Here is a 122233-nt window from a genome sequence, read left to right on the forward strand (position 1 = left end):
GAGCCAGACGCTCAGGTCTGCACTTCACTCCTTGTCCCCAGGCAGCTCCAGACTAACAACCCCCTCCAGCCCCTCCTCTCTGCTCAGCCCCTTTCCCGGGCCAGGAGGTCACCTGATCTCTTTGTCTCCAACACCTTCAGTTGGCACCTTTGCAGGGGAGGGGCCCACGCCATCAGTTGCTAGGAGACAGAGTGCCAGGCATTTACGTGCACTGGCCCTTTGCTCTGCAGCAACCACACACCGTTATTCCACCGCCTAGATATTAAGAACTGCATAGGGGACACTGAAGCACCAACACAGTATTCAGAGCAAACATTAAGAACAGTCCCAGTTCGTCACAGAGGTATTTCCATGCTCCACAGAAGGGCAAGCCAAATTGTTGCTGAAGATCTACAAATGGTTTGTTTAGCATTGTCAGTAAGCTGCAACATGGTCATAATTCCGTTCTCTGTCCAATCCTTCCAAATCAAGGTTTTGTCACCGATTTTTAAGGATAGGATTGCTCATTGGGACCACCTTTCCATGAAAGAACGGATGGAAGCAGAACTTTCTGCCCAAGGTTGACCAAGCTTGCCTCCCAGTCATTATTGTGGAAGTTCTATAGCTATCAAATCTCTGATAATTCGATCCTACAGTACCTGAAAGGAGAAGAGGGTATGCCAATTCTTATTCAGTCTGAACTTATTTGGGGGTCTTTGCAGTCATAGCTAACAGCCACAAAGACGCCTTTCTTAACAAAAAGGAGATATGATAATTTTTCAAGTTGGGAAAATGAAATCCACTCAAAGATAGGGAGAGTTGTAATTTTTTTCAGATCAAGTCTAGGCTTCTTACTTGCTCCCCAAAAGACCGTTATGATCTTACCCTGAGGAGACTTAGTTTTCTTTAAGCTAGAGTCTTTCTGAGAAGAAAGTGTCCTATTTCCATGAGCCTTCCAAGAAGTGGAAGCTTGGACAAATGACTAGGGAGGAGTATAAAAATATTGCTCAGGCATGCAGGAGTGAAATCAGGAAGGCCAAATCACACTTGGAGTTGCAGCTAGCAAAGGATGTTAAGAGTAACAAGAAGGTTTTCTTCCGGTATCTTAGCAGCAAGAAGAAAGTCAAGGAAAGTGTGGGCCCCTTACTGAATGAGGGAGGCAACCTAGTGACAGAGGATGTGGAAAAAGCTAACGTACCAATGCTTTTTTCACCTCTGTCTTCATGAAGAAGATCAGCTCCCAGACTACTGCACTGAGCAGCACAGCATGGGGAGGGGTGACCTGCCCTCTGTGGAGAAAGAAATAGTTCAGGACTATTTAGAAAAGCTGGACAAGCACAAGTCCATGTGGGCAGATGCGCTGCATCCCAGGGTGCTAAAGAAGTTGGCGGATGTGATTGCAGAGCCACTGGCCATTATCTTTGAAAACTCATGGCAATCCAAGGAGGTCCCGGAAAAAGGCTAATGTAGTGCCCGTCTTTAAGAAAGGGAAGGAGGAGGATCCAGGGAACTAGAGGCCAGTCAGCCTCACCTCAGTCCCTGAAAAAATCATGGCGCAGGTCCACAAGGAATCAATTCTGAAGCACGTAGAGGAGAGGAAAGTGATCAGGAACAGTCAGCATGGATTCACCAAGGGCAAGTCATGCCTGACTAACCTAATTGCCTTCAATGACTAGATATCTTGCTCTGTGGATGAGGGGAAAGTAGTAGACGTGTTATTCCTTGACTTTCGCAAAGCTTCTCATATGGTCTCCCACAGTATTCTTACCGGCAAGTTAAAGAAGAATGGACTGGATGAATGGACTATAAGGTGGATAGAACGCTGGCTAGAACTTCGGGCTCAATGGTAGCGATCAATGGCTCCATGTCTAGTTGGCAGCTGATATCAAGCCGAGTGCCCCAAGGGTCGGTCCTGGGGCCAGTTTTGTTCAGTATCTTCATTATTGATCTGGAGGATGGCATGGACTGCGTCCTCATCAAGTTTGCAGATGACACTAAACTGGGAGGAGTGGTAGATATGCTGGACTGTAGGGATAGCATACAGAGGGACCTAGACAAATTAGAAGATTGGGTGAAAATAAATCTGATGAGGTTCAACAAGGACAAGTGCAGTGTCCTGCACTTAGGATAGAAGAATCCCATGCACTGCTAGAGACTAGGGACCGAATGGCTAGGCAGCAGTTCTGCAAAAGAGGACTTAGGGGTTACAGTGGATGAGAAGCTGGATATAAGTCAACAGTGTGCCCTTGTTACCAAGAAAGCTAACAGCATTTTGGGCTGTATAAGTAGGTTCATTGCCAGCAGATCAAGGGACATGATCAGGCCCATCCTAGACCTGGGAGAACTCAACAGGTTTGTGAAGAAACTCAAGTTCCGCATGATCTCTCTGACCTCCATTATCCCGTCATAGGATCCAGGAGACTGGTATGCCCCCCACCCTCAACTTGAAGGACACATACTTTTACATGGCAATAACTCCGTCCCACAGAAAATACCCCAGGTTTGTGGTGAATGGCACCCGCTGCTAGTTCACAGTCCTCCCGTTCGGCCTGTTGGCGGCACCTCAAGTGTTCACCAAGTGCATGGAAGTTGTGGCTGTGTTCCTGCACAGGCGACAGGTGCAGGTGTTCCTGTACCTCGATGGTTGGCCGATCAAGAGCCGATCCAGGGCTCAAGTGGAGGCAGAAGTCGACTTTATAAGATCGACGTTCGATGAACTGGGTTTTCTTCTCAATATGGATGTAGTACCCCCTCTCCACCCGGTTATCTTCTTTAATGCCAATGAATGGTCAGCTGTTTCCTTAAAGATCTCAACAGGCTGTACCCACAGGTTCAATAGCCGGTCCCGGCTTGGGACTTCAATCTGGTCCTTTCCAGACTCATGGGACCACTCTCTGAACCTTTGGCAATGTGTTCTCTCTCTTACAAAGTAGCGTTTCTGGCAGTGATCACCTTGGCCAGAAAGATATCTGAGCTCAAGGCCCTACCGTCAGAGCCCCCTTACACTGTGTTCTATAAGAACAAGTATCAGAGGGGTAGCTGTGTTAGTCTGTATCCACAAAAACAACAAGAAGTGGTTTTTTTACCCATGAAGGTAAAACAAATCTGTTAGACTTTAAGGTGCCACAAGACTCCTCATTGTTTTTATAAGGACAAGATTCAGCTCAGACCCCACCCAGTTTTCCTCCTGAAGGTTGTCTCCCAGTTTTACATGAACAAGGACCTCTTTCTCCCAGTGTTCCATCCTAAGCCTCATTCAAGTGGCAAGGAGCAAAGGTTTCACTCATTGGATGCCTGCAGAGTGCTAGCCTTCTACATTAAGAGAACGAAGCCATTCTGAAAGTCAGTCCAGTTATTCGTGGTAGTAGTGGACAGGATGAAAGGTCTTCCTGTCTCTTCTGCGCGAATTTCGTCATGGATCACGTCTTGCATCAGTGAGTGCTACAACCTGGCAAAGATGCCTACTCCTCCAAGATGCACACTTCACCAGGGCTCAGGCCTCTTCAACGGTGTTCCTGGCGAAGGTTCCCACCCAGGAAATCTGCAGAGCATTGACATGCAGTCAATTGACATGCATTGACATGCATTGACATGCTCTGCAGAGCATTGACATGGTCCTCCATACATATTTTCACCATGCACTATACAATCACCAAGCAGGCCAGAGACGGTGTGACCTTTGGAAGAGCAGTGATCCAATCAGTGGACAACTCTGACCCCATCTCCTGAACTTGGGCTTGTGAGTCACCTGATTGAAATGGATATGAACAAACATTCAAAGAAGAAAAATGATTACCTTTTCGTAACCATTGTTCTTCAAGATGTGTTGTTCATGTCCATTCTAATATCCCCCCTCCTACTCCTCTGTCGGAGTAGCTGGCAAGAAGGAACTTATGGGGTGGCAGGTTGGCAGGACTCTATATTTGAGCACCATGAAGGTGTGACTCCAGGGGGCACCCAGGCTGACCCAACGGATGCTACTATGGGAAAAATCTTCTGGCTACCATGCACGTGCGCATGCACACCTGATTGGAATGGACATGAACAACACATCTTGAAGAACAACAGTTACAAGAAGGTGAGTAACTGTTTTTGGTTGGTTAGTTTGGTTTTTGTCGACATAAGTGGTAGACATAGTCTGTGTGGTCAAAGGCCTTTTTGACATCTAATGGACTAACAGTTAAAGGTTCTTTAGAATGTCTCAAAGTGGCAATAATGTATATCAGTTAACACAAATGACCTGAGCCATTTCCATTATGCAGGAAGCCTATTTGATTTTTGCATATAATGTGAGAGAGAACTTTTTCATTGCAAGAGCTTGACCTGTAATTACTACGTAGTCCAAGGTCTTTCCCAGTTAGGAATAACTGAAAATAAAGCTTCTTTTTGAGTATTTGGGAGAGTTTTCTCATCCTTGGCCTCACTGAACATAATCAATAATCTAGGGATTAAAATTTCACAGAACTTTTTGTAAAATTCAGTAAGGAACCCATCTGCACCCGGAGACCTTCATTTCTTTTATATACTATGCCAGTTCTTCAATTTCTAGAGGTGCATCTCAACAGTCAGAGATCTCTGGGAGAGACAATCCGATAGAACAGTTATTTAGGGCATCTTTGTTGATTTCCTCTTCAGTTAAATATAGTTTTGAATAAAGCTATTGAAATATTAACAAACTTTTCCCTCTGTTGATATTTACCCCTTCTTGTCAAGAGTTGGGAATAGGTCACATCCACCCTGATTGAATTGGCCTTGTTAGCACTGACCTCCCACTTGGTAAGGCAACTCCTATCTTTTCTCTGGGGAGGGTGAGCATAGTCTATATACAAGGTCTTAATTTCCTTTGCAAAGGTATGCATTCTTTGATCTCTGCATTTCTTTTTAAAGGTGGCAAAAGAGAGGATACGTCCTATGATGAAGGCTTTACAGGCTTCCCAACCTCTTGCATCCATTTGGGAGCAAGTGGAATGTTATTGATTGGAGAGAGGGGACAGCAAGAGGGAACTGCCAAGCAATAGAACTTCAAGGAAGGAACCTGTTATCAAGAAGGCAGATTTGCTATGTCTTGGTAGGATTAATGGAGAAAAAGAAATAAGAAAAGAATGTGGACTCAACAAATATCCAGGTTAGGAATATGAGCTGAATTCACCCTTGGCATAAGAAGGCGTCAGTTCCCATTGACTTCAGTGAGAGTTGGAGCTGCTTACACCAGCAATGAACCTTGTATATTTGTTTTTTTTAAAAAAACATTGTCGCTCTTGCTGGATAAAGTTAATAAATAATGTATCAAACAGCAGATAGGTATTCAGTCTACACCTCTTAAGAACATAAGAATGGCCATATTGGGTCAAATCAATGGTCCATCTAGCCAAGTATCCTATCTTCTGACAATGGCCAATGCCAGGTGCTTCGGAGGGAATGAACAGAACAGGCAATCATCGAATGATCCATCTCCTGTCATCCATTCCCAGATTCTGGCAAACAGAGGTTAGGGACACTCAGAGCATGGGGTTGCATCCTTGCCCACCCTGTCTAATAGTCATTGATGGACCTATCTTCCATGAACTTATATCGTTCTTTTTTGAACCCTGTTATTATTTTGGTCTTTACAACATCCTTTGGCAATGAGTTCCACAGGTTGATTGTGCATTTTGTGAAAAAGTACTTCATTACATTTGTTTTAAACTTGCTGCCTATTGATTTCATTGAGTGACCCCTAGTTCTTTTGTTATGTGAAGGAGTAAATAACATTTCCTTATTCACTTTCTCCATGCCAGTCAAGATTTTATAGACTTCTATCATACCTCCTCTTAGCTGTCTCTTTTCTGAGTTGAAAATTCCCCAAATTTTTTATTTCTCCTCTTATGGAAGCTGCTCCATACCCCTGATCATTTTTGTTGCTCTTCTCTGTACCATTTCCAATTATACTATATCTTTCTTGAGATGCAGTGACCAGATCGGCATGCAGTATTCAAGATGTGGACATACCATGGATTTATATAGATGCATTATGATATTTTCTGTCTTATTATCTGTCCCTTTCCTAATGGTTCCTAATATTCTGTTAGCTTTTTTGACTGCTGCTTCACATTCAATGAATGTTTTCAGAGAACTGTCTACAATGGCATTATGATCTCTTTCTTGAGTGGTAACAGCTAATTTAGACCATAATTTTGTATGAATAGTTGGATTATGTTTTCCAGTGTGCGTTACTCTGCATTTATCAACATTGAATTTCATCTGCCATTTTGTTGCCGGGTCACCCAGTTTTGGGACATCCCTTTGTAACTCTTTGCAGTTTGTTTGGGTTTATCTATCTTAAGTAATTTTGTATAATCTGAAAATTTTGCCACCTCACTGTTTACCCCCTTTTCCAGATCATTTATTCTTATATTGCACAGCATCTGTCCCTGTACAGACCCCCAGGGGACATATTTATTCTAATCCTTTGTTTCCTATCTCTTAATCAGTTACTGGTCCATGAGAGGACCTTCCATGGTTTCCCTTTACAAAAGCCATGTTGAATCTTCCCCAGAAAATCATGTTCATCTATATCTGCTGCATAGTTGGGTGTTCATACCCTGGGAGCCTAAAAAGCATACATGTGAGAGCCTGGTGAGATATAGCAATGTACCAGTGCCACAATCAGTGACAGACTTTGTCAGGTCTTGTGCTATTAAGAAATAGTCCAATCCTGAATATGTTGAATGAACTTCAGGGAGAAAAAAATCTAGTCTCTGGCCATAGGATTTCCCAATCTTCAAACATTTCATTAGCCTAAATCAGCCTGTAGCGAGGGGGCACTACCTTCCTCAGAGACTGACAAGGAGGGACCGCAACACGGCCCCTGGTGGGCTGAATTGGGAGAGTTACATCCGCCCCACTGGAAGCAGGAGGACAGGATAGGAAGGGGAAGTACAAAAGGCGGGTCCTCCAGCTCAGTTGGGATGGAGTCACCACAGGAGACAGATGCATCCTGCCTGCTGCAGGAGCCCACAGAGTAGCTGCCAAGGCTTCCTCCAGCAGAATGGCCTGAATTCCCAGGACCACTGGCCAGCTAAGGTGCTGAAGAGCTTCTGGGGCTGCTGTTTGAGGACTGGCCAGATCTCCCTGAGCTGCTGGGGCTGCTGCCTGCGGACTGGCCAGAACTGCCCGAGACGACGGACACAGGTACACCTGAGGGGGAATGAGAAACAGCCCACGGAAATCAGGCAACTGTCCGGTTGGGAAATGGCCTGAGACAAGGTCGGCGCGTCGGGGGCGGATCCCCACTCATCCACTTTTGAAAATGTTACCCTCTGTGGATAGAAGATTGCATTACTTTTATCTTGCTTGTTAACTCTTTGCTCGAATAACCTAATTAATCAAAAAGCCATAACAATATTGGTTCATGCCTCTGAGGCACAGTGAGTTAAAGAGCTTTCAATTTTAGCTTTTATAAGAAAAAATACCTCAAAATGTCTTTAGTTTTACATGACCAGTATTGATAAAGGCGGGGTAGGTAAAATATTTTGTATTACATACGTTTTAACTAGTTTTACTATGTTTTCTGATCTGTCTTTTCTCTCATAGTGTTTTTCTTTTTCTTTTTGTTTTTTCTAAGTGCCTGGAAAACCAGAATTGAAGTTGCAAGGGCAGCTGGACATAGGGAGAAAAGTTGAATATACCCTTTTCCCACTTGAGCCTACCCCTTTTTCCTCAGCACTCCCTACTCTTTGCTGACAGCTTAGGTTGCCTTTACATTTTTGCTTTGTATGCCCCCTTTACAGGAGATGGAGCTAGAACACTGGTATCAACTGGTTCCATGGCAGTTGGAGTTTGGCAGTTGTGCTCTGACTGTTAGTTCTTAGAATGCCAGACCTTTGCTGTCCATCCCTTTGGGGGAAGTGGAATCAGATTGGAGGGAGGGGACAGCAAGAGGGAACTGCCAGGCAATAGAGATTCAAGAAAGGAACCTGTTATCTCCTTTTCAGGAAAGCAGATTTGCTACTCTTTGGTAGAAGTAATGGAGAGAAAGAAACAAGAGAAGAACGTAGAATCGACAAATATGCAGGATAGTAATATGGGCTGAATTCACCATTGGCATAAATGGACCTAAGTTCCCATTAACTTCAGTAGAAGTTGGATCTGCTCATACCAGGACTGAACTTTGTTCAATAAATATAGGAAAACAGGAGACACAGAGTGGGTCTTTTGCATTTTTGTCTCTCAGACACAGGTACCATCAAGAGGCTACATGGGAAAAGGAAACGACTTTAAAGAAACAAACAAATAATAGAATAATTTACAAAGTGATTTGTTGTAAATAAAAGAAAACCATGTAATTTAAATATGTGGTTTTTGGAGACTTCTGTACAGAGTAGACCAAGGCTAAAACGGGCTTATCTGGCAGTAGCAGTTCTTCACACCATTGTCCGGCAGCTTTATGATCCTGCATCAGAACATTAATATCACCCTACCGGTTGTAATCAACTCCAGCATAAGTACTTGTGAGAAATTTCCATATAGCATTTGCAGGGGTGGCTCCAAGCCCCAGCACGCCAAGCGCATGCTTGGGGCGGCATGCCGTGGGGGGCGCTCTGCCAGTCACCGGGAGGGCGGCAGGCAGCTCCGGTGGACCTCCCACAGGCGTTCCTGTGGAGGGTCTGTTGGTCCCATGGCTCTGGTGGAGCATCCGCAGGCACGCCTGTGGGAGGTCCACCAGAGCCGCGGGACCAGCGGACCCTGCACAGGCACGTCTGCGGGAGGTCCACCGGATCCGTGGGACCGGCGACCGGCAGAGCGCCCCCCACGGCATGCTGCTGTGCTTGGGGCTGCGAAATGGCTAGAGCCGCTCCTGAGCATTTGTCACAAAGTTCAGTGTGAGGTAGTGGGACCTAGCAAGCTGTGACTCAGTTCTCCATACCATAAATGTGGGACTGCTTGGCTATCCCTTCATTGGAGAGTCTGACTTTTGGTGGTGGTGGGTAATAACTAGAAAATGTCATGAAACAAATCAATCATTGTTTAACAACACTGAAAATGTTATTGTCTGTTGACTACATATTGTAATAGAGTGTGCTCTTTAGTTCGTAACATCATATTCCTATCTGGTCGTTGCTGCTGGAAAATAAACCTACTAGCTTTCCAGTATTTGCAATGATTAAAATTGATTTTCTTACATAGGAACTTTGACTTTTGTAAAAAAGAAAAGTTATTTGATCTGAGAGGGGGCATTTTTGGGGGTTTTGTTTATTTTTGGATAATTAGTCTTGCTCATGTTACCACACAGTGGTATTGGAGATGCTGCATTGTTTCAAATGCGGTCCTAATTGTTAGCAGATGTTGTTGTTGTTATTGGTAACCTTCCTAGTTATAGCACTTGGAAGAAAATTATTGGTTTCCTGTATACTGTTATGCTGCATCTCTTCAGGGCATCTTTCAAAGCCTAAATATTCATCCAGGGTTTCTTTGTGTGTCTGAGCAGAGTGGAGAGGGTGTCTATTTCTGTGGAATTGTGGGTGTTTAATGTTCTTAAACAATGTATTTTCCTCAATTCTTTTGTAATATGTGTTTTAGCTTATGTGCTTAACATGTGCTTAGCATGTTAAGTACACTGCACAAAATGTCTAGGTATATTAATGAGTAAGCGTGAACAGTAAATAATGCTGTTCAATTTAGTTACTGTGGTTCCATTTTAAGATCACTGGATAATTCTAGGTGTAATGTATTTTACATGTTAGAAGTATCCATTACTTTTAAGTTAGATGTGTAAGACTTTCTTTCTTTTCCTCTTCTGTTACTTCTCAAGGTTGTAAGAGTTACATGTACCATGGAGGCTATGCCTTTAATCCTAGCAGGGAGCTCTTTACACTTCTTATCAGTAAAGATTCTGGAGACTGTAATTGACAGATTTCAAGAAAAATAATGTTTATTCCTCCTTGGCTGGTAGGACTGTGGCTGAGATGCAAGGCCTCTAGGGTATGTTGAGAGTTTGAAGGAAGAAAAATATATTAGGAGGCGCTCATAGATGTGGTTGACCATCCCTAGATCTCTGGAAAATTATTCTGTCAAAAAGTGCTGGTCACCCACAACTCCATTTCATCTATAATATATACTTAAATCCTACCAGTTACATGTAATCTAAAAATACCTTGTAATTTACCAATCAGGAATATTGTGCAATTTCTTCCCCCTCCCCATTTTTCTCTAAGTGGGAACACTTACAGGACAATTGGAAAGCTAAATGAGGTTGTTTGTCGTTGACAGCTTAACTTTTTGGTAGTCACTTATCTTGAGTCTTCTTTTTAGTTATTTCCACTACTAGGAGTAAAATCTACTGCAGGAGGAAAAGGATGAAAAGATGGCTGACTTTTCACTACCGTGTTCTAACCATTTCCGCCAGTTCACGCGTGAATCTTTGGCTGCTATTGAGAAGCGAATTGCTGCCAACAAGAAATACAAAGACCACCAACCTAAAGAGAAACCTCGTCCCCAACTTGACTTGCAGGTTTTCCAAAAGCTGCCTACTCTCTATGGGAATCCTCCTCAGGAGCTTGTTGGGAAACCACTGGAGGATCTTGACCCTTATTACAATGATCACAAGGTTAGAGACAGCATATGCCAAGGGATCTGATTTCATCCCTCCTTGATCATTTGTCAACGGGGAGCCTTTTCTGCTTTAGGAGTCAGAGAGTTAAATTTGGCAGTGCTTCCCTTGAATGATTATATTAAGACAGTTGTATTCAATCAAGTTATAATAAAAAAGACATTATACTTTGATCACTATGTGATCATGTAATAAAACCTTAGTTTTAAACTCTACTAATCATAGAGAATGAAATTCATCAGCATGAGGTATGTGCACCATTTCCATTAGTGGTGGGCAAACTTTTTGACTTGAGGGCCACTTCGGGGTATGGAAATTGTATGGCAGGCCATGAATGCTCACAAAATTGGTGGTAGCGGGGCAGGAGGGGATGAGGGTTCTGGCTGGGAATGCGGGCTCTGGGATGAGGCCAGAAATGAGGAGTTCAGGGTATGGGAGGGGGCTCCGGGCTGGGGCAGAGAATTGGGGTGAGGGCTCCGGCTAGAGGTCCAGGCTCTGGGGTGGAGATGAGGGGTTTGGGGTACAGGAGGGTGTCCCAGAGTGGAACCGATGGGTTCAGAGGGCGAGAGGGGGATCAGAGCTGGGGCAGGGGATTGGGGCACGGGAGTAGGGGACACTCAGGTGTGCAGGCTCCAGGCAGCGCTTATCTCAAGCAGCTCCCGGAATCATGTCCCCCCTCTGGCTCCTATGCAGAGGTGCGCCCAGCTGGCTCTGGACACTGCTCTGCCCGCAAACGCCATTCCCAGCCAATAGGAACTGTGGGGGCGGTGCCTGCGGACAGGGCACAGAGCTGCCTGGCTGTGCCTCTGTGTACTATGTAGGAGCCAGAGGGGAGGTCATGCCGGCTGCTTCCCAGGAGCTATGCGGAGTGGGGCAAGCTCCTGACTCCACTCCCCAGCTGGAGCTGTGGGTTGGATTAAAAGGTCTGAGAGGCCGGCTGTGGCCCACGGGCCGTAGTTTGCCCACCCCTGATTTACATCCTGCTTGAGCCCTCCAAATAAGGCTTAAGTGGGACTTAGGAGGAATATGTTAGCCCTCTACACAAGGATGAATGTCACTCACACTGAATATAACATAGGACAGAGAATATAAAAATCTGTTGCTGCATGATGACTGAAAATGGAGTTACTGTTTTTTATCTACAGTATCTTCAAGCCTACTAGACCTATATGTAGGCTGAATCAAAGCCGCTACATTATTTGCAGCTTCTCTCTCTATAGGCTGCTAGTAACCAGAACCACTTAATACAGTCTGTTTCTCAATATTCCAAATTTTAATAAGGAAATACTACTTGTTTTCAAAACCACCAGTTCTTCCAAGTACAAAATGATTTCTAGAATATATTTTAGCATTTAAAACATGAACCCAGATCTCTCACATCCCAGGCTGTTGGCTTTACTAGGATGGCTTGCTCTAATTCTCTTTGTTTAAATAATTAAATAAAATTGGCACCAACACTTGCCTGAGAAAAGTTTCAGGTTTGACAAATCCACATTTTTCAATGAAAAAAATTGTTTTGTTGAAAAATTCCTGACCAGCTCTGGTCAGTATTAGTGAATGCTGAGTCACTGGTTCAGCAAATAAAGGCCCTGATCCTGCAAATCCTCTTACATTTTATACATATATAAACTTAACTCACCTGAATAATCCCATTTACTTGAATGAGAATGCTGACATGAGTAGAATGACTTTTGTGCACATTTTGTGGGATCAGGGCTAAAGGAAGAAGTTTCATAGTGAGAAAATCCAATTCAGTAATTAAGTGCCTAAATTTACCTTTAAAAATGGACATGAAAAGTGTTCTCCAGAGTACACAATATTCTTTACTGAAACTTTAAAAATGTGTGGTACAAATATATAACGAATCAAAAAAGGTAACAAACAAGAATTACGAGGATTCTTTCAATATAAACAAACAAACAAAAAGCAAGTCAACCATCAAACTTTTACACATAATTATTTGCAGTTCTGCCAACAATACAAACCCTTAATGTCCACAGTTCACTTTCTGGAGAAGTATCATTAATTAAGATTATCTCTGTGTTTTTTTTCTTAAAGACATTTATGGTATTGAACAAAAGGAAAACAATCTTCCGATTTACTGCCACACGTGCCTTGTGTATACTTAGCCCTTTCCATTCAATCAGAAGAGCAGCAATTAAAATTTCAGTACATTCATATCCTTTCAGTTGGTTTCACCTATTCTAGTTTTTTTCTAATGGGTATGAAATAATATGGGTGTAATACTGACTGTGTCATATTTGGAATATATCCTGGATCTAGCCTGTTTCCAAAAGCAATAGTGCACCTGTTTCAGATAATGGCACAGATAATTGTGAATTATTTTAGAAATGACTGTTACTAGTATATGAAACAGGAAGTGTACAGGGATCCACCTACAGAGAGGAAGGATGGAAACCAGGTAATAGAGGGCCTAATTCTGATCTCACTTATACCTGTGTTTAACACCATTAAAATCAATGGGCTTGGTTCACTGTGGTGATTCACCAGTTTTATGCTGCAAAGTTATGCTGAAGTAAAACTGGAGTATCACATTGGTGAATCAGATGAAAGGACTTGATCCAGCCACTGTGGAGATCTAAGTACCACCAGTCACACAGAGCCCTGCAAGGGTGTCCTGTGTATCTTGCAGAGCTGTGTGTGATCTTAAGCTCGCTCTTGCTGCAGTAAACAGGCCTCAGTGAAGAGGTGGTACACATGGCTCTGCAACAGTGCAGGGAGGATGATTCTGTTGAAGATCACCTCTCCAGCATGCTGAGTTGGGGGCCGCATGGGCTGACCAGCCTACTTCAGACATGCCCCTTCTCCAGCAGGGCTGTCTGTATTCAGGTCCATGGTGTAGCTGATGGGTCTTTTGAGGTCCCTGTCTGTGAGGATGGCTCCTACAATTTCAGCTAGTAGGCATAGCGGAGGCAGGGGAGGGAGGGAATCTTTTTTACACACACACACACACACACACACACACACACTTCTTCCTGAAGTGCAAGGTGCATGGCACCATGCCCCATCTGCCCCCTGCACACTCCTCCACAATTGGTTGCACATGGATCACATCTGCTATGTGGTAACTATATGTGCCTAACTCTCAAGTGGAGATCCATACCAGCAGGGTCACTGAGCTGTGCTCAGCGCTGTTGCAGATCTCATGTGTGTGGTAGTGTAAACCCCTTGCACCATCATCAGGCTCAAGCCCATAGTTACTCTAGTGTTAAAATCAGTGTCAGTGCTATCAAAATCAGTCCTCTGCATTTTGTTCCTGGCTTTTTCTTTGTTACCTTGGACAAGTTACTTAACCTCTTTGTTTCTTGATCTGTAAAAAGTGTGTAATACAATACCTGCTTTGGAGTTTCATGAGGAATTCGTTATTACCATTACTTGTACGGCAGTATTGCCCAAGGGCCCCAGCTAGATGTCGTACAAACACAAAGTCACAGTTCCTATCCTCAAGAGTTTATAATATAATTTAAGACAAGACTTCACAAATGAGTGTAACAAATTGTAAAAAGGAAGAACAAGGGTAGAAGGAGAGTAGTGCCAAGCAGTGACATCTCCCACATATCTTGTTGAACAAACTATTCCTGGGTGAGGAATTATCATTTTGTGGCTCATGCATTGAACTGGGACATTGACATCTGGGTTCAATTCCCACCTATCAACTATCTGTGTCAGCCTGGACAAGTCACTTAGGCCCAGAGACTCAAAGCTATTTAGGCTCCTAATTTCCATTTAAGCCTTAATACCATTGTGGATCTGGACCTTTGTCTTCCTATATGTAAGAGGAGGATAAAAATAGATCCTTCGTCCTACTCTTTGTTGTTCTTTTTTGTTTAGACTGAGTTCTTTGGGGTAGGGACTGTCTCTTATTAAGTTTCGCTTACCGCAATGGAGTCCCAATTTTAGCGGCTTGGGTTCATTGTGGTCTAACATCAGTATGAATAACATACAAATAGAATTGTTAATTATGTCCTAAAATTTGAAATCAAATGTTAAATCTACAATGATTTAAACATTTTTTGTATTAGTGGAATGTTTTGATTACACTGTAATGTTCTTTACCTTAACTCCTGTTACTTACATTGTTCACTATGTTTATTATGTGCACTATTTTAACCAATTGTGTCTTCATGGCTATATTTGAGACTCGTAGAAAGTCTAAGTCACCTAAATTTCGTGACTGGAGAAAGTATGTTGAGTAAGTATTTCTGTAGGAATTTATTTTTCCTAATTCTCTAGTTCTAATTAATTATTTAATTGGCCTAATCTTGTAGTCCTCACACGAGATAACGTCATGTTGGAGTCATTAGGAATTTTGCTTGTGTTAGAACTTCAGGATTACTGTTTTGTGGATATAGGGCCATCTTCTGCTTTCATTTGCTGTATTATAAATCTAGAGTAAGTCTTTGGGGTCACTCTGGATTTTCAGTGGGGTAAATGAAAGCAGAATCAGGCATTTAGTACCAAAAAAGTGCTAAGTTCTTTTCATTATCTTTTGTCCACATTTAATTGTTCTAAATCCTAAACTCCCCCCTTCATTTTTACTATTTTTTTTACTGCGGCAAGTCTCCAATCAAAATGCCATTATTGACTAAGAGAAAATATAAGATCTTGCAATCCTTTACAGAATTCGTTTGTGCACTGTTTGCTTTAATAAAATGGTCTGTCAGATGCTTCTTGCCCATGGAACTTTGTTAATAAGGGGCCTTTTCTTCAGCATTGGCCAGATCTTGCAATTTTATCATGAATATCAAAATATTTAGTGTTTTTTCTTTAAGCTTCAACTCCTGAGGTCATGTGAAAACCTGAGAATCTCAAACTTCATTTAAAAAAAAGTGTAAACTTCTATCCCTCTCAGTTTCAAAGTTTGAAAACGTGAACCCTGATAACTCCAGCATCCATGGCAAAGAACCCACAACCTGTTACTTTAAAAATTTGTTTTACACCAACCACATGACTTCTTCGGGCCTGACTCATGATTTTCAAACACGCCGTGTTGACAATACTGAGTACTCCAATGAGCTGTATGCAGGAACTCATGGTTTCAGGGGCCAAGGATAAAATCTGAAACGGAGCCCCTCCCCCCCATCCTTCCAAACAAATACCACTGAGGTGAGGCTGTGGGAAATGGGGGGTTGGGGGAGGGTTGGAGAGTGAGTCTGCCCTGCACTCACCCTGCAGCAGTGTCTCCTCTCCCTCTGGGCATTGCAACCTGGCATGCAGGATCACAATGCCACTCACTCAAGTTTGAAGCACCAGTCAGTTTGGGTACCCTCCCAAACAGGGGGCTTGTGTCAAACTAGCCCCTTTACCCCTCTTTGGGAAGCCCTGGCTCTATCGGGTTGGAGACCTGTGCCTGAATGCATCCCATTAACATCAGTGCATCTCCCTGTGGGTGCAGGGTTCTGCCCTTGTGGAGCAGGATACAGGATCAGCATCTAAATTAATAACTTCAGTCTACCAGGTCATCCACTTTGCTAACTGTAATATCTGAATAAAACTGTTTGATTTTAATATATATCCCACTTTGAAAACTAGTGTACATCAATATGTTCATCTGCAAGGGGCTCAGAATTTAGACAAAGTAATATATGCTATGGTAATTCAAATACCTTCCCGCCCCACCCTCAGAAAAAAGGGCTATCATTGCTGTCAAATAATTCCTAAACATATTTTCTGAGTACCAGATGCCTTTAAAATTCTCTAATGAGATCTCAATCTTGCTGAAATGATAAGTGCACTCAGAAAAACCAGCAGAGCTTTTACTGCTAGTTTCCATTTTAAAGAAAAAGCTGCCTTTAAAATTGAAGTCCTGTAAATTTGTATTTCTGTGAGCTTTTTTCCAACATTCTTTAAAGAAAGTGCTACCAAATGCACAAAGTGAACAATATAAAATGCACTGAGCAGCCACTTTGCATTTTTGAACTAGTGAAGATATGGATTATTGTCAAAAAAAATTAAAAGTGGACAGTGATTTGGGGTGGCTCAAATTCGGGATGCCCAACCTGAGTCACTTTAAAATTTTAGCAAACAAAAAATGGTCACATGTAAGCAAGTATACTACAGACACACATGTTGATAGCCACATGGAGACTGCTGGCAGCTAATATTTCAAGTTGCCTGTAGGAGTTAAGTCCTGATCCAGTACCCACTGAAATCAATGGGAGCCTTTCTGTTAACTTCATTTGAGGGCACTGGGTCAGGTTCTTGGGCAAAGAGACAGCTCAGAGTGAGTAAACTGCCTGTGCCACATACCCTCCTCCATTAATTGCTAATGTTCTCACATTTCTTGGACACTTTACTCCCCAGATACACGTTTACAGCCATTTACACTTTTGAAGTATTGATAAAAATATTGGCAAGAGGATTCTGGCTGAATGAATTCAGTTTCCTTCGAGATCCATGGAATTGGTTGGATTTCAGTGTCATTGCTATGGCGTAAGTAAGAACATGTATATTTTAAATGGCTATTATGAAGTTTAAATTATTTTTGCTTGTGTTTATTTTCTCTAGAACTTTTCACTAAGGTTTCGTACTGTGTCCTTAAGACACAACATTGTAAGGAGTGATAACTGTATCTAGTGCTCTTGTATTCCCTTTGTTGTATGGTATACGGGATATCAACAGCATGCCAATCCCACAAAAAGAGGGAAAGGGGATTGTACAGAGGGTAAAGATAGCAACATATATGATATAGTCAATGCCATCATATAGCTATCAGCAGCTCCTTTTTGTGAAATAGGAAAAGGGTCTGACTTGACAGGAAGTGAGATGTAATATCTGTACTGTCATGAAGTATCTTTGTGCCACATATGTGCAGACATCATGGTAGTCAGTGGATTAAATCTGGGATCGGCATCACCAAAACAGTGTGATCTTGAACTTTCTGTAATTAGAAAGCAATAAAATAAAATTAATTAAACCACAGTATTACAGGCGCCTCCTATCACACAAGCTTGCTGAGAAGGTCTGCAATCCACAGGAGTTCAGAACCCATATGGGATGTCAAATTTTTCTGTCACTTCCTTTTACAGCATAAGTAACAAGGGGGAGGCAGAACTTGTTACTCCATGGTTTGATTACTCCAAACTTGCCTGAGTGATGAGAGTTCCAAAGAAAGTAGGCTTTTCAGTCCCTTATCTTCATTTCCTTTTATCACAATAAGGCAATAAACAGACAATACTATCATCCATAGTGTTTCCAGTTATTTCACTGTAGATAGTATGAAGTGTACTCCATCCCAACAGTGACAAGAGCTTCTCCCTGCAGAGGTCCTCTGAGCTGCCTGCACAGACAGCTTCTCATTCACTGTACTCCCAGTGACAACACACTGACTGCAGCTCAGTCACCAGAGGTGAGATGAGGAACTTCCTACCACACATGGAGACAGCCACAGGACTTTATAGTTCCTTTAAATCCATAGGTCCCTTTTACTAATTCCCAGGACACTGTTGACAACCATTCTAAGGGAAGTGTCACCAACCAAGGCCATGGGTCATACCACGGTTTCCCCTGTTGGTTATGTAAGTCAGTCCCGAGTCAGACGTCACCTTCAATAACCCATTGTTCAAGGAAGCACTTTATTAATTAATCACTATTAAATTAAAATAAAGAATTCCAGGCTTTAGTTTTCTTCCTTATCAGAGGATGATCTTTCTCACCATCTCTAATCAGTAATTTGTCATCAGCCCCTCTTGCATTCCAAACTTTCCCGGTCCACTCCCATCCACTCTAGAGTACAGTCTCGTGTGCTGCTATTTCTTGATAGAGAGCTAATGTCTTAGATACTTGCTTCATCTTCAGAGTGTTTCTGTCAGCACACTCTTTATATTCCTGCTTCCTTCCCGGGCTCAAACTGTAAACTTCTCTGATCCAGAGGTATGTACCAACTCTCTTCCTGGACCTTGCTGATTGACTAGCTCCCCACTGTTTCCCTTCTCCCGTGATTCTGATAGTTCTCTTTGGGCTCTTACTGTCTAAGCTGCCATTCAGGGCTTGTCCCTACAGCAGCCTATTTCACCTCCTGTTGGTTCCTCCAACCTGTTACAGTCACAGAGCTTCGCTAGAGAGCTTCCTCTTTATACTATTCTAGCAGTCTCTGTCAGTGAAGATGTGACTCATTCTAAAGTCTCCAACTCTACCTCCCACTTGGTTGAAAGAACAGGTGTGTGGGTGGGTAGGTAAATGAGTGTATGTGTGTGTGTGTGTGTGTGTGAGAGAGAGAGAGAGAGAGAGAGGTGAGAAGCAGAGGTAAGGCTGAGAATCATAGAATCATAGAATATCAGTGTTGGAAGGGAGGTCATCTAGTCCAACCCCCTGCTCAAAGCAGGACCAATCCCCTACTAAATCATCCCAGCCAGGACTTTGTCAAGCCTGACCTTAAAAACCTGTAAGGAAGGTGATTCCACCACCTCCCTAGGGAACCCATTCCAGAGCTTCACCACCCTCCTAGTGGAAAAGTTTTTCTAATATCCAGCCTAAACCTCCTCCACTGCAACTTGAGACCTCTACTCCTTGTTCTGTCATCTGGTACCACTGAGAACAGTCTAGATCCATCCTCTTTGGAACCCCCTTTTCAAGTAGCTGAAAGCATCTATCAAATCCCCCCACATTCTTCTCTTCTGCAGGCTAAACAATCCCAGTTCCCTCGGCCTATCCTCATAAATCATGTGTTCCAGCCCCGTAATAATTTTTGCTGCCTTCCACTGGACTCTTTCCAATTTTTCCACATCCTTCTTGTAATGTGGGCCCAAAACTGGGCACAGTACTCCAGATGAGGCCTCACCAATGCCAAACAGAGGGGAATGATCATGTCCCTCAGTCTGCTGGGAATGCCCCTACTTATGCAGCCCAAAATGCTATTAGCCTTCTTGGCAACAAGGGCACACTGTTGACTCATATCCAGCTTCTCGTCCACTGTAACCCCTAGGTCCTTTTCTGCAGAATTGCTGTCTAGCCACCTGGTCCCTAGTCTGTAGCAGTGCATGGGATTCTTCCATCCTAAGTGCAGGACTTTGCACTTGTCCTTGTCGAACCTCATCAGATTTATTTTCGCCCAATCCTCTAATTTGTCAAGGTCCCTCTGTAACTTGTCCCTACACTCCAACATATCTACCACTCCTCCCAGTTTAGTGTCATCTGCAAACTTGCTGAGGGTGCAGTCCATGCCATCTTCCAGACCATTTATGAAGATATTGAACAAAACTGACCCTTGGGGCACCCCTTGGAGCACAAAACCCAGGGCCGACCCTTGGGGCACTCCGCCTGATACCAACTGCCAACTAGGCATGGAGCCACTGATCACTATCCAATGAGCCCGATGATCTAGCCAGCTTTCTATTCACCTTATAGTCCATTCATCCAGCCCATACTTCTTTAACCTGCTGGCCAGAATAGTGTGGGAGATCATATGAGAAGCTTTGCTAAAGTCAAGGAATAACATGTCCACTGCTTTCCCCTCATCCATGAAGCCAGTTATCTGATCACAGAAGGCAATTAGGTTAGTCAGGCATGACTTGCCCTTGGTGAATCCATGCTGACTGTTCCTGATCACTTTCTTCTCTCTAAGTGCATCAGAACTGATTCCTTGAGGACCTGCTCCATGATTTTTTCAGGGACTGAGGTGAGGCTGACTGGCCTCTAGTTCCCCGTATTGCCATGAGTTTTCAAAGATAATGGCCAATGGCTTGCAATCACATCCGCTAACTCTTTTAGCACTCTGGTATGCAGCGCATTGTCCCAATAGACTTATGCTCGTCCAGTTTTTCTAAATAGTCCTGAACTACTTCTTTCTCCACAGAGGGCTGGTCACCTCCTCCCCATGCTGTGCTGCTCAATGCAGTAGTCTGGGAGCTGACCTTGTTCATGAAGACAGAGGCAAAAAAAGCATTGAGTACATTAGCTATTTCCACATCCTCTGTCACTGGATTACCTCCCTCATTCAGTAAGGGGCTCACACTTTCCTTGACTTTCTTCTTGCTGCTAAGATACCTGAAGAAACCCTTCTTGTTACTCTTAACATCTCTTGCTAGCTGCAAATCCAAGTGTGATTTGTCCTTCCTGATTTCACTCCTGCATGCCTGAGCAATATTTTTATACTCCTCCCTAGTCATTTGTCCAGTCTTCCACTTCTTGTAAGCTTCTTTTTTGTGTTTAAGATCAGCAAGGATTTCACTGTTAAGTCAAGCTGGTCGCCTGCTTTTCTGAAGTCCAGGGTCTGTATTTTGCTGCTCTCCTTTCTTCCTTGTGTCAGGACCCTGAACTCGACTGTCTCATGGTCACTGCTTCCCAGTTCCCATCCACTTTTGCTTCCCCTACTAATTCTTCCTTGTTTGTGAGCAGCAGGTCTAGAAGAGCTCTGCCCCTAGTTGGTTCCTCCAGCACGTGCACCAGGAGATTGTCCCTTACGCTCTCCAAAAACGTCCTGGATTGTCTGTGCACTGCTGTATTGCTCTCCCAGCAGAAATTGAGGTGATTGAAGTCCCCCATGAGAACCAGGGCCTGTGATCTAGTAACTTCTGCTGGTTGCCGGAAGAAAGCCTCATCCACCTCATTCCCCTGGTCTGATGGTCTAGAGCAGACTTCCACCGCGACAGCACCTTAGTTGCTCACACTTCTAAACTTAATCCAGAGCCTCTCAGGTTTTTTCTGCAGTTTCATACTGGAGCTCTGAGCAGCCATACTGCTCTCTTACATACAATGCAACTCCCCCATCTTTTCTGCCCTGCCTGTCCTTCCTGAACAGTTTATATCCATCCATGACAGTACTCTAGTCATGTGATTTATCCCACCAGGTCTCTGTTATTCCAGTCACATCATAATTCCTTGACTGTGCCAGGACTTCCAGTTCTCCCTGCTTGTTTCCCAGGCTTCTTGCATTTGTGTATAGGCACTGAAGATAACTCGCTGATCATCCTGCTTTCTCAGTATGAGGTAGGAGTCCTCCCCTCTTGTGCTTTCCTGCTCATGCTTCCTCCCGGCATCCCACTTCCCCCTTACCTCAGGGCTTTGGTCTCCTTCTCCTGGTGAACCTAGTTTAAAGCCCTCCTCACTAGGTTAGCCAGCCTGCTTACGAAGATTGCTCTTCCCTCTCCTCGTTAAGTGGAGCTCGTCTCTGCCTAGCATTCCTTCTTCTTGGAACACCATCCCATGGTCAAAGAATTCAAAGCCTTCTTTCCGACACCACCTGCATAGCCATTCATTGACTTCCACAATTCGACATATTCTACCCGGGCCTTTTCCTTCCACAGGGAGGGTGGACGAGAACACCACTTGCGCCTTAGACTCCTTTATCCTTCTTCCCAGAGCCACGTAGTCTGCAGTGATGTGCTCAAGGTCATTCTTGGCAGTATTGGTTCCCACGTGGAGAAGCAGGAAGGGGTGGCAATCTGAGAGCTTGACGAGTCTCGGCAGTCTCTCTATCACATCGTGAATCTTAGCTCCTGGCAAGCAGCACATTTCTCAGTTTTCCTGGTCGGGACGGCAGATAGATGACTCAGTCCCCCGGAGGAGAGAGTCCCCGACCACCACCACCCACCTCCTTTTCTTGGGAGTGGTGGTCGTGGAACCCCAATCCCACGGTCAGTGATTCTCATGCTTTCCAATCAGTGGAGTTTGCTTCTGTTCCCTTCCGTCAGATGTGTCATCTAGTCCACTCTCCGCGTTAGTACTTGTGGAGAGAACATGAAAACGGTTGCTCACCTGTATCTGCATTGCTGGTACATGGACGCTCCTCTTTCTTCTTCTGGAGGTCACGTGCTGCCAAATTTCTTCACTGTTCCTCTCTCCGCTCTGCACAGCCTGCTCCGATTCTTCAGAACGTTGTGCCCATAGAAGCATATCGTGATGTCTGTCCAAGAAACCTTCATTTTCTCTTATGCAACGCAAGATTGATATTTGTTTCTCCAGACCTTGAAACTTCTTTTCCAATATGGAGACCAGCTTGCACTTTGTACAGACAAAGTCGCTTCTGTTCTGTGGAAGAAAAACAAACATGGCACATCCTGTGCAGGGCACAACAGCTGATCACTCACCATCCATATTACCTTCCTTCTAAGAAAGGGAATAGTCAACTATGGGAATAGAGGAGACTGTTACAGGGTGCAACTGATTCATTTTCCTGTAGTGAGGAGAACAACTGTGATGTAGGAGGAATTGATGGATTTATTGTGGCCTAGAGAGGAGGCAAACTTTGAAGTATTACTTGGGAATTTGATCAAAATTAATTATTTTCTCCTTCCTCTGGCCAAAATACTTCTAATAAATATTTTTAATAAGTCCTGTGTTGCTGTTTTTGGCTAAATTTAGAAGTTCATGATATTGTAGAATGTTGGTAGCATTCATAACCAAGCACTAATTTATCACTATGTGCTATTTGAAATAATCAGGATATGAATCCTTGATACATAATACTCAGCATGAGACCTTGACATTTGGTTTATTAATGCTCGAGATATTATATGCTCAGAAGGGTTAGCAATTAAGAAAAGTTTTTATAAAGTATTTCCACAGTTCATTCAATTCAATAGCATATTGTGTCATGTCTTTATTTTACAGATATGCAGGGGAGTTTACTGATCTAGGCAATGTTTTGGCCCTTCGTACATTCAGGGTTCTGAGAGCTTTAAAAACGATTTCAATACTCCCAGGTAAGAAGCCCAGATTTTTGAATATTTTCTGCCAACTATAAGTGATTCTCTCCTCCAACCATTTCATTGGTTTTTCAGGTCTTTTGTCTTTTTTTATGAGTGACTTTGTGTTACAGAAACAACTGAATTTGTGGATCAGGGTGGTGTCTCAGGATTGTTGGCCCAGTCAGAATAATTTAAGCCCTGGAAACAATCTGCCATTTTATTTATTTTGATCATGTCTTTAAGCAATTTTCTTCATTTTTATAATATCTGTTATGCAGAAAGCTGTTCTTGTTTGTTTGTTCTTGTTTATCATTGTTAATCAGTTAGGCATTTGCAGGTTAACAACTGTAATCAAATTGGATATGATTGATGGGTTTCTTTCTGATCCCCTTGTATTATTTTGCTGTATGTATCTAGTGTTGACAAGTCCTCCCAAAGTAGCATCTTTGCAAATTTAATTAGCAGGATATTTATTCCCTTTTCTAGATTATGAAAGTCAGATTTTCCCTGATCCTTGCATGGCTGAGAGTACAATTTATGCAGAAAGGACAGAAGGAGCCTTTGCCCCTCCACACACAGCATACTCCCTGCAAAAGTGTTAGGGACAATTGCTTAGACTAGAGGAAAAACTTCTTTTCTGACTTTGATTACTTTTGTTTCATCTTGACTATGTTTGTATTAAAAAGATACATGAAACACTGGCCAAGTAACTGTGAACTTGTGGCTGCTGTATGTTGTTTTGACTCTCAAAAAGAACGATACATGTGTTCCAGTTTTTTAGTCCTTATACCGCAGAATTTTATCTCTGTAGGACTGAAGGTCATCGTAGGTGCACTGATCCAGTCTGTTAAGAAACTTACTGATGTGATGATCCTGACCGTTTTCTGCTTGAGTGTCTTTGCCCTCATAGGCCTCCAGCTCTTTAAAGGCAATTTGAGACATAAGTGTGTCAGGAATTTTAACTCCACCAATGGAACTATTTATTTGGATGACAAAAAATGGGGCTCCTTTGATGAGTTTATTAATGATACAGGTACGTTGTCCTCTTGTTTCCTTTTACGATGGTAGATTTTATATATATTTTGACTTCTGCACTTCAAATTATATTGAAAATACAGATGAACTGCTACCACAGGACAGTGTTAGTCTTTAAAATGCCAGAGTGGTTTGCAAAGGTCCAGGAATGATTTCTGCTATTGATGCTACAATTCCTTTCTTTTTTCCCCCCATCAACCCATTATTGGAAACAGTGTTTACAAAATTTCCAATAACAGTCATCTGTGTTTCCCAGTATGATACCATAGTAACTGAAATGCATATTAGCTCATTCTTTGACGTAATTTACAGACGTTCGGTTTTGTACAGTGTACTAAGCAGTTATAGACATACAGTTTGCTGTACATTGAAGAAGTCTGCAGATTTGTGTGTGTTGGTGTGGACTGTGAACAGTTTTAGCTGAACTAAATATTCAGCTAAAATGTATGTTTTTCCTTATAAATAAGTTATATATCTCTTTATTCCATATGTGTTTCTTGACTACAATTAGTGCTGAAAATATGGATGAGTAGAACAGATATCTGAAAACACAACAAAGCATCTTCAGAGGAAATAAAATGTGTAGGTGCATCAAGGGAAGAAAGAGCTTTATGAGTAAAAAATATCTCAAAATACATGAGAGAAACAACATGAGAAAAAACATTTGCATATGCTGAATCTGGGGAAAGTTTCACCACTGAGTGAAATCTCTAAATACATCAGGAACTTTAGACATAGGAGGAACTACCAATAAGCACTGTGTGTGGAAAAAACTTTACTTGTAAAGGAGAGGTTAAAATACACAAAAGAATCCACCCAGGAGGGATGCCTTTTGCATGCACTGAATGTGAAAGATTTACTGAGATGAGATCTCTCAAAACTCACCAAAGAATCCAGTCAGGAGAGAAATTATTTATATGGGCTGATGGAGGGAAAACTTTAATGGTAAGGGAATTCTCAAAACCCACTGGAAAAATCCATACAGGAACTGAGTCATTTACAAGCAGGAATATAGGAAGAGCCTCTCTCAGAAGGCAATCTCTAAAAATACTAGTGAATTCACATAGGAGAGGGATCTTTTCCATGCAATGGATATGTAAAAGCTTTGTCTACAAAGAGGAATTTCAAAATACACAAGAGGAATAACATGAAACAGAAACCACTGACCTAGCCCTCATTTTTTTCTTTTAATTTTTAAATATGTTCCTTTAGAAACATTAACTTTGCGGTGTTGGACATAATTTATATTTCATTGTAGGATACACATTTGTGATACATAATGTTGCCCTTCCCCTGAGGTGTGGCTCAAGCCTCTCTGGGGACACTTACTACTTAGAGTGACTTCTCCCTTCTCGTTGCATGGGCTGGTCCTGGGCTCTTTATTGTGTTGTCTGGTGCCTCCACCCAAGGTGACTCATCACTATGCCCAGGGCACAAGGGGTGCTGTCTTTTCGAAAAATGACTAATGCTGCTAATGGGCAAGGAGTATAAAATCCACTACATAATGGCAGAATAAAGCACATATACACAAAGCAGAGCAGAGAAATGACACACCTAGAAATTATAATATAACAAAGGAGGTCTTTATTCAGAGCAGGAAAATGGCATCTGGGAAAGGAAAGCTCTTAGGGTTAACTTATAAGTACTAACACATCAACAAATTTCCCACCTCTCAGCACTCACTACTCTTCACAAACCACAGCTCCCTCCATGGCATCTTCCCAGCCAGGTGGCATGCTAAGGTTGAGTCCAGAGACAAGTACTGCAGTGCTGTGAATATTGTCCAGTATAAAGAAATGAAAAATGATCCTCTCAGAGTGTCTTCAACTCTGGATGGGGCAAGGTCATCTCCTGGCTCTTTAGTCTGGAGTTCTGGGGGTCTTGGCTGGCCTTTGGTAGACAGTGCTGAGTTGGATTGCTGACACTCTACACGTTGCTGTGGATAGGGGTGGAACTGCCTGAAACCATGCACTAGATCCCACGGCAGTTCAATTTCCTTTCTGGGGAGTAGGAATTAGAGACACCACACTTTAAGTAAGATATAAACAAATTGGAGAGGGTCCAGAGAGAGCAACAAAAATGATGATAAGTTTCGAAAACATGATCTATTAGGAAAGATCGAAAGAATTGAGTATCAATGGCTGTTAACCAGGATGGGCAGGAATGGTGTCCCTAGTCTCTGTTTTCCAGAAGCTGGGAATGAGCAACGGGATGGATCACTTGATGATTACCTGTTCTGTTCATTCCCTGTGGGGCACCTAGCACTGGCCACTGTCGGAAGACAGGCTACTGAGCTAGATGGACCTTTGGTCTAACGCATTAGGGCCATTCTTATGTTCTTATGTTTTGTCTAGAGAAGAGAAGGCTGAGGGGGTCTGTGTGCTAACAGTCTTCAGTTATGTAAAAGATTTTACAGTAAGGATGGTGATCAGTTGTTCTTCATGTCCACTGAGTGTAGGACAAGAATTAATCGGATTAGTTTTCAACAATAGAAATGCAGGTTAGATATTATGAAAAGCTTTCTAACTATAAGGATAGTTAAGCAGTGCAATAGGTTTCTTGAGAAGGTTGTGGAATCCCCATCCTTGGAAATTTATAAGAACAGGTTAGATGAGAGGTTCCCCAACTTTGGGGCATTCCCGCCTAGGAGGGTGTGGAGGAATGTTCGGGGGGCACAATGGGGCCTGGGCTAGCCCCCACACGGGGGATGGAGAAGGAGCACTAACTAGTCCTGCCTGACCCTAGCCATGCCCCAGCACTCAGCCCCACCCCCAGCCTTGGCCCCTGGCCATGGCTCTGTTCCTGCCTGTGGCCCCAGACCCGCTCCCAGATCCAGCCTTTGTTCATTTTCCTCCTCACCCCACCCCCGAGCCACAGCCCTGCTGCTACCCCAGCTCCCTCGTTATATTGGGGTAGAGGTGTATTATGGTTTTCTCAACTACAACAAATGTATGGATTATGTTGATAAGCTTCCAAAATAAAATAGGGAGAAGTTTAAATCCTTAGTTTTGGAAGGACAGCTGATTGCTAGAATGTCCTTATAGGCAGCTCTGGAAACTGTTAAGTCAGCTTCATGAACTAGGCAACATCAGTAGTTAAGAAGTGGATGTTTTGGCTCCAAAGTTCAGGCATTCCAACAGAGGTTCAGTTAACTGTGGAGTATCTTCCCTTTGTGGTTCAGACCTTTTCAACCCTAAAACCAATGACACTCTCCACATGTTGAAAGGTCCCCTAGCCACACTTTGCTCTCTTATAGTGTATACATCTGCAACCAAAAGAAAACAAAGGAGACTTCATAGCTATTCTAAACAGAGAACATCATATGCATTTTCTTTTACCAGAGAAAAACAGAACTCCATAAAAAGAGGACGTGTTTCCAAAGAGAAGAGTTTCTGCACCAGCCACCTCTCAATTCTACCTTGAACCTACAAACATCATTTTGACAGATTGGTCGAGATTCGCACCACAACCATTTTAATAGATCTAGTAGACCCTTCTTCCACTCCATTTGGGAACCATCTACTCTTTTCCCCAAAATTATGGGACTCTCTAACAGGCTGCAGGAGACTGAAGATTGTCTCAGTACTTTAGTCCATACAGTCCCATTCTGCACTTGCCCCTCACCCCCTTCTGATGCCTTTTCAGGGACCCCTTTCATAAGAGACTATTACAGCAGGACCTAGAAATACTTCTGTCTCTCAGCGTAATAGAAGAGGATCTACAGGAATGCAAGAAGAAAAGTTTCTGCTCCAGTTAGTACCTTATACTAAAGAAGGAGAGAATGGAATCCAATTTCGGATTTGAGAGGGCTCAACATTTTCATACACCATTTTAAATGCAAACTGTCACATTAGTCTTCATAATTCCATCTCTAGATCCACAAGACTGGTTTGCAGCTTGTGACCTTCAGGTTGCCTTCTTCCATATTTCCATTCATCTGGCACACAGAAAATGCTTAAATTTCCAGATGGGACAGTACAATACACTACTGTATCAGCAGAGACCCTTTGATCTCTCTTTATAACCAAGAATGTAGTGTTCAGCAAGGTCTCAACAGTAGTTTCTGCTCATATAAGAAATCAGTGTTAGATTCTATGACAGACAGAGCCTGTCTTCCCCAAGACAAATTTCAAACCATGTCTAGTCTTATTACTCAACTTCAGACAAATCTACAGATAACAGTAAGGACTTGTGTAAGTCTACTCAGACACCTGGTTTCCAGAAGATTCACTGTGCTGAATACCAGAGTACACCTAGGCTGCATGCAGGGTTAGCTAAAATCAGTGTATGCGCCAAGTTGAGTCCTCAAGCTGATCTTTCCTCACTGAATTGGTGGAAAGATCTTGTGACAGATGCATCACTTCTGGGATGGGGAATAGATCTGGATCACATGGCAAGTGGACTCTTTAGAAGACTCTCTTACATATAAACATATTGGAACTCAGCGGTTTACGAGGCCTGGAATTCTTATCTCTGATTAAGGATTGCCTACCCAAATTATAACCGGCAACATGACTCATCTTTTTTTTTTTAAAGAAAGAGGTTAGGGGGAAGAAAGCATGATCCTCCTGCCTTATGCCAAAAGGTGGTTTGATTATGGATTGATGCATTTGACACCAGATATCTCTGACAGCAGTTCACCTTCCAGGTCCGCTAACACTCTGGCAGATAATTTGAGCAGGCATTTCTCCTCAGATCATGACTGGACAAAGTTCCTTTGATTCCCAGGGTACTCGGAAAGATCAAGCAAGGCACTGCCAGTGTCATCTAGGTAGCTCCCACCTGCCTACTATTACTAATCCTTTCTCCAAGACCTTTACTTCAAACAGCAGATGTGATATCCCAAGACAATGGGAACATCCGTTGTCCATCTCATTGCATGGTTAATGGATGGGTGTCAGATACAGAAAGATTTTTTTTTCAGATGTCCTGAACATTCTGATAAATAGTAGGAAAAATTCCACCAGAGAAACCTACACTCCTAAGCAGAAAAGATTTACAACAGGGTACATATAGTACCAGTTATGCTCTGTTAACACGAAGATACCTATCTTGGGCTATTTACTATCTCTGAGGAACTCTGGACTTTTGATTAGTTTTGATAAAGTACATGTGGCAACCACCACTGCATATCACCCTCCTCTAGAAGACAGTAAAGTCTCTTCCCACTCCTCTGTCTAAATTCCTCAGAGATCTAAGGTTTTTCTACTAGTAAAGAAACCTCCCCTATCTCCCCAGAACCTTAGTGAATTGCTTGCAAGTTTGGTGAACCCTCCATTCCAAGCAACATGTAGCGATTACATCAGCTTGCAGAATTGGGAAGCTACAGGGACTCATGGCAGGATTTGCTCACTGATGTGTGTCTTAGGCCAGATCCCAAATTCCTTCCCCAGGTAGTTTTCAGAATTGCATTTAAATCAAATGATTCATCCATCTGTATTCTTTCCAAAACCACATTCTAACCAGGGAGAATCCAGATTACATACCCTGGATGTTAGCAGGTCCCTAGCCTTTTATTTGCAAAGGACAAAGTCCTTCAGAGCTTCCCCAAGACAGTTTATATCTTTTCCTGACACAATGAAGGCCAACCAGTTCCTGCCCAGAGATTATCTCAATGAGTTTTGGGGTGAATTTGACTTTATTATGTTTTAGGTAGTTTATGCTGCTTGGGCACGGGCAGCCTCTTCTGCGTCCTTGCAAAGTATCCCCATTTTGGATCTGTCCAGCAGCTACTTGGGGTTTAGTACATACTTTTATGAAGCATCCTTCTGTAGCGGAAGCATCCATGTTGTTCACTTCTTTTGGAAGAGTTGTGCTGAAGTCTCAGTTTAGGTAGACTCTGAATACCCGCCTATTCATATCATATCACTGCTTGGGAATTGCCAAAAAAGAATATATATAGGAGGAAGAAACACTCAACGAAGAAAAGAGTTCTACTTGTACAGTAACTGGAATTCTTCAAGATGTGTTGTCCATATAGATATTCTATGACCTGTCCTCCTTCCCCACTACTACAGAATCCTATTACATGTGGATTCTGTGGTTGCAATGGAACTGTCAGGTGGGCGTACGCTGCCCTGGATGCCCCTCATACAGGATCACAAGGACATTCAGGGCACATATGCAGACCTAATGGCCAAAAGACTCCAATCTCCAGTGCATGGAATGCATGTGAACCAAGAGTGGAAAAATACACAGACACACACGCCTACCTACCTACCAGTTATTGTACAGGTAAGTAAACACATGTCAAATTTACCTTTTGTGTCTATGTGCCCTTGCCAATATTTATCTCACTGGATATTTATCATGTTATATTAATCTAGGAGGTACATGTTAAAAAGTATTTTGAATGTATTATGCTTTCATTTTTCTTGTAGAAAATGTTTTGAAGAAGAATGGCACCAAGGATGCGTTATTGTGTGGCAACAGCTCAGATGCTGGGTAAGTGCAGTTAACTTTTCTTGGTTCTGAACTTTTTTCTTTGCTTCAGTACTTTTAACTTAGCTCAGCCCACTAGTGACTAATGTGAAGAGCAAATTTCAAGTTCCTAAAGACAACAGTAATAGGAACAAGGATAATACAAATATAACAAATAATAAGACAGTTTAATGAATGACAGGGGATAGAGTTCGAGTCCATGGTTTCTATACTCAGATCTAAATTCTTCCTAGGCCTTCTGGCAGATGTTCTTGCAATTACTTTAACTTTTTTCTCAGAAATGTGTTTAATACACTTCCATTTAGTGAATTAAATTTCAAAAGAATGAGAGGTGGAGATGGAAGTAGTGTTAACTTAGTGTTTTCTACTAGGGATGGGTGAATCATTTCAGAAAAAAATGAAATTTAACCCAAATCTGTTCCTACCCCAAGTATGTAGAAGGAGAGGACTGACAAATAGGTTGGGGAGGCTCAACTGCACTTTCTCTCCTCTACCTAGGACATCAGACAGGATTTAAAGGGTCAGAGACAAGATATAGAGACTTTTTGTCTCTTGATAATGCAAGAAACTCCAGCTCCCTCACAAATTTCAACCCCGCAGGAAGGAGGCAGAGTATCTTCCCTTTCATTCACCATAAGAGAAGGAGAAGTGAGGATGCCAGGGAGAAGGGAAGAACTTGTAGAGGATGTGGGCAGATGTAGGGGCAGAATTGATGGGATACAGTAGATGTGGGGTTGTGAGGGCACACTGATCTAGGGTCTGGTTGTGGGCTGTAGGGCTGATCTGATGTTGGAGCTGGAGGACAGGCAGAATTGATGTGTCAGTGAGATGTGGGAACTTTGAGGACAGGATTAATTTAATACAGGTGTAGAAATATAAATCTGGATGGGCCTCCATCCCTCCATGCTGAGGCAGTACCAAGTAAACCCTGATTATCCCTGACAGGTGTTTGTCCAGCCTAGTCGTAAAAGCCACTAATGACGGGGATTCCACAGCCTCCCTTGATGCAACCTATTCCAGTACTTTACTATCCTTATAGTTTGCATTTTTTTTTCTAATATCTAACCTAAATCTCCCTTGCTGTATTACCCCCAAAATCAGACTCCAGGCACCCTCACCATGGCCTGCCTATATCAGTAACCCATTTGTCAATTTGCCGGTTTGGTAGGTGGCAGGGGGTGGTCCACCCTAGAGGAATTGCTGGGGTTTTACTAAGGGTTTCTCTCTGGCCCTTAGAGAACTTCCTAGGGTAGACTAACTCTGTTGACCCTTGGGAGGACACGGATACAGCCTTCTGATTGAAGGATTGACACTCAGGCAGTAATTCTTCAAAAAACAAAATAATCTTAATTTAATATACCAATATTCCCTGATACAATAAACCTTAAAAGCTTATTTCAAGAAACAAAATACAAATCCCATTAGTACACATATGCATATCAAAGTACCCAATACTGCAATACAATACAGTTGGAAATAGCTTTTAAGTGGTTACTTTCTACATGTAGTGATCAATCACATGTAGAATGCTGACAGCAAGTTCTTACCTAAAACATTAAAATTGTATACATAGTAACAAACACACATGCACAACATCCAGCTTTATGATCTCTGGCATACACACTCCTATGTCTGGTTCCTTATACTATGGTCATCATGCTTACTTCTCTATAGTTTTCTTTCCCTCAAATCTGACTACAGTCCTTTTGCTCTGTCACGACTTCTTAGCTGTCACTGCTGCCACAGGTCTTCCTTTTACAGTGATTTCAGTTCTCTTCTGATCTTCTTTCTTCCTCTTCTGTTTCTCCAGAATCCCCAGTTAACAACACTTAGTCGTTTAGTAGGTTCTAGTCTCAAGATCAGGCCCAATGTTGTTATAATTACTGTTAAATTGGGAACCCCGACGTGCACAGCTACAACACTTACACTTAGAAAAACCTTGAATTTGCAATAGTTTCATTAGCACAGTTAGCAAAATCACAAACACTCCGCTGAGGAAGGTAAATAGAGAGAATACAGAATGAGATCTGAGCATCCATAAATGCACACCATCTCTTGCAAAAACACCTGAAATGTTAGTCATCCTCATCATGATTGTTATCCTCTCATCTCCCAAGGCACGTAGGCTCGGAAACAGCTTTTATAATATGTTACGCTGATGCAACTCTGCCTATTGCATATTCAGTCAGCCTCTGACTAGTTCAGAGTCTAAAGATAACCTTAGTTCACAGTGTAAAAGGCAGAAAGTAGGGAAAGGTCCTCTAAACAGTTACTCCAGCACCAATTCTCCTAATGATTTCAATCAGACTATGCACATGTGTAACTCTGCAGAACTGAGGCTGTGTTTAAGACAAGATCCACTAAAAGAAGCAGAGGAAATGTTAGCTTAAAATGGGAAATAATATTATCTATATACAAAACAATATTTAACATATTTTTGTGTACGTGTGTTTTTGTATTTCTCTCTCTGCCCTTCCACTCTATGGCCCTCTTTCCCAACAAAATATTGTAAGGGTATGGAGGATATTTGCTTAGCATGGGTTAGTATTTGCAGGTCCCACGGAAGAAGTTGTAGTATAACTGAGTATATAATCTGAGTTTTCACAGGAACTGAAACAATTTACCTTTAAATTCGGACATTTTAAGTTTTCATCACTTTTATTAATCATCTGTAGCTCCTGTCCACGTAACTATATATGTCTCCAAGTCGGGGAAAATCCTGATTATGGCTACACAAGTTTTGATACATTTGGCTGGGCCTTTCTTTCCTTGTTCCGCCTGATGACACATGATTACTGGGAGCGTCTCTATCAACAGGTATCAGATTTACTTAATTCAAATATTAAATAAAGCAGTAATGTGGCTGGATAAATATATAAAGTATTTAAAGTAAAAAGAGAGGAAAAGAAGTCTAAAATGAAATGACGGGCACAAGTCACAGAACAAGTGTCTATACTGTGCACATCCATATGATGAGAGTACTGCTGCCAGCTCACAATACAAAGCTTCGACTTCTTTCAATAAATAATTTTTACAAGGAAATTAAACTTCATGAAAAACACTAAATAGCTTGTTGTATGATGGGTCAGTAAGTACAAAGCAGAAGATTTTACTAGCCTGGAGGAAAGAGTCAAAACATGGTACATATATATCCCCAAAAAGGGGGACCACAAGGGACTGGGAGCGGTAACATAATACAAAGCTTTGCACCTCTGAATCTGACTAAAACTCTTCCTATTTGATGGCTGTTTGGCAAAAGCGTAGCCTCTTTGTACGGCTGTGTTTGCCAGACTTCCTGCAAGAGAACAACAAAATGCTTCCACAGCCCTTTAAACTAACCCTAATGCGCTGCAGTCCCAGAGAGTGTAGTGCAGCAGAAGGAGACTGAGATGTCACCGTGCACTGCTCCAGTAGCACAACAGAGCCTTCCCCTCAGATGTGCAGCTCTCTTTCTCTTCACCCGAACTGAGCTCTACTGGCCACCATCAGGAAGGTCATTAGGGCTCATTGAGGGTGGTATCGGAAGTGGGAAAGGAAGCCCAAATAGGCTGTGGGGGTTTAAAGGGTTTTTTTAAAGCATTTTATTCAGGAATATGGAAATGTAACCAATTTTTTTAAAAATACCTTAAAATAATATTTACTACTTTCATATAGTGCTTTACATCTTCAGTGTGCTTTTCAATATTAATTAATCTAATTAGACATGAAATGTCATTTCAGACTTCTTACTGTAGTGTGTACTTTGTGCTTACAGACTCTCAGAGCTTCTGGGAAGATCTACATGCTCTTTTTTATGCTGGTCATCTTTGTGGGCTCATTTTATCTGATCAACTTGATCCTGGCTGTAGTGACTATGGCATACGAAGAGCAGAACAAAGCTACTATTGCTGAAACTGAGGCAAAGGAAAGGAGGTTTCAGGAAGCCATGAAACTGTTGAAAAAAGAGCAAGAGGTCCATAAACTATTCCCTTGTTAATGTTTGGCACTCTCCATTTACAATATATAACATTCGTAGCGGAATTATTAGTCCCTCCTTATCTTTGTGTGTGTCTAAACAATGACACCACGATCACTGATGAGAACAGGTGCCGGCTGCTATCTTATTCAAAGTTATCAGAGTGCTTTCTAGAGCAAATAGAAACAATTCCTCACTCATAAATATTATGTGTGAGTAGTGAACATAAAAATGCAACATTAGTTCATGGTACTGTAAGCAAAATAGTATTGTAAAGGCTGACGGGTCTAAAATTCCACCAACCTATAATTCCATAAGGACGCATGAACGTTTGTTTGTTTTTTTTATTCCATTGCTCAGCTGGCCCATTCTTGTGGGTAGGCTGGGTATTGAAACATACAATAATTCTATCCTTTGACTGCTTTAGAGTTTGATCCTAAGCCAATTGGAGACAATGAAAAGACTCCATTTGACTTCAGTGGATCAGGCTCCTCGAGAGCAGGATTCTTGTATATTTGAAATACCACTGAAAACACAGATTGGAGCAATGACAGCAGACCACTGTGTGACTGTGGTCCTGAAGATACCCAACAGAGAGGTTGTGATTTTCAGTGTTTAAGTCCTCATTTTGGGAAGTGGACAGATGTGCTAATATTCAAATTTTAAACTGATTCTGTACAATCTGTAATATGTACACAGGAAAATAGGAGTTGAGTGGTATGAATGATCCAAAGTTTTATATTTTGCCTCTGACAGGGGGAGTATCTGTTTGCACACAAACACTGCATGTAACCAATTGCTCAATTCTCTATATGGAGTGGGAAATACTTCCTAATACCTTCAGTGATCAGCTTGCACCAGAAACATGAAGTTAGTATTTTAACTATCTATATGAAATGATAATTGTTAACAAGAATTAATAGAGCCCAACAGTACTTTTTCCCTTAGTGATATCCTCACTCTGTACTAGAGTATCAACTATGTTTTTTGTTTGTTTACTTTTAGGCATTGACTGCTAAAGGAAATGATACGAAGTCACTTTGCTCCTTTGAAATGTTACCTTTACCCTCCAAAGAAGTCAAAGATAGAAGCAACAGGAGAAAGAAAAATAAGTCCTTAGAGATAGAAGATTATGGGGAAGATCAAAAAGTTCCCAAATCACAGTCCAGTAGCCATCAACAAAACCTGGTAATTAATTATCTAAATCGAAAATCCTTATAGCTTTGTCAGTTTTAGAACAGAAATTGCTCAAAAGCACAAACACAGTCCCATTAAGAAATAGAATGCTGTATTTATAGATATAAGCCAGCATCTGCTTCTTTGGTCTTTAAAACTAAATCTCCTTTCCCCCAAGAAAGAGGCAGATAACATTTCAATCCAAAAGGAAAACTTTTGAGAAAGTTATGTGTGAATGAAAGCAGAGAAGATATAATGAAAGTGAGGCATCAACATGCACTGAAGCATTTTGCTATAACAGAAATATTTTCATGAACATTTAAAATGTATGTAGATGAAAATATGTTAACATTCTGTGTAATACTGGGAAATGAAAAAAAAAACCATTGGAACTGGAATTTAATTAACATTCCATAACAGACTTTTGCACTGATGCAGCTGCTCCACTGTAGTGTATCTGGTGAAGACGCTATATGCTGATGGGAGAGTGCTCTCCTGTCAGCATAATTACTCCACCTCCATGAGAGGCGGAAGCTATGTGGGCAGGAGAGCATCTCCCACTGACATAGTACCGGTGTGGGAAGAGCTTAAGTCGATGTAACTTGCATTGCTCACACCCCAAGCAACGTAAATTAGATTGACTTAAGCAGTAGTGTAGACCTGCCCTAAATTAAATCATTTTATGAGTGACTTTATTTAATGTTGGACTTACAGACCTTCCATGGTTGACTGAAGTACTAAAAATCTTTATCATTCCCAAGAAACATATTGCACAATGCTATGCCATTTTTCCCTTTTTCGTTTTTTGGGGCCTTTATTTTCTCCTTGCACTTACTTGTGGTCGCAGTGCAAATCAAATGAAATGCAGGCTCAGCCATGAAAGCATATTCAATTTCCAGTTACCTGGCAGAGTCATTGGCTCCAAAACTGATTTTGGTGATGATGAGATCTTCAGTGCTTTGGAAAATGAAATCCAATGTAGGTCACTGTTGATGACACCTAATGTTGGTGAAAATCAAGTGTGCAAAGTCAAACGAGCCATAATTATGACTCTGCTACTCCAAATTAGAACTGGCAAAATTTCTAGTTTGTGTGAAATTAGATATTTCAAATTTTGGTTTGATGTGGACCAAATCCAAATTTTTTTAAATTTCCCATTAACTGGAAATTCTGTAACATTTTTGTTTTGGAAATACCAACACTTGGTGTTTCCAAAATGAGATGTGCCCCAGGGCTCTATCAGCTGCTCACTGAAACTAACATGATTCACGTAAATTTCAGTGAGCAGCTGCCAGGGATCCCATGGTTCCTGGGAAGTGCCACCATGTGAACTGCTCTGGCCAGGGACCCTAAGGCTTCTAGACTTCCAGGCCAGCTGTCTCCCCAGACTGTCTGACTCTCAGGGAAGCAGGCTCAACAGGTTGTCGGATTTGTGCAACCTGTGAGCTAGTTGGTATGGGAGTCTAGAAGCCCTGGGGTCCCTGCCCCCAGGGCAGTCCACATGGTGAGGCTTCCCAAGAGCTGCGGAATGTGGAAGTCCCGCATCTCTGGCCCTGGGACAGTACATATAGTGGAGTTGCACAGAACTATGAACATCAGAAGCCTGGGGTCCCCAGAAGTCCACTAGACAATCTGGCAGGAACCAGCTAGTCTGTGGTTCATTGAGCCTGACATGTTTCAAACTTATCTCTTGAGGAGTAAAAACTTTCTAGGTCTGGTCTCTGCCCAGAGGTGATTTTTTTTTTAATATGAAAAATTTGAGAAAAAACAGCATCCATTTTTTGAGTATGAAAAAGAAACACTACAGATTAGTTCAGGATAGGAAAGGCAAACTATTATAATCAAAGAGAAGTTTTAGATGGGCAGAATCTCATTAACCAATCTGAAGTTTGTTCAGAATGCTGGAAGGCAAATACCCTGGGAACTGTCATTACCACAAGGGAGTCAGGCCTTTGTTTTTTAACTCATTCTAAATGTCTATTATTTTCTATAGAAGAGACCCATTTATTTCACTGCATGTCATCATTCATATGAATGTCCATGGCTATCCCTGTCTAATTCTTACCTCACTTTGCCCTGTTTTAGCTAACCATGTTTACTTCTTTAAACAGACCCCTGTATGTGATGAAGTGAGCAAGAAGCATTTGCTCCATCATCTGTCAGTGGACTATTTTAATGAGCCACTACAAAGTCAAAGGGCAACTGGGGCAGTCAATACCATTACCTGTGTCCTGGAGGGTAAGTCATTTCTCATCATTCTTTAATTCAAACCTAAGCATATGTTGATATGAAAGATCAAAATCTAAAAAAACCAACAACAATAACAACAAAAACGTGTGGGGGGGAGGGAATAGAGCCTTTGCAAATGCGTCAGTTAGAAAATACCAGAATAAATGTTCTGTGCATCCTTAATTTGGCTCCCTTGTGAGTATATATTATGATCTTATACCTGTTTTTCTAGAGGGGACCTATCTTTAAAAAGAACAACAAAGAGGAGCCAGGGGATTATAGTCCAGTCAGCCTAACTTGGATACCTGGAAAGATATTGAAACAAATTGTTAAACATTTTATAAACACCTAGTGGATAATAAGGTTATAAGGAATAGCCAGCATGGATTTGTTAAGAACAAATCATCCCAAACCAGCCTAATTTCCTTCTTTAGCGGGGCTACTGGCCTAGCGGATAGGGGAGAAGCAGAAAATGTGATATATCTTGATTTTTAGTATGGTGTTTGACACAGTCCTACATGACATTCTCATAACAAACTCGGTAAATGTGTACTAGATGAAATTACTATAAGATAGGTGCAAAACTTGTTGAAAGATCATACTCAAAGGCAATGTCTACACTGCACATCACTGGTGGCAGTGTATAGGGTATGTATAGCTATACTCCACAGAGAAAAGCATTCTGTGACGTGGAAGGCTCTGACAGGAGAGACAGCAGGGAAAGTCTGTGGCATTGGGGAACTGCCAGTGTCTTTCTCCACTGTCTCCTCACACCAGAGCTTTTTCCTGCTGCTGGAGCCTTTCCCTGCAGTGGGGAAAGACTCTGGTAGTGGGAAGGCAGCAGGACGCTACACTGCTAAAAATAGTAGTGTAGCTAGAGGACACACTGTTTGGGTATGTAGAAAGTACATACCTGGGTTCAGGCCTTATTTTATTCACCAAAGCAGTGTATCACCGTCTACACTACTTTTTATATCTATGCTGGGGAGCGTGTAGTCTGTTGTACTTTACACATTGCCATAAGGAGCATGTAGTGCATCCAAAGAGTAGTGATCAATATGTTGCTGGCAAACTAGAGGAGAGGGATATATCTAGTGGGTCTGTCCCTTAGTCTGGTACTATTTCATATTTTCATTAATGACTTGGATAATGGAGTGCAAGGTATACTCATAAAATTTGTGGAGGGCATCAAGGTAGGAGGAGTCGTTAGATTTAGAATTGGATTAGAATTGGAAACAACCTTGACAAATTGGAGAACTGGTTTGAAATCAACAAGATGCAATTGATTAAAGACAAGTGAAAAGTACTGCACTAAAGAAGAAAAAAATCAAATGCACAAAAAGCAAAATGGGGAATAAATGGCTAGATGGTAGTACCACGTAAAGGATCTGAGAGTTACAGTGGATCACAAATGGAATATGAGTCAACAATGTGATGAAGTTGCAAAAAAAGCTACCATCATTCTGGGGTGCATTAACAGGAGTGTTGTATGTAAGACCCAGGAGGTAATTATTCCACTCTACTCAGCACAGGAGTTGCCTCAGCTAGAGTATTGTGTCCAGTTCTAAATTTAAGAAAGATGTGGACAAGTTGGAGTAGGTCCAGTGGAGACCAACAAAAATGATACTAGGTTTAGAAATCCTTCCACTATGGTATGATGCTTGGTAAAAGTATGTGCTGAAACCCATGTAGTTGCTATACAGATATCCAAAATGGGGATGCTTTGCAAGGAAGCAGCAGAGGCTGCCTGTGCCCTAGTAAAATGGGCTCTAACATTGCCTGGAGGATCTAAACTAGCTAACTCATAACCAAGTCTACTATGCCCCAAAACCTATTCAAATAATCTCTGAGCAGAAATTGGTTGGCACATTAGTCTTGAGAAAAGAAGACTGAGGGTGGAGCTGATAAATATGTGAAAATTTTTTATAAATAAGATAGTGATCAGTTCTCCATCTCTGCTGAAATTAGGATAATAAATAATTGGTTTATCTGCAGCAAGGGAGATTAGATTAGGTCTGAAATATGGGCTTCCAGGGGAGGTTATGGAATCCCCATCATTGGAGGTTTTTAAGAACAGGCTGGACAAACACCTGTCAGGGGTGGTCTAGGTATACTTGGTCCTGCCTCAGCATAGGGGGCTTGTCATAAACAGGCTGTTAAGGGTTAATGTCTCTTCTACCTGTAAAGGGATACAAGCAGAGACCAATCACGAGACAAGATACTTTTAAATTTGGGTGGAGGGAAGCTTTTGTGTGTGTTCTTTGTCCGTTGCGTGTTCTTCTCTCGGGGGGTCTGAGAGAGACCAGACATTACTACAGGCTCTCTAAGTTTCTGTTCAAATAGTAAGTAAAAACAGGCGGTTTAGGCTTTTTAATTGTTTTACTCTATTTGCAATTGTGGATCTGGCTGGTTAACTTTTATATGTGTAGTTGCTGGGAATATTTTGATTTGTATTGGTACTGGGAGGAAAGTTTCTTTCTGTGTCTATAAGATAGGACCCTGTAATATTTACATCTTGAAGTTACAGAGATAATTCTTTACTTTTTCCTTTCTTTTATTAAAAGATTTCTTTTTAGAGAACCTGATTGATTTTTTTCTTTTTTCCCTTGTTTTATCCCAGGGGATTGGGATAACTCACCAGGACTGGTGGGGGAGATGGGAGGGGGGAGAGGTAGAATCTCTCTCTGTTTTCCTTGAATCTGTTTGCCTCTTTGTGGAAGGGAAGGGACATGCTTCTCTGTATTGTGATTTAAAGAGTTTGGATCAGTAGTCTCTCAGGATAGCCCAGGGAGGGAAAGTCTGGGAGGGGGAAAGAAGGGGGAATGGTTTATTTCTCCTTGTTTTAAGGACCCAAGGGATTTGGGTTCTTGGGGTCCCCAGGGAAGGTTGGGGAGGTCACAGTGCCCCAAAACACTATATTTTTGGGTGGTGGCAGTGCTATCAGATCTAAACTGGTAATTAAGCTTAGAGGATTTATGCTAGTATCTCATTTTCTGAACTCTAAGGTTCAGATCTGAGAAGGAATGCTATGACAGGGCTGGACTAGATGACTTCTCAAGGTCCCTTCCAGACCTATTATTCTGTGATAGTCTTTAATTTTGTGACCACATACTTTTTATTCTACAGGAACCTCTTATTCATTCAGTGCACAGGATGGGCAATGAATGAGGTAGTGATTGCAGAAGGAGAAAAGATGTTCTCTTGTGTTTAAGGCACTAGATTGGGACTCAGGAGAACTGAGTTCTATTCCTTACTCTGCCATATACTGTGATATTGGGAAAGATTGTCATAGTGCATATGCACAAGGAAGCCTAATTAAAGTTCTTCAAGTATATGTCCCTACAGGTGCTCTACTGTAGGATGTGGGCATGCCCATATACTCTGTTGGAAACGGCAAAGTAGTGTCCATGGGCCCATGCCTGCACAGGGCAGCACCTCCTGCTCAGAAGGAGAGTATATAGGGAAGCTCAAACCCACCACCACTCAATTTCTTCTCAGCCGTCTGCAGCTTCAGATGGAGAGTTTTGCTGTATTCAGCTTCCTGCCTTGTCTTTGTGAATTCTTTATTTCATTGGATACCTTTATTTTATTTAGCACTGTTGTGATAGTTAGGGAGTGGGGCACCTTTCCCTTCTCTCCTTCTTCAGTCATTTGTGTAAGAGCACAATTTGTCATGCCCAGGACCCCAGGGTTTAAGACCTGTGAGATTTCCCACAGGTCCTTTCCCCACAGTGACAGACACTCCAGCTGCCTTCAGTGTCTGGGGGACTCTTGCAGCCTTTATAAGTGCAAGGTCTGTCTGGGTTCCAAAGGCAGATCTGAGAAAGACAGGGAGACTAGACTTAAGTTCTTATTCATGGACTATGTCCTAGCTCCAAAGAGGTCCACTTCCCGTACGTACATCAGCTTCTACATCACAGGCTGCCTCAGTCCCAATTATTGCCTCATCTGCAGCCCCAGACAATAAGAAGGAAAAAAGTCTCTCCAAACAAGGAAATGAAGAAGAGGGCCAGATCACTCCATAAGACCCATTCTCAAGTGCCCTCTCATCTCTCTAAGGGTACAGTAGAGGCATTGATGCCATAGAAGCAGCCCTGTTTGGACATACCTACCACCAAAGCAACCAGTGGATCAGCACTATCTGATACATTGTGGCACCATGAGACACTCAGGGGTACCATCCATGCCCCAGTACTGGTATCTCACTGTACCCCTGAAAGGGGAGATGTCTCTGTGATCACCTTGGTACCACAGAAGATTCCATCTCACCAGCCAGTACTGACCCAAACTTTCTATCAGAGTCCTCTACCTCCTTCCAGGTTCCTTTCGTCAGAGGATCTCATTATCTCTGGTGAACCTGAGTCAACAGTACTGGGGAAATCTTCCAGTGTTATCTCTCTGGTACCACTGCAAAAGTAGCAAGTTGAGACTTGTTTAAGTCTCCAGCCTTCAATACTGGTTAGAATATTGAAGGACCCTCCCACCTCCATTTAGTTCAGGGGAATATTCCTCGTACTCAGTGATCTTGATACAAGGATCCATCCCAGTACTGTACTACCCTACCCCACCCCTACGAGTCCCTTTCATGAGGAGGATTCTAGGGAACTTACCAAATATCATAGGCTCAGAGATTATGATTATCACTGGAATCCCTTGCTTTATCCCTCTCCATATTGGGTTTACTGGGATCTCTGGGGCCACTATGTTGATCAGCTCCATTGGATGCCTAAGAGAAAGCATTGATACCATACCAGCCACCAGCACCTACATACTGTACTGTGGTACTGCACACTTTTCTGGTACTGGACAATATACAAGAAGAGCAAGAGTCTCAGGCCAAGGAGATCTCACCTCCATTTCCCTCCTACACTGATGATTTTAAAACCTTCCAGAACTTCATGAAAAAACTAATGGACTTGCTTCATGGACTTGCTTCAAATTCCAGTAGAAGTCTAAGAGCCAAAATATTCCTGGCAGCCATCTTGAGCATCAGTGAAAGGCTTTATCCTCTCCCTCTAGAGCACATTCTCCTCCAGAGTCTGGAATGCAGCTCTAGGTTCCTCTGCTGTCAGCAAATGTCTCTGAAACCCACTGGCAAAATGTCTCCTCCATCTCTGGCCTGCAGAGGATAACAACCTACTATTGCTGGTCACATGAATGCTACTCTGAAAAATTATATTCTGTCCCTACTTCTGCCACAGAGTTCCTGTGTGATATCAGTCATGTCACCTAAACTAGTCTTTTCACAGGTGATCACTAATTGTGTTTTCCTTACTTTCTGGCTGGCTGATTGAGACCCTGAGTTCTGATTTGCAGAAGTAGCGAGCACACTTAGCTGCCACTGCATTCATTGGGAGCTGTGTTTTGAACATATGTAATAAATAATTCTATACCTTCCCTTATCATAGATTTTTGACAGGTTTCCATGTCCCGTGCCATGATATTGAACCAGTTAGAACTGTGCACCACCCCTCCTTTTGTCCTGACCACTTTTTGTCAATTGAATTGACCATATGGTGTTGGAAGCCTTATCTCCCCTCTCTTCCCAGTTCCAGGACTCCTATGTATGAACATTTTTGGCTCCATCATCCATTTGGGGTGGAATTATTTTAAAAATATTATTTACTGTATCCTTCTGGGAAGCATTAAAAGAAAATCAGAGCATTATAGAACTGGAAGAGGCCTCGAGACATCATATAGTCCAGTCCCCCGAACTCCTGGCAGGACTAAGTATTATCTAGACCATCCCTGACAGGTGTTTGTCTAACCTGCTCTTTAAAATTTCCAATGATGGAGATTCCACAACCCCCCCAGGCAATTTATTCCAGTGCTTAACCACCCTGATAGTTAGGAAATGTTTCCTAATGTCCAGCCTCACAACACACCTGCTAATACATCCCAGAATTATTTTTACTTTTTTGCAACAGTGTGTAACAAAGTTCCTCCTCTACCTTGGTGGGTCCTGCGCTTATTGGCAGATTTGCACACCTCAGTGATCTTCCCCTCTTGTGGAACCCATAGTCTGGGTCAGCTCCTCCTGTGTCTGATCAGAAGTTGAGAGGTTTAGGGGGGAACCCGGACCCGCCCTCTACTCCGGGTTCCAGCCCAGGGCCCTGTGGATTGCAGCTGTCTATAGTGCCTCCTGTAACAGCTGCATGACAGCTACAACTCCCTGGGCTACTTCCCCATGGCCTCCTTCAATCACCTTCTTTATCCTCACCACAGGACCTTCCTCCTAGTGTCTGATAATGCTTGTCCTCCTCAATCCTCCAGCAGTACTCTCTCTCACTCTCAGCTCCTTGCCTTCTTGCTCCCAGCTCCTCACACACACTCCTTCTCCTCTGGCTCCTCCCTGCCTGACTGGAGTGAGCTCCTTTTTAAACCCAGGTGCCCTGATTAGCTTGCCTTGATTGGCTGCAGGTGTTCTAATTAAAGTAGTTATATTTCCACTGCCTTTAGAAAGATCTTAATTGGCCCAGGTGCCTTGATTAACCTGGAGCAACTGCCATTTGGTTACCAGGGTGCTAGGGATTTGTTTAGCCTGGGGCTAACATACCTGTTTCTCTGTACTTTACTGTAGCCATCTGGCCTTGCCCCATCACAAGTGTTACACTGTTGATTCATATTTAGCTAGTGATCCAGATCTGACCCCCAGATGCCTTTTTGCAGCACTCCTTCCTAGGCAGTCATTTCCCATTTTGTATATGCGCAACTGATTGTTCCTTCCTAAGTGGAATACTTTGCGTTTGTCCTTATTGAATTTCATCTTATTTACTTCAGACCATTTCTCCAGTTTGTCCAGATCATTTGGACTTTTAATCCTGTCCTCTAAAGCACTTGCAACTCCTCCCAGCTTGGTATTATCCACAAACTTGATAAGTGTACTCTCTATGCCATTATCTAAATAATTGATGAAGATATTGAACAGAACTGGACCCAGAACTGATCCCTGCATTCAATATGCCCTTACAGCTTGACTGTGTACCACTGATAACTATTCTATTGGAATGGTTTTCCAACCAGTTAAGCATCCACCTTATGGTAGCTCCCTCTAGGTTTTATTTCCCTAGTTTATTTATGAGAAGATCATGCGAGACAGTATCAAAAGTCTTCCTAAAGTCAAAATATACCACATCTACTGCTTTCCCCCATCCACAAGGCTTGTTACCCTATCAAAGAATGTATACATATAGATTTCACATAGATTACCTTCCCCCAACACACATACATGCATTCAGAAAACTTCTGTGTAGCAAGTCCAATAGTGCTGCCTGTATGCTATTAATTACTCTGTACTTGTGGATTTATGTTAGCTCTGGAACGATGTTTTCAGTGATGCACATCTTGTTAGTGCATTGTGTGATTATCGTAAGTTCAGTCAGAAAATTCAGTAAGACAATCAATTAACAGAAATCATATCCATACCTATAACACATACCTAATCTATTCAGGGACAAATCTATTATCTGAACGTGACCCCATATGCCTGAACATCAAGCAGCACATATCACAATGTCAGTATAATATCTGCATTACAATATATATTGCATTTAGTGCCAGGCCATCCTACAAATTCCATCAAAAAGCAATGTTCCCACATCAGTATTTGCTGCCAACCCATGTGCAAATTGGAAAAGAGTTTTTATTCTGCTTTTGGAGGGGAGGACATACTGTATCTCCTGAAGTGTATGAGATTTGACTGTGGCCACTTCTCTTTTTAGAAAGACAGTGTTCATCTTTCTTCAGTATACTCATTAAGTGAGTAAGCCATATATACAACAGTGTTCTTCCATCTGCTTATGATGGAAAAATAGGCTAGCAGTTGTTTGGTGTAATTTAACATCCAGCCTTTTGAAAAAAAAGTGCAACTTATATCCTTTTACTCAAATGCATTCCATACACCAGATGAAAAAATCATACCCATCTTTTTCCATCACTCAATGAGATCCTCTGAGATAGCTGTTAATCTTACTTCCAGTTTCAATAACCCTGTCCAAATCTACTGGCAGTTTGGAGCTTAATAAATGTTGCCTATGTGTTTTATTGAGTTTTGCCTCTGGTATATAGACTTTAAGTGACCTGAAACTTTTGCAAAATACAGGAGCGTTTACGTGTGCATGTGACTTAGACCTAACCAAAATATAATTGTAATACTGTTTCACTTTGGCACTAATCAATCACTGCGTTGTTTGTCGCATTCAGCATGGTTATTAGTGATATTGTATTCTACACAAGTGAGGGACACAAGAACAAACAGATATAAGCTGGACACTAGGAAGTTTAGACTTCAAATTAGACTAAGGTTTCTAACCATTAGAGGAGTGAAGTTCTGGAACAGCCTTCCAAGGGGAGTAATGGGGGCAAAAGACATATCTGGCTTCAAGACTAAGCTTGATAAGTTTATGGAGGGAATGGTATGATGGAAGCGTAATTTTGGCATTAATTTGGCAATTGATCTTGATTATCAGCAGGTAAGTATGCCTAGTGGTCTGTGATGGGATGTTAGATGGGTGGGATCTGAGTTACTACAAGAGAATTCTTCCTGGGTGCTGGCTAGTGAGTCTTGCCCACATGCTCAGGGTTTAACTGATCGCCATATTTGGGGTTGGAAGGAATTTTTCTCCAGGGAAGATTGGCAGAGGCCCTGGAGGTTTTTCGCCTTCCTCTGCAGCATGGGGCACAAGTCACTTGCTGGAGGATTCTCTGCAGCTTGAGGTCTTCAAACAACAATTTGAGGACTTCAGTAACTCAGATATAGGTTAGGGGTTTGTTACAGGAGTGGGTGGATGAGATTCTGTGGCCTGAATGGTGCAGGAGGTCAGACTAGATGATCATAATGGTCCTTTCTGATCTTAAAGTCTATGAGTCTATGAGGGAGAAAGCACAAAAGTAGTTTTAATTTAATTTTTATATTTCTTGGTGAATCAGGAAGCATGGTGTCACCCCAGTCCTATTTTTCCAGTGTTGTAGACAATAGAAATGTATGTCTAAGATGAATAAGGTTCTAATTAAAAGCCCGTTGAAATTCAGTGGATTTTGAATCAGGCCTTGTCTGAAGAGAACGGGTTTAAATATGAATTCATTGATCTGGGATTTGTTTAAAAAAATGAATGGAAGACTGAGAGAGTGCCTTATATAGAAAATGCATGATATGATTGTAAAAAATCTCAAGAAGATGTGATGGGGTTTGGGTTTAATTTTTCTATGCTTTCATTAGTTGCGGTTCTTCTCTTGTCACATAGGACAGCACTAACTACCTGGTTATTGCTTTGTTTTCTTTGTCATTTGTAACGTCAAGAATCACAACAGAAATGCCCTCCCTGCTTGAAGGACTTTGCCCTAAAATATCTTATTTGGGACTGTTGTCCACTGTGGTTGAGAATCAAGAAAAAGGTGACAATTTTAGTAATGGATCCATTTACTGACCTCGCTATCACTCTTTGCATTGTGATGAATACTATCTTCATGGCACTAGAGCACTATAAAATGACAAGAAATTTAAAATTCATGCTTAACGTAGGCAACAAGGTATGTGAATTCTGACATTCACTATCAAGAATGAATTTATATATATTTCTATCCAGAATACAAAGAATGGTAGTAAGAAAGATTCATTTATTCATTCTTTGTCTGTTTAATTTTCAGAATATGGGATTCTATCCAGAATACAAAGAATGGTAGTAAGAAAGATTCATTTATTCATTCTTTGTCTGTTTAATTTTCAGAATATGGGATTCTCAAATGTTACTCTTGTTTCGCAGTTGTTCTAAACATCCTTTAGAATAAGAGCAGACAAGGCTAGGGTTTTTGTTGATGATCCGTTATGATATACATGATACATGATAAAAGTAGGGTTTGCTGTTCACTTTACTGATCTACGTATATCTATGCTACTATATTCGTGGGAAGGTGGTCTAGAGAGAGAGACTCACAGTACCTTTTAGGCAGATATGACTTATTGTTTCTTTTGTCACAGGTCTTTACTGGAATTTTTACTGCAGAAGTGATCTTGAAAATCATTGCTCTAGATCCCTATTACTATTTTCAGCAACGCTGGAATATTTTTGACAGCATAATTGTCACCGTAAGCTTAATTGACTTGAGTTTACACACCAAAGCTAAAGGAAGAAAAGAACATGGAAACCTGTTAGTTTTGCGTTCCCTCAAACTGGTAATGGCTCATATATATTCAGTCTCATAAAACTTTTTGCATAAATACAATGGAGAGGATTTCAGTTCCCCCATTAAGTGCAATTTCTACACCCTCATATTAGGAACTGGAAACTCATTTTGTCTAACCCATTTAAAAGTTTGACAAACAAATATAGCATTTGTATTTCACTGTGAGATGATTTAAAAACATGGAATGAAAGGAGTAAAAGAAAAATCTAATGTTAAAATCCAGTTAATGTTGGAGCAGAGAATGAAAAGAATGAAACACAAATTCAGAGAAACTGAGAAAGAAGAAATGGAGGAGAAAAAATGTAATAAAGACATATTTATACTCTATAATCACCATACACTTGTACTATCCTGGATTTTAGGGAGGTGGTTGGTTTATCTATTCGTACACTATATCACAATCTTCTTTTTAGTTAGAAACACTTTCTGAACAAACAAATAAAACAATCTTGGGGAAAGTGTGTTTTTTTTAAATTTAAAGTGAAAATGGCTTGCAAACTCAATTTTTTTTTTTTTTTGTAAATCCTACAAACCCCTGAAATAGCATTTCAGGTTCAAGAATTCTTCAAAATGCATATTTCTCCATCCTTACCTCATTTCAGTTTGGAATGGAAAGTTTCTGTTCTTCGTATTAACTATTGCAACAGCAATTGCTATACCATCTCCAGCAACAAAATTTAGTATTGTCAACTAGTTCCTCCTCCCATGATGTACTTTTGCAAGTTGTTCTTCTGCCTGTCAGAGACCATCACAGCAGGCAGCTTCTGAGGAGAAAATGTTGTCAAAATTAAAGGAATGGCTGAAAAGAAAAGCAAATCATGTGACAAACTCTACATAACTTTTGAAAAGATAGGTATCTGACCCTAAGAGAGAGAAATGTGTAAGTCTTTCAAATAAATCAGTCTCCGGCTAAGATTATTATTTTATAGTGCCCACGTGAAAGAATAAGGATGTTTTTCTGAATCTGGGCCTCAGGCCCCACTCCTACAAACACTCAAGCATGTAACTTTACGCACATCAAGAGACTTGGAGTTACTCTTGTGTGTAACTATTCACAGGTTTGGGGCCTATGTGATGGATTGGATGCACAAAGGAGGATATAACATGCATCCTCATTTAAATGTTTTTGGAATGTCTCCTAAACACCAATTTAGGAAAGGCTTCCCTGTTCCAGAAAGCACTTAAGCATGTATTTAACTGACAAACACGTACGTAAGTGCTTTCTCAAATAGGGATGGATTTAAGTGTCAGCTGAAGTGCTTTCCTGAACTGGGATTTTAGCTGATATTTGTGATTTGTCTGAAGGTATCTCATTTTCTCCCAATGCACAGAGATGTATTGTATCTATATGTAAACTGTATAGGCACACACTTTCCCATTTATTTATTTCCCCCTTTGCTCTACCAGTCTACTGTTACCACCTTGTCAATCATAGTTGTTACTGGTTCCTCTTTGTGGTAATTTTTTTCTTTTTGATTAATTAGGATTTTTGAGAAAGATCTCATAAGAACTTTATCCTTCAAGATTGGATATTTATCATAACATTTATCTTTGAAGAAAATTACTTACCTAGTATTATTATTTTCTGAATGCATTGTACTGTGGTTATAACAGATCATCATTCACCAGCTCAGAATTATAAGATGTTATTGGTTTTACCATTTTATTTTCAAAATGGCAAGGAACTGACTATTTAAAAGATTATAGGCTGTGGAACCTGACATTTGCCAGAGGCAGAGATCCCAAGAATCATGAGGTGTTATAACTTCTATAAATACAAAGAACAAGAATTACAGATAAGTAATTACCTTTCTGCATCAGCACATAGACCCTGATCGAGCAAAGTCCTTTAAGCACATGGTTAATTTTAAGCATGTAAGAAGAGCCATTGAAGTCACATACTTAAAATTAAGCATATACTTTATGTGGTTTGCTTGTTTAGTGTCTGTGATACTGTGGTGATGGATGCTATACAAACTTAAGATAGATTCTTGACCTGATTTACAGAGGTGCTGAACAGCTATGACTCCTATTTAAGTCAATGGGAATTGTGGGTGCTCAGCACCTCTAAAATTCAGGATATTTGCATATAAATATTTGGTTATTGAAAATGGAAGTAAAGTACAGATTATGATAAACAGGAATTTAAGTTCTGATTCTAGAAGATATGCAAATACAGGAAGAAGGAAATGCAACAACTTGCTTGTCTGAGAAACTCACAGTGGAAAGTGGTAATAAATTGCTACTAGTGGTATGGTAAACATTTATGTTATTGAATTGTGCAAAGTCCACAGCCAGGCTTGTGGCATCATTGTGCTAAAAGACACACAGATGGAGAGAAGGTGACAGAGATATAACATATATACAAATCAGTAGCCTATATTACATTGATCATATACTGACTTAAAATACCCTATATTTCATAGTGTTTGAGTAGTTCGAAATGTCTGCATAATGTTTTTAAACATTTTTAAACAGTGCAAAATGAAGACTATCTAATCTTCTGTTGTCTAATGCTATGTTTTATGTTTATACACAGCTAAGGATCTTCAAACTGGCAAAGTCCTGGACAACTTTGAATATACTTATTAAAATCATTGGTAACTCAGTGAGTGCTATGGGTAACCTTACCCTGGTTCTGGCAATCATAGTCTTTATATTTGCTGTAGTAGGAACGCAACTTTTTGGTAAAAGCTACAAAGAACATTGCTCTAAAATAAGTGACGATTGCAAGCCACGTTGGCATATGATGGATTTTTTCCACTCATTCCTTATTATATTCCGAATTCTGTGTGGAGAATGGCTTGAAACCATGTGGGATTGTATGGTGGTGGCTGAGGAACCATTATGCCTTATTGTCTTCTTGCTGGCCATGGTGATAGGAAACCTAGTGGTGAGTTTCCAGATATGTTTCTATTTTTATTGCCTGTACAGTATACAATATATTGACTTACAGAGATAAGATAGGTGAAGTAATATTTTTTTATTGGACCAACTTCTGTCAGGGAGAGAGACAAGCTTTGGAGCTTACACAGAACTGTTTTTCAGGTCTGGATTTAGCAGACCTCATAGACTCATAGACTTCAAGGTCAGAAGGGACCATCATGATCATCCAGTCTGACCTCCTGCACAACGCAGGCCACACAATCTCACCCACCCACTCCTGTAACAAACTCCTAACCTATGTCTGAGTTACTGAAGTCCTCAAATTGTGGTTTGAAGACCTCAAGCTGTGGAGAATCCTCCAGCAAGTGACCCGTGCCCGTGCTGCAGAGGAAGGCAAAAAACCTCCAGGGCCTCTGCCAATCTTCCCTGGAGGAAAATTCCTTCCTGACCCCAAATATGGCAGTCAGTTAAACCCTGAGCATGTGGGTAAGACTCACCAGCCAGACACCCAGGAAAGAATTCTCTGTAGTAACTCAGATACCACCCCATCTAACATGTAAATTTGAAAGCTTGTCTCTCTCACCAACAGAAGTTGGTCCAGTAAAAGATGTTACCTCACCCACCTTATCTCTCTAATATCCTGGGACCAACATGCTACAAAACACTGCATAATCTACTGACTTGTCTTTCTATAAATGGTAGGTCTCCAAGAGATGGTGGTAAAGGGGCCATCCCATATCAGTTGTGCTCTAGTAAATCCCCTGTTTGTCTGTCACCCTGTGGAACTTGTGTTCATATTTACAGTAAGACACTTTTTCCAATGTTGCATCACTGAACCTTTTCACAGAACAATATTCATTCCAATGAGGAAAAATTTTCTTTTTCATCTCAAGACTTCGGTGGAAATAATCACTAAGGGCTGAATGCTCAGAAGGAGTTAGGCTCCAAATGTCTACTTAGGCTCCTAACTTCTATTGAAATCAGTGGAAGTTATTGATAGATAAAAATAGAAGTTAGACTCCTAACTTCCATTAATAGTTACCATTGATTTCAGTGGGAGTTAGATGCCTAAATAGCAAGTAGGAACCTAACTCCTTTTGAGACGGCAGCCCTGTGTTTGCATATCGCAACCTGGTTTTTGTTTAAGAACTTGTTTCTCTACTGAGTTCTTTGCAGGCAATCCCTGGGCCCAGCTTGAACCCACTGAAATCAGGATTCTACCAGAACACAGCTCAATGCAGGCTCATAGTTCAGTTCTCTTTAGATACAAGACATCGGATCTGCATCTCCTCTTTCCTGTAGTAGGCTAAATCAGAAGTAAATACATAAAATCAGTGTTATTGCCCTACTGTAAAAGTAGAGTTCCTGCGAGAAAACTAATTCTCAAATGAAATTTTCGTTTTGAATTACTTTTGTCGGCTTTCTGCAAATCAGTGGAATCTCTTGTGTATTTTTTTAAACAAATATTAAGATGTGAACATTGTATTTTGTGTAGGAATAATAAAAACCTTAATCTGGAAGTAAGTTTGAAAGTACATGTCAGTAACTTAAGAGCCCCAAACATTATAAGGATGTTTTAATTTATCCCCAAAACAAGCATTACAAACCCTGAATATTCAGAGATAATGAAAAACATCAGCCTAGCATGTTTATATGGCATCCTCCCCTGTATACTCCCACATTCGCAAGCATAGTGCAAAATTAAATATATAAAAAAGACTCATAAGGGGATACGAGACCTGATTCTTCTTTTGCTTACACCAGTGTCAGGAGTTACTCCATTGGAAGAAGTGCAAGGAAGATCACGACCAAAGATTCTCATTTTATGTTTTAAAATAGTAGATTGGAGCTGGCAGTGATCTCTTTTAAAAAGAAGCTTAGTGCAGTAAAGCCAGAAACACACAGGAGACTGGGAATGAGAAAAGGGAAGGGGGAAGTGGACAGGGTAATTTGGGTTCCACCAGTGGAATCTGGATTGTGGGAGCTGCCAGTCTCTCTCTGGTGGAAGTCTGCTTGGAGATGCGAGGCTCATGGCTGACCCTACTGCTCTAAATGTGGGCAGGGGAGAATCAGGGTGGGTGAAGGACATGTTACAGAGCTCCTACGGGGTCCTGGATGGAACTTAAAGCTGTCAAAAATCTTTTGGGGAAGCAGGGTGAGAGGATGTATGGTACCCACCTGGGGGTGACTCTCTCTCCGAAAGCAAATCATCATAAATAATCAGAAGGCTCTGTTCAGCTAAAGAACGTCTAGCAGAGGACTTGATAACCAGCTGTCAGCACCTGAAGGGTTTAAACACCAAAGAAGGGGGGAGGTAGAGTTATTTAGTGTGGGTTTTGGACCCAATGCAAATCTAAAGCAGCTCCACTCAGGTCTGATGGCATTTCACCTAAGAAAACCATCATGAAACTAAAATCAGGCCCTCACTATTCTTTACTATGCTGAATCTGTGCTCTTAGTCTAATACCGGGGGGTGATAGTTCTACTGTACAAATAATCTCTACCTTCCTGTTGCCAATTCTGGCCAGCTAAAGGAACAATGCCCCCATAATTATGTATATCTGTAACTTTTGTAATTGTCTCTCCCTCAAGGAATTAATTGATGGAATGTTGTGATACACCAACTTTTTTTTCTTTTACACCACTTGGAAGTGCTCCCAGGAGACTGTGACTCTGAGGCAAACATTAAAGGTTCTTCAGTTGCTAGGCCTCATAAGCTGCAGAACCTGGTGGGTCCCAATATGCACTTGGTGAATTGCCTCCAAATACTATACTCTTCCCAGTTCCCTCAGACTCACTGTCTTCCGGACCCTCTTCTCACCAACATCTTTCCAGCTGCCATAAAATCTTCTCCCCTTCAATTGACATGATTTCTCGACTCATCCATCACACCTGATACTACTAGAATTTATTCCCAGACAAAAAATGTTAAGAAGGAGGGTGCATAACAGTGATTTAAAGGTAATAAATACTGTAAGAATGTTGCAATCATCCCCAAAACAAACTTTATAAATAGAATGTTCAGAATTCAGGATAAACTTAAAGGAAATCTAAACATATTAAGATATGGAAATGCATAGTTAATGCACCCAAACATTCTAACTCTTTCCTATAGTGATGCCAGGCAATAACCATAAAAAGCATTGATGCATTTTAATGCTTGTTGTTCCAGATTAGATTAAGGTGAATTTAAAAGATGTGTTAGATTTGTTTAATCTTTTTTTCCCCCTCCACATATCACTCCAGGGCCAAGGTAAGGCTCTTTGTGTGCTGAACCTGGGCGTTCCATGTCTGGACTTTTTAAACTCAAGATTTATCTCTGCCAAGTTTTGCATAGATAGATAATACATGAATTGAAAACATTTAAGACAAAAAGGGCTGACTGAGAGTGCTAAATTTTTATGTAATTTTAACTCACGTGTTAATGGATTTACTTGTAAATGCTCAGACAACTCATTCAGTACTCAAAGAGTAAATGCTGTAATTTTGGGGGAAGATGCAGAGTATTCTTCATACAAATACAAAAACTTTAAATTCTTGTTTGAAGAGCAGAACTCCACTCAACCTTAATTATATAGTCATGACCACAATTTATTATTATTTTACCATTACTATTATTAACATTTTAAAACACGTTGCAGTAAAATTGTGTTTTTCATACACAGGCCTGTATTATAGAAAAGGTCAGTTTTATGCCACAAAAATATGTTTTTTGTTTTTTATTTTTTGGAGGATCATGACAACAAACCCTTGTGAGAGCTAAATAAGTTCCATGAAAAATTATTTTATGAACAATAATAATTTTGTTTTGTCTTAAGGTTGATGCATTAAGAACAAATTGTTTAGAAACTGACTAATCTTCAAGCCTCCTATTTAAATTTCAAAATTATATTACCATGATTTTCTTTTCACTTCAATTATTTGCAGGTTCTCAACCTGTTCATTGCACTACTGCTGAACTCCTTCAGCGCTGACAACCTCCAAGCACCTGAAGATGATGCAGAGATGAACAACCTTCAGATTGCATTTGCTCGGATCCACAGGGGACTTCTTCTGGTGAAACATGCAACATGGGATTACTGTTGTGGAAAGCTCCGGCAACCAAAGAAAGCAACCAAAAAGAAAATGAAATTGGCTGCTGAGAACACATGTGTGGAGACTGGGAAAGAAGGGAAGAATTGTAAAGAAAATCACAGTGACAATGTGACTGACAAGAATGGAGAGAAATGCTCTGTTAGCATTCTTGAAGATTTTATCACCAACCCCAACATGTTTATCTGCATCCCTATTGCTGAAGCAGAATCTGATAGTGAGGAGTATGAAGAAGATGATAATAATTTAAGTACATTCACAAAAATGGAGTACAGTAAACAGGTAAGAAGCCTATTCAGGAGAAGATGTTTGAGACTAAAGGCTCTTTAATGGAGCTGGCAAAGACATAGCATGATCCAGCTGCAAGAAGATGAATTTAGAAAAATTCAAAAGAGAACTAAAGTGTAATTTTTCAAAAGTGAGGGTAATTACCCATTGGAAGAATTTACCAAGAGGTGTGGTCAATTTTCCATCTCTTGGAGTCCCTGTAGGTCTTCCACTTCAGGTATCAGGGCATCCTGGCGACACTGATCAGAGATTTATGGTAGCAGTGTCAGCATGGGTCGCGGGGTGCTACTGGTGCCACGTCTAGCATACACACAACCCAAGCCCTCCAGTTCCCTTCTCAACTGTCCTTGGTTGAAGACAGAGCCCTGGGGCAGTGTTCATTACTCTTCCAAATCTTTTAGAAAAAAATAATATAATTAGTCAGTCATATAGAAATTTATAGTTAATGTAGCGTTAGTTTTTATTAACCCCCCCCTTTTATTAAGTTTACTTTTTATGTTTATCCTCCCCACATTTGGGAGGGTTAACCATTAAGATGCCTGGCTCCCCAGGCTTTAAGCAATGCAGCCCCTTCTGTGAAGCAATGCTCATTTCGGACGGATAGTCTTTGTGTGTTCATGTTCTTAGGGAGGCGCACATCCCACAAAAATGTGCCCACTGTAGCAATCTGAAAGCGAGAGCCCAGCATGACCAGGATCTCAGACTCAGAATGATCTTGATGGAGAAATCTCTCCAAACTGAGAGAGACATGGGACAGGAGACATGCCTTCCTCTAAAAGACTAAGGAAAAGGGCGCAGATGTCTCTGAGCAGATCACCGCAGAAACAATGGTGGTCTCCTACCAGGTTGCTACCCCTGATGCCGAAACAGTCTTGGATGAGCACCTACGATGCTCCAGGCACCTCCGGCACTGCCGAGTCCTGAATTAAGGAGATGGAGTCAAGGTACAGATGGTGACATGCCTCCTCCACAGCACCGAATTCACCCATAAGGGACCCAGTACCAAGTGTCTCCTTAGGCACCACACCTCCTCCCCCAGTGCTGACATCACAGAAAACTAAGTCAGCATCAATCGTGACAACTAAACAAACACAACACCTGACGGCACTGGCATCAGCGCCAATGAGAGCCCCCCTCTATCAGTATTGACATCAGAACCACCATATAATCTACTGCAACAGAGATTTTGGCTGTCTCACCGGCACTGCAGTCCCCATCGCTCGGTACCGAGAGCTCTCCAGTAAGTTACAGAGGAGATCCCCATATTTTTCAAGGTACAGTACACTTGTCCAGTGAAGGTGATGATGATGTGCAGGAACCATGCACTTTCTCGCCGCACCACTCATCACGGAAAGAGCCTCGACCATCCTGGAGCTAGATGGGCCTAAATACCCTTTCAACCAGCTGGCTCAACCGTGGACTACCGTGGATGTTGTGATGGAGTAGGGGCTGTCTGCATGGGGGATGGGAGAGCAGGGGATGTCTTTAGGTGAGGGACAGAATTTACGCCTGTAACCTGAGCCAGGTAAGGGGAGAGGGAGTGAACACCTTTGCCCAGGAAGGGGGACAAAGGAAGGGGAAGGCTGGAGGAGAGGAAGTTTAGTTTCGGTTTGGGGCTGGGTGGTTGGAATTCAGGGGGCTAAGGTTCCAGGACCCCAGAGGGGCTTAATTGAGGGGTCCTGGCTGAGCCTACAAGCTCTGCTGTAACCTGCGTTCCTGTTGTCCAATAAACCTTCTGTTTTACTGGCTGGTTAAGAGTCACTCTAAGTCCCAGGAAGAGGGGTGCAGGACCGGACTCCCCCCCACACCGTGACAGATGTATCCACCTATGGCCTTCCCAATGCAATAGGCACATTGGGCACCTGGGCAACTTACAGGGGCCCCCACTGCAGGCCAGCCATGGCTCACAGAGGAGAGCTGAGGTCTAATCCCATGTCTCCCACCCAGCAGCCAATGGAGGCTCAAGATGTTGGGGATGACACAGAAACAGTCACTGATGTGGAAGCTAAATCTCCTGCTCATAATTCTTCCTCCTTCACAGATGAGGCAATCATGCCACTGCCATCTACCACAGCGGGCAACTTCAGACAGTTCCAGGAACTGTTTAAGTGGGTCATCAAAGCCAGGACATCCCGTTAGAAGAAATGCAGACAAACCAACACAAGCTTGTTCAAATCTTACAAGCGGCATCTACTTCCAAAATCACCCTGCCCATCAATGATGCGTTTTTGGAACCAGCAGAGACAGTATGGCAAACACTGGCCTCAATTTGGCCAACATGCAAAAGGACAGATACAAAGTATTGCATCCCCGCAAAAGGAATGAACTTCCTGTTCTCATACTTGCCTCCCAACTCCTTAGTGGTTGACACCACTAATAAGCATGGCAAACAACAACAGTTTAGATCGACCCCACAAGAGGCTTGACCTCTTTGGGAAAAATTTAATCCTCAGTGACATTACAGTTCCAGGTCGCCAACTGTTCGGCCTTGCTGGCCAAATATAATTACGATAACTATTGGAAACTTAGGTTGTTCACAGCGGTGCTCCCCATGGAGAAACAATCACAATTGCAGGCCTTTGTAAGTGAGGGTCAACTCATAGCTAAAAGAGCCCTCATAGCATCTTTGGACATCGCAGACACAGCAGCCAGAACCACAGCCATTGTCATGTGCCAGGCATCCTGGTTACAGTCCTCTGGCATACCTAAAGAACTCCAACTATTTTCAAACAAGACTAATGAGGTCCTCCACTCAATGAAAGATTCTTAAGCCACTCTTTGCACTTTGGGGATCTACACTTCACCTGCTAAGAGAAGATGATACCAGCCTTATTGGAGGAACAGGGATTCCTCTTCCAACCGATAACAACAGTGTCAATACAAGAACCAATAATATCACCAAGGTCGCAGTGATGGAGAGCACCTCAAGTTCAACCATAGACTTCTCAATCAGCTCCGCCTAGGCCACAATTTTGAAGTTTTGGTCTAGGGTCTAGATGACCTCCCTCACCAGGCAGCACTTTCACCTGATCCATCCCCATGCTTTGGTCACTACCTTCACCCATTCTACCACATCTGGGCATCAATAATCACAGATCAATTGGTGTTAGAGATTTTGCAGTCGGGGTATACCATCCCCTTTACCTCCCAACTACCTCCCCTCCCCATCCATCTTCAGGGACCCTTCTCACGAGCACCTGTTATGACAAGAAGTTGATCATCATCTACAACTAGGTGCCGTGGAACAGGTGCCTTTGCAATACAGGGGAAAGGGGTTCTACTCTCACTACTTCTTGACCCAGAAGAAGAATGAGAGATGGAAACCTATTTTGAATCTCGGAAAGCTCAAAAGGTCATACACTCTCAAAAGTTCAAGATGGTGACACTGAGCATGATACTTCCAGTACTGCAAAAGGGGGACTGGTTTTCAGCCCTCGGCCTCCAAGATGCTTATTTTAATATTACCATATACCCTTCTCACAGGAAATTCCTGTGTTTCACAGTAGAACATGAACACTTCCAAGAGTTTTCTCCAAAAACCTAGCAGTAATAGTGGCACATCTACACAAACAGGGAATAGTGATTTTCCCTTACCAGGACGATTGCCTTTTCAAAGGCCCAATTCAAGAAGAAGCACTATTCTCAGTCCAGACGACGATTGCACAATTCAGGGATCTAGGGCTACAGATAAATGAATAAAAATCCACTCTAATCCCTGTCCAACAACTGGACTTCGTCAGGGCATATCTCGATGCCATAGAAGCCAAGGCATTTCTGTCCCTGAACAGATTCACAACTCTGACAAATCTTATCTCAGAAGTACAATTCAGCACCCAAATACTGGCTCGTACTGTCCAGCAACTGCTAGGACACATGGCAGCCACAACATTTGTGGTACAACACGCAAGACTACATATGTGCTGCCTACAGGGCTGGTTGAACTCAGTATACATACCCAGCAAGCACAACCTACACAAGCATCTGACAGTAACACCCCATGTCTTGGACTCTACACTGGTGGACAACACCAGAAAATGTTTGCATGGGCATCCCATTCCAACAGGAACCCCCATCAATAGTAATGATGATTGATGCTTTGCTGCTAGGCTGGGGCGCCCACATGCATCAGCATATGGTTCAAGGCAAATAGTCTCTTGCCAAGACTCATCATATCAATCTACTAGAGCTATGCATGGTCCAAAATGCCTGCAGACATTTCGTACCTCACATAAAGAACAAATTCATTCACATCATGACTGACAACATTGCATGCATGTTTTACATCAATCGCCAAGGAGGCACTTGATCACACTTGATATGCACTGAAGCCATGAAACTTTGGAACTAGTGCAAACACCACAACATAAACATTTTTGCCTCATACCTTCCTGGATGTCAGAACACAATGGCAAATATACTAAGTAGGTACTTTTCTCAAGACCACAAATGGAAAATGAATGGGGGAGTCTTGCTGTCCATTTTCCGCCAGTGGGCCCTCCGCTCATCAACTTGTTCACATCCCCAGTGAACCGCAAATGCGCAGCATTCTGCTTGAGAGAGGGAATGGGACTCCAGTCACTGGGGGACAGCTTTCTCATCAAATGGGATGCACACCCCATGTATGCTTTCCCACCAGTTCCACTGATACCACACATGATACACAACTTAAGAACAGACAAGGCCCAGGTTATCCTCATAGTCCTGACATGGCCCAGACAAGCGTGGTACCCTTACCTGATGTACATGGCAATATGCGCCACTTGAGCTCTTCCTCATCATCTGGACCTGCTGTCTCAGAATAATGGTTGCACTCCTTGTGTCAAGAAAAACACTTGATGGCCTCCACAGCACCACTACCATCGGTGCTGGAATATCTACTGGAGCTGAAATGCTCAGGTTTAGCAATGAGCTTGATCAAAGTTCATCTCGTAGCCATTATTGCATTCCATCATGAGATTGACAGGACCTTGATCTTCACACATCTAGTTACTAAATGCTTCCTCACGGGTCACCAGAACACTTACCCAGAAGTTTGTCAACCTACCCTGGCCTGGGACCTCAATCTGACCACCATTTGAACCCTTAGCCAACTGCTCCCTGCTACATTTGTTCATGAAAGTGGCCTTTCTGGTTGCTATTACTTCCGCCAGATGAGTGAGTGAGATGGGGGAGTTCATGTCAATCTCCCTACAAAATATTCTTCAAAGATAAGGTCACACTACGTCCGCACCCAAGATTCCTACCGAAAGTAACATCAGCCTTCCATATGAACCAACTAATCCATCTTCCCACGTTCTATACCAAGTCTCACAGCACTCAGACAGTGGCCATTTTGCATACATTGGATGTTAGGCATGCATTAGTATTTTACCTGGAAAGGACCAATCCTTCCTGGAAATCTTCTAGCTTTTCGTTTCTATTACAGAGCATTCGAAAGGCTGCATAATATCAGCTCAGAGATTGTCTAAATGGCTTTCCACATGCATTGATCAGTGTTATCGTATTTGGAACATGGACCCTCCTGCATACATCAGAGAGCATTCCACATGATCGGTTTCTACTCGATAGCGTTCCTCAACAATATTACGATATTAAAGATTTGTAGATTGGCCACTTGGGCTTCTGTCTACACATTCACTGAGCACTGTGCAATCACTCCAGACTCCAGGGGTTGACACCATAGTTGGCCTAACCATACTTACCTCTGTGACTCAAATGAACCTGAAGTCCCTGCTGCCTTCTGAGGGGCACTGCTATACAGTCACTTGAAGTGGAGCACCTCTAGGGCAACACTCGAAGAAGAAGAAGAAGAAGAAGAGAAGTTTACTCACTTTGTGCAGTAACTGAGGTTCTTCGAGATGTGTGTACCTGTGGGTGCTCCACTACCTGCCCTCCTCCCTTCTACTTTGGAGTTCGCAGTTGGGAATCTGAGGTAGAGAAGGAACTGGAAGGCTTCGGTAGTGCGCACACTAAACGCAGCACCAACAGCACCATGAGATGCCTACTGTGCCCACACAGACACTGCTACCGTAAATCTCCATTCAGTGATGCCAGGATGCACCTACATCTGAAGTGGAGCACCCACAGGGCACATATCTTGAAGAACCTCAATTACTGCACAAAGTGTGTAACTTTCTCATCTATGTTCAACATCAGTAACCTGGTGAAGAAGTGTATTTGTTGGATAAAGTACACAGTGTCAAGGGCTCAAACTATGAACTTTTAACGAGGAAGCCTCACCTTTTTTGTCCTATCAGCATGTCCCAGAAAATAATCCTTAGAAGACGTTTGATGGGTTAAGATGGAATGCCTCTGTCAGACTTATGTTTATTATTTTATAGTGCATAGAATCACATTTCTTTATATTTGTCTGAATTTTTGCAGTTCCCTTTTAACAATGGAGTCATGACTGACTGTGACTCTAAAATGTTCCCCTTCTGGTCCTGAAGGCTGCTACATAATTATACTGAGTTCTTCACTAAGTCAAGGTGCAAAGATTCCCATTGACATCAGTATGCTTTGGATCAGGCCTGGCTAACCTGTCGGTTCCATAATTTATTTTAGGTCACCAATGAAGACTCCCCCACCCCTTGTTTCTTTCTGTAAAAATAGAGATACTGAAAATGAGCAGTTCAAGGTGCTTTGTGTTCCATTTGGAGAGTTCTACTTTAAAATGATGTGTGCCATCCTTCTGCCACGAAAAAGAAAAGAGAAAATAAACACATCTAAAATTATCTTCAGCAGGAAAAACATCTTAGACAGAGGGAAACAATGTAAAAGATCAGGAGCTTGGTGTAAAGCAGGGGTTGGCAACCTTTCAGAAGTGGTGTGCTGAGTCTTCATTTATTCACTCTAATTTAAGGTTTTGCATGCCAGTAATACATTTTAATGTTTTTATAAGGTCTCTTTCTATAAGTCTATATTATATAACTAAACTATTGTATGTAAAGTAAACAAGGTTTTCAAAATGTTTAAGAAGCGTCATTTAAAATTAAATTAAAATGCTGATCTTACACCGCCAGCCTGCTCAGCTCGCTGCCAGCCTGGGGTTCTGTTCACCTAGGCTAGCAGTGGGTTGAGCAGAGCCTGTGGCTGGGACCCCAGACCTGGGTGGGGAGGTTTCAAGGGTAGGGCAGAGGGCTGGGGGAGGGAGTTCAGGGCAGAAGGCTGGGGTGGGGGTGGGGGGTGTAGGGCAGAAGGCTGGGTGTGTGTAGGTTAAGGGCAGGAGCGGTGCCAGGGTTTTTGGTGCCCTAGGTGGGGGTCCTTCCATGCTCCTGGTCATTGGCAGCAATTCGGCGACGGGGGGGTCCTTCCGCGCTCGCGGTCTTCGGGGCACTTCAGCGGCGGGTCCCGGAGCGACTGAAGGACCTGCCGCAGAATTTCCGTCGAAGACCTGAAGCGCGGAAGGACCCCCCCGGCCTCTGAATTGCCGCTGACAGCGGCAAAATGCCGCCTTCTCAAATCCTGGCACCCTAGGTGACCACCTAGGTCACCTAAATGGAAGCGCCAGCCCTGGTCAAGGGTCAGGGCAGAGGGATGGGGCTGTGGGGGATGCAGGGCAGAAGGCTAGGTGTGTGGGGGGGTGCAGGGCAGAAGGCTGTGTGTGTGAGGGGGTTCAAGGCTCAGGGCAGAAGGCTAGGGGTATGGGGACTGCAGGGTGGAAAGCTGAGAGTGTGGGGGGGTCAGGGCGGAAAGCTGAGTGTGGGGGGAGTCAGGGCAGAAGGCTGGGAGTGTGGGGGGGTTAGGACAGAGGGCTGGGGGGTATGGGGGCTGCAGGGCAGAAAGCTGAGTGTGGGAGGGTCAGGCCAGAAGGCTAGGGATGTGGGGCATGCAGGGCAGAAGGCTGGGTGTGTGAGGAGGTTCAAGGGTCAGGGCAGAGGGCTGGGGGGTATGGGGGCTGCAGGGCAGAATGCTGAGTGTGGGGGGGTCAGGGCAGAGAGCTGAGGGTTGTGGGGGGTATAAGACAGAAGACTGAGTGTGGGGGGGGATCAAGGCAGAGGGCTAGGGGGCTCGGTTCGTAGGGGTGCTCCCAGCCCCCGGCCTGAACGGCTTATGGCAGGGGGCTGGAAGGGATGTGTCCTGTTCCACCCCTTTCCCCAAGGCTCCATCCCTACCTCTCTCTATCTCCTCTAGGGAACTGCCTGCATGCTGTTGCTGTCTCCCCTCCCCTTGCTAGGGCCATCAGCTGATTGGCGCAGGGAAGGAGAGGGGCGGGGCAGGAAAGCACCACTCTGGGGGAAGATACGAGGGAGAGGGAAGCTTGGTTGCCGCAGAAGCAAGCTTCTGCATCCTGCCTCCACAGGGGAGAATGGTGGGCGGGAGGATGCTGAGTGGGGCTGGGGGCCAGGACTGAGGCAGGCGGCTGCGTGCCACTTAAGATCGGCTCGCGTGCCATGTTTGGCATGCGTGCTGCAGGTTGCTGACTCCTGGTGTAAAGGATCTGAGATTTCCTCTGAAAACTTAAGTGAGTTTAACATAAACAAACAATGGAAGGCTGGCTCATCATCTCTAATACAAAAAGAGGTAACACTGTGTTCATATCTAACATGGAATCACCAACATTAGTTGATTTCTTTTATATCTGTTTCATTTTTTCAGAATCTTATAAAGATCATTAATGAAGAAATAATTTCCTACTTTAAATTTTGTATTTGTTACCCTATTTTGTGTTAATGCACAAGAACTCTCTAATTTACTAGTCACAGACTCATAGAAGATTAGAGTTGGAAGAGACCTCAGGAGGTCATCTAGTCCAATCACTTGCTCAAAGCAGGACCAACCCCAACTAAATCATCCCAGCCAGGGTTTTGTCAAGCCAGGCCCCAAAAACCTCTAAGGACGGAGATTCCACCACCTCCCTAGGTAACCCATTCCAGTGCTTCACCACCCTCCTAGTGAAAAAGTTTTTTCCTAATAGCCAACCTAGACCTCCCACCATTGCTCCTTGTTCTGTCATCTGCCATCACTGAGAAGAAACCTAGCTCCACCCTCTTTGGAACCCTCCCCCCACTTCAGATAGTTGAAAGCTGCTATCAAATCCCCCCTCACTCTTCTTTTCTGCAGACTAAATAAGCCCAGTTCCTTCAGTCTCTCCTTATAAGTCATGTGCCCCAGGCCCCTAATCATTTATGTTGCCCTCTGCTGGACTCTCCAATTTTTCCACATCCTTTCTGTAGTAGGGGGCCCAGAACTGGATGCAGTACTCCAGATTTGGCCTCTCCAGTGCCAAATAGAGGGGAATAATCACTTCCTTCAATCTTCTGGCAATACTCCTACTAATTCAGCCCATTAGCCTTGTTGGCAACAAGGGAACACTGTTGATCATATCCAGCTTTTCGTCCACTGTAATCCTCAAGTCTTTGTTTGCAGAACTGTCAGCCAGTTGGTCCCCAGTCTGTAGCTGTGCATATGATTCTATCATTCTAAGTGCAGGACTCTGCACTTGTCCTTGTTGAACCTCATCAGATTTCTTTTGTACCAATCTTCCAATTTGTCTAGGTCACTCTGGACCCTATCCATACTCTCCAGCGTATCTACCTCTCTCTCCAGTTTAGTGTCATCCACAGATTGCTGAGGGTGCAATCCGTTATATCATCCAGATCATTAATGAAGATGTTGAACAAAATCAGCCCCAGAACCAACCCATGTGGCACTCTGCTTGATACCTGCTACCAACTAGACATCAAGCCATTGATCATTACCCACTGAGCCTGAAGATCTAGACAGCTTTCTATCCACTTTATAGTCCATTCATCCAATCCATACTTTTTAACTTGCTGGCAAGAATACTGTGGGAGACCATATCAAAAGCTTTGCTGAAGTCAATGTATGTCATGTCCACCTCTTTCCCCATATCCACAGAGCCAGTTATCTCATCATAGAAGGCAATCAGGTTCGTCAGGCATGACTTGATCTTGGTGAATCCACTTGACTGTTCCTGATCACCTTTCTCTCCTCCAAGTGCTTCAAAATGGATTCCTTAAGGACCTGTTCCATGATTTTTCTGGGGACTAAGATGAGGCTGACAGGTCTGTAGTTCCCTGGATTCTCCTTCTTCCCTTTTTTAAAGATGGGCACTATATTTGCTTTTTTCCAATCAACTGGGACCTTCCCCAATCACCATGAGTTTTCAAAGATAATGGCCAATGGCTCTGCAATCACGTCAGCCAACTCCCTTAGCACCCTCAGATGCATTGTATCTGGCCCCATGCACTTGTGCCTGTCCAGCTTTTCTAAATAGTCCTTAACCTGTTCTTTCACCACTGATGGCTGCTCACCTTCTCCCCATACCATGCTTCCCAGTTCAGTAGTCTGGGAGCTGACATTGTCTGTGAAGACCAAGGCAAAAAAAGCATTGAGTACTTCAGCTTTTTTCATATCATCTGTCACTAGGTTGCCTCCCTCATTCAGTAAAGGTCCCACACTTTCCCTGACCTCCTTCTTGTTGCTAACATACCTGTAGAAACCCTTTTTGTTACCCTTCATATCCCTTGCTAACTGCAATTCCAGTTGTGTTATGGGAGTCCCCACATATCTTAGCCACATAGGTGTTCACAGTTTCATCATAACATCACTAATACATTTAGCTGCATTCTTTGTATTTAGCTTGAAGTATTCTCTCTCACTGGTGAAGGGTAGAGTAAGTGGATTTCAGTGAATGGAAATTGCACAATGCTGTATTTCTAAATATTGTGTGATGGGGCAAGGCCAGATGGCTACAGTAAAGTAGTAAGGAACAGGTATGCTAGCCCCAGGCTAAACAAATCCCTGGTACCATGATAACCAAATCGCAGGATAATCAAGACACTTGGGGCCAATTAAGATCCTTCTAGAAGGCAGTGGAGATAACTACATTGATTGGAACACCTGAAGCCAATCAAGGGCTGGCTGGAACTAGTTAAAAGCCTCCCAGTTAGTCAGTGAGGGGTGCGTGTGAGGAGCTGGGAGCAAGAGGTGCAAGGAGCTGAGAGTGAGAGGGTGTGCTCCTGGAGGACTGAGTACAAGTGTTATCAGACATCAGGAAGAAGGTCCTGTGGTGAGGATAAAGAAGGTGTTTGGAGGAGGCCATGGGGAAGTAGCCCAGGGAGTTGTAGCTGTCATGCAGCTGTTACAGGAGGCACTAGACAGCTGCAATCCACAGGGCCCTGGGCTGGAACCTGGAGCAGAGGGTGGGCCTGGGTTCCCCCCACACCTCCCAACTCCTGATCAGACACAGGAGGAGTTGACCCAGACTGTGGGTTCCACTAGAGGTTCCATTGAGGTGAGCAAATCCGCCAATAAGCACAGGACCCACCACGGTAGAGGAGGAACTTTGTCACAATTGATATAAAACATTAATAGAAAGAGAAATAGTCCTGAATTACTGAAACAATGTGAAATAATTTTATTCAAAAATATCACTATAAAATTAACATTGCCTATTGTATTTTTCTTGAAATCTGAATTATTGAAATAAAAAGGTGTTAAAAGATTATCCCAGAAAATTCTTGTGTGTCCAGTGTGTTCTTTCTATTTGAATTGGAAGAACTTCAAGTGAATGCTGTATATGTAATCATGAGTATTAAGCTTTGAAAATTGCTCCTTTGGTCAAAGAAAGGAAACATACCCTGTGGCCTGTGAGACCAATCAAAACAGCTCAAATTTCAAACACAGAATATTTTAAATGAATTGCTCACAAATAAACTAAAGTCCAGTGATTATTCACAGAAATATTTTGAAGAGCAATTTTGAATAGTGAATATATACAATTTGGAAACAGTAAAAATAATTGAATAAATGATTAGTTATGAGTTATTCACACATCTCTAGTGGTGTGACATCCTAAATATACTGAAATAGGATGGAAGTCTATACCAGTGAAGAACACATGATGTGATTACATATTCTACTTCATGTAAACTGCCATGGGCATTTCATAGTTTCATTCTGAACAGAAAGTTTTAGAGCTCTACAAAGTAGTCCTTTGATGAAATTATATTTTCATGTTTTGCTTTCTCTATTTTTTCATGTGTTGTCCTCTGTTTTAATTGTTTTCAGCCCTAGCTAGTAGAGTGTTTTAAAGCCTATCCATGTTTGAAAACCACGTATACTTAAATGCAGAAAAATTGGAATATTTCCATTTGTGAGCTTTACTAGTGTGATTAATCTGGTTCCTTTAAATATAACTTTGACTTCTGTTTGAACTGATGTGGAGATACTTCAGGGATCACATACACTGTAATGCAGGAGGCCATTCCAGGACTGCCATGTTATTAATAAGTACAGTACCCAACTAAGTTTTATTTTTTGAATATTTCCCTTAATTATAACTGTTCACCAATGTACTTATTCAGTTTATTTTAAAGCACAGTGACTACTTTAAACAAAAAATGATACATTGTCTTCTCTTGCATAGCACCTGGATGACATCAGCTGTTCTGAAGGCAGCACAGTGGATCTGACAAATCCTGAGGAGCTTCTAAAACAGATCCCTGAGCTGGCTGAATACTTAAAGAAACCTGATAACTGTTTTCCAGAAGGTAAGGATCTGCTGATTTCAGTATGACTAGGAATTGAGAAGAACAGTAACCTGTTCTCCTAGCTAACGCTGAGACACTCAATACCAAGGCACTCTATTTGCAGATTATTTAATGCTAAAAATAGTTTAATAATACATAATTACCTAGTACTTGTTTAGCACTTTTCATCCATAGACCTTAGTAATAGTGAAAACATATGTGAAATAGGGAGAGAGAACTTGTTAGTGTTTGGTTGAATTTCTCTAGAATGGTAAGCCTGGAGGCCCACTTTAAATTGCTGTATAACTTTTAGCTTTACAAGTTTATTTCTTGCCAATATTTGTGCTCAAGGCATTTTTAAATTTTCAAAGCTGGTTCCTTCCAGCCAAAACTATCCATAACAGGATTATTGTGGTTATCGCTAGAGGAAAAGTTAAATTTATTAACATTTCCTTCAACCCCTTATATCAATTATTACTCAACAAAGGATAGTCTCCCCATCTGTAGTAGATGTAATGGTGTACCACATGTTAACAAGTCAGTTCATAGTTGGATTAATTTCTTTCTGGGTTACAATTCTATATAACTATAAAGGAATAGAGTTTCTGGATAATTAACTCTTTGATTTTAGAAAGCCTAACAGTATTCAGATCCTTTTCCCACAGCGTTCTTGCTCCTTGTCACTTGCATTAGTTGACATGCTGTTTCTTCCTACTGGCCGGGGAGCACTATCATAGGGTGTCTAAACATCCAGATAGGGAGAATCAGAGGTGACAACCAGCTATAGCACAAGACCCTTCCCATCTATCTCTTCAGCAAGAGGAGTTTTTTGAAGAGCAAGAGATGACACCAGATGAGGAAACTCCACCAGCAACAAATATATCTTACTCTTTGTCTGGTGAGAAAACAATGCCTTCTCCTCCTGCCTTTAGAGATGACTTCAGACATTTTAAGAGATTAAGTGAGATTTTACAAATTTCATTGGAGGAAGTTCAGGAAACCCACCATCAGCTGGTATATATACTCCACACCATTCCCTAAGGCAAAGTAATTCCATCAATAAATGAAGCCTTTCTTGAGCCATCTAAAACATTGGAGGTGCAGTCGCTGGGGGATGCCACAATGGTCAAGAGTGCAGACAAAAAATGTTATGTGCCTGTGAAAGAGACAGAATACCTATTTGCACGCCCAACGCTGAATTTGTTGGTGATGGATGCTGTGAATGAGCTCAATAAGCAACACCACTCCAAGACTATCTCATGCTAAGGACCAGAAATGTTTGAATTTATTAGGCTGAAAGAGTTACTTTTTTGGCTTCTCTGCAGTTTATAGTGGCAAATTATCAAGCTCTCATTGCTAAATACAATTAGCTCAATCATAATAATTCACATCTTTTATTGTATATTTTAGTAACAAAAAGGAGAGTTTTAGGCAATTATTGTGTAGGGTCGCTTATTACCAAAGCATCACTGCAAGCTTCATTGGATGTGGCAGTTACAGTGTCATGCTGTATGGCAACAGCACTAGTGATAAACTAGGCATTGCGACTGCAATCCTAAAAGAGGTCCAGAATACTGTGCAGAATATCTCATTTGATGGAACAAAACTGCTTAGTGATATCATGGACAAACCTCTCCACCTACAGGAGTCAGGAAAGGATTTCTTATTATGTTAGTTTATCTCATCTCCTCCCTCTGAAGCATAAGGGATGGCCATAGCTGAAGATAGGACATTGGAAAGACTCTGAGGTTGCACTGAGCATTCTCTCAGGTGCATGCCTGGTGGGTTCTTGCTGACATGCACTGGGTCTAATTGATTGCCATACATGGAGTGGGGAAAAAATTTTCCTCCAGGTCAGATTGGCAGTGATCGGGGGGGTGGGGGGGGTCTCACCTTCCTCTGCAGTGGGGGGTGATGGTAATTTGCCAGCATTAACTGGGTATATCTCAGTTAATCATTTCCCTGCCACTGCAGGGGCCTTAGGCATTAGTGCACCTTGGTGCCTCCTATTTTCTGCCTGTGGCACATAATAGTTTAGTCTCCTTTGGACAGTAATACTTTGGTCTAATTTCTTTTGTTAGGTTGTGGGCACTGGGCGGCATTGGTGGCCTGTGATATATGGGAAGTCAGACTAGGTCAGGGGTAGGCAACCTATGGCACACATGCTGAAGACAGCACACAAGCTCATTTTCAGCGTCACTCACACTGTCCAGGTCCTGCCCACTGGTCCGGGGGGCTCTTCATTTTAATTTAATTTTAAATGAAGCTTCTTAGACATTTTAAAAACCTTATTTACTTGACATAGAACAATAGTTTAGTTATATATTAAAGACTTATAGGAAGAGACTTTCTAAAAATGTTAAAATATATTACTGGCACGCGAAACCTTAAATTAGAGTGAATAAATGAAGACTCGGCACACCACTGCTGAAAGGTTGCCGACCCCTGGACTAGGTAATCTGATGGGTCCCTTTGGCCTCAAAACCATGACCATGACACTCTTTAAAAGATCTGAGGGCAATGCTTCCTTCACTCAGTATTTATACTTCTAACAAAAGAAAATACAGCAGGTCACAGACATACCAAATCTCATCAAGTTCAATTTCCAACCTATCACAGGGCATCATAGCCACCTAGAAAGAGATCTAAGTTCCAGAAGAATAGACCTTCCACATTTGCAACTGCAACAACACAATATTCCACATCTATCTGGCAAGCTCTCATTTTGTATGCACTGTTGTTGTAGCTGTGTCAGTCCCAGGATATTAGAGAGACAAGATGAGTGAGGTAATCTTTTATTGTACTAACTTCTGCTTGTGAAAGAGATGAGCTTTCAAGCTACACAGAGCTCTTCCTCAGGCAGTTGGTGACCCGAGGAAGAGCTCTGTGTAGCTTGACAGTTTGTCTCTCTCACCAGCAGAAATTGGTCCAATAAAAGATATTACCTCACCTCACATTGGTTGAGAGCTGTGAACCACTTCACTGTTTGGATTTACAGCTGCATTACTCTTCTACTTCACTCTTCTTACCATTTGGAGACCATCTTTCCCTTTACAAAGACTTATGAGAAATTTTATATCAGACAAATGGCATTAGAAGTGATAATCCATTCCTCTACCCCACCCACTTTCCCTGTCCCTTCTGACCCCCTCCCAAGAAGCTTTTTAAGAAAGGAGGTAGAATCTCTTCTACAACTAGAAGATATAAACCAGTTCTATTCCCCTATGTGGGAAGGGTTTTTTACTCAAAATGTTTCTAAGTGGCCAAGAAGGTAGGGTGGAGACCTATTTTGGACCTCAGAATACTAAACACGTTCATCAAGACACAGAGATTCAAGATGGTTACGTATGCAGCAAGAACAACAACAGTAAATCCAAGGGACTAGTTTGCAGACCTTGACCTCCAGAATGAATATTTTCTTATAGCAAAGTGATCACTTTCAGCACTGTGTACTTCCATTTGGCTTTTTGATTGTCCCCAAGGTTTTCATGGAAGTTCTATAAGTAGTAGCAGCCTACCTAAGATATTTAGGAGTTCAAGTCTCCCCTTACCTAGATGACTGGCTCCTCAAGGTTGATCTCATGACAAAGTACAGTCAGCAATAAACAAGGCAATAACCTTATTCAAGACTCTAGGGTTAAAACTCAAAGGAAAGTCGACTTTGATACCCATTCAGCTCATTGAGTTTATAAGAACCAACTTGGACTCCCAAACTGCTAGAGGTTACTTATCAGGGGACAGGTTTGATACAAAGTCAAGACTCATTTTCCAACTGCACTTGAGTCCACACAAAACAGCAAGTACTTGTTGAGTCGTTATGGCGACATGTACATTTGGAACACCTCATGCCAGATTGCATCTTCAGTGCCTTAAAACATGGTTAAAGAGTGCTTATATACCCAAAACACGGTCTAAATAGGTCACTGTGAGTTCCTTAGAGGGTTCCTGACTTGATCAGTTGGTGGAAGGATCCAGAAAAGGTGTTCTTTGGAGTATCTCTGGAGACTATAGTGACAAATGACTTTGTAATAGTCTGGCGTGCTCATCTTCTGGATCATGTGATCAGAATCACGACAGATGACAAGGCGACCATAGTTTACATAAATCATCAATGAGGAATGAGATCTTCCTCCCTATGTACAGAAGCAGGGAAGCTAGAGAATTGGTGCATAAGCCATCAGATTACCATTTTATCTGTATACTTACTGAGTCTGCAGAACACTACAGCAGACAAAGTAGACATTTCCTGTGGGATCACGAATAGGAGCTGAACTATTCAGTGTTTTACAGAATATTTGCTGGCTGGGTACTGTTTTAGGGGAAGTCTAGGTCACAGCTTGAAGAGGATGAATTCCTCATAACATGGTCTGAGAGTTTTGCTTATGCCTGTCCTCCCATTCTGTGTTGCTTTTGAAGGTACTGAAAAAGATAAAGTAAGAAAAAGTGAGGGTCATTCTTATAGCACCAGCGTGTCCAAGATAAATATAGTTCCCAGACCTTATTAATGTCTCAACCTAATTTGCCTTCATTTGCCATTGATGCCCAAATTGCTGACTCAGGACTCTCCTTTCCAGTCTTAGTTTGATCCAACTCAAGATATGTTTGCTAAGCACAGAGATGAACTGTACTGCAGAATTGCAAAACATTGGTGAACAGCAGAAAACCACCCACGAGAAAGTCTTATCTTGAGAAATGGAAGAGGTTTCAGTCTCGGTGTATATGATGTGGCTTTTCTCTTTCCAATTCTGAATGACCACATTTATTATATTACCTTTGGAGCTTAAAGATCTTTGGTTTGTTTTTGAGTCCAGTGATCACCTAGTCTGATTTCCTATGTAACACAGGCAGTAGAACATTCCCAGAATAATTCATTGAGCACATCTTTTAGAAAAAAACAATTTTGATTTAAAAATTGTCAGTGATCGAGAATCCACCATGATCCTTGATAAATTGTTTCAGTGGTTAAGTACTCTCACTGTTCAAAATTCACATGTTATTTCCTGTCTCAAATTGTCTAATTTCAAATTCCAGCTATTGGATCATGTTATCCTGTTCTCTGCTAGATAGAAGAGCCCACTATTAAATATTTGTTCCCATGTAGATACATATACACTCTAATCAAGTCACCCCTTAACCTTCTCTTTGTTATGCTAAATCAGGGGTTCTCAACCTATTTATCACTGTGGGCTGCATAGGTTGAGAACCACAGTGCCCTTCACCTAACCCCGCCCCCACACACACACACACACACAAACCCCTATGCTCAGCACCCTCAGTGACTACAAGGAGTCAAGTCAAGGGTCCAACCAAAGTCTGAGTGAGGTGTCAAGACAAGGGTCGAAGGTGGAGTCAGAGTGGGGAGTCAAGCCAGAGATAGAGTCAAGGGTAGGACAGAGGAGCAGGAACCCAGAGCAAGGAAGGAACACAGGAGCTGAGGGTGTTGGGAGATCTGGAATAAGGAGGGGAGGAACCCTGACCAGGCTGTAAGGAAGGGCTCAGGAATCAGCTGAATACACAGAGTCCAAAGCGGCAGCCAACAATGGATTCACCTACTTGCTCAAACAACTTCCTGTGCCTCCTTCTGGCTTACGTAGTGCATCTGAGCCAATTGGTGGGGCTGGATGTTTTTCCAGTCAGGAGCTTTGTGTGTGGAGCCCTTGGTGAGAACTGGATGGTGGCTGTGGTCTGAGCACTACGTGGGGACATATGGGCCTGGATAAGATCCATGATCAAGATCACAAAGTACTCTCTGCTACCTCTAAGCACTAGCAGAACAAAACTAAGAACTGTTTAATAGCTAATAAGACAGTGAAGGAGCTTTGGACAGAGAGGATTCCTACTCAGACCATGCAGCAATGAGAAGGAACTGGAGAAGTGGTAGGTCTGCACCTCCCATTACACCAGGGTACTGAGCAAGAGGAGTTCCAGGGCACAGGAATAAACTCAGAAGATTTTCCTGTTTCAGGTGCATTGGGTGGAATACACACAGGGACCAGTACTCAAAGAAGAATCAGCACTTCAGTTGCTCTTACTATTTAGAAAAATGGAGGATGAATAAGTACAAGCAAGTTTGAGTAAAGTGCTGAGATTGAAAGAAACCTTTCCTGATATTCATCCTCCGTTTTCCACTCTGCTATTAAATTATTTTCTAGGATATCTGCTATAAAATAAAACAATACAGTGTGTGCGTATATGTGTGTCTATAATTCTTAATTTGACTCTCTCTTCCCAGCAACCTTTGTATGCTGCTTTGTCTGTTTAGGCCCCAATCCTGCAAACACTTACACACATACTTAACTATAAGAAGGTAAGTAGACTTCCAGTGGGCTAGTCACCTTCTTCCAGTTAAGGTCATGCATAAGCTTGAACTTGTTTATGATCCTGCAATGAATTTTTAATCCATATGATCTCATATCCCATGGCATTTAAATTAATATTCTAAGTAGGATTTTGTGTGGTACTATAGTAGTTCCTTTAGCATTCTTTGTAATTACATTATGCATGATGAATTGCTGTGGATTTTATGTAATTCCACTGCAGTTTAGCATGGACTAGTTCTGTATCCCCTCTATCTAGACAATTTCAGTTCAAAAATGGTGAAATTATTACAAACCAGATCCTCAGGTCTAGCCAAGTTACTCTCAGCATCGGACCCAAGGTGGGGAAAGAAAAGCTGACTATCCTGACAGTAGCTGGGGCTAGTTCTGCCCCAACATAAATTAGAGCAGTCTCTACCTTGTTCTGACCTGTAGGCTTCTCTAATCTCTGCCCACAGCAATGGCCTCCAGTGAGCCGTTCTGCTGACTGGAGATTACTGAAGTGCAAAGCACTTCTAATCCCGGTACATGCCTCATGAGATGGGGAAGGATGAGCTGGTGCAGAGCTGGCTATGTCACTTCTACAGGAGACAGGGATTCCTCTAATCTGGGGGAACTTCCAGCTTCCCCCTTCTTCAAGTACATTTCCTTAAGGGTGCTTTGCTCTGTATGACTCCTAGGTACAATTCCATCTAAGGAGGTGGGTACTCTGGAGGTCCATCTAACACTGGTTGAAGAACAGCGCCCTTGAAAGCAACATCTGCTGAACTACTGTGCACTGTTGCATAGTGTTTAGAAAAGGTGTGAACAGAGAGACCCAAGTGGCAACTTTACATATGTCCAAACTAGGAATATTTTTCAACAAGAAGCTGATTGTTACTTAATGGAATGGGCCATAAAAACTGAACGGCACTGAAGATTAGACAAGTAAAAAAAAATCCAAGCCCCTCTTTGAAAGTCTTTGGGTGGAGATAGGAGTTCCCCTCATCCGAGCTGCAAAGGAGATAAAAAGTCTAGGAAAAGGTTTAAAGGATTTTGTTCTTTCCAAGTGAAAGGCTAATGTCAGTTTACATACTCTGGATGTTGGTAGGACATCTGCCGTAGAAGTAGAGTAAAACACTGGTAACTGTAACTGTCTCTGACTTTGACCCTTGCCTTGACTCCTCACTCTGCCTCTAGCTCCAGCCCCCAGCTCTCGTTCCTGGCCCCTGACTCCAACCACTAGGCCTGACCGGCCATGCCTCAGTCCTCACATAGCTTTTCCCCACCTCAGAACTGTCCTTGTTCTCTCCGCTTGGGAAAAGGCCTATGCCCAGGGATCAGGGGTTGAAAAACTGTGTTTCCTGCCCTGCTCCTTCTCAGTCAGTGGTAATCCTGGATGCAGCCTTTCCTGCCTTGGGGAAGCTTATATCTCCACCAACTGCAGCATCTGCTGCTCCTTCCCCCTCAAACGTGAGAGAGACAAGAGCTTCAATAGAGGAAATATCTCATGGAGAAAGCCATGAGATCCCAGTAGGATTTGGGCTGGGAGGACTTAATGCAGCACCTCTCCGAGCATGAGCTCCAGAACAGAGGTCAAATCTACAAAGTCAAAGGACCCATTGCGTTGAAAGAAGGGGTACACAGGACCAGCAACACTTCCAAATCTGTTTCCAAAAGAAGGGCTCCCTCCCTGACTCCTTCCAAATCAGATGAAACCTTGTGCTCGAATCCTAAAGACTTATGCCTGCCTAAACCTCCCAACCCCAAGGGTACGGCATGCAGAAGCAAGGATCCACTGGTACTGACTCTGGTTCTGACTACTAAGGCAAAAGATTACCATCTTCTGCCCCTGACCATCAGTTCCAGGCAAGAATCTTCTTCTCCAGTGGTACTGACTCAACCCCATAAGGATCTGCTTACTGCTAAGCCTGTTGAAGTGCTGGGTCTGCCCATATCAACTACTGGGACACCTTGTATTCTTGTATTAATTGAAACTTCTACCTTTCTGAATGGTATCTTCACATTCTCTACCCTCAATTTCCTCTTCTCCCAAGTTCAGTTCTTCTAAGGATGGTTCTGCTACCAAAAGAGGAACCCATCTTGAGGAGAAGGAGCTACTCCCTACTCTGTCCACAGACTGGAGTCTGCATCTCCCAGTATCACTGTTATCACTGGATCCAACCTTCTCTTCAGCCAAATCTGACATCCAAGATGAGCAATCACCTCCACAGAGGGAGATTAGTCCTGACAGAGCCTCTAGAGTGTCTTGGACCCTCCCTCCACCCAGACACTATTACGCTCTGAGGGACTGATAGTACCCAATGGAGTCCTCCCCAACCAGCTTTCAAACCATCATACTGGCCCTACTGAGGCCCATGGGATCCCTATGCATGGCACCTTTGATCTATGCAAGAGTCTCACTGACTCTCTTCTCCTGAACAACACCAACCAGCTCCACCAGAGTATGCAGAAGAGGAAGATATTGAGCTGGAACCCCTGGCAGCAGCAGCACCAACAAGCATATCATCTTTCTTCCCTGATGAATTTAGCATCCTATCTTCGCCATCCCTGACTGATGACAACAGGCAATACCAAGAACTCTTGTGGAGGGTAGCAGCTGACCTCCAGATCCCACTTCAGCATAAGCTCCTGGCCATCCTGCAGCCTACTCATCTCAGTCGAGTGCCTCTCCCTCTAAATGAGGCCATCATGGAACCTGCTAGGGTGATGTAGCATGCACCTGTATCTTGCACTGCTACACCTAAAGGGGCTGAAAGATATTTTGTACCTACCAAAAGTAGAGGAATTTTTGTTCACTCACCCTGCCTGCAACTACCTAGTTGAACAAGCAGCCATAGAAAGGTCCAGGCAGCAACATCTCAAGACTACCCCTGCAGACAAGGGTGCTTAATGCATTGACCTTCTGGGGAAGAAGGTATTCTCACTAACCAGCCTCCAGTTTAGAATTGCTAAGTACCAGGCCCTGTTAGCGAAGTATGATTTTACGAAGTACTCCACGTTCCTGAAGTTTAAGGAGAAACTCCTTCAGTGACAGAAGGTCCAATTTCAAACCCATGTTGATGAGGGTAAACTGGTAGCAAAGACATAGTGGACATGGCTAATACCACATCTAAAGCCATAGCAACTCTAAAAGTTATGCAGCGTGAATTGTGGCTTCACTTTTTGGGACTCTCAAGGGAGGTTCAGTATACCATCAAGGATCTTTCCTTCAAGTCTAATCTTTTTAACGAGAACACAGATGAGTCCTTACACTCATGAAGGACTTCAAGACAATCCTCCATTGCACTGGCATTTATTTCCTAGCCCGTAAGAGGAAATATCATAAACAGCTGTAGAAGCCAATTCCTCTCCTACTATCTTTCTAACACCTCTCCATACAGACTGTGCTGCAAGTGCCAGAAGATCCAAGGACCAAAATATGTTGCTTCATCCACCAAGATATCAGCCACCCAACCTCATTCACCAGCAAAGGGTTACTTTTGCTGGGACATTCAAGAATTGCAAACCATCACAGACACCATCTCCTGCTGCTTTCTAAACCTTTAGTGGCTGCCTAGCATACTTGACTGACAACTGGAGGGCCATAACAATGGACAAATGGGTACTAGATATCATGCACTCTGGCTACATCTAGTTTCTTTTCCAATCCCTCTTCAGAGACCACTCTCACAAGGAAATCCTCCATTAGGAGGCAGACTCTCTCCTCACAAGGGGCAATAGAGTGAGTGTTTCTGCACATTGGGGGAAAGGGTCCTATTCCAAGTATTTCTTATTTACGAAGACAAAGGGAGGATGGATTCCAATTCTTGACTTGTCAGCTAAATATTTTTATTTGCAAATTAAAATTTGTTTTGCTTACATTGGCATCCATAGTTCCCTCCCTTGAAAAAGATACAGGGCTTGCGGTTCTTGACATGAAAGATGCTTTACTTTCATGTGAATTTTCACCCATCCTACAGAATAGCACCTAGGGTCCTCACAAGGGTCTTTTCAGTGGTAGCAGCAGAGATGAGATGAAACGACTCCATCGTCTTCCCATACCTAGACAACTGGCTCCTAACAGGCAGATGCAGTTGGGGATTTCATGTGGCACTCTTATACTTGCTCCATCTTCTGGCATCTTTGGGAATCTCCCTAAATATGGAGCGATCCACCTTGATTCTCACACATACCATAGACTTCATAGGTGTGACCCTAGACTCAACCTCAGCAAGGGTCTGCCTCCATCTGGACAGATTCCAGGCTATGAACAGCCTGATCAAACAAGTCACTCACAGGCCTCAAACTAGAGTCAAGGTCTGTCATCCCTGCTAGGACACCATGTCCCCTTGTACTTACATAACACTAGTCACCAAGCTTCACTTCTGCTGCCTACAGGCCTGGCTTTGGTCTTTTTACTTACCAGACAGATATAGCATGAATCCCAAGGTGACAATCCCTGCCAATGTCATAGCTTCCTTTGCCTGACTGAAAAATCCAGAGCAAATGCACTCCAAAGTACCTTTCCTCCCTCCCACACCCATGATTACAATACAGATGTATGCCTCATGGGTGACTGTACAACACAAGGTACATGGACACCTTGGGAGGACAGGATGCATATCAATTTCCTGGAACCAAGAGCAGTCAGAAAGGCCTGTGATGCATTCCTCTCCACCTGTGCAGTCCCAACATGGCCAGATAAATGTTGAATAACATGACTGTCTTTTACATAAACAAGGAGGAGAAGTGATACACTCATGGCACTGATATATCTGGAACCATGTCACACTCTCAGCGACTTAATTCCTGGGCTTACAAAACTTGCTGGCAGAGAATTTCAGTGGGTACTTCTCCACCAACCAGGAGTGGGAGGTTACACAATTCTGTGCTCAACAAAATCTTCACTCATTGGGGAACACTATCTTTGGACCTTTAAGAAGAACAAGAAATTCAACATATATAGGTCAGGATTGCAAGACCAGTACACTTCTGATATCCTGAGGTAGACCACCTGAGGTATGCCTTTTCACCTATTTCATTACTACCCCAGGTTCTGCAGAAAATTTGCCACAACAAAGCATGAGTCATTCTCGGTGCACCCAACTGACCCAGGCAATTCTGGTTTCCAGACCTTCTGTGAATGTTAACCGCTCCTCCCATCAGCATCTGACCCTTCCTGGATCTGCTAACTCAGGAGAACAGTGGGCTCAATATCCCAACCTGGACTCTGTTCACCTCATGGCCTGGTATTTGAATGAGCTTTCATTTTCCAAGGCTGTTAAAACTATTTTCAATCACAGTAGAAAAAACTCCACCAGAAAATGTTATCTAGCTAGTTGGAGGCGTATCTCTACCTGGCTGCAACAAAACTAGTTGTCCCCATAGACTGCAGGTATTCCAGACTACCTCCTTACTCTCAAGACATTAGGACGTTTTATTAGCTTGCTATGGATCTACCTAGCAGTGCCCAGTGCCTTTCACCACCAGGTGGAAAGCTACTCTGTTTTTAGTCAGCTGATAACAACTAGATTCCTAAAGTGTCTCATTAGGATCTTCCCGCCAACACTGTAATGGGACCTCGACCTTGTACTCTACTTACTAGGCCATGCTTTGAACCACTGGCCACATGCTCAGTATCCCACATGTCTATGAAGGTCACTTTCCTTGTTGCTTTCGTGTCAAACAGAAGGGAAGCTGGGGTCACTCATGGCCCACACTCCATACAGTACTTTTGATAAAAAAGAACGCATCTCTTCATCTCCACCTGAAATTTATTCCTAAATTAATTTCCAAGTTCCACATAAATCAATTTACTTGGCGGTTTTCTTTCCAAAACTCATGCCTTCAGCAAGGAAAGGAGGCTTCACCTCTCTGTCAGATAAGCTTTGGCATTCTATCTGCAAAGAGTGAAACCAACTAGGAAAACCACTTAGATTATTAGTTGCTGCAGGAGAATAAACACAGGGTCAAGCAATATTTGCTCAGAGACTCTAAGTGAATTTCTGGCTGTTTCCTCCTTGCTTTCAGTTAGCACAGTTCCCTATCTTGAATGGAATGAGGCCCCATTTCATTAGAGCATAGATTACTTCAGTAGTATGTCTCTGAGAAGTGCCTATGCTGAACATTTATAAGGCAGTAATCTGGAGTTGCATCCACACCTTCACAAAGAATTAAGCGTTAGTCCAAGCCTTTTCTGCTGATTTTAGTTTTTGGAACATCAATATTACAGAATCGATACCCTCTGCATCTTTGCACCTCCTTCCTACTTGACTACTACTTACCAATCACCCACCACTCAAAAAAGAAATGGAAACTACTTACCTGTAACTGGATGTTCTTTGAGATGTGTGGTCCTATATGTATTCCTGCCCTCATTCTGTTCTGCTTTGGATCATGGCTGGATTTGTAGTAGAGAAGGAACTGGAGAGGTAGTCAGTCTGCACCTCCCTTTATACTTTGGATACTCTGCACAAGAATCTCCAGGATGCAAGGGTTGACTAATAGACTCTGCTCACAAGATTTTCCAGTCTCAGGTGCACTGTGCTTATGAGTACCCACGTGTAGAATACAGATAGGGACCACCTATCTCAACCTCCAGTTACAGTTAAGTAACCTCCATATCTTCTTTCAAGGTGTATGGTAGAAACCCAGTTGCTTTGTACATTTGAATCTAGAATGAATAAATGACTAGACGTTAGAATGGAGGGAACAATAATACACTGTTAAGAAGATGGACTAGATGACCTGACAGCTCATCTTGATCTTTAATTTTTATGATGCAATAACTCATTCTGCCAACTGCATTATCCTTCCATACACCAGTGCTAACTGTGCTGTTGAAAATGCTGGTAAAGCTATGAAATTTGTCATGTTATGTTGCCTTTGTTTTGTGAATCTGAACATCATTACTGTGAGGTTGTTGCCAATGTTCTCAACAATATTGGAAAGGTAGCTCACTGAACGTTGCAAGATATTCCTCATTGCTTAAAAATATTTTTGTAGTTTGTTTTCAAAGGAAAATGGACAGAGAGATGAAACAGCAGAGACACAAGTTTAAGGTGATCAAGGACTTTCCCCTGAACCCAGAAATTTTTATAGCAGTCCTGGGTGTTCATGTACAGTTATTTACCATGTGTCCTTCTTTCAGGCTGTATTCGACATTCCCCTTGCTGTTCAGTGAATAGCACAAAGTTTCCAGGCAAAACTTGGTGGAACCTGAGGAAAACATGCTACAAAATTGTTGAACACAACTGGTTTGAAAGCTTTATCATATTCATGATTCTGCTAAGCAGTGGAAGCCTGGTAAATTTAACTTACTCTCATATCAAATTGAATTATAAATGATTTTTTAGCACAGGAAAGAGGGTGTATTTTCAAAGCTGATGGGGGGAGGACAAGAAGAAGAAAACAGGCCTAGTAAAGGGCTAACTTTTTTTATAATTATTAGAAAAATGCAGTAAGTTGAATGACAGAATGAGCAATTCTAACAATCTGTGATGATTTCCATTCTGGTTGTATATTGGTTTTTCTGAAGCTTTGTCTGGCAGTTATTTCACACACAGAGACTTCATCATTAAGACCAAAAAGTCTTTCCTGGTGCTAATTCTCTTGGAACATGAAGCTGAATCTAATTTTGAACTAGATTTTTGTATCCATCTGAAAAAATACTCACCTAAAAATTACTGAAAATAAAACTCCCTAGGACAGAAGTGTTGTGTGTCTATGTGTGAAAGTTACAAGTTAGTAAATTAGTGTAAATTAAATAAGTCTAAAGGGAGCTAGGTTTGTGTAACTTACATTTTGAGGGGCCAGAAGAATTAATTAATTTTTGTCTCCCTCTTGACTTACACTTTCTTAGACATGGGATGCCCTGCACCTTTAAAAGGGTTGGTCATACTGCACTCAGTTGCAGAGCCTCACTTTTACATTAGTTTCTGTTTTGCTGCCAAAACAATAAAGTGGTCAGCTGTATTTAAATTAGCAATCCGTAAGTCTTTCTTCTTGTCTGCTAGTTCCAAATATAACATTGGAGCTTCTAACCCATGGCTGTCCAGTGCTCTCGCTGCCTGCCCAAAGAGAAAAAGTAACTAAATAATATTATTTTAAAAAGGAAAAAAATCACTTTGAGGCACAGGTAGCAGACTGAAGCTTTTGTCCCAAGGGGACAGTGTCAGCCAGCCATAAAAACAGGGAAAGTAGGCAAATAGGGCAGAACAAGAAGGAGGTGGTTGCAGTTGCTGCTGAGCTGCCAGTCACAGAGCAGTGAGGATGAAGCAGCCACCTTGGATGACCTCATGCAAGAATACAGAGACCGCTTTAGCCTGCACTGAGGGTATATAATCAGAGGGAGCCCAAGTACTGTCAAAGGAGTGATTCTGCTGTGTAAGCACACAGCCAGCAAAGGGAGATCAAGTACAGACAATGCGTGGTTAAAAAAAAAAAAAAAGGTGGAAAAGCAGATATCCAGGAAGGTGTGTAGTTCAACGGGACAGAAGTAAGATGGCAACTCTTCTGGGCAATGTTAGTGAATTTGAAGAGAACTGTGAATCATGAGTTGGGAACTTCAAACATTTTGAGCAATGTGTGACCTGCAATTCCATTCTAGATGTACAATGAGTTTCAACCTTGCGACAGGGATGAGTCCGAAGGCATACAGACTGCCGCATGATCTACTATATCCAGCTATGTCTGGAAGTGCCACATGTGCTTCAGTTACTGCAACAATGCAGGAATATTTCTCTCCTACCCATCAATAATAGCAGAATAATAACGGGTCCATCAGAGACATCAGGAAAGAGGAGAGTCAGTGAGACAGTTTGTTGCTCCTCTAAAGACAGTGCTCAGAGCAGACCAGTATCTACTGCATTGTACCAAAGATTTGTTTGCTACTCTTAGTGAAAGACAGTGTTTCAGTAATTGGATTTGTTCAATTCATACTTACAAATAGATTCATAGATGGATAGACTTTAAGGTCGGAAGGTACTGTTGTGATCATCTTGTCTGACCTCCTGCACATTGCAGGCCACTGATTCTCACCCACCCACGCCTGTAATAGACCCCTAACCTGTGGCTGAATTACTGAAGTCTTCAAATTATAGTTTAAAAAATTCAAGTTACAGAGAATCCACCATTTACACTCGTTTAAACCTGCAATTGACCTCTGCCCCATGCCTCAGAGGAAGGCAAAAAATACCCAGTTTTTGCCAATCTGACCTAGGGGAAAATTCCTTCCCAGTCCCTCATATGGCAATCAGTTAGACCCTAAGCATGTGGGAAAGACTTACCAGGCATATACCTGGGAAAGAATTCTCTGTGGTAACTAAGAGCCCTTCCTATCTAGTGCCCTATCTCTGGCAATTGGGACTTTTTGCCACATGCCATTGTAGACAGTCCCATCATACCATCCCCTCCCTAAACTTACTAAGATCAGTCTTGAAGCCGGTTAGATTTTTTTGCTTCCACACTGCTCCCCTTGGAAGGCTGTTCCTGAACTTCACTGCTCTAATTGTTAGAAACCTTCATCTAATTTCAAGCCTAAGCTTGTTGATGGACAGTTTGTATCCATTTGTTTTTGTGTCCACATTGGTGCTTAGGTTAAATAACTCCTCTCTGTCTCTGATATGTATTTATAGAGAGCAATCGTATCTCCCCTCAAGCCAAGCTCTTTGAGTGTCCTCTCATGGGGTAGGTTTTCCATTCCTTGGATCATCCTAGTAGCCCTTTTCTGCACCTGTTCCAGTTTGAATTCATCGTTCTTAAACATGGGAGACCAAAATTGCACACAGTATTCCAGATGTGGTCTCACCAGTGCCTTCTATAATGGTACTAACACTTCCCTGCCTCTACTGGAAATACCTCTCCTGATGCACCTTAGGACTGCATTAGCCTTTTTCATGGCCACATCATATTGACAGCTTATAGTCATCCTGTGATCAACTAATTTGCCCAGGTCTTTCTCCTCCTCTGTCATTTCCAGCTGATAAGTCCCAAATGTAGACTGATGTGGCATCTAACAAATATCTCACAATCAACATGGAAGAAAAGCTTATTTTGCTGCCTATAGCCATTTGGTACCACATTGGCATCTTCTCTGTTCTAGAAGGCCATGGATAAGATTATGAAGGGACTGACTGGAAATCAGTGCTATTTGGACAACATCCTTGTTACAGGAAAGGATCAGCAAAGCAGGATCATCTTCAAAATTTGGATGCTGTCTTGCAACATTTGGAAGACAATGAAGTGAGAGTATGTCAGGACAAAGATGAGCCTTTTTTTTCAAACCTTCAGTTGAATACCTTAGGCATAGAATTGATGTAATGGGCTAAAGGAAATTGCCAGAGAAAGAGAAGCAATTCTTCAAGCACTACCGCCGCAGAACATGTCACAGTTCCATTCATTCTTAGGACTGCTTAATAACGAGGGTAAATTTCTGCCTAAACTGGTGACAGGATTTGCATCTTTGCATGAAGTGTTACAAACAACAAATGGAAATGGACTAAAGAATGTGTGTGCGCATTTAAGGAGGCAGAGAAACTATTGGGATCAGTCGAAGTTCTCACTTTGATGTCTCATTACCATTGCAATTGGCTTGTTATGCTTCACCATATGGAGTGAATGATGTTCTTTCCCACATTTTTGCTGACAACAGAAAGAAGCCAATTGCCTTTCTTTCACAAACACTCACCACCCCTGAGAAGAACTATGTACAAACAGAGCAAGAAGCTCTCAGCATTATCAGAATTTGGCTGTTCCACACCTGTCTGTATGGTAGACATTTTACCTTGCTAACAGATCACCACCCATTATTTTAAATTTTTGGACTGAAAAGTGGCTCCATCATTAGCTGCTGTTCATCTGCAACAATGGGTGTTACTACTTTCAGCTGATTTCTATACTATTCAATTATATAAAGGGACTCAGCATGGCAATGATGATGGGCGGTCATATTTGTCACGCCCAAGCTCGTGTCAATCCAAAGGAACTTCAGATGAAGTGTTTTATCTCAATTTGATCGATAGATTACCTGTCACTAGCACAAAGAAACTGTTAAGGATGATGGCTTTCTCTTGTGAAGAAAATGGTACTACAAGGTACAGTTTTGGATCTTATGAATCCCCAGTTTACACAATTCGGGTCACGTCAGCCTGAATTATCTGTGAATCAAGGTTGTATCTTATGGGGAATCCGAGTTATCCTTCCAAAATCAGTTCAGTGTCATGTTTTAGATGCTCTTCATGATAGTCATTTTGGCACTGTATGGATGAAGGCTATAGTCTGGAGTTTTGTCTGGTGGCCAGGGATAGATGAAGACATTGAGAGGAAGGTGAAGTGTTGTACTACATGTCAGAAAATTCAGCATGAACCTGGCCCAGCATATTTACACCCTTGGTTCTGGCCTCAGATTCCTTGGAGGACACATTTTTATGTGGACTTTGCTGGACCATTAGAACATTATATGTATTTGGTCATAGTTGACACATTTGAAATGGCCAGTTTTCAGAATGACTTCCAACACAGTTATCAAGACCATTGGACATCTTCATGCCTTGTTTAGTCACTTTTGTCTACTGTTATAGTTGGTAAGTGACAATGGACTTCAATTCTGTTCAGAAGAATTTCAGAGGTTCCTAGCATCAAATGGAATTCAGCACATATGTTCTGCTCCATACCATCTTGCTAAAAATGGACGAGTGGAACACTTTGTATGAACAATTAAGCAAAGCAGAAATTGGACAATTTCTTGTTTGTCTTCAGGAGCACACCATGTGCTGCTATCTTGCAGTCAACTGCAACTGTTTTTTGAAGCAATCATTGGGTATCTTTTGAGACCTGCTATGTCCTGATGTTGCCTTATGTGTAGTCAAATTCCATGCAAAGTGATTGATGACATGAGGTTCGTCATTGTTCTTTTCAAATAGAAGATGTAATGTGGACTCACAGTTGTTGAGTGAAATGGATACTTGGGGAACTTGTGAAATGCATGAGACCTTTTTCCTTCATGGTTAAACTATGTGATGGTACTTTGTGGAAATGACATATGGACCAATTGCATCCTCAACAAGTACCAGAATCCATGACTATTCCAGCAGGACACTCTGCTCCTCTGATCAAACCTCTTTCCATTCAACTCTTAATTTTCATGACTTGTTGGAACAAATTTTAGTATCGGACCCAGTTGATGCTGTGCCAAAGTCTTGTTGTACCAGACATTGCTTCCCCACCCCACCAAGACAGTGCAAAAACCAGTGCTTGCACCTGAACTTATACATTGTTTAGTGTGACAAAGCTCTGTCCCTGTCTTTGTGGGTCACGCATTTCCTGGTGGATTTCGCCAGCCTCAGAGGCTCACTGTGACCCTTCATGTAGCCCTTCTCTCTCTAGAGGCAAGGATCACAGCCTACTGAACCATTTTCATCATAAGCCAGTGAGGGAGGTGAGGAGAAGCTATCCTCCCTTGCACAGTCTCTGTTGTTTCCCGGTCTCAGTGATTAATCGAGGAGGAGGGGGACAAGGGAGGAGCCTGGGCCCACCCATTACTCCAGGCTCCAGCCCAGGGACCCTAATAATGTCAGCTATGGTAGCTGACTTTTTTTAGAAACAGGACAGGTACAATTCCCTGAGCTATTTCCCCACAGCAGCCCCCACTTCCTCAAGATCCACTTCACCTTTACCTCAGGGCCTCCTTCCGTGTGCCTGATATGGTGTGTACTGCTCAGTCTCTCCTACAGCACAACTTCCTCCTACAGCTCCTGACATGCACACCTCACTGACTAACTGGGAGGCTTTTAACTGGTTCCAGCCAGCCCTTGATTGGCTTCAGGTGTCCCAATCAATCTAGCTATCTCCACTGCTTTCTAGAAGGATCTTAATTGGCCCCAGGTGTCTTGATTAACCTGGAGCAACTGCCATTTGGTTACCATGGTACCAGAGATTTGTCTAGCCTGGGGCTAACATACCTGTTCCTCACTACTTTACTATAGTCATCTGGCCTTGCCCTGTCACATTAGCTAGAGTTGCTATTCCAAGGTAGAATAATCCCTTGCAATCTAAGAGTCTGCAGTAGTCCACCCACAATTTTTAGTTAGGTTATATAGTGTTTTATGTTATTCACATAAATGATAATGTATATATGTTTGGAAAGTATTTTAATGGAAGGCGGAGAAATGAGATATTCTGCACCTTTACGTAGTTTGGTCACTCTGCACTCAGTTGCAGAGTCTCACTTTCATGTTAGCAAAAATGAGGAGATACAGACTAACATGGCTACCACTCTGAAACCTGTCACCATGCAAGTCACTTTCATGTTAGTTTCTGTTTTGTTAGCAGAACAGTAAAGCCACTATAGCAGACAACTCCTCTCAGTCCCTATTCAAAGTAGCTATCCTTCAACAAAAAAACTTCAAAAACAGACTTCAAAGAGAAACTACAGAGCTACAATTTATTTACATATTTAACACCATTAATTTGGGCTTGAATAGGGACTGGGAGTAGCTGGCTCACTACAAAAGCAATTTTCCCTCTCTTGGTATCGACACCTTCTCATCAATTATTGGGAGTGGACCACATCTTCGCTGACTGAATTAGGTCTTGTCAGCACTGGTTCTCCACTTGTAAGATAATTCCCTTCTCTTCATGTGTCAATATATTTATGCCCTCATCTGTAATTTTCACTCCATGCATCTGAAGAAGTAGGTTTTTTACCCACAAAAGCTTATTCCCAAATAAATCTATTGGTCTTTAGGTGTCACCAGACTCCTCGTTGTTTTTGTGGTAGTTGTTCAGGTCTGTTTTTTTCACTGAGTCTATACCTATTTACACGTATCAGGGTTCTCGTAAAGACAGGGAGTGCAACTCCTAAACTTCCACATGTAACATATTCAGTGTCTGAGGGACATCACATCTACTGCTGCTCCCTCTCAAAATTCTCCTTCTAAGATTCTGTTTTCTCAGGGAATCTTCTTTATCTGAAAAAACATGTCAACTTCCCACAGGGAGTATGGCTAGAGCAGAAATGCACACAGAGTTTTGATTAAGAACCTGCTCTTCACTTGTTGAAATAATCAACTATGTGTGATTACTTCATCACTAAAAAAGTGGCCACACACAATGTCCTTTCAGCTTTCGTACCTGGAGGATTCATAGATGCTGATGTAATATATGGAGAAGCATAAAATATAGTGAAGTTGGCATTTCCATTACTCATCTTCACTGACTTTGTATCTTCTCTTTTCCCATATCACTGTTGTTACGCACATTGGTGCCAGAAATAGATTGCTGAGCCACAAAATACAAATTTACTAAAGAAGTTCAGCTGTATGATGGAGCAAGGACTCACATTGTTTTTATGTATGGTAATATTTTGTAGCCCCTCCACAGTGTCTAATGGCCATTTCATCATGATTACCTGCAGAGTGACTACGTTTGTGTAAAGTTTAACTCTTGTGTCACTGTTCACAACATTACAATATTCCATTGAAATTCTGTAGAGTGGGTTTATATCTAAGCATTATTATTTCAGGCATTTGAAGATATACATCTTGGAAAAAGAAAAAACATTAAAATGATGTTGGAATTTTTTGATAAAATCTTCACTTATATCTTTGTCTTCGAAATGTTTCTGAAATGGCTGGCTTATGGCTTCAGGAAGTATTTCACCAATGCCTGGTGTTGGCTCGATTTCCTAATTGTAGATGTAAGTTGTTGTTGTTAAATAGAGATATACCTATCTCATAGAACTGGAAGGGACCCTGAAGGTCATTGAGTCCAGCCCCCTGCCTTCACTAGCAGGACCAAATACTGATTTTGCCCTAGATCCTTAAGTGGCCCCCTTAAGGATTGAACTCACAACCTGGGGTTTAAGCAGGCCAATGCTCAAACCACTGAGCTATCCCTCCCCCATTGTATTTGATCAGTTCTGTGGATTGTATTAACATAGTATAGAACACCAGAATGTTCACTTTTTTGTTTTTTTGGATGTCCCAAATTGAGGCACTTTCATGCATCTGACGAAGTGGTTATTCACCCACGAAAGCTTATGATTCAATATGTCTGTTAGTATATAAGGTGCCAGAGGACTCTTTGTTGCTTCATTTGAAGGAGAACTGATTTTTAGAAAGTACCGAGCACATCTACCCTTTGAAAAACCAGACCTTTTAAAGTGTCTCAATTTGGGCAATAAAAATAGTCATTTCGGTAAAATTTTGGCCTCAAAATTCCTGCAGTTTTAATAATGTAAGGTAGCATTAATAACACAAGTCAAGTACATTTGTTTTGTTAAAATAGATTGGGTGAAATCTTGGCACCCCTGAAATCATTGAGTGTTTTATTATTAACTTCAGTGTGGCCTGCATGTCATTCATTATTTTATACCTGTTAGTGTCTCCTTAAGATGCATTTCTATTGTACTGTACAGGCTGCCATTTCATACTTTCATGGATAGGACTTTGTAAGCATGATTAAAAAGGGAAAAAAGAAAACCAGAAAGCAGGATTTTGCTAATATTTTTTCTCCCTCTCTGTTCAGGTCTCTTTAGCAAGCCTTATAGCTAACTCACTTGGATATGCCGAAATAGGACCCATGAAATCCCTTAAAACTCTGAGAGCCTTGAGACCATTAAGGGCATTGTCACAATTTGAAGGGATGAGGGTAAGAGTAAATAAAGCAATTTCTGAAGGCTCTCTTTGTGAACATCAAGCATGTAAAAGGACCTTATTTCATATAGTGTTAAGTATCAGAGGGGTATTCATCCACGAAAGCTCATGCTCCAATTATGTCTGTTAGTCTATAAGGTGCCACAGGACTCTTTGCTGCTATTTCATATGGGTTTGCTTTCATTATCGTGCTGCACAATAGTTAAGGTTACATTTGAGTTAAATGTTGAGGAGTTTTTAAAACTTTATTTTGTAAAAAAAAAAAAAAAAAAACCCCACTGAAATGGCAAAAAAAATCAAATCATGCTCAAAGTTTATATATGTTTTGATTTTTCATGGTGGTTTGAAGAACAATGAAACACAGAGAACAATAAGATTTCAAAAATCATTTCTTTTTGGCTGATTCTCACTGGATTCTCTCTCTTTTCTTCCACTTGAATTCAGACATAGAAACAGTCACAAAGTCTTTGAGGATTTTTTTAAAATAATGAAGAAAAGTAACCTTACACTTATAAATCTGGAAAATTTATAAATAGATTTACAAAAAAAAAAATAACATAAAAAATCCTTTGATATACTTCAGTTTAAATCTGGAATGCCATAATTAGCTTGTAACCATATGACTTGTGTCCATTGTTTGTCCAAACATTTTCTTGTTCGCTTTTGCATTTTCTTGGTGAATTAATATTTCTCCAGGAGTTCTCGTATCTGTTTGTCTTTGTTTGATCTTACTAAGTCAACAGAACTCCCACTGACTTCAGTTGAACCAGGATTTGACCTTTAGTGATCTGGATTTGTTATTTTTGTATTTCTTTTTTATCATTACATGATTAGCAAATTATCATAATTGTATTCTATATCAGCAAGTGCACCACTAATACTGCAGATCACATGGCAAAACACGATATGTAGGTATCATAAACAGATAGTTAAGGGTTAATGTCTCTTTTATCTGTAAAGGGTTAAAAAGCTCAGTAAACCTGGCTGACACCTGACCAGAGGACCAATAGGGGGACAAGATACTTTCAAATCTTGGTGGAGGGAAGTCTTTGTGCTTTTTGGTTTTGGGTGTTGTTCGCTCTTGGGACTAAGAGGGACCAGACGTACACCCAGGCTCTCCAAATCTTTCTGAATCAGTCTTTTATGTTTCAAAATTGTAAGTAATAGCCAGGCAAGGCAGATTAGTCTTATTTTTTGTTTTCTCAACTTGTAAATGTTTCTTTTGCTGGAAGGATTTTTACCTCTGTTTGCTGTAACTTTGAACCTGAGGCTAGAGGGGGTTTCCTCTGAGCTATATAAATCTAAGTACCCTGTAAAGCATTTTTCATCCTGATTTTACAGAGATAATTTTTACATTTTCTTTCTTTAATTAAAAGCTTTCTTTTTAAGAACCTGATTGATTTTTCCTTGTTTTAAAATCCAAGGGAATTGGATCTGAACTCACCAGGGATTGGTGGGGGAAAAGGAGGGGGGATGGTTAATTCCTCCTCGTTTTAAGATCCAAGGGGTTTGGATCTGTGTTCCTCAGGGAAGGTTTTGGGGGAACAGAAAGTATGCCAGACACTAAATTCTGGCTGGTGGCAGTGTACCAGATCTAAGCTAGTAATTAAACTTAGAAATGTTCATGCAGGTCTCCACATTTGTACTCTAAAGTTCAAAGTGGGGAAAGAAACCTTGACAATAGGTTAGCAGTGTAAGTAACATTTAAAAATCCCTGTAAGATTTCTGATGCAGACACACATAGCAAGGCACCATATAATTTTTTCAATAAATGAAAGCAAAAAACTATATTCCGAAACACAAAATCCTTAATTGTGCTAAGGAAAGGTATAACTACGTATTAATTATGTAATAATTATATAAACTCAGGAGACTGGTATTAAAATAGGGAGCCTATTATAGCTATATCATTCAGATTCAATATATATTTGTATGAACTAAAAGTCATTAATATCTATAGGATGTTCAATAAGTTGATGGCCCCATTCTTGTTTCTAAAGTAAAATTGTCTGCATTAAGGTAACAAAACCACCAGAACAATTCAAACCCTTGTTGATACTACTTGCAGAAAGGTCAAGAATTCAGTGAACATGGAAACTGGAGATAAGTCCAACTCACAATATTCAGATCCGAACTTTCCCAGAGTTTAAAGAAGTTTAGACCAGAGATTATGGTTCAACCCATAAGAGAAGGATAGACCAACAGTGAAGTTTGAAACTGGATTAAGATTTCCTTAAAATTTACCACAGGTTGTTTAAAGGTTTTGGTTTAGATCCATCTCTAATGCAAAGTAGATAATCTCCCTTCTGCCTCCTTCTTCCCCCAATATAGTAATTGCACTTCAAGGTTGAGACATTAGTTGGATACTATGGGGAAATTTGTGCTATCATTAACTAATCTACATCCATGTTCTACGGATGTAAGAATTCCATCTCCAAGCCTGCCAGTTTTGACCCTTTCACTAGCACTAAATTCACTAATTAATAATCATAATTAATAATGAAAATAATTTACCTTGGTCACTCACAATATGGTATTGTAAACACTAGTGATAGAAAAAGCTGGAGATTCACCTGAGTGTCTAAAGTCATACTTTGCCCCTTGAATCTTATATGTTCACCTAACTACCATGACCCTTGCCTTCATCATCTCCAGGTCACATTGCAAAAACTAACACTACACGAAGCTAGTTGTGAAGGACACACTATACTGATTTACAGTAACTGAGGATCTGATCCATACTGTGGCCTTCATGATTACCTATTGTGAATGTGTAATGTCATTTTTCTGTGATATGTACAGAAATAATATATTAGTAGTTTAGAAGAAAGTGAAATACTGTGATATGATGGAGAATAAGACCTGGCATTTTCATACTCAGTTTCAAAAATAGGTAAAATTTCATTTTTGTGAATCAATATCACTTTGTCTCAGGCTCAGAAACGTCAGAGAAAAGAGAAAAAAAGGCTTGTGTCAGCAGAGAAGATACTAATTTTGATAGCATGAAAGAACTGAGCAGCAAACTCATTCAAATATAGATTAGAATTTATAGAAAGACTGTTAGATCATTGTATATGAGTGCTAATGTGAGCCATTGGCATATAGTAGTAGCAAAAACTTAGTAATATAGTGGGAAAACAATTACATGTTGTGCTAGAGGGTGTAAATGCATTTTTAGATGTCTTTTATGTTAAGTGAAAGGCTTTTATATTTTACATGGCAGGAAGGCTTTGAAACCTGGATAATTGGTCCAAATCTTTCCTCAGTTAAAACTGTACAACCTGTCTTGAATTCCACAGGAGTTGCACTGGTGTAGCTGAAGGCAGTTTTGTAACTAACATATCTACTGCTTTTCTTCTGCTAAGCATTACCTATATGTGGGAAGATCCTACATAAGGAATTTGCCACTGCCAGAGGATCAGTTCCAGATCCTGGTAGATCCAATGAAGGTGATGTCCGTCACTGTGAGGGTCCCGTGCTCTAGACAGGTTCCACAGCTGCTTCTTCCCTTCCAGTCCTTTGGCCCCACAGGGTCAGTTGGAGAGCCTCTCTTGGGATAATGGGAAAAAAAGGAAAATGTGTTGTAGAAGTGGCATTCAATATACCTGTCTCGGGCAAGCTGTACTATCTGTATATTACAAGTCTGATGTGATATCTTTGTTGTCTGTTGGCCATAGAGGAAAGTTGATACGGGGAATTGTCAATCATCTGAACTGTCTATGGACAGTAAGATGTTGATGTCTCTGATCTATAAAAGGGAAGTGAACCAAAAGATTATATACAATTATCTGTAGGCCATTTGCGATCAGTGGTTCATGATGATTTGTAATCCAGACCAGAAATTATATGAAACGGGACAGGTAGAGAGGAGGGTTTTTGGTGTATCAGTAAAGGCAGCATGAGGATATAGGGATAGAGTTAAGACAGCTTGTACAATCTTAACTACGGATTTGTCCCCAGTGTTTTAAAAATGTTCTGAATCAAGATATTTATTTATAACCTTAACGTTATCATAATGTTTTTGTTTTGGAAATGCTATAGTTTCTGCTCAAACCGTATAGACCTTGAAGGCTTTTCTGGCCATGTCAAACCCAGCAAGCACAAACTTAACTAGTAAAATATTTGAGGTTTCTTTCCAGCTCTCTCCCCTAATTTGAAAGTTGTATGAAACTTGTAAGGAAACTTCAAGAAAAGCTTGCCTGGGTTTGGGATTTGTTATGAATCCGAAATGTATTCACTTGAATATAGAGTGAATGTCATGCTATACTTGCACTCAGTTTAGGACACTCCCACTCCACCCTTCCAATAAGCCCAGGCTGCTACTTTAACTTTAGATATTTCTTAGAGGGGATTCCCAGTGGCCTGCTTGACCACTCTTTTTCAAAGTATTGCCTTTGAGAAGCTAGGTCGCCCCACTGGCTGCGACCTGTGCGAAGGTAAAGGATCACCCATATCCTACTTTTGACGGATACTGAGTTCTACTTTGCCCTTTACTGGGCAATGAACAGAAGTTCCTGTCCTAAGCAGGAAGTGACAGCTTTGACATCTGTTTACTCTATGAGATCATTAGTAGAGGTTACTCCTTGAAACACCTAGCCAGATGTAATGAGATCCACTTTGGAAGTTAAAAGTCGCCATCATGCATGAGTCAGACTGTGTAATTTTTGCAAGTTGGTCACAATTTCTGGTATTTCCCCAAGAGAGATTATGGTAGATCTTTTTTTTCATACCAGTGGCTTGTAAGTCTGCTCAAAACTTACATGCTGAACTGACACTTTCCAGGTTACTCTTGAATTGTGCAAAACTTCTCATGGAAGTTACAATATCTGCAGCAACTTTTATGTATCTATGAGAGATTCATTATTGATACTCTAAAAACTGATTTTCATACAACATGAATAAATGTCATGCCGACATGAATCAAAACAGACCGTTATATTAATCCTCCTGACGAAATAATGTATTTACAATCTTGTTCAAACAAAAACAAAAAAAAGGGAAGCTCCATAAGTGAATATTCTACCATTACATTCAAATACTTTATTGTTATTTAATAGTGCCCCCAAGTGCACTAGGTGTTTCACAGAGAACAAAAAACAGGTTCCTGTGCGGAAGAACAGACAATCGAAGGGCCTGATCCTGCCAACACTATAGATGTAAGAATCTTTACTCAAAATAGTTGCCACTTCAGTAGAAGTATTTTATGAGAGTAAAGTTACTCATGTGTGTCATTGTTTGCTGAAATGACATGGGGTTGCTTAGATTTTCAAAACAGTTGAATGTAGCAAATAACTGTTTAAGGCTTTGCACCTGTGAATACCTATAGTAACTGCATGTTTTTCTTTCATTTCTCCTAAGGTGGTTGTGAATGCCTTAGTAGGTGCCATCCCTTCCATCATGAACGTTGTGCTTGTCTGCCTCATTTTTTGGCTCGTTTTTAGTATCATGGGAGTGAACCTATTTGCAGGAAAATTTGGAAAATGTGTTAACTTGACTGAAGAAAAATCAGAAATAAATAACAGTATTAAGAACAAATTGGATTGTACAACCTATAATGACACACAAAAAATATATTGGATAAATGTTGTAGTCAACTTTGATAATGTTGGTTCTGGTTATCTGGCTCTACTTCAAGTGGTAAGTTCCATTTTGCTGACTGGCACATTGTGGTGTGGGGTGGAATCAAGGTTTTTTTCAGTTGCTTACCCACATCTGCAAGGAGTGGGAAGCAGTGGCCCTGCAAAGCCTTCTGTCCCATCCCCTCCCCATGTTCAGACTGGCAATATGGTTAGCCCATTCAGGGTCCCTTCCTCCAGTGTATGCACATATAGTGTCTAATGGTGAACTATGAACTTATTATGTAACCATTTGAACATGTGCTCCTCTGATTTGCAGCTATCTCCTGGGAAGATGGCATGAAATGTTTGTTATAATTTCATTAAAGTAAATGCAAAATTCTCTCCTGCACTGAGTAAAGCTCAGTGCAGAAATGGGAAGTGGGGAGAGAGCAACAGTGGGCTGGTTCCAATTCCCTGATTTGTTGTGATCAACCCCCACCCCAAAACAATTTAAGACTTGTTGTCAGGCAGCTTTGTTTTTTGTCATTAGATTTGGATCCTTAATCAACTACAACCAATGGAGGACCGCTGTAGTGGAACATCACTGCAACACACGTCCTCCTTGCCCCTGACATGCTTTCTACACTGGTACGGGTGAGGGGGGGTTGACACCTAGAGCCCAACTCTGTCACAAACTTGTCAGTAAGGAGATTGCCTACACCAGAGGAATTCTGTGCTGGGCATTTCTGGACAGACTATAGTCCCTTTGCACCACCTCAGAAGCACAAAGATGTTGTAAACAGGCTAAAACATCTGTCCCTGAAAGTTGTATATGATTTTAATCATTTGTCTTTTATTCTAGGCGACATTTAAAGGTTGGATGGACATTATGTATGCAGCAGTAGATTCACGAGGGGTAGGTCATGAAAATTAAAATGTTCTCTCTTGTAACCATCTCTCCAATTTTTACTTGTGTTTTGTAATTTTCATGCTTATTAGTGTTAGTGAACACAATGTGTAGATCTAATCTGTTCATTTTTTGGTGCTATCTACTCACTGAGCTAAAATGGATGAGCATCCATTTGAAATAAGTGGTCAAGAATTATTTATTAATTATTATTATTATATTTAATGTATGTATTACTGTGCCACCTAGAGACTTCACTCAGGATTAAGCTTCCACTTTATTAGGTGCTGTACAAACACAGAGGAAGATACAGTCCTGCATCCAAAGGACTTAAACTGAACAAAATTACCAGCATATCTTCCAAGGAAATGAATGAGCTCAAATTGTAACCACATTCGAAAATAATTTTCTCGGGTTTATTTAAAACTTTGTTGCTTTTTTCCAACAGTAATAGAATAACTTTTCAACCAAAAGTTTAAATTGGAAGAACACATCTAAGATTCTCAAAAGCAGAAGCTTGAAGTTAGGCTACTAAATAAGTGACCTGATTTTCAAATGTTGGGCACTCAACAGTTCTTCTTCGAGTGATTGCTCATGCGATTGCTCATGAGAGTATATTATTGCCCTTATATAAATCCATGGTACACCCACATCTCAAATACTGCATACAGATGTGGTCTCCTCACCTCAAAAATATATACTGGCACTAGAAAAGGTTCAGAAAAGGGCAACTAAAATGATTAGGGGGTTGGAGAGGGTCCCATATGAGGAAAGATTAAAGAGGTTAGGACTCTTCAGCTTGGAAAAGAGGAGACTAAGGGGGGATATGATAGAGGTATATAAAATCATGAGTGATGTGGAGAAAGTGGATAAGGAAAAGTTATTTACTTATTCTCATAATACAAGAACTAGGGGTCACCAAATGAAATTAATAGGTAGCAGGTTTAAAACAAATAAAAGGAAGTTCTTCTTCACACAGCGCACAGTCAACTTGTGGAACTCCTTACCTGAGGAGGTTGTGAAGGCTGGGACTATAACAATGTTTAAAAGGGAACTGGATAAATTCATGGTGGCTAAGTCCATAAATGGCTATTAGCCAGGAAGGGTAAAGAATGGTGTCCCTAGCCTCTGTTCATCAGAGGATGGAGATGGATGGCAGGAGAGAGATCACTTGATCATTGCCTGTTAGGTTCACTCCCTCTGGGGCACCTGGCATTGGCCACTGTCGGTAGACAGGATACTGGGCTAGATGGACCTTTGGTCTGACCCGGTACAGCCATTCTTATGTTCTTATTCCACAATAGGTGTGCATGCTTACCATGTGCACTGGTGCAGGAATTTTTTGCCCTAGCAGAACCAATTGCAGGGGAGCACCCCCTGCAATCCCTGAGCGGTGCCTGCCTGGTGTGGTATAAGGGGAGCTCCCCCCAACCTCAGTTCCTACTTGCCGCCAGTGAAGATGCGTCAGGACTGCTCTGCTCCAGCTTTGCTGTAGCTCATCCCCAGAACTGTTTGTTCGTTCAGCATTAGTACCAGTAGTTAGTTAGCTGTTTAGTTAGTTTAGTTAGTCAGTGAGCCCAGGCCGGGGCATGCCCTGCGCCCTGGGGTTTAAGTTGTGCAGCTCTTGGAGTCATTCTATGCCAAGAAGAGACCTGCACGCAGACTGTTTGCGCTGTTTGGGAGAAACCCATATCAGCGAAAGGTGCAAGATTTGCAAGTCATTTAAGCCTCGGACCAAAAGAGAAAGGGACATAGGCTCTGGGCCATCCTGATGGAGTCGGTGGTGACCTTGATCCCGGCATACCGCTCCGAACTGGTACCCGGCACCATGACGTTACTATGCGGTGACCCTCTGGTGCCATCGACCAGCTGGCACTGTTCCCCGTCCACGGGTCACGCCAAGAGAGCCAGGAAGACGACTCCTTCACAGCGCACCAAGGGAAGTTTGAGACAGAGGCTAGGCCCATGTCGGGCAGTCTTCAATCCTCACCGGGCCCCAGGCCTCTGACTCAAGTTCAGCAGAGTAGTCCAGCCCCTTCGGGACAGGCCTCTCCGGATGTCTGGATGCTGTCCATGCCTGAAGCCCTCCAGGCAGCCCGGGATGTCATGTCCATGCCAGTGCCCAGAGTGCCACCGATGTCGGCCCCGTGCTCCAGAGGCAAGCTGCCACTGGGATCTCCACAGTTGTCTCCAGCCCAGTACTGGTCTCGGTCGAGGAAACATTCCTGATGTCGATCGCTGCCCAGCGACTGCTTGGGGCAGAGTCCAGGTGGATCGCCCTCAACACCAACCAGACTGTCTGGCTGTGTCCCGTACAGCCAGGACTTGCAGCACCACTCGTCCTCAAGGAGCGAATATCGAGGGGACCGTGGCGGGTGTCGCCATGGGTCCTTGTCTCGGAGAGGGTGCAGTCGGTCATGGCATGGTCGTCGATGCCTTTCCCGCTCAGACATTCGCTCCAAGTCTTTGCCAAGATATCGCAGCCCCGGGGGTCGATCGCCAGCGTCTCGCTGTTGCGGGTCCGCCCATTGAGGCCGTTCGCGGAGCAGCTGTTACCATCGGTACATGGTGAACCTCAAGTTCTGCATGGTCTCTCTGGCCTCCATCATCCCCTCCCTGGATCCCGGAGACTGGTATGCCACCCTCGATCTACAGGATGCATATTCCACATCCACATATTCAAGGGGCACAGGAGCTTCCTCCATTTTGTGGTAGGACAGAATCATTACCAATTCACGGTCCTCCTGTTTGGTCTGTCCACTGCCCCCTGAGTGTTTCCAAAATGCATGTCAGTAGTAGTGACCTACCTCAGATGGCAGGGGGGTCCAGATATTTCCCTGTCTGGATGATTGGCTTCTCAGGGCACCTCCTGGTCACAGGTGAAGGATGACGTGGCACTCCTCCTGTCCATGTGCACTGTCTTGGGCCTGTTGGTAAACAACACCAAGTCCACGTTAGTCCCGATCCAACACATAGAGTTTATTGGAGCGCTTCTGTATGCAGTGTCGGCCAGGGCCTCTCTCCTGCCAGACAGATTCGAGACCCTGAAAGGCCTCATCGACTTGGTCACAAGGTTTCCGGTGACAACAGCCAGGGTTTGCCTGCAACTCTTGGATCACATGCCAGGGTGCACATTGGCGTGCATGTCTGTCACGCCTGATTCAAGATGAGGCCCCTCCAGCTTTGGTTGGCCTCAAAGTTCTCCCAGGCCATGGACAGGATGGACAAAGTCCTCACCGTTCTGGACTCTGTGATCACCTCCCTACAGTGGTGGTCTACCCCAAACAACATACTCCAAGAGGTTTCATTCAGGGACAGGCCCCCGTTGTTGGAGCTGGTGTCCGATGCATTGGACCTGGGTTGGGCCATGTGGGAAACTTTCAGACCCAAGGCCTGTGGTCGGCTCAAAACCTGACCCTACATATAAATGTCAAGGAGCTCAGGGCAGTGCGGCTGGTGTGTATGGCCTTCCACTCACACCCGGAGGGCAAGGTAGTCAGGGTCCACATGGACAACATGGCCCTGATGTTCTATATCAACAGGCAAGGCAGGGCCCAAGCCTCTATCCTCTGCCACAAAGCCCTCAGGCTGTGGGACTTTTGTATAGCCCACGACATCTATCTGAGGGCCTTCCACCTACCGGGCACCCTGAATGAGAGGCTAGATTGCTTGAGCAGGGACTTTTCCTAGCAACACGAGTGGTCCCTCCACCCGGAAGTAACCCATCGGCTCTTCCAAAGGTGGGGAACTCCCCAGGTGGACCTATTTACGAACCAGCGATGCCCCCGGTTCTGCTCTGGAGGTCCAGGGGGGAAGGAGGAGACTGGAGAGGGGCGCTATCTCTGATGCCTTTCTCCTGGTCAGGCTGGCTTCTCTATGCCTTTCCCCCATTCCCTCTAATCAGCAGGGTCCTGGAGAAGATAAAGTTAGACAAGGCCCGGGTCCTCCTGATTGTCCTGGCGTGGCCCAGGCAGCTTTGGTATGGGACCCTCACGGGCCTGGTGGTAGCTCTGCCATGGCCTTGCCGCTCTGTCCATATCTGCTCTTTCAGGACCAGGGCCACCTCCTCCATCCCAACCTAGCAGGTTTTTACCTCATAGCGTGGCTGCTCAGTGGTTAGGTGGAGAGCTAAGGATGTGCTCAGAGCAGGTTCAACGCATTCTCCTCGAAAGTAGACGGCCCTCCACTCACTGGACTTATTTGGCGAAGTGGTCCAAGTTTTCTAGGTGGGCAGCTGACTGGGATGTCTCCCCAGTGACTGCCTCGATCCAGCTTATCCTTGATTACCTGCTCCACCTGAGGGCCCAGGCCCTGGCGCCCTCATCAGTCAAGGTGTACCTGGCAGCCATATCGACCTTCCATCCACCAGTGCAAGGGCACATGATATTTTCCCATGCTATGACTCGCCAGTTTCTTAAGCATTTGGACCGTCTTTTTCTGTATTCTAGACCCCCGGTCCCGCAGTGGGACCTAAACCTGGTGTTGGTTTGTCTCACAGGGCCCCTGTTTGAACCACTGGCTGCGTGCTCCTGGTCTCACTTCTCAAGAACAGTGGGCTTCCTGGTTGCAATCACGTCGGCCAGGCGAGTTTTGGAGCTCAGGGCCCTGACCTCTGAGCCGCCGTACACGGTCTTTCATAAGGACGAGGTCCAGCTCTGTGAGTAACCATCTTTTCTTCTTCGAGTGCTTGCTCATATCCATTCCAAGTAGGTGAATCCCAAGCCGGAAGGGTCGGGTGCGGTCAATGTAGAACGCCAGCGCCCTACGAACATCGAGTGAATGCAAGCTCTGCTCTCTGCGAGATGCATGAGGTTTAGGATAAAACACTGGAAGGAAAATGTCTTGGTTCAGGTGGAATGGGGAGACCACCTTGGGCAGGAAGGCCGGATGCGGACGGCGTTGTCCTTGTCTTTATGGATATCGTGTATGGCGTCCGCTACCACGAGCGGCGAAGCTCCGAGACTCCTCTGGCCGATGTTAATGGCCAAAGAACGCCACCTTCCATGATAGGTCAGGAGAGAGCAGGTTGCCAAGGGTTCGAAAGAGGGCCATTAGTTGCAAGAACCAGATTGAGGGTCCCAGAGGGGGCAGGACAGCGGCGCCCGGGGACAGGGCTCCAGGCCCAAGGAACCTCGAGACCGATAGGTACAGGAGAGAGCGGAGGAAGGAGGCTGGATGGAATGAAGAAATGGCAGCTAGGTGAACGCGGAGGGATGAGAGCGGCATTACCGAGATTGCCAGGTAGCTCCAGGCAGATTGAGGTCCCTTGGCGGGACAGCGGAACCTGGGATACAGGCGCTCCAGGGAGGAACCTGAGACCATCGGGTGAGAGAAGGCGGAGGAAGAGCCTCTCCTGGATGGAATGAAGAAATGGCAGCTAGGTGAACGCGGAGGATGAGAGCGCGAGGCCTTGTTGTTTAAGTGCCATAGATATTCCAAGATCACTTGGATGGGAGCCTGAGCCGGTGACATTCCTTGTGACTGACACCAGCAGGAAAACCTCTTCCATTTTGCCAGGTAGGTAGCCCTGGTTGCAGGTTTCCTACTTCCCAGGAGCACCTGCTGCACTGGGGTGGAACAGCGCAGCTCCGCAGAGCTCAGCCAGCCAGGAGCCACGCCGTCAGGTGGAGGGACCGGAGGTCGGGATGAGAAGCCTGCCGTGGTCTTGTGATATCAAGTCCTGATGGACCGGCAGGGGAACCGGACTGGCTATGGACAGGTCCAACAGCGTGGAGTACCAGTGCTGGCGAGGCCACGCTGGGGCGATGAGAATTAGCCGGGCCTTGTCCCTGCGTAACTTCACAAGGACCCTGTGCACCAACGGGAATGGTGGGAAGGCATATAGGAGCTGGTTCGACCAGGGTAGGAGGAATGCGTCCGAGAGAGAGCCGCCGACGAGACCGCGGAAGGAGCAGAACATGGGGCACTTCCGGTTGGTGCGGGAGGCGAAGAGGTCGATTTGGGGAAATCCCCACCGCCGGAAGAGAGAATGGACTATGTCCGGACGAAGGGACCACTCGTGGGCTAGAAAGGACCTGCTGAGCCGGTCTGCCAACACGTTCTGGACTCCTGGAAGAAAGAGGCTGCAAGATCCATGCCGTGGGTTATACAAACTTCCCACAGTGTCATCGCCTCCTGACAAAGAGGGAGAGAGCGGGTCCCCCCCTGCTTGTTTATATAGTGCATCGCGGTGGTGTTGTCCGTGAGCACTAAGACAGAACGGCCTCGCAGGTGAGGAAGAAACGCCTGGCAGGCGAGGCGGACGGCTCTCAGCTCCCTGATGTTTATGTGCAGCGACAGCTCCCGAGCGGACCAGAGGCCCTGTGTTCGACGAGACCCCATGTGAGCTCCCCAGCCCAGAGAGGATGCGTCTGTTGTTAACGAAATGGACGGCTGTCTGGGGTGGAACGGTAACCCGCACACACCAGGGCGGGATTTCGCCACCATCGGAGGGAGTGTAGGACGCTCTCTGTGAGTGTGACAACGATGTCCATGCTGTCCCTGCGTGGACGGTAAACCGAAGCTAACCATATCTGCAGCGGGCGCAGGCGGAGTTTGGCGTACTTGGTGACAAAGGTACACGCCGCCATGTGGCCTAAGAGGCTGAGACAGACCCTGGCCGAGGTCGTGGGGAAGGCTAGCAGGCTGTCTATGATAGAGAGTAGTGCCTGGAAACGGCTGGGTGGAAGTGAGGCTGTCGCGACCGTAGAGTCCAAGACGGCCCCGATGAATTCTATCCTCTGAGATGGTACGAGGATGGACTTGTCGAAATTTATCAGGAGCCCTAGAGATTCGAACAGGTTCCTGATAACTGTTTATGTGCGCGGCGACCTGAGCTTGGGAGGACGCGCGAACCAGCCAGTCGTCCAGGTAAGGGAAGACACATATCCCCTGGCGACGGAGGCAAGCGGCCACTACTGCCATACATTTCGTGAAGACTCGTGGGGCAGAGGACAGGCCGAATGGCAGGACCGTGAATTGAAAGTGCCGGTCCCGCACCACAAAGCGGAGAAAGCGTCTGTGAGGCGGGTAGATCGAAACATGAAAGTACGCGTCCTTCATGTCGAGAGCAGCGAACCAGTCTCCGGATCCAGGGAAGGGATGATAGACCCCAAGGACACCATGCGGAATCTTAACTTCCTTACGAAGGCGTTGAGTCCGCGGAGGTCTAGGATGGGTCGGAGACCTCCTTTCGACTTGGGGATTAAAAAATAGCGGGAGTAAAACCCTCGGCCTCTGAGGTCGTGAGGCACCTCTTCTATCGCTCCGAGTTCGAGAAGCGTGAGGACCTCCTGCCAAAGGAGATGCTCGTGAGAGGGGTCCCTGAAGAGGGACGGGGAGGGGGTGGGAGGGTGGAGGCGAAATAAACTGTAGATGGTATCCAAACTCTACCGTGCGCAAAACCCATCGATCTGAAGTTATTCGGGTCCACGCCGGGAGGAAGGGAGAAAACGACGCGCGTTCGGACAAAGAAAGTAGTCCGGGGAAGGGCTGGTGCTCTGCTCTGGCGCACCTTCAAAGTTCTGCTTCGGTCCCGCGGTGTTGCGGTACCGTTGTTTCCCCCCCTGGGACACGGACTGGCATTCATCGTTCACCCATCCCCACCTCTGTTGAAGTCTTGGTGGGGGCGTGGTGGGAAGGGCGCTGAGGTTGCTGCCGAAGGATCTCCGCTGGTCTGGATGTGTGCATGCCCAGGGAGCGCATTATTATGCAGTTATCTTTAAGCTTTGCAGCCTTGGGTCCGTCTTCTCCAGAAGAGGCCCTGCCCTTCAAACGGGAGGTCTTTGTATCGTATGCTGCAGCTCGGAGGTAAGCGGAGACTTGCAACAGGAAATCTGTCTCTGGTACTCCGACGCGATGTTCTAGCGCTGAGTCCGCAGCGTCGAGCGCAGCCTGTAAGGCTGTCCTGTAGATCTTTTTTCCTCTTCTAAGAGACTTTTGAACTCAGGGCGGGAATCTACCGGGATCAGTTCAGTAAACTTGTCCATGTCGCCAGGTATAAAACCGTACCTGCCTAGTAGTGCTTGCTGGTTGCACACGGTAACTGTAGACCCCTGCGGAGTATACCTTACGGCCCAGCAGGTCATACGTTTAGCCTCCCGCGATTTTGGGGTGGGCGGCTGGCTTCCATGATGCTCCTCTCGTTCACGATTGACGACCAGAGAGCTGGAGGAGGATGGGTGTACAGTAGTTGTACCCTTAGAGGTACCATGTACTTCTCTCCCGCCTTGGCCGTCGGAGGGATCGATGCCGGAGACTGCCAATAGAGTCCGCTTTGGCTGAATAGTGCGTATGAAGGGCAAGGTGACCCTCGTCGGTGTATCGACGGAGGATGTCGACTACAGGATCCTCAACCTCTGCACCTCCTCTGCCTGTAGGTTGATGCTCAACGCACTCGTGCGGAGGCAGATCCTGGTGACGCGAAGGTCAATAGGGGGCGGGCCAGAGGTCGAAGTGCCCGCCACTGCCTCACCGGTGAGGAGGAGGAGGAGAGACCAGGGACCAGGGCTCCTCTGCAGGGTTGTTCCAGAGGATGGCTCGATTCTGGGGCGGCCTCTGGGTCCTGTGACTCAGCACAATCGGTTCCCGGAGGAGGCGCTGATGGTGGCTTCTGGCACCCGACTCGTAACAGTAGATCTCGAGTCGGGAGAGGATCGCCTTGGGCTTGATGGTACGCCCAAGGCGTCCAGAAGGACCACTGCTGGGGGTGTTCCGGATCTTGGACCACCTCCCCATAAATCACCCCTCTGGCCGCGAGGAGCTGAAGAGGTGTCTAGACGGCCAAGGCGGGCAGATAGGCTGTATGACTGTGCCGAGTGACAGTCGGGGCCGGGGAACGGTGCCAGGAGTCGAACGGTGCCAAGATCGGGACCGGACCTATGACCAGCGCGGTGCCGGAGGTCGACCGGGACGGGTGCGCCGACGGTCCGATGGACTCCGTCAGGAGCGGTGCCAAGAGTCAGAGCGTGCGCCGAGCGTCGGTCTATAGATCGGACCTGGACCGGTGCCGCGAGTACGACCGGCGCCGAGAGTAGGATCGGTGCTGGGACTGCGAGCGGCGTCGAGATGGTGAACTACGGCGAGAGCGGGATCGGTGCGAGATCTCGACCGGGCCGTGCCTGTCCTGTGCTCCCAGAGATGGAGTTGGAGCATAGCTGGCTTTCCCAGAGATGGAAGAGCCCGCACCAGCAGTGCCGGGGGCTGAGGCAGGGAAGGCTCAGTGAGCGCTATCAGGTCCCTCGCCATTGTGAAGTTTCCGGCGTGGTGGCGGATCAGTGAGCTCGACACGGCACGTGTGGGGAGCTATCAAGCACCGGACTCGCGGCTCTTGTCTGCCGGAGTCGACGGTGCGGGAAGCACCGGTGCCGGGGCAGATGGCGGCGCCTGCCAGCACGGCTTTCCAGGCTCAGACTGCGTGCTGGAGTCGCGACCGCAGGAGCCTTCGCCTTCTCGTCCCAGGTGAAAGTGAAGCGCCGCCGGGCTGGCTCTCTGAGATGGAGACTTTGTGGTGCCGGGTGCAGTGGCGGACGCTGTCTCCGGTGCCGAAGAAGGTCTTTCGGTGCGGACTGCGGTGTGTCGGTGTCGGAACTGCAGGGGTCAGGCGGCCTCCATAAGGAGCTGCTTCAAACGGGAGTCCCGCTCCTTTTTTGTCCTCGATTTGAAGGACTTGAGAGCGGCACTTCTCCGTCAGATGGATTCCCCGGCACTTGAGGCAAACAATTGTTGGCATCGGCCGACGACAGCCGAGCAGCTTGAAGCCAGGAGAGCCAGGCATGAGCCCGGGTCCGGAGCGGGCGAGGAGAGTATACCTCGCCCACTAACTATATACAACTATGTTAACAACTATACTTAACAACTATTAACAACTACTAAACAACACTAACAACTAGGAACTAGGTAGAACGGGTGAAACGCTAGGGATGTGGAGGTCAGCTAAGCCGCACTCCACGTTCCACAGGACCAACCGGGCGTAAGAAGAAGGAACTGAGGAGCGGACAGGTTGGCAGGGGTATATATGCGGTGCCGCAAGGGCGCCACGCCCGGGGGCACCTGCCGACCTGCCGGGTGTTGCTAGGGGAAAATTCTTCCGACGAACGTGCACGCGGCGCGCGCACACCTACTTGGAATGGATATGAGCAAGCACTCGAAGAAGAATTAACTTTATCCAACAGTTACACTGTAGATTTTCTCTCCCCTCCTCAAATGCACCTATGAAACGCAAGACTTACTTATTCCTGGGGGGATTCTGTGCCAAAAAATTCAAAATTCTGCATATTTTTATTTGTCATAATAATACAATATAATCACCCCAGTTTCAATTGTTTTGGTAATTATTTAAACTGCAATACAGAAAAAAGTCACAATAACTTTTCAGCATTTCCTAAACATGTGAAAGTTAAGTTACAAACACTTGGTAGCATACCCAGCATTCCAGTTATAATCCTGGATTTTCATTTACATTACTTTACGGAACACCAAACAGTAGCAGCAAATAAAATAAAATAAAGTTATTTTAAATTGCTCAGACTTTCAGACATGAAAGTCATACAGTTTTGCTAATCATTGTCCTGGATCTGGCTGGGTGCTTTCAGAAGTGCTTGGTTCTGATTGTCCTGAAATTTTATTTGCCCTCAAAGTCTTTTTTTTTTTTTAATTAGTAAGTAAAATAAATCCTGAGCTGTAATCTAACCCCATTGTGCCACTTTGGAACAGGAAAAAAGTGAAAAAGTGCATAGATCTTCCTAGCTGAGGATTTCCTTACTGTCATTTATAAGAAGGCTCCTTTACATCACATTGGCAATATAGCAGCCTTAAAACTTTTACAGGTTTTATGCTCCTGGGGAAATTGACTGAGAATGGGAACAGTTAACTAACAATAGGAACATTAACAATGTTACTACACAGGCAGGCTGCTACATTTGTGCCTCAGAGAATGAGCTCGATTAAACATCAACAGCAACTTTAACAATGCTACTACAGAGGCATGCTTCTACACTTGTGCCTCCAGGACATAGCCAGCCTCATGCATAATAAAAAGCTCTACACTTCCATGTCAGGCGCTGTAGTTGCAAGAGAGAGGGACAGATTCTGTCTCTCCTTGGCATGCATGTACTCCTAGCCTCTCCCCCCATACCTTGCCAGTGATCAACCACACAGGCATGCACACCCAACCCTTCTCCCCCATCTCTAAGGCTGCTCCAGGCTCGCTGGAATAGATGCACTGAATGAGCTACCGGAGAAGAAGCGTGTCCTCTGGCAGATTTTTCTTTCGTTTTGCATTTTTCTGCACAGAAATATGCAGGCCATATGAATTCTGTTCTCCTGCAAGGACACAGAATTCTGTCAGGAGTACTTGTTGACAACTAGCGTTTTTAATTAGACAACTTTTTTCATGATTTGTAGCGATATAATAAATTTGATATCCTGCAATGAACTCTGCACAGGGGGATCGAAGCACCGATTTGGAACTCATTCTAGGAACAGAGGCATATTGTTTTCAGTCATTTTTCATCTTGGTTATCATTTTTGCAGAAAGAAAAACAGCCAAAGAAGGACAATAATCCATACATGTACCTCTATTTTGTGGTTTTCATCATCTTTGGCTCTTTCTTCACACTGAATCTCTTTGTCGGTGTTATTATTGACAATTTTAACCAACAAAAGAAAAAGATAAGTATATTGGATATGTTTCCAGGCCCCTAATATATCCCTTACATGCTGTCTTCAGTGTATAGGATGCCAACTGTACACTGAAGCTCTAAAACATTTATTTACATTTATTACCTGGAGCAGCATCAGTATTGAATTTAATTGAGGCAGCATTACAAGTGTAAGTGCTATGAAGTGCTTCCCCTTCGCCGTTCCTTTCCCATGTTTCCCTCCATGTAGCCGTTGGTTCCAGAGGCAGCACTGATTCAAGAGGCTGTGAAATCAGCTACACAGTCCCTTGAATGCTACTTTCCCTACCTTGGAGCTAAGCACTGTGGGACAGGGTCTGAGCAGAAGCTCTGGGATTGGGCAGTGCAACAGAGCTGGTAAGGGTAGCAACAACAGCAGGTCAAGGGGCAGGGAACAAGTTGATCCTTCCCTCATGTGCCTAGTCATTTTCCTGCTTTCTGAGACAGTGGAGTGCCACCACAGAACTTTTTAAAATGCATTTGGTCCCAATTAGGTACTGTTAGTAACAGAAAGAGATAAAAGGGCAGAAAAAGAAATGTCAGCTTCCAAAATTTTAGACTCTTGCATGGCAAGGATGTTTTTTTCTTATCAATAGTAACAGTATCATTATCTTCATATACTTAGGTGGACAAGACATCTTTATGACAGAAGAACAGAGAAAATATTATAATGCAATGAAAAAACTGGGATCCAAGAAACCCCAAAAACCCATCCCAAGGCCATTGGTGAGACCACCTGAGTTCTTCCAACTAAAATATCTCTAATCAGTGAAAATCCATAGTAAAATTAACTTAATCCACCCAAAAATGTATGTATTAATTAATTATATATAATGTATTTGTTTCCACTGACGTTCAGAGAATGTTCATAGAATTAATTCTGTACCAACAAATTCCCACTGAACGATTATAAAGAATACATATTTATGAAGTTCTTTGCAGAAATATTTACGATGGAATTGATTATCCTTCAGAATGGGAAGGAAATTATGCTATCATTTTTTATACTCTACTTTTCTCTAATATATGTATCTATAATGGAATTAAATAACATTGAAACACATAAAGACATCTAGAAAGTAAATACACATGCCTAAGCATGGCCACATTTTCATAACTAATACTAAATACTTTTTTTTTCCCCCTGCAGAACAAATACCAAGGTTTTTTTTTTGACATCGTAACAAGCGAAGCCTTTGATATTATCATCATGATTCTCATCTGCCTTAACATGATCACTATGATGGTGGAAACTGATAATCAAAGTATAAGGAAGACTGACATTCTTAACAAAATCAACATGTTCTTTGTTGCCATCTTTACTGTAGAATGCATCATGAAATTATTGGCCCTAAGACACTACTATTTCACCAATGGCTGGAACATATTTGATTTAAGTGTGGTCATTATGTCTATTGTTGGTAGGTAAAACTATACCAACAAACTCAGTAATAGCCCTTTATATTTCATCACCATATATTATTTTATATGTTTCCATGCCCCCCACCCCCCTTTTTGCTCTAGGAGTTGGCCGTGTCGTTTTGGAAGTTCACTCCTACCCTTTCTGGGTTCCCTAGGTATCACGTTTGGACCCATGTGCATTTTTGGCACCATTAGCCATTTTGAAAAACAAATGATTTAATTTAACTGGAAACATCAAAAAATGAATGAATAAATATAGATTTCATGCCTTTTCCTCATTTTAAGAGGAATATATGCTTTTTTATGCACTTAGTACATTTCTAAATAAAGTATATTAATCAGTTCTACAAAGGATGCGAAGTATTAGTGACAGAGGAAAAAGTATATTCTTGAAGTTTGGTTACATGTTTAAAGGGCACAGTGTTTCTAGAGACATCTTTAGAAATGTCTAAGATGGCCTTTTTTGGAATTATTCATCTTAGCACATTAAAAAGTCAATGTATTAAATACCAATAAAAAGGATCATATATGTAGATTTCTTTATCAAAGTTATTACAAAAGCTATGTAAAATTATCCATTAGCCTTTTTTCCACCAGTCTTAAACATGTCTGCTCCCCCACACTAGTAGACATATTTGCACTAGCAATAAGAGTAGTGGGACAAATGTATCTTAATCTTTTCCTCTTTCCCTTTCTACCTCCTCTGTGATGACATAAGGGTGAAAACAGACAAGCAAAGAAGTGGGTCCCTGTAAAACCCATAATGATTAGGAGAATTTTAAAATGTATCTTCTCTTTTAGAGAAGTATTTCTCTATAGTGCATGTTGCTTCAAGGACTTCCCAGCAAACAGCAAAAATAAATAAGTAGACCTAAAGGGAGAACAAGAGAAAGAAAACAGTTCTTCTATCATGTGAAAAAAAAAGTATAGATATTTCCATCAAGTTTTGACCAAATGATGTTTAGAAGAGCACCTTTTTCTTTTTGTTGTCATATGAGACTACTTGGGGCTGCAATGGAACACTTTAGAAAGGCCTGAATAAGTTTAGCCTTTCGTTGCATAAGGACACCCCTGGACTAATCATCTGCAGGGACTGAATCTGGGACCTCTGAATTGAAAAGAATAGACTCTACTGCTAGTGAAAATGGACATTCTCCATTAGTTTGGTGGCATTATCAGACTAATAAAGTAGTCAAATCACAAGAGGGGGCCAAAAGCCACACTGTTAGCATGGATTACACTTACATTTACTTTATCTGTTTCTGTCTGTCTTGCTTACGTGGTTCTCATCTAGGCATCTGAGTGCCTATGATTCTGGTGTCATGTTTTGGTTTGTTATTTGAGCTTTGATCTTTTTCAACTTTTATGACCAAATGTTAAAACACAATCACATAACCTACACACCCAGTGGCTGTGCAAAATGCTGTACGTAGAACACCTACTTATGTATACATGTGTGTTCTCCATGTGCAGCAGCTGACAGATTTTATGGGCACAACATACAATTCCATAAAGGTGTGTTGTTTTTTTTTAATTTCTAAAGTTTTACAGATAAAGCCATTAATCTTTTTTAAATGTAAAAGTCTTCCTGTAAGAGTTGTCAATGCTAGATCATCAACACATTAATGTCAGGGAGATACCAGTTTTACGAATAATATTATTTCTTTCAGTTACTAATTCAGAAGAAATTCGAAATTCTAACTGATTAATCCTTTTTATTTTTTCTCTTTAGGTACTCTGGTTTCTCACATTGTTAATGCATTTGAAAATTACTTCTCACCTACGCTCTTCAGAGTCATTCGGTTGGCTCAGATTGGACGAATACTAAGACTCATCCGAGCTGCCAAAGGAATTAGAACTCTCCTTTTTGCCTTAATGATGTCTCTTCCTGCTTTGTTCAACATTGGCCTCTTACTCTTTCTAGTCATGTTTATTTATGCCATTTTTGGCATGGCTAACTTTGCTTATGTTCAGTGGGAGGGTGGGATTGATGACATGTTCAACTTCCAAACCTTTCCTAACAGCATGCTCTGTCTCTTCCAAATCACAACATCTGCTGGCTGGGATGGTCTTCTGAGTCCTATTTTAAACACTGGACCTCCGTTTTGTGATCCAAACATAAAAGGTGTTGTGGGAGAATGTGGTAAACCTGCTGCAGGTATTATTTTCTTTGTAAGTTACATCATTATATCATTTCTCATTGTTGTAAACATGTACATAGCTGTTATTTTAGAGAACTTCAGTGTTGCCACTGAGGAAAGTACAGATCCTGTGGGTGAAGATGATTTTGATATGTTTTATAAAATCTGGGAGAAGTTTGATCCTGAAGCAACTCAATTTATTGAGTATTCTGCACTTTCAGACTTTGCAGATGCTTTGGCAGAACCTTTACGCATAGCCAAACCAAACAAAATTGAACTCCTAGCAATGGACATTCCCTTGGCTAGCGGAGATAGGATCCACTGTTTGGATATTTTGTTTGCTTTTACCAAACGGGTGCTAGGAGAATCTGGGGAGATGGACAAACTAAAAGAACAAACAGAGGAAAAGTTTATGGCTGCCAATCCATCCAGGTTTTTTCATGAACCAATCACATCCACGCTCAGACACAAAGAGGAGGAGGTTTCTGCCATTATTATCCAGAGGGCCTATAGGAGTCATTTGATTCAACGGTCCATGAAGCAGGCTTCTCTCTTATATCACAGAACTTGTGATGGTGACATCCTTGAAGATGCTTCACAGAAAGAAGGTCTCATTGCATTCATGATGAATGAGAATTACGGTAGGAATCTAGACAAGTCCGAGACTGTGTCTTCAACATCTTTCCCTCCATCCTATAACAGTGTCACCGAGGACACTAATGACAACCTCCAGGTAAAGACAGTGGACTCTTCCAAATGTGATGTACGTATAGGATGTCAGCTATCTCCAGACAAAGATAAAGAATGCATTGTTTAATATTTTGTTAATAATGCTTTAAAATATTCACCGAAGATAATGATGTAAATATACAACAACCAAAGCAGCCTTCTTTTTAAACATTAGTTGCAAAAGAAACAGTGGTGGTTTTACCCTTAACTGCAGAAGTTGGTAAGGTATTTTGACCCTGCTACATTCAACTTTACTCAATGTTTATATTTAGATATACCTAGGAAGTAGCTGTGTAGAGTCATAACTCTTATATTGGTGGCAGTTGTGAATTAAGGCAGAATCCTTGTTATCTTCTTACTATGGCCCAGACACAGAGCTGATTAGAGCTGCACTTTGCTTACTTCTGCTAACCAAACACCCACCCATTTAGATTGGTTTGCCTCATTGTGGACCAAGTTCAAGAAGTGGAAAATAAGTTTCAAGATATCTGGAAAGAAATAGCTGTCCGGGAAAGGGGTGGGAGAAAATGTAATGGTTGTGAGGATTTTGAAGTAGAGAGAGGGCTTGAAAAATAGTGTAATTAACACTTTGATAATAAACGCGGTAGACTATTGACCCTCAATCTTTTCAGTTCTGTGACCCACGTACCATAAACATAGCTGTTGCATGACCCATTGATATGTCAAACTGTACTGCAACTCCTCCAATATGATGAATTTAAACAATAGCCATGGTATGTATACTATTGTAGTCAAGTTACTGCAGTATAATGACATAATAAATGTAATACTTAACATTCCAAAAACAGTAATGAATTACATTAGAATTTTTTTATTATTTTTTTTTTACACAAAACTGAACTGCTTTTCCTCTGGAATTATGAACTTGGCATCTTTATCTTCATCGTGTTTTCTTTCTAAAGATCTTTGTGACTCTTATGACATCATGATATCATTAGCCTGGACTTCTCCACAAAGAACTCTACACCTTGGCCTACCTTCAGTCTCTTCTACCATGTAAATACTTATTTGAGATGCATGGGTTCATACTTTCTGTATGAACCATTTTGCTTTTCATTTACTGATTTGTCCTCCTTTCTGTTGCATTGTCAGGTATTCAGAGCCACAAGACCACTCAAGTCTCTCTTGACACTTACATTCCATATTTAAAACTGTTAATTGTATATGTAAATCACTTTTCAAGATAAGATTTTTAAAAAGTGGCAAGATTCATGTGACTATCAAGGGTGACTGGTCCAGGGGAGGCACAGCTTTCCTTTCTTCCCCACAGTATTTTCAGACAGAAAAGAAGCTTGGCTTTGTGGCTGAGGCACTGGACTGGGACTCTGATCTGGGTTCAGTTCCTTGCTTGGCTACAGACTTTCCATGTGACCATAGGAAAATCACGTCTGACTACATGCAGATGTACCTTAATCTGTCTTTCACTCAGTTCCCCTTCTATAAAATGGAATATTAATACTTCCTTTAATAAATCTCCCTTTCTCCCACTTTTGTCTTTCTATCTATTTAGACTGTGAGCTCTTTGGGCAGGGACTGGCTCTTACTATGCATATGTACAGTGCCTTGCATAGTGTGGTCCCAGTCTTCATTGGGGCTTCGTGGTACTATTTGAATACAAAAATAATAAATAATATTTGTAATGCCTTTTATCTTTCTTTCCTTCTGTTTTATTCCCCCTGCTTCTCCTGGTGTAAATGGTCTCTCACTATGGAGTTTTGGGCCCATGCTGTTACTTTATCCCTTTACTTTGAAGCTAGGTACCATGGGCAGTATCCTTTATTGGTGTGAATCAGCATAATTTCATTGAAGTCTGTGACTCTGCACTGTTGAAATCAGTGAAACTATGCAGCTGACCACCGTTCACTACCCCAGCTCCAACCTCTGCTCCAGCCCCAGACCCAGCCACTGCTTTGGCCTCAGACCCAGCCCAGCCACTACTCCAACTCCAGTGGCTGCCCACTGTTCGCTGCCCCAGCCCCTGACTGCTGCTCTAAAATACCCTCCAAAAGCAGTCAAATTTAAATTCCTGCACATGTCCTTGTATGAGATAAGTACCTGCCCTATCTTGTGCACTGCACACATACAATATTTAGCATTCTGCACACCAGCGATCTTGCAAAGCTTTGAATTATGTGTAAGTCTATGAAGCCCCCATCATCTCACCTTGCGAAAATGTACAATTACAAGTATTTCCTTTTCATTTGTAACCCTGGCTGGGAGACTAGCCAACCTTCATCTTTACTCTTCTGTTAAACAAGCAGGAGACTCTAGGACACCAAAAGAACATAGATTCATGTTTGTATGTTAAGGGCAGAAGAGACCATTATGCTTACCTCCTCTGATCTCCTGCATAACACAGGCCATAGGACTTCTCTGAATTAATTCCTGCTTCACAGCCAATTGTTGTGACTGATAGACCTTATCTAACCAATCTTGATTTAAATTTTACAATGATGGGGAACTCACCACAACCCTTGGTTCCCTCACTTAAAAAGTTGCACCTCATTACTAGTCTGCATTTGTCTGGCTTCAATATGCAGACATTGAATTTTGTTATCCCTTTGTCCGCAAGCCCTCTATTAAATATATTTCCTATGTAAGTACTTATGCACCATGAACAAGTCACCTCTTAATGTTATCTTTGATAAACTAAACAGATTGAGCTCCTTCAGTCTCTCATATAAGGCATGTTTTCCAATCCTTTAATCATTCCTGTACTCATTTTTTAATTCTCTTCAATTTTTCAATATCCTTTTTTGAAGTGTGGATACCAGAAGTGGACATAGTATTCCAGCAGCATTTGCAGCAGTTGAACCAGTGCTAAATACAGAGGTAACAGACCGTTCCTACTCGATAATCCCCTATTATTCAAGGATTGCATTGGTCCTTTGCCACAATATCACATTGGGAGCTCATGTTTTTGTAATTATCTACCATTACTGCCAAGTCTTTTTCAGAGTTGCTGCTTCCCAGGATCCTGTTAGTATGGCCTGTTCTTTTATGCATTAAGCTATATTGAACTGCACATTGTTTGCTTATGCCTAGCTTACCAGGTGATCCAGATCACTCTGTATCAGTGGCCTCTTCGTTATTTACCACTCCCCCAATCTTTGTGTCATCTGTAAATTTGATCCGTAATAAATTTGTTTTCTTCCAAGTCATTAGTAAAAATTATTAAATAGCAAAAGACCAAGAACTGATTCCGGCACAACTCCACTAGAAACACACTTGCTTAATAACATTTTGTATTATCAGTTAACCTCTAACTGTGACAGAGGACCAGTAAATATTTCCATAGTAAAGAGAAGTGAAACCCCCCACAACCAGCGATACTGCAGCTCTCCTCGGTATACCTCATCCCACTAGCTTAAGTGCACACACCTTTGACAGAAAATTATAGTAATCACCATGCTAATTTCCTTTCACATGCACAACCTGATCAGAACATGAATTAACAGAAAGATTTTTGGACCACTTAGCAATAACCAGTGAAACACCCACTTCTGTTAGTTATATCAGTAGTTATACCATGGGATAGACTTGAAACTGAAAAGCTCTGTTAAGATTATCGTTATTATCAGGAATTATCAGGAATTATTCTGATTATCTAGTCCATTGGTTCTCAATCGATGGACAGCAACCACCAAGGAAGCCATGAAAGGCAATCAGGGGGTTAGAAGGTGTTAGAAATTTTATTACAATTTAAAACAAAAATCTCACTCCCTTACTTCCTGCACAAACTTGCCTTTCAAGTTAGTTTTATCTGTCCATTTTTCAAAACACACAAATTATACAGGCCTACCGTTGTTACCACTGATACATTTTTACTCTTACTTTTATAGCAAATGTAAGGGGGTTGTGAAAATTCTTGTCTTCAAATAAGGAGTCAGCAACCTGAAAAATCTGAGCAACACTTAGCTATCTGACCTCCTGCATAACAGGTCATAGAATTTCACTCAATTATTCCTCCAGTGAGCCCAGTAACTTGTAATTGAACTAGACAGAACATACCTTTTAGAAATACTCTCAATCTTGATCTAAATTTGACTAAAATTACAAGGCAATTAGTTCTGGAGTAATTTAGAATCTGAGAATATTAGCAGCAGGTGGCATGAAACTAGAAATGCAGGCTAGATAAACATTAAACTTGCTGAAGTCTTCCACCTAGTGGTTTTGGTTAAAATGGTGTCTAAAGAGCAACTTTCTTAACCTTGCATTCATTAATATGGAGTAAGGATGTATATTGTATGCTTGAAGTTCTTGTTAATAAGATACAATGATGAAATAGGTATTAAATTGGGTGAAGCCAAATGATGTGGTTATATGATGTACTTTTTACAGTTCAGAACTCAGAAGTCTGAGTCCTACTTACTTATCTAAGTCATTTTTGAAAATGGGACAGAAGTTCCTAAGTCACATAGTTGCTTTTCAAAATTTTATCCAAAGTTTTAAAGGCCTCCTGATAGAAAGGGGATTATTTTTAGGATAGTCCAGGTCTACAATCAACGTTACAGAGCATCTAACATTCTATCCAATGAGTGTCTCCTGCCAGGTTGTGTTTTCTTAGCCACTGAGTCACCAGAAAATTCTTATACTTTAATGCCCTGTTATCAGTAACAGGACAGGGAGGCAGGAACCCTGGTTTCTCGTCCCAGCTCTGACAAAAGCTTCCTGTGCAATCTTGCACAAGTTACGCAACCTCTCTGCCTCAGTTTCCCCACCTATGAGAAAGTCAAAATTGTTCCCCTTTGGTTCCTCCCAGGCAGCCAGTCTTCACAGTGGGATGCTCCCTGTATCCATGCAACTGGGGACAAGCCAGCTCTTGGCTGTGATCCTGGTGTCCGCAGCCCCTCAAGAAGAGCACTGTAGGATTCTCTGCATCTGAGCAGCTTATGCTGTAGCCTCCAGGTCCCTTTGGGGTGCAGCTTTCATGAGAGTTTTAAAAGATTTGTAACTAAACAGCTCTCTGTTTCATCACTGGCTTTGAGAGTTTTTTCCTCAGACCTGCTAAACTCAATCCGCTCCTTTGGGCTTTCTGAGGATGGCTTGGAGGATGGCACCTCCTCTCTGAAATGGTAGGCAGACAACAGGCCACAGTGAAACCTGGCTCCCAGCCAATGTGTTGTCGAGGTCCCCTCAGAGACGGCTGAGCAGGCCACATGGAAGCTCCCTTCACTGAGAGCAGGCCAGAACAAATGGCATAGAGCTAGGGAGTATGTTTTTCAAAGCCCCCCATCCCTCCTTGTTTCCCCCATTCCCTCAACTTGGAGAGCAAGCAGGAAAGTTTCAATGGAACCCCCTGAGTCAGAGGAGAACGCAATGTTTGGGGGAATCCAGAGGAAGATCTGATCTTGGTCAGCACATAAGTTAGGTCTGTGCTGTAATGGCTGAAAAGGCCACAAAGCTTTCCCCTTCCCACAAGCTGCTTTACCTGCAAGGCCTGATGAAAAGTGCCAGCTCCTGCAATGTCTCGGATACCAGTGAGTCACTCGTATCCAATTGCTCTGGCTTATTCCTTGTTCTGTGCAAGTGGCCTCCCCTCAGCCCAGACCAAGCATGAGGTGAAGTGATTCAGATCCCTTTCCCCTGGAGATTGGCCCCATCCTCTCATCTTCCAGTCTCCAGGATCCCAGAGGAGGTCAGAAAGTGGCAACTATTTTGCTGAGGGAGACTTACAGAAAACCTGTCTGCAGACTGCCCTTTCAATTCTCAATGACAATTGGGAATTAAGAACAATTTACTTAGACACCCAAAAAGCCACAATGAAGAAAGCCATATTGGTTAAAACAAAAATGACCTGGTTTAGAGGGAAAGTGAAGGCAGCGATAAAAAGTTAAATAATAATATATAACATGAAAGAAAGGAGAAGTTGATTGTAATTAATATAAATCAGAAGCTAGGAATTGTAGAAAATGAATAAGGAAAAAAAGAGACTCAAGGAGAAATCTATGGCTGGAAGAGTCAAGGACAATAAGAAAGAGCTTATTAAGTAAACTAGGAACAAAAAGTGATTATATTGGTATCGGTTCAATGGTATGGCTCCATTACTAGATGGAAATGGTAGAATTATCAATAATAATGCAGAAAAGTCAGAAGAGTTCAATTTTGGAAAAAACTGATGACGTAATCATATATGATAGCACTCCATTTCACTATAGGTCTGGATAATGTCAAACAGCAGCTATTAGAGTAGACATCTTCAAGTAGTGTCCTTATGGGTGCCCAACTTCAGATATGCATGTGCTCTGCACCTTTGTACAGAGATTTTTGGTAGCAGTGCACATTCAGCCCTCACATGCACCCTGCACATTCTCAGGCCGGGCACTGAGGCTATATAGGGATGTATGGGTGAACAGCTCTCAGTTCCTTCTCCGCCACCTTTGGCCAGAAATGGTGTTTAGTGGGTTCCAGTTTTTCTCTTTAGGTTTAGGATATAGTACATATTTGTTACTACGTTAGTTAGTTTATCAGATATATAATAGTTGGAATTGTTTCCATTTTCTTTTTTCTCCAAAAAATGTCCCCGATCTTTTCTTGACTGTTGTCTCAGGATGTTGGTCGCACACTTCACTGCAGTCTGAACATTCCACAACTCCAAGTAACCTCAATGGTTTTTGGGATTAGAGGTTCCTGTTCATCAGAAGTACAACAGGTGTTGTTAAACAGCGAAAAGGAATCTACAAGACAAACTTATCTCCACAAATAGAAAAGAGATCATCTTTGGTATAACTGCCATCATCTTTTTCCACAATCTTGGATTGCCTGTTGGAATTGAAGACATCAGGACTGTCTGTGAGTTCCATCAAGGCGCACTTAGCATCAATAACAGCCTTCCCCTGACCAGTAAAAGGGTTCTTAATTTTCACCCATCCAACCACAATGAGGTGCCCAAAATGTCTTATGAATATTTTTACAGAAATTAGAAATCCTACTTTGCTTTGGGATCTCAACATTCTTAATCCTCTCATGAAACAGCTGTTTGAACCACTAGTTGCTCCTTTTTACATTTATCTTTGAGGACGGCTCTCTGGTGGTCATCATTACAGAATCAAAGCATCCAGAAAGTCCCCTAGACACTTTTTGTGTCTGTGGTGGATAGGTCTATGAGATCCACTCTCTCCATGCACAGACGCTCTAATTGGATCTCTGGATGTTACAGTTTGGTTGTTGTTCAATCTCCCCTATGACTGACTGCACATTCTACTAGATCACATGACATATTATTACAGAGGTGTCATTAGAGGAGGTTTTGGAACAAATTTATTAACTAAACAGCAATAAGTCAACAGGACCAGATGGTATTCACCCAAGAGTTCTGAAGGAAGTCAGATGTGAAATTGCAGAACTACTAACTGTAGTCTGTAACCTATCATTTAAATCAGCTTCTGTACCAGATGACTGGAGGATAGCTAATGTGACGCCAATTTTTAAAAAGGGCTCCAGAGGTGATACTGGTAATTACAGACCCGTAAGCCTGACTTCAGTACTGAGCAAACTGGTTGCAACTATAATAAAGAACAATATTGTCAGACATATAGATGAACATAATTTGTTGAGGAAGAGTCAACATGGTTTTAGTAAAGGGAAATCTTGCCTCACCAATCTACTAGAATTCTTTGAGGGAGTCAACAAGCATGTGGACCAAGGGGATCCACTGGATATCATGTACTTAGATTTTCAGAAAGCCTTTGACAAGGTCCCTCAACAAAGGCTGTAATGCAAATAAGCTGCCATGGGATAAGAGGGAAGGTGCTTTCATGGATTGGTAACTGGTTAAAAGATAGGAAACAAAGGATAGGTATAAATGGTCAGTTTTCAGATGGAGAGCAGTAAACAGTGGTGTCCCCCAGGTGTCTGTTCTGGGACCAGTCCTATTCAACATATTCATAAATGACCTGGAAAAAGGGGTAAACAGTGAGGTGGTAAAATTTGCAGATGATACCAAATTACTAAAAATAGTTAAGACCCAGGCAGACTGTGAAAAGCTACAAAGGATCTCTCAAAACTGGATGACTGGGCAACAAAATGGCAGATGAAATTTAATGTTGATAAATGCAACGTAATGCACATTGGAAAGCATAATCCCAACTATACATATAAAATGATGAGGTCTAAATTAGCTGTTACTACTCAAGAAAGAGATTTTGCAGTCATTATGGATAGTTCTCTGAAAACATCCACTCAATGTGCGCGCAGTCAAAAAAGCAACAGAATGCTGGAATAATTAAGAAAGGGATAGATAATAGGACAGAAAATATCATATTGCCTCTATATAAATCCATGGTACCCACATCATCTTGAATACTGTGTGCAGATGTGGTCACCCCCCATCTCAAAAAAGATATATTGGAATTGGAAAAGGTTCAGAAAAGGGCAACAAAAATGATTAGGGGTATGGAACAGGCTTCCATATGAGGAGAGAGATTAATAAGACTGGGACTTTTCAGCTTGGAAAAGAGACGGCTAAGGGGAGATATGATTGAGGTCTATAAAATCATGACTGGTGTAGAGAAAAGTAGATAAAGGAAGTGTTGTTTACTACTTCTCATAATACAGGAACTAGGAGTCACCAAATTAAATTAATAGGCAGCAGGTTTAAAACAACAAAAGGAAGTATTTCTTCACACAACACACTATCAACCTGTGGAACTCCTTACCAGAGGATGTTGTGAAAGCCAAGACCATAACAGGGTTCAAAAAAGACCTAGATAAATTCATGGAGGATAAGTCCATGTCCCTCAATGGCTATTAGCCAGGATAGGCAGGAATGCACAGCCATCTTGCAGTCAAGCCAAGGAGCCCATAGTATAAATGGTTTTGTTACAGAAGTGTGAATTTTGGCAACTCAGGCAGCTGGCCTTGCTGGTCCCAGAGATCTGATCAATTCTAGATGGCTTCTGGTTTAACAGACAGAACACAAGAATACCAAGTAAACTCCCTGATATTTGCCCTGGATGCTGCTGCTGCAGACATCCTCCTGTCTCTACCCCTCATTGATGAGGAAAAGAGAGAATACACCAAAGTGATCTTTTGGTGCCCTTTTCATACACGAACAGAATATTGTATACAAGAGAGTTAAATTTAATAGGCAGTTGTGATGCTAAGAGCACCTCAGTGCCTACTAGCGGAGGGCCCACTATAACGTAATTTATATCAGGCCTGACAAAGGCACTACCCCCAATACAGTGTTGTCATAAGCCATATCTAAAAGGTGTCACATAAGGTATCCTTTGTAAACTGTTGACATGCCGAACACATGAATCCCTGTGTGATACATGTGTGAGTTGCGTATAGGGTGACCAGATGTCCCAATTTTATAGGGACAGTCTCGATTTTTGGGTCTTTTTCTTATATAGGCTCCTATTACCCCCCACCACTTGTCCCGATTTTTCACATTTGCCGTCTGGTCACCCTAGTTGCGTATAAAGAGTTACATTTGTGTAGTGGAAATGTGTTCTTAAAGTGTGTCTGGGAGGCAGCTGAGCCCAGCTTAGAGAAGGGAATGTGGATTCCCCTGTCTGACTATCTTGATTACAGGCAGAAGACAATGAAAGTATGTTTACATACAGTAAAATGCCATTTAGCCAACCTGCCATCATCCAGCTCTGCGTTAACCAGAGAACTGGTACGCACAGGTCCAGAAGGGAGCGTTCTTCTTTGAGTGCTGTCCCTGTGGGTGCTCCACTCTAGGTGACGGTGCATCCTGGCGCTGTCTATCAGAGATTTTCGGTAGCAGTGCCTGGTTGGGGCGCATGCACCCAGATGGTATCTCCCGTCTAGTTGGAATCTTCCTGAGTGTGTGCGCCCCACACCCTCCTCAGTTCCTTCTC

At 42.7% G+C, this 122233-nt stretch overlaps 1 protein-coding gene across 1 annotated transcript; it reads left to right on the plus strand.

Moving 5' to 3' along the window:
• Window positions 1–10309: 10309 nt before the first annotated feature.
• LOC116838872 (sodium channel protein type 5 subunit alpha-like) lies at window positions 10310–112470 on the plus strand. Its single transcript, XM_075062178.1, is given in 28 exon segments — window positions 10310–10564; window positions 12626–12744; window positions 14664–14780; window positions 16892–17020; window positions 23138–23229; window positions 24026–24247; window positions 30630–30693; window positions 33366–33507; window positions 34445–34642; window positions 35651–35833; window positions 37933–38059; window positions 47349–47578; window positions 48027–48221; window positions 50772–51125; window positions 55046–55492; window positions 62240–62256; window positions 62258–62307; window positions 63936–64021; window positions 67893–68016; window positions 81445–81599; window positions 88816–88989; window positions 89820–89942; window positions 95306–95584; window positions 96368–96421; window positions 107945–108086; window positions 108716–108816; window positions 109241–109511; window positions 111245–112470. Coding segments are annotated over 28 exon segments (5664 nt in total). The 5' UTR covers window positions 10310–10321.
• The last annotated feature ends 9763 nt before the right edge of the window (window positions 112471–122233 follow it).

This window comes from Chelonoidis abingdonii, chromosome 2, assembly GCF_003597395.2.
Source record: "Chelonoidis abingdonii isolate Lonesome George chromosome 2, CheloAbing_2.0, whole genome shotgun sequence".
NCBI lineage: Eukaryota > Metazoa > Chordata > Testudines > Testudinidae > Chelonoidis > Chelonoidis abingdonii.